The 142,377-nt window shown below is 43.3% G+C and overlaps 4 protein-coding genes across 4 annotated transcripts in view; 3 read left to right on the forward strand and 1 right to left on the reverse strand.

The window, feature by feature from the left end:
* The first annotated feature begins 20,989 nt into the window (after nt 1–20,989).
* LOC104370363 (transmembrane protease serine 11E) lies at nt 20,990–40,189 on the forward strand. Its single transcript, XM_086611930.1, has 11 exons — nt 20,990–21,025; nt 22,345–22,443; nt 31,145–31,268; nt 32,397–32,512; nt 32,946–33,013; nt 34,497–34,660; nt 35,659–35,697; nt 37,415–37,595; nt 37,850–38,115; nt 39,023–39,165; nt 40,028–40,189. The coding sequence occupies exons 1-11, from the start codon at nt 20,990–20,992 to the stop codon at nt 40,187–40,189; spliced, it is 1,398 nt and encodes a 465-aa protein (XP_086468056.1).
* Nucleotides 40,190–49,766: 9,577 nt separating this feature from the next.
* Nucleotides 49,767–94,362, forward strand: LOC104380690 (transmembrane protease serine 11E-like). Its single transcript, XM_086611931.1, has 11 exons — nt 49,767–49,820; nt 50,377–50,570; nt 58,197–58,318; nt 59,033–59,151; nt 72,821–72,888; nt 76,102–76,265; nt 86,868–86,906; nt 90,485–90,680; nt 91,495–91,754; nt 92,522–92,664; nt 94,201–94,362. Exons 1-11 carry the CDS (start codon nt 49,767–49,769, stop codon nt 94,360–94,362), a joined length of 1,521 nt encoding a protein of 506 aa, XP_086468057.1.
* A 6,140-nt stretch (nt 94,363–100,502) lies between these two features.
* On the forward strand, nt 100,503–133,248 carry UBA6 (ubiquitin like modifier activating enzyme 6). The gene is made up of 33 exons (XM_086611296.1): nt 100,503–100,616; nt 103,537–103,599; nt 105,072–105,166; nt 105,961–105,989; nt 106,787–106,881; nt 107,412–107,523; nt 108,503–108,583; nt 109,130–109,252; nt 111,469–111,592; nt 112,966–113,069; nt 114,446–114,508; nt 115,830–115,906; nt 116,571–116,637; nt 117,047–117,190; nt 117,838–117,905; nt 118,183–118,261; nt 118,470–118,550; nt 118,922–118,999; nt 120,299–120,480; nt 121,211–121,316; nt 122,308–122,397; nt 122,509–122,589; nt 123,224–123,352; nt 124,268–124,319; nt 124,425–124,488; nt 125,558–125,627; nt 126,301–126,372; nt 127,561–127,678; nt 128,695–128,888; nt 129,531–129,658; nt 130,434–130,521; nt 130,945–131,039; nt 132,448–133,248. The coding sequence occupies exons 2-33, from the start codon at nt 103,559–103,561 to the stop codon at nt 132,581–132,583; spliced, it is 3,066 nt and encodes a 1,021-aa protein (XP_086467422.1). The 5' UTR covers nt 100,503–100,616; nt 103,537–103,558; the 3' UTR covers nt 132,584–133,248.
* Nucleotides 133,249–138,628: 5,380 nt separating this feature from the next.
* The window catches only part of STAP1 (signal transducing adaptor family member 1), an 8,860-nt gene continuing 5,111 nt past the window's right edge, over nt 138,629–142,377 (reverse strand). The window contains 4 exon segments of the mRNA XM_086612521.1: nt 138,629–138,757; nt 139,572–139,632; nt 140,276–140,404; nt 141,753–141,913. Coding sequence (XP_086468647.1) covers nt 138,629–138,757; nt 139,572–139,632; nt 140,276–140,404; nt 141,753–141,913 — 480 coding nt within the window.

Here is a 142,377-nt window from a genome sequence, read left to right on the forward strand (position 1 = left end):
TCCTATAAGAAACCAGGCTGTGGTATGTTTTTTTCTTTACATATCAAGTAGGATGGGTATGATACCAGTCTGGTACCAATACAAAACCAGACCTGCTACTTCATTTGTAGTTCAGAAGAAAAACAAAAATACTAGAATTAGATGTAGTCTGATGATTAGATCATTTTGGGAGTAATGCTGTGAGAGATACTGTAAGGATATGCTTGTTCTTTCTGTTTTTCTCTACAGCTTTGTAATGCAGTCATCTAAGTGCAGGTTGGGTAGCCCAGAACAGTTGTACCTTACAGTGATCCAGGTTTAACTAACGTGGTAGCTTGTCTCTTAATTGTCAATGCCAGCTGTGCAGGAGGTTATGTCCTTAGGAAATCCTTGGGTTTTATGACCCATTTGCTGATTGCTTTGCAACATGCTAAGTGAGGGTTTCTGCAGTGTAACCACAGCTGGAGACAGATTCCCTCCAGTTACAAGTAAGAGTGATGTCAGCCCAGAACTGGCCTGTTATTTAAAGCTGGATAGTCAACTGCTTTCTATTTTTCATAAATATTACAAAGCTGTTTGTCAGATTCATATCCTGCAGCAAGGTAGTAATTGCATAACGTGTGAAAACCCACTGTAAACTCATTACTTTTAATTTCACTAAATGCCTGTAGCATTTGCATTGTCTGGGGATTTTCCAAGCATTGGAACTTAAACCTGGTCTGTAGATGGTTGTCATGTCTCTCACTAGTACGTGTACATGAAGCAGAGTGTTTAGTGTTTCAGATAAAGACAACATGAAATTGTAAAATGCAAATGCCTCTATTCAGTTGCTTGTTTTCCAGTTGTGGATGTGATTTATTTCCATGTCTGTTCTTAATACCAGTAATATGCTTGAGGTAAACTCAGTCTAAACAGTTCAGCCATTTGAAGTCAGAGAGAGTGATTAGGTCATACTGCAGCTCTGTAAACACCCTCTAGAAAGATTAAAGGACATAAAAGAGTTTTCCCATTTTCCACACAGCTAGTGTTACGGCAAGAATTCGTTCGGGGCACAAGAGTTACAAACAAGAATGGTAGTGATAATCCTTTGGTTGGTACTAGCTCCTCTGAATGCTGCTAGGAATGAGGTGGTTAGGTTGTGCGCGTAGTTGACTGTTTCCATGCTGACCTTGTTGAGAGACTCTGACATCTGGTTGGGAATCCCAGTCGTATCCTGGACAAGGCAAGTCTGTGGCTGCACATGCTACAACAGGTTGAAGAAGCCTCTTCAATGGCCTGGGGAAAGGCCAGATGCTGTACAGCCTTACCGAGATCAGCGTGGTTTCTGACCTAGTGGAGTTAGCATGGATTTTCCCCAACTCTTCTGCAGTGTGATGTCTCTGCCTGTGTGTCATACTATCTTAAGGAGAAAAATCTGAGAGGAGGTACTTCCTTTTTTCTTGAGAAAGGGTGAGGCTTGTTCTAACTACAGGTGTTCAGAAATGTTGGCAGAGATACCAGAAAATACAGACTAATTAAAATTATCACACTGCATGGTCCCCTGCGATTTTGGAGGCGTGTTTAGCTGCTTGCCACCTCGCTAGGTGGGCTGCTGAGGTTTGCAGGCCTCTGGTTTTCGTCCCATTCCCTCTTAACCTTTAGCTAAGGACCCGACAGAAATTTTGACGCCTGTCCCACGTCTGCTCTTGTGTTCATTGCCACGTGCTGATGGTCTCTGATTTGCCAGCTACCTCGGGCGTGCAAGTAGCATCTTGAGAACCAGCTCAAGTTTTAATATAGTAACTTTCCTTCCTAGTTGACCTCACAAGTCTCAGTCTTTCAGGAGGAGAGGCTTCTGTTCTTCCTTTCATTCTGCTCCCCTTTGAAGGAGTTCTCTTTGAATGTTTGGGTGAACATTACCTAACTTTAGAAAGTGGTAATGGAAGAATGAATAAAATCCAATTCTCTTCTGCTGACACTTACTTTAGGGAGAACATAGGAGATAATCCATTTCTAAAGAGATTCCAGAGTACCAACTTCCCCAGGCTGGCATGAAGAACTTCCTTAACTTTTTGTTTTGAATGCATCTTCTGTCAGTACTCCTTTAATAGTGATTGTTGATCCTATGGACTTCCTGCTCTGACATGCTGGATGAGGATTTACTAGGCATATTGTCTTGATCACGCTGTTCTGTGTATCTTTACTAGGCCTTTGTATGTTGTGTTGGCATTTTATGAACCAGAGTTTGTTACTTTGGTCATCTGCATCTGGACATATCTCCAGCTTCTTGAAGGGCATCTTCTTAATAGACTCCCTTCCTCTGCTGTGAGTTGTCTCTTTCTTCCCTTGTTTCTAAAGCCTTTTTTGTCACAAGAGAATAAACTTGGTCCAGGCTTCCAACATGGTGACCTTAAACAACCTTCATATTTCTTACAAATATTTAACCCATTTAGTTGTCAAGACCTGACAGGAGATACTAAGAATAGGTCCAGCACACCCACCCACACCGCTGTCACTCACAGGACCGGATGTGTGGCAGACATCCTGCAGGTAGCATTAAATTGGTTAAACCACATTCTGGAAGACGCCTGACCAGCTAAGCTCAACAGAGGCTGCCAGAGCTGCCTAAGAAGCTGAAGGAATAAATTTAGCAGTTAACCTGCAATGGTGCTACGTATTTGCTTCTGTTGTTTGGATTGAGCTGCTGTGGTGTGTTTTAAGATGGTTTGGTGTAGTACAAGTAGCTACTTAAAGTTCTGCACACACGTGGGTACATGCTCTGTCTGTACAGTCGCTGTCTCATGTCTGGAAGAGTCTTCATAGAGGTGGAGGGGTTTGCCTCCAGCAGTGTCTTTTTGTTGTTTCTTTCCTGTTGCTGTCTTTGTCAGAAAGAATCAAAGGTTGATTTAGCCCTTCAGCCAGTTTTGTGGCATCCTTGCTGGGGAAAACTACTGCAAAAGATGTCCATGGACAACCTTGGTTGCTTCATAAGGGTGTGGAAGGGAATGACTGGTGGTAGTCCACGTGCAAGAGGCGGTGGTGACTCTTGGAGGAAACGGGAAGAGCGTGACTGGTGTGGCGGTAGAGAATTTGAGCAAGGAAACTGCTTTATGTCTATTGTGTTGGGAAGGAAAAAGTTAATATATTCATTTAGGTGCAGATGAGTGACAATATATCTAACCTGTTTTTCTCATGTGAAAGCATCTCTACCTTATGCATAAGATGCTCAGCCCAAGGAAGAAGAACAATTCTTCCTACTATAAGTCCTACTATAAGCTGTGGCTGGACAACAGGAAGCATGAGCTGCGTCACTAGCAAACGTGACCTTTCTTAATCCTTTGCAGAGCTGTCGTGTGCGTTCAGGATTTAAATACCCAGCTAGAGTGGCTGAGGACAGGTAAGCACAGACAGAAGCCATAAAGAATAAGCAAAGGTTGCCTGTGTTCCCGTGCTAGACCTTATCATTTCTGGTTTCTGTTGTGTGTTGGGGACAGCTGCGTCATTAAATATGTATGTAGTGGAAGCAGGACTGCGGGGTGAAGAAGGAAATGTTGGTCTTCCACTTGCTTTTGCTGGGTTTCCCTTTCCTTTCTCCCCTCCTGCAGAACTGGGAAGTAGTTGGCTAATGCTCGGCAGTGACAGTCCAGGGTAATGTTTGTAAGCTGTGGCAAGAGGGGCTCAGTTGGAACTGTCCCTGTTAAGGTGTGGATATTGTGGACAGAGATACTGGAGCGAAGTAATCGAGCACTAATTTATCCCAGGAAGCACAGCATGCAAATGAGAGGGGAAAACAACAGCTTTGAAAACCTTAGCTTACTGCTAAGATGTAACAGCTGAATATGAATCGCCTAGCTGTCCACAGTATAAATCTGCAAACTCCAGAGAGATCATCTCCCTGTTCAGTACAAGTACACATGAGTCCTGGAAAGAGACTGGCAGTCAGAGCCACTTCCAGTTAGAGACTAGTTCAGTTGTTGAGGTTATATGCTCTAGCAACAGTAAAGTCTGGTGTTTTCCCAGCTGGAGTCGAGCGGCTTCTTGTTCATGACAGATTTGCATTGTTTGTCTTGGCTCTCTTGAAAGAGAATGAAGAACTGAAAAGAAATAAAATACTCTTTGTTATTAAATGTGTATAGATATAATATGTATCATGCCATTGAAAGCGGCAAACTGATTCTGATTTTTCTTTCCATATAGAAGTTGATTAAAGTTTTAGGCGGTCAGAATCTAGGTCCTAGTGAGGCACCTTTCAACCAAAGCATATTTTGATATTTCATTTTTCAGCGTTTTTTTTCTTGACCCCTGTCTTAGATGTGTAGACAGGCAGTAGCAGTTAGTCCTCTCCATCGTGGAGGTGCAACTGAACGTAGCTGATAATCAAGCTGTCGTTTTAAAACCTGCAATCTACAGACGAAACAGTGTGGTTGTCACCAGAGGTGGAGGTAGGGAGAAGATCAAGGAAGACTGGTCTTCAGGACAAGTGGAGACCTTTATCTGGAATATAAACCAGTGTAACATACGCTATTCCAGACATAGGTTATGGTTAGAACAAAGCAGGCTGCTTTACTTAACAGTTAGGAATGTCTAATGAAGGCCTAGTAGCTTAAATGATATAAATGAGTCTTCACTCTTCACACAATTAAGTTTTCCATGTTATGGACAAACATTACACTTGGAGTAGAGTAATAAGAGCTTTCATTTCCTCAAACTGATTATATTTAGATTTTTGTCAGGCCTTTGTAGCGTGTGTGGGAGAATTCTGCCTGTTAGGTTTTTATCTTAAATCTTGTGGCTGGTGACTGACTGTCTCTTGCTGGTTACAACAGCAGCTCCACCTCTTCCCGACGTTAATTAGGAGAGGTTACCTACAATTTAAGTAAACTAGTCCTGGGGCTACTTGTGAGGATGACCACAAAGATACAGGATGTGGAGGGGAGAAGGAGGAAAGAAAAGATTCATGGTTAACAGGTTTCTTAGGTTGTCATCTAATTTTCCTTCAGGATAGGGGAAGGGGTTAATAGTGAACTACTGGTACTGCTGTGAAGGTGCCGCACCCCAGAGTTACAGGAAGGATCACTGGGGACGCCGGAAAAAGGGGTGACCTTTGGATTGTTTTCATTCAACAGGGTACAGCGAGCTGAGTCATGTTGACTGCATGTTTTTTTTTCTATCCCATCACAGCACAAAGCCAGATTATATTGGCTGAATATGTTGTTATAAATCAACTTGGAAGTAAGTTCATGTTACCCTGCAGTTGGCAGTTGACTAGTTTAGCAGATAATTAGTAGCTAGCTAACATGTGGTGACTTGACTGTTAGCAGTCATCTCTCCTTCGGCTCAGCAACTTCCAGGACCATCTCACAACGCTTGTCCCTTGAGATCCTAACTGCCGGCATACGGGGTTAAAGATGGACAGCTTTGAAAGGCAAGCTTGTGTCTTCAAACATAGGAGTCTCAAAGGTGCTAGGCAGAGAGCTGCCTGTTTCTTTCAAAAATCCTTGGAGTTGTTTGTGTAGATAAATAGAAATGTGTATTTAAATGCCTACCAGGTGAAAGCTTTTGGTTTTGGTACAGATTTTAGCCTGAATGACTTTAGTTGTTTTCCCTACAGGTTGCTCTCAATGTAAGGATCCTGGATTATTTAAGGTATAAATGGCACTTCCCTACCTGATCGTGTCGGGGAATTTAATTTTCCTCCAGCAGTGCTGAACTTTCAGGGAGAATATCGCCAGTGTTATGGAGAGCACTGGCCCTGCACTGAAAAGAGCAGTGACCCATTGGGTTTGATTCAGTTGTCATCACATTGGCTTCTAACACTGAGGCACCTTGGGGTATCTGAGATATACTTGGGAGTACTGGTGGACGAGAAGCTCAATATGAGCCGGCAATGTGCTCTTGCGGCCCAGAAGGCCAACCGCGTCCTGGGCTGCATCAAGAGGAGCGTGGCCAGCAGGTCGAGGGAGGTGATTCTCCCCCTCTACTCTGCCCTTGTGAGACCTCACCTGGAGTACTGCGTCCAGTTCTGGAGTCCCCAACATAAGAAGGACATGGACCAGTTGGAGAGGGTCCAGAGGAGGCCACGAAGATGATAAGAGGGCTGGAGCACCTTTCCTATGAGGACAGGCTGAAAGAGTTGGGGCTGTTCAGCCTGGAGAAGAGGAGGCTCCGGGGTGACCTTATAGCGGTCTTCCAGTACCTCAAGGGGGCCTACAAGAAAGATGGGGAGAAGGCTGTTCAGGAGGGCCAGTTGTGATAGGACAAGGGGTAATGGTTTTAAAATAGAGGGAGGTAGATTCAGGTTGGATATTAGGAAAAAATTTTTTACCATGAGAGTTGTAGAACACTGGAACAGGTTGCCCAGAGAGGTGGTGGATGCTCCATCCCTGGAGACGTTCAAGGCCAGGTTGGACGAGGCCCTGTGCAACCTGATCTAGTTGGAGATATCCCTGTTCCTTGTAGGGGGGTTGGACTAGATGACCTTTGAAGGTCCCTTCCAGCCCTAACCATTCTATGATTCTATATCCTCTTGGGTCTGGCACATAGGACTTGGGCAGACCTTCACCATTCCTGAGCAGCAGTTGGAGCCTGTGCACGATAGAGGTGTCAGCACAGGCATAGAACTGCCTGCTGTTGGCTACTTTGTCTTGAAGAAAGAGGCAGAAGAGCCAGTCCAGCAGCACCCAACTGCTAGGCTAAGGGGGTGAGGGGAGAGTTGATACTTGTGAGTGTCAACTACTAGTAGCGTTACTATAACTATGTCAATGTTTGAAGGATGGCTAATAGTAAGAGAGTTTCTCCTTCCCTCTGTGGCCAAGGATGTTCGAAATTTGTTTTCCTTTTCAAACAGATTAGTGCTCATTCTGTCTTGGTGGTGGTAGAGACAACTTGAGTTAAGATACCTTTGAAAAGTTGTAATTTTTTTTATTGAAGACTTCTTTCTCGAAAACCCACATCTTGGTGACTCCTGTGGGAATGTCATGCATGGCTGAACATCTTGAACACGTGTTCCTCATCTCCAACATCAGATTTAGGGTTGCCAAGCACTTCCCAAGGGTTTGGCCTGGGGAATCTCTTGAGTATTTGAAGTAAACCACTGTTTACAATGGATGAGCAGTAGTTCGTGCAAAGTCAACTGCCAAACCCTTGTGGAGTCACCGTCATTGCAAAGTGTTTGTTCTGTGGCCTATGTCGGTATGAGTGAGTCTTACTGACTTCTTGAATTAAAAATCATGCAAACTTCTAGATTTTGTGTTCTGGTAGTGCTGACATCTGTGTTAGATGAGCTTTGGATCAAGCACAGAGGGCATTTGCATGCCTTCAAGTTGTAACAATGTCGGCTATATTTACTAAGCATCATTCAGCGTGTAGGGAAGATTTCCTGTTTATATTAGCAACTAAGTCATACAGTCATGAATGCTCTTGGCTAGAACATGTCTTAGAATCATAGAATCATAGAATGGTTAGGGCTGGAAGGGACCTTCAAAGGTCATCTAGTCCAACCCCCCTGCAAGGAACAGGGATATCTCCAACTAGATCAGGTTGCTCAGGGCCTTGTCCAACCTGGCCTTGAACGTCTCCAGGGATGGAGCATCCACCACCTCTCTGGGCAACCTGTTCCAGTGTTCTACCACTCTCATAGTAAAAAATTTTTTCCTAATATCCAACCTGAACCTACCTCCCTCTATTTTAAAACCATTACCCCTTTTCCTATCATAACTGGCCCTCCTGAACAGCCTCTCCCCATCTTTCCTGTAGGCCCCCTTGAGGTACTGGAAGACCGCTATAAGGTCACCCCGGAGCCTCCTCTTCTCCAGGCTGAACAGCCCCAACTCTTTCAGCCTGTCCTCATAGGAAAGGTGCTCCAGCCCTCTTATCATCTTCGTGGCCCTCCTCTGGACCCTCTCCAACTGGTCCATGTCCTTTTTATGTTGGGGACTCCAGAACTGGACGCAGTACTCCAAGTGAGGTCTCACGAGGGCAGAGTAGAGGGGGAGAATCACCTCCCTCGACCTGCTGGCCACGCTCCTCTTGATGCAGCCCAGGACGCGGTTGGCCTTCTGGGCCGCAAGAGCACATAATGTCTTGCAACACTTCTTTGAAAAGCATTTCTTCTAGAATGGGTGCAAGACTAGTTTTTCCATGAATTTTGTGCACTGACCCTGACAAATCATTTATGTTCCCCTTGAGACTCTAACTCGGTGTGTACAAGCTTTCAAGAGAGGGCTTCACAGATGTTCCTGGTGATCAGCTGACTGTGAGACCATGTAGTGGCCTGAGCTCACCTTGCAGTGAATTTGAGTTGTGTGTGCCATCCTACAGCGAAGCTGATCTTTTGGAGAGGCAGCCTTCAGATGAAGAGTGAAAAGTCACACTTTGTGCATGTTTTCCTCTCCTGAAAGGACTGTAGTTAGTCTGGCAAAGCTCAGAGCACTTCTGTCTGTGGCCCAGCAATGAGAACTGCTGGATGAGCTAAGTCAGGTTTATATGCAGTGTTTTTCCTGCCCTGTGGCTTCAAGGTATCAGCTGTGTGCTGAAAGATAGTTTACATAATTAGAAACCATGCAGTCAGGTTTTTTTAAACACCATGTATCCATTTCTGTTCCCTTCCAAATGTAGTTCTTTTCCCCTGCTTCCTTCACTCAAGTCCAGAAAGTTGGGGGGAAAAAAGGACTAGTCAAGAGGGAGCTGACTACTTAAGGATGAGCTACCATCATCCAGGAAGACCAGTAAGATGCTCTCCTCCCTCTACTCCCCTGAAACCAGCCGAGGAGTGTTTTCCCTGTGCCACTGAAGACTTCTGTCTCTCAGAATGTGAGTAATGCCATCCAAAAGAGCGCTTAAAGTGTCGTAAACAAAACGATTGCATCAGGTGCAATGTCAGAGTATGGCTGTTTCCAGGAAAAATGTATGGCTTGCCGTGTAGTTCGTGGCTGTTATTCCACTGAGTGGCTTGGTGTCTGCAACCCTGCAGCTGTTTCTAATTCCAGCCAAGTCTTAGAGTGGAATAACAGCCCAAGCAGATTTTGATTGTCTAGCTCTTGTCCTCCATGTCCTTTAAAACAGACTGTAGCTCTGTCTTGTCTAGTTTTTACCCTCCTCTTGTAAGAATAGCTTTCCATTGCGGTCATTCTCTTTACAGCCCTCTTTGGGTCTGCTCTAGGTGTAGTCCATCTGTGGCAGTAGAATTGTACATGATGCTCCAGAGGGAGTCTGTGTTGCTGTGCATGGAATACTACTTCTGTCTCAAAGTAGCTTATCTGCAATACTGACTTGATTTGCAATTTCCTTTTTCATGGCTGAATCAGAATTTTGGCTTCAAGCAGTTCCTGGATTGCCTACAGCATGGTCAAGTATTTCCCTTTTTTACTGGATGATTTTTCAGAATTTAAGAGTTGTTGCTTGGTCTACAGGCGTTCAATCTTGCACTTCACTCTATTGCATACTATTGTATTTTGTTACCTGATTTACTTCTGAATTAAATCCTGAGTTGTTTCCAAGTACCTAGGACCCTCTCAACCCGGAGCAGAGAAGTGAGGGATGACTTATTCCCCTTTGGCTCAGAGCTGTTGTCCCCACATCCCTTGCAATATTTCACCAAGATCTCCAACCTTACCTAGGTGGTCTTGGAAATGATCTTGCTGACTTGTCCCTGCACAGGTGCAACACAGGAGCTGGCTTATCACTGTCAAACTTCTCTCCTTGTCGTTGTGCTGGAGTGTACTGGCCTGGCTCCCTGCGTGCATGCTGCCTGGCAGTGTCTGTGTGTTGTGGAGATGATTTGGGAGAGACGAAGGCTCCTTCCACTTCAGTTCGAGAGCCTCATGTCCCCAGAAGTAAGAGAAGTACCCAGACTGACTGTAGTATGTAGACACAGCCTGAGAAACTTAACCGTCACCAGCACTGTTGGATTCCATCTCCCCAGCCAAATGCTTTGTAAGCCTGGCTCCCTGCACCAGCCTTCTCTTTTTTTTTTTTTTTTTAGCAACCCAGACCAGGGTCCAGCCCAACCAGTATCAGCAAGCAGGAAGGGTGGAACATCTGAAGAACCCTGCCTGTCTGCAAGGAGATTGCCCATATGCTCAGCATGAAGATGTTACTATGCTGTTATTGCAGCCTTATTATAGCTAAGCATTCCGTGTGTATGTGTCCTCCTGTTCTAGTGTAAATATGTGAAAGTACTGGTGCCAGAGTGGGGGTGGTCCTCTTAAATTTAAAAGAAAAAAAATCCTTAAAATGCTGTGTTCTAGCTACAAAAAATCCTGAAGCACTGTGACTCCATGTTTGCAGTGGAAGGTTGCTGGTTAGAGAAAGATTATCTGCCACCACTTTGTGCACTACCTATAGTGTTGTTACAGAGTAGCCTAAACAATGTTTGTACTTTGTTCTGTTTCCTGTAGGGGATGAAGCCTCAGACTCACTAGAGAAGTTGTGTGTGGTTGCTGCTAGTCTTTGCTGCTGGGAAACTATGGATGCAGGAGGGAATTTGGATCAGTCCGCAAGAATAAGCCCTCTCTTGAGTATGGGAACTGAGAGGTGCAGGTAGTTGTGCACAGCCAGTAGCAACACTGTGTCCTTGCTGGTGATGCTCTAGTGCAGCTCTGCACAGCATGGACAGGAGCATTGAAATTCTACAGGTCATGGGTGGTGTCCCTCACATGCTGGTAGCTACCTGTATGGTGTCTTTGCTCTGTATTCCCCGAGACTGCTGTCTCTGTAGTGTGACTGACATGCCCCTCGGTGTGGCAGGAAGATTTCTGGATCCATGAGACTGCAGAGTCCACTGGGCTGGTGTTGAAGATCTGTTCCTTTTTGTTGTCCAGCAGTTCGAACATTGATATTCGTTTATATTTGTTGCTGTAGCCTCAAATTTTTGTGGCTCCTTTCTGGAGTCTAAAAGTGGGCATGGGAATGACACAAATTTCTTATTGTGTGGTTTTTGGTGTGTTGTTTTTTTTTCTCTACTTAGCCAAGTGTAGATCCTTGCCATTTATGGCAGCCTCAGCCTTCAAGGGTAAATGCTCCAAGGTCTAATTTGCAGTATTTTTGATTCTCATCTTACTGTTCCTCACTACTACCTTCCCTTTCCTGATTTAGAAACCACAGCTGTGCTCAAGATCACATCTGCTTCCATTTCCTTGAGTCTCTTTCTTCACACAAACTAATGATAACCTGGAAATATCTTGTTCTGTCATGGACGTGTTGTTGATTTAATCCTTCAGAATAGGAATAAGATAATTTGGATGAGGGGATTGAATGTACCCTCAGTAAATTTGCGGATGACACCAAGCTGGGAGGCTGTGTCCATCTGCTCGAGGGTAGGGAGGCCCTTCAGAGGGATTGGAACAGACTGGATCGTTGGGCTGAGGCCAATGGCATGAGCTTTAATAAGGCCAAGTGCAGAGTCCTTCACTTGGGGTATAAAAACCCCAAGCATCGCTATAGGCTCGGGGAGGAGTGGCTGGAGAGCTGCCTGGCGGAGAAGGACCTGGGGGTCTTGGTTGGCTACTGGCTTGATATGAGCCAGCAGTGTGCCCAGGTGGCCAAGAAGGCCAATGGGATACTGGCATGTATCAAGAATAGTGTGACCAGCAGGAGCAGGGAAGTGATCCTGCCCCTGTACTCGGCACTGGTGAGGCCGCACCTGGAATATTGTGCCCAGTTTTGGGCCCCTCGCTTTAAGAGAGATATTGAGCTCCTGGAGCGAGTCCAAAGAAGGGCGACTAAACTGGTCAAGGGGCTGGAAAATAAAACTTATGAGGAGCGTCTGAGGGAGTTGGGGCTGTTTAGCCTGGAGAAGAGGAGGCTGAGGGGAGACCTGGTTACGGCCTACAAATACTTGAGAAAAGATGGTGGGGAGGTGGGGGAAGGGCTCTTTACATTAGTGTTGGGTGATAGAACAAGAGGAAATGGGTATAAGCTTAGTCAGGGCAGATTCAGGTTGGATGTTAGGAAGTATTTCTTCTCTGAAAGGGTTGTCAGCCACTGGAATAGGCTGCCCAGGGAGGTGGTTGAGTCCCCATCCCTGGATGTGTTTAAGAATAGGGTGGATGATCTACTTAGCGATATGGTTTAATGGGGATTAGGGATGGTTGGACTCGATCTCTAAGGTCTTTTCCAACCTAGAAATCTATGAAATCTATGAAATTAAATTTCTTTTCCACTTAATAGTAGCTTCGTAGAACAATTGTGTTAAACAGAAAACAAATATAAAATTGCTTAACTCTTGGAAGTCACCTTTCATCTCCTAGAGATGAACATAAATCCAAAAACAAATATAGGAGAAAACAAATATAGGAGAAATATTTTTTCTTAATCTCTCTCTTCCTTCTCCCCTTATTTGATTTGCCTTTGACAAAACTTAGTCTCCAAGCACATGCATCATTCTCTGTACCTGAATAGCCATCCTTGAAGTAATGGAAAGAAATCTTCAGATACCTTCATCATCAGGTAACACAGTGTGAAGGTGATTTGAGCCAGCTGTAAATCTGTGCCTGTGTCTCAGTTTCTGGTTTTGCACTAACTTCTACGTGGGCAATTCATGACAACAACAGATCATTACTCTTGCTTCTCTGTGTTTCAAGAAGGACTGCCCGAGGAGAGGTTAAATACTACGGCGATACATGTACTGTAGGGATGTATATGACTCAATAAATGAGAGCTGTCATGGCAAACATGATGGGGAGGAGTCACAAGGGTTGTTGAAGCAATTCCAATGACATGTTAGTATAGCAACATCTGTTAATGGCTTAGTGTTTAAGACAATTCTTCAGCATTTTGTAAGTCAGGGCAGTTCTGAATAATGTGTGTTTCTCAATTAGGGAAGAGATTGGCAAGGCAGCAGGAGGCTCCAACTAGAAAATTACTTCATAGTAGTTTAATAAGGAGAAAGGTGTTGGGTTTTTTTTAGGGTCATCTGAAGTGAGAGACTGAGTAAACGCTGCTTGACTCAGAGCCTAGGTGAAACTATACAGTTTGCTCTTAAGGACACAGGAAGTGAAACAAGACTGGGGGGGGGAAATTGTGAAGAGTCACAGGCATAAAAGATTACTTCTGTATCCACTGACTTTGGATCTCTCCCTGATCTGCTTGCAATATGCATGAGTTCAATTTAGCTGGTAGTACAGCAATAAAAAAGGACAGCTGAAGACATAAGTTTGCTTGCGCAGTAAACTCTGCTTTAAGTAATTTCCAGCTTGTCCACAAGCTATTTAGACTGGTTGCTGCTGAACAGAATCCTGGCTATTCTGTAGTTTGTTGCTGATACAGCTCTAGCAGAGTAACCTAATCCTGTTAGTGTTTCGCTACTGACAAATCAAAGCAATGTGCTAAAAGCAAATGCCAAAGGCTGAAACAACACTTAACCCTAGTTTGCTTATGGCTTTCGTACAGTATCCTTTGTGCAAGGAATGAGGCTGAAGTCATGGGATGTGAGGATTATTTGAGTGACACTAAAGGTACCAGAGCATTTGTGGACCAGAGGGGATGGTGAGCTCTTTGTGGGGAAATTCCACGCTTTGTGCATGCCATGTAGGAAACTTCAGTGCTTAAGATGAAGCTGTGAACCTACTCTGGGAGCCAGCTACATGTCTACCCCTTCCTGGATTGTCTTCTTTCTCTTTAACAACAGAACCAGGGTTAATTAAGTCATAACATGCCTTGCTGCCAAAAGGTGTTTCTGTTCAGACACCATTAAAAAACCCAACCAAACAAACAGTCTAGCTTTTTGTGAAGTTTCTTCCAGCTTCAGTTCCTGCAGTTATTGTGCCTGAGTATTGCTTCAGTTCTCATTTCAGGTGGACCCCACATCAGCAAGATCGTCTGGTTTGAACATACTGGGTAGACCAAGTGTTGGGCTAGAGCAGGCGCCAAAGTTAGACTGAAGGCTTCAAGTTCCAAGGATATCTTGACTTGAATTTAAGAGACTATTAATAAAATAAACTTGACAAGCAAGTCCCCGGTAGCTGTAATTAAACACAGCCCTATGACAGTCTCAACTTCAGTGGTGCTACCAAGGGAAAAATCAAAAAGTGGATGAAGGTCCTTGTGTATTGAAAGCTTCTAGTTTCCTGAAGTTTCATAACGAAATATACTCCCTCAATAAAATCAGAAAGGAAAGCGAAGGTTTAGTAGCTGTTGTTCTTATGGGCCTGATAAAGGACGTTGATGACTTCCCGAAAAGTGAATTGATTTTGTATTTCAGGAGCTTTATTTCAACTGCTAGACGAGGATTTGGAGCTAGGGCTTCAGAGAAGCACAGGCAGGTCCATACTGGGATAGTTCAGCACCTGCTAAGCAAAGGCCTTGTGCTCATGTGGCCTGACTGGTGTCCCTGGCAGAGGAACCTGAGCGGTGGTCCATGTGTGAGGCTGCAGACACACTGTGTTCTTGGCTGCCATTTGGTGTTTAGTGAAGTTTTTCCAACTAGGGTTTATCCTGGGAAATTCCACATCTTTAAAAGTTTCCTGCTCCTAAGTATCTGGTTTAAAGAATCATGGTCTGGAACGCTGGTTTTGAGTCCTTTGTTGGGAAAGTTTGGGTTTATGTGGACATGCGGATTTTCTCTTTGGAAACCAACTGGACAGAGATGAGCCAAGATAAGCTTTATGTGCCAGTGTGCGCAGCTGTCCTGGATTTGGCTGGGAAGGAGTGAGCTTTTTTGCGAGACGCTGAGAGGGCACACAGCCAGGCAGCTGACCCAAACTGCATGCTCCCAGTACATATTGGGGGAGCTATCCCGGGAAAGGCATTCACTTTGGTCTGGAGCAAGCCGAGTTCCTGGTTCCCTGTGGTGAGCAGTTGTAGCACTCGTTCTGTATTGTTCTCATAAGAGTATTATTGTAGTTATTATCCCTTCTTGTTTCTCTCGTGTCATTCCATTAAACTGCCCTTACCCCAGCCCACCAGTTTTGTCCTTTCCTCCCGATTATCTCCTCCCTACCTCACTAAGTGGGAGGAGTGAGCGGTGGCATGGTAGCCCAGCTGCCAGCTGGGCTAAACCACGGCAACAGTCGAATAACTGGTGTTTGTAAAGGCAAATGAATGTGGCTGAAATCCAGTGGCAGATACACTTGAACCCTATGCATCTTGTGAGAAAGGAGAAGGGACAAGCCAAGCTGTAAGGTGTATTGGGTGTATACTGTGCTTTTTCCTCACACAAAAGTTTGGATATGCCTTTCCTGAATACTTCGAAAGAACTATTTCAAAATATGTTCATGCTGAATATTTAAAATATTGCTAATATAGAATCATAGAATGGTTTGGGTTGGAAGGGACCTCAAAGATCAGCTAGTTCCAACCCCCCTGCCATGGGCAGGGAAATCCTCCACTACACCAGGTTGCCCAAAGCCTCATCCAACCTGGCCTTGAACACTTCCAGGGATGGGGCATCCACAACTTCTCTGGGCAACCTGTTCCAGTACCTCACCACCCTCAATGTAAAGAATTTCTTTCTTATATCTCACCTAAATCTGCCCTCTTTCAGTTTAAAGCCATTGCCCCTTGTCCTATCACTACATGCCCTTGCAAAAAGTCCCTCTCCAGCTTTCCTGTAGGCCCCCTTTAGGTACTGGAAGGCTGCAATAAGATCACCCCGGAGCCTTCTCTTCTCCAGGCTGAACAGCCCCAACTCTCTCAGCCTATCTTCATAGCAGAGGTGCTCCAGCCCTCGGATCATCTTCGTGGCCTCCTCTGGACTCGTTCCAGTAGCTCCATGTCCTTCTTGTGTTGGGGACTCCAGAGCTGAACACAGTATTCCAGGTGGGGTCTCACGAGAGCTGAGTATATTGGAAGATACTTGTGTGTAACCTTTCTCAAATGTGTTTGCAGATCACAACTGTGAAAGAGTCGCAGTGTCCTGCACTGGGGACTGGACTCTCTTAAACTCATGACTATGAAAGTGTAGCCTGAGTTTCCTTCAGCTTTTCTATTCAAGAAGGCTGCCTGGTAGGTGCCTGCCTCGAGAGCTGTATTTGGGGTGGCATCACTGGATCAGTATTGACTTTTTCTTGAAAGAAGAGCTATTGTCCCAAGAAAAGAGCTAAGCAGTTTGTCTGGCAAGAACCTCTGTAAACGTGAATATCCTCTTAGGAGTTTTCTATCCTAATATTAATTTAGGGTTGTGAATTAAGTGGTTTTTGTTTCCTTGGCAGGTGCCTTGGTAACTGGATACCTTTGGAGGACAAAAGATGAAGAATGTTGGCTCATTGACCACTAATGAACTGATGTTATCCCAGTATCCACATGTGGAAGAATGTAATTTTATGCCTTGACTTCAGGTAAGTGCCTGTTGTATACCGTACTCACTTGCCAAGCTTTGGGGGAATGTAGGAAAATGACAGTGAGTGTCTGAAATTAATTTCCATATGTCTAAAAAGACAAATTTAGGTCCTGTGCAAGACATGAGGTGCTGTTGCTTTTGTGACACCCCTTTAGGTGCTCTCAGATAAGCGAAACACCTTTCAGCTTACCTGGGGGCCACAGCACCTTTCTCAAGTCTGATGTGTCATCAGATACAAATACCATACAGATGGAGCAATCTGCAGGCAAGAATGCTTGCTGCTGCAAAGCATAAGCTTCCTCTGCAACCTCTGCTGAATGCACTGTTGGGTGCTGAGAAACATGGTGCCTAGAGTTTCTTGGCAATTGGACTACATGATCGTTGTAGGACCCTTCCAACTGAACTATTCTGCTCAGAGGGCTGCCATGGTTCCTTAACTGTCTAAGAGCAAAGACGCCAACACATCCTTCCTGGAGGTACTGATCTAGCTAGGCAGGTCAGACCACATTTTGCTCAGGAGACAGGGAAAACATTGATCTGAAGCTGGCCATTGTTATATCACAGGATTAATAATACTTCATTATTATTATGAAGGAATGCCTGACAGCTAAATGAACTACAGACTTGTGGAGTCAATGGAGGACACCTAGGGAAGACAAGAACACAGCGATCAGATTACGGTGCTTCCTGAGAGAGTTTTTTAAACTTCCAGTGATTCGAGTCAGGAAATTCTTGGATCAAAGATGAAATAGTCATATTTAAAGGCTCTACGCAGAATTTTCTTCCAGAAAAGTGATTATTCCTTTTAAATGTGCAAAATATTTGACATTTTTCATACCTTGCAGGAAGGAGTTAGTGTTATATAATATGCAGGTATGATATGTCTCTTCTTGTGCGTGTTTTAAACCTGCCACTCTTATTTGAAGTCCCTGAGTTATTGTATGAGAAGAAAGAGTGAATAGTGTTTTCCTGTCACTTTCACTACTCCACACAGTTCTCTCTAGACCCCTATCTCTTCCTTCATACCTTTTTCAGATTGCAGAATCCTGGTTCTGTTCAGGCAGCCCGTGCATAGGAGCTGCTATGTTCCTTTGATCAGCTGTGCTGCTTCTTCTGGGACCTTTTCTGTTCCTCTGCATTGGCTTTGAGATGGGCAAATGGACCAGAATTTAATGCAATACTCAGATACAGGCATAATGTGAATTAATTTTGTCATATAAGTTTTTTCCCTTTTGGCTTTTCTGTTCTCTTTCCAAGTAGTTTCTAGTGTTCCTCTTGTTTTTTGACTGCTGCTGAGTTGATGTTTTAATAGGAGACTCTGCCTTGATCTCATTCCTGAAAAGAATAACCAACTCAACACCTGATTCTTGGTAAGGTTAGGGCTGTTTTTTCTGTCTGTGTGTCACTTCATAATTTTTTCATTCCAAAGTTCATCTGTTTTATTACATAGTATCGCAATATTATGAGATGTTTCTGCAGCATGTTGTAGTTTTTAATGTCATGAGTAGACAGTTATTGTCGGATGATTGTCATATCAGTATTTCTTTTTTTTTAGATCACTTAAGAATGTAGCAGAGATTCCTGTGAGATAGCGACCTGGCTTCACAAAAAACATTATTGTTTATTGGCTGTGTTCCTCTCTTAAACGGTTTTCTGCCTCAAGCCTTTATATCTCATGGCAGCACAGATCTTTTAAGAGGCTTTTGTGAGAGGTCTTGTTTAATTTCTTTTGGAAATCAGAGCAGACATCGATCAGATTTGCTTCCTGCACCAGCTGTTGGCCTGCCCGGGAACTGAGGTAGGTTTGCAAGGCAACACTTTGCTTTACAAAAGCTGTGATGATTCTACCTCATACAGCATATTTACAGTAATATTTGCTGCTTTTATTACTTAGTTGCTTGTGCTAATGTGGGCATTTTGTGTATCATACTACACTGTCAGAGGTTCCCTGTGCTTGCTTTAGAATCTAGTTTTTGAAAGATTGCCAGGAGACCAAGGTATATAAAGTAGTGTTCGGTGAGAGGGTGCACCAATAATGCAATTTTTCCATCCTTCACTTTGGTTGAGTGCTACCTGATCTGGACACTTTGTTATTGGCTTTTCCCTCAGTTTCTTTATACTGATAGAATCATAGAATGGTTAGGGTTGGAAGGGACCTCAAAGATCAGCTAGTTCCACCCCCCCTGCCATGGGCAGGGAAACCCTCCACTACACCAGGTTGCTCAAAGCTCCATCCAACCTGGCCTTGAACACTTCCAGGGATGGGGCATCCACAATTCTTCTGGGCAACCTGTTCGAGTGTTTCACCACCCTCATTGTAAAAAACTTCTTCTTTATATCTCACCTAAATCTGCCCTCTTTCAGTTTAAAGCCATTGACCCCTGTCCTATCACTACACACCCTTGTAAAAAGTCCCTCTCCAGCTTTCCTGTAGGCCCCCTTTAGGTACTGGAAGGCTGCAATAAGATCACCCCGGAGCCTTCTCTTCTCCAGGCTGAACAGCCCCAACTCTCTCAGCCTGTCTTCATAGCAGAGGTGCTCCAGCCCTTGGATCATCTTCATCGCCCTCCTCTGGATCCGCTCCAGCAGTTCCATGTCCCTCTTGTGTTGGGGACCCCAGAGCTGAACGTAGTACTGCAGGTGGGGTCTTATGAGAGTAGAGGGGCAGAATCCCCTCCCTCGACCTGCTGCCCACACTGCTTGGGACGCAGCCCAGGACACAGTTGGCTTTCTGGGCTGCCAGTGCACATTGCCAGCTCATGTTGAGCTTCTCATCAGCCAGCACCCCCAAGTCCTTTTCCTCAGAGCTTCTCTCCATTCTCCGCCCAGTCTGTACTTGTGCTTGGGATTGCCCCAACCCACGTGCAGGACCTTGCACTTGGCCTTGTTGAACTTCATGAGGTTCTCACAGGCCCACCTCTCCAGCCTGTCGAGGTCCCTCTGTATGGCATCCCTTCCCTCCAGTGTGTCCACAACATCACACAGCTTGGTGTCGTCAGCAAACTTGCTGGGGGTGCACTTGATCCCACTGTCCAAGTCACTGAGAAATATCAGCTAGATGGTGCTGGTATGCTTCTGCCTAACTTTTGAGTTTGTGTTGGGATTTTTTTTTCAGTTTGTGCCTGAGTTTAAAACCCGTTCATTTTTTTACAGCTTTTCTGAAAAAGGGCTTTCTTGCTCCCAGTGGTTTCAGATGGGTGTTTTTTAATACCATTATGTTTAGCTTTAGACATCCTCAAGGCTTTTGTTTGACAGGCAGAATGCATTTGCTCTGAGACTAACGTGATGTCTCTCTGTCTCCAGAAAACATGCAGTTCTTTAAAGTTCCCCTTTTAGGTTCACCCATTTTTTTATTTTTGTGTGGTTCCTGTCTTTGAAATTGAGCGTGGCAGTAGCTGGTCTTCTGGCTTTAGGGATCTGCAGCAATGCTGAGTCTGATGCTGATATAGTTCAGGTACATGGCAGAAATACGATAAACCGATTGTGTGTACTGGTCAGGACTGCATCAAGCACTGATTCCCATGTTGAGGGTTTCCTGGCTGCCTGTTCCTGAAGCAGTTATTCACACCATCTAGAAATCTAGTGTTATCTGAGCGGTCAATAAAGATTTCATGTTTTACTTCAGAGTAGTTAAAATATTTGGAAATAATAGTTCCCTGGGATTTCCACACTCCGTTGCCTTCCTGTGACTGTTTCCTTTATGCCTCCTGTGTCCATGTCCTTGTTTAAGGTAAGCGTTTGAGGTCTGTGCCATCACTATCTTGGAGAATTCTGTGAAACATGGAAAGTGTTGTTTTGGCTTTCTCTCACTGTACCTTGTTCATACTGGACTGATTTTCTGCTACTTCTGTTTCCTATTTGACTTTTGTCAATTTTTGTCCTATTCTCTATTTGAGGTTGCAGCGTCTAGAATGGGATTCAGAGTGCTTCCTGTGTGCACCATTCTGCTTTCTCCTACTTGTTAGCTGGAAATTTCTGTGTCATCTTCTTGATGTGAAGTGCAGATTCCGTTTCCATCTCTGTTCAGGTGGGTATCTGGTCATCTTTTGCTAGGCTTAATCTACTCTGGAAGCTTCCCCAGTCCCTGGTGAACCTGAGCCTCTCTTCCTTGCTCCATTGCTTTAGTCATGCATTGAGACTTTGCCTCCCCACCATCTGTGTTATGATGGGAGTCCTGGTCTTTGGCACCCTGTGTTCTGCCTCTGGAATCTCTCTTCTTTCTTTCATGTGGTACCCAGGTGGATCACAAGCCCTGCCTCCTTCCCACGGTTTCCCAACTTGTCCAGGCTTTTTTTGAAGTTTATCAGTGTAGCACCAGCAGGCAGATCAGTACGCTATCTCTGGAATCAAGAACCAAACCTGTTAGGTACCTGGTGACTGAACCACTCATGGCTATTGCAGATTCCTTTTTCTCATCTAGGGTTTCTGTTCCAGGGAAGTATTGTCAGTACAAGAAGATACACAGACACCTTGGGCAGAGAGGGGACCATTGGCCAGGATTATATTACATCCTTAACCAGTTTGGTACCATGAAACTAGGGCTGGAAGAGCTTTTTCAGTGCCCTAAAAAGCCTCCTCAGTTTAACCTCTTTCCTTAAGCAGCAGTAGGTTGGTTGGTTTGTTGTTTTTTTTTTTTTCCTTGCAGGTGTGACTGTTCAGAGATTGCCATGAAGCCTCTGTCATGCATTCTTCCACCTATACCACAATCAAGTCACAAGAAAGAGCTCTATCTCTGAGGATCATGGGCTGCCTGGAATGAATACATCTTTGCACCACCTACACACGGGTCAGGTAATCATATGACGCTTGATACTTTACCCTTGGAAATGGTCAGCCCCTAGCTAGGCTTGTGACTGCATTTCTCTTGCACATGTGGACTTACTCAATAGAAGTGTTCCTATATGAGATGGCAATGCAGCTTCCAGTTAAAGTATTGAGAAGCAATTACGTTATGTGCATCACCAGCAACTGAATTCATCGTGTTTCATAACAAATTATGGTGAGACATTGACTGAATCCAAATTATGAGAAGCTGAGGCTTATCTTTAGCCTGTTCATTCAAAAGAAGCTGCCCTTCCCAGAAAGGCAGTCTTCCTGTTGCTTGGCTACGGAATTGATATAAGGTGGAAGGAAGAACTCCAGCCGTGCAAGATGTATTCACATCAGTGTGTTACTAAGCTGGTGATCCCTGAGCTGTGGAATGGTCAAATAAAGATGATTAAGGTGGAGGAAAAGAGTCCCTAGATGTTAGAAACTTTATTGCAACTTCTTAACAAAGAAAATACGTGCCACAAGCATATTTTGTGATGTTCTGTTGTCTTTATCTACCTTTTGAAACAAATGTGTGTAAGGCTATGTGGGCATATATGTCTTGTAGTAAATTTGATGGAACTGAGAAAACTTAAAATTGATAAAAGGGTTCCCAAGAAAAGATTGAAAAATGCTACTTTAGGTTAGAGTTTGTGCTCGTGTTAATTGACTTGCCAATTAACTTGCTGTAACTAGCACAGGTAGAAATGCTTATCTAGACAACCTGTAAATATTTGTATCACAAATGTTTCCGACTTAGGAGAATTTTTCCAGGATAGAAACGTGTGTGTAGTTAGATGGCCACAATTAAAATTAACGTCTAAGATGTTAAAGAAGAATGACAAACTTGAATGTAGCTGTTGTTAGGAGGGCAGGTTCTTGTCTCACCAAATGACCAATTTCAGGGACGTTCAAGGGAGTTAAGAGGCACATACCACTGAACCTACAAGAATTTTTCAGCTCTGTATCTGGCCTGGGACTGAACATTGCTACTTTAGAACACGCAATTTTTCTGTGTTGGTCCTGCCCATAATTCTGGTTTGGTTTTAATTATACCAAAGAAGGAAATAAACTCTGCGTCCTTGCAAAATTTTCATGGCTTTTCTGATTCGGGGTGTTGCAGGGTGTAGTTAATGCTCTGAAAAGGCTTTGGGATTCCTGGATGAAAGATGTGATGAAAGAAGTGTATTGTTATTGTTTTAGGGGAGGAATCATGCTACTGGGTAAGCCTCTGTCACTGAGACTTGCTGGACTTGTTTGTTCTGACTTGCCTATGACTCCTTTCTTTCCTAATTCGGGAGATAAAGCCTCAAGTCTTTGCTGAGATGCTGCACAGTGCGTTGTGGTGTTTGGGACAGTGCATCTCCCAGACAGAAAAGCTCCTTGCTGACCTCTCAGTGGTACCCAGAGGTGAGTGCTGCAGCCTTCTGACTTGCTCCTTGGTAGTTTGGACAGCATGGCTATATCATGCGTAGATTTATAGGGCAGTTTGAGCTTTGGCTGAGGGTGTGGGGAGCATGGCACTAGCTCTGAGCCTACTTCTGATTTGAGCTGCCTTCTACGCATCAGTAATCCTTCTGATATTTCACCCTTTCTCTTCACCCAAAATGCATTTGTTTTCCGAGAATTCCCCGGCTCCTCTGCAGTGTGGTATGGTGACAGATCAGGGTGGCTTATGGCCACCAAAGTTTGCTGTGGGGGAGCAGGTGGGAGTCATCTCACTGCACCCCAACTCTGATCTGCTGTTTGTGCTAGTGTGGTTAGAACGTGTTGCAGTCACAACTGCTGAGCTAATGGCTTGGTACGGAAGGGTGAACAGAGTAAACTAGGTAAAAGTAGCTTCTTGTGCTCTTGTTTGTTTTCATGGGCTTTGTATGCAGCCAGGGAAGTGTTAATCTGTGCGGAATTAGCTTGGAAACACACCAAATCTGGCACCAGACCATTTCACTCACCCTGCCTTGGAATGAAAATCAAACTGAAAACCCACAAAGACTATAACTGCCTGTTTGGTGTCTCACTTCTGGAGTAGATTTCAGCCGGTCAAAGCGGGACGAAGGGAGGCAGGCAGAGCTATTTTCAACAGCTGAAAAGCAGAGATCTACTGCCATAGTCTGGGAGTGCCAAACTAACAGAACAAGATTCTACGACCAATGCATCTGCAGTGGAAATCTGAGAGGTAAAGATGATGTAGAAGTTGCAGAACCTTATCCTAAACTGATATTTAGGATATGCAATCAGTGAGCATGTACTTAATATTTCCTTTACACTGGGATGGCCTCTCAAGTGTTTATGCACATTGTAAAGTCCTTATGTGGTGAGTAGCCCTCCTAGTTCTACTAAAACTTATTTCAGAACACAGGAGTCTTTCTCAAGGTGTTGGCTGTGGCAGTCAACTGTAGAAATGTGCGTTATTAATTGAGGATATCTCAGTTGTCGGCATTAGTTATGTCCCACAGACTGTTATAGTAATACAGGAGGCTAGTGCTATACCAACAGTTAAAGAGCTCATAATCTCCAAAAAGCTGTATGCAAAATGGATGAGAGAGTAAGGAACAACAAACTTTTTGTGCTGATTGCAACGATGATCAAATAATCAGGGAAGCCTGTATGAGCAGCATTTTGGCATCATGGATATAGTTACTGGTAAGCTCTGAGTTAACGCATCCCAAAGACCGAATGCTGTCCCTCAATCTTGATGCAAACAACAAGAACAGTATTTGGAGCTGTTGTCTTTGCCCAGCTGAAGTGTGCTCCTGGGAAGCAGCAAGACCTTGGTAGAATTGGATGGTTAAGGGGAGGAGCTCAATTAGTAAGTGGCAAATACATTCGTGATGCTTTATCTGACTGCAGAGGGGTGGCATGCAGCACCTACTGTTTTTGTGGGATGTTTGAGGGTGTGGGGAGATCAAACTGATTCAGCATGACACATAGAACACCACACACATTTTGTTTCCCTTAGCAGATCCCTTCAATGTTTGGAAGTCTTCCATTGTATCAGAATCACTTTGGGAGATACCAAAAATTGAATGAGTGAGGCTGGTAGGTAACTGACCTCGTCCAGACAAGGGTCTTGCAGTACTTAGACAGGCACTAACTGCTTCTGTTTCAATGCCCAAAGTAGCAGAGGTTGTTGTCCTGTTCTCTTAGAAGTCTATGTCCTGAGTATGCTGCAAGAGCAGAGGAGAAGTGTTAGGTTGGTGTGATTGCTTGTGGCAAAGGTACGAGTGGGATTAACGTGCCTTGCTTCATGGTCCTGCGCTTGTGCTACAGGACTCCTGGACTAAGCCAGATGTATTTCAGTTGCTGCCATTCCCAGCCACACTGCCAAGGTGGATAGCTTCAGGGACCTAGTCTGGATTTTCAGATTGCACTCACCAGGCCAGCAGATTAGTCTGTCCAGTTGCCTTGTGAAAGGTCCCATTTCTAGGAAGAATGATTGTAGGGATGTGCCTGAATCTATCTTCGAATGGGGAAAATGGCCAAGGCTATAAATATGGAGAGACCCTCTTTAGCAGATGTGCTACCTGAGCTCTGCCACTGGCTCTTCTGAGAGTATTGGAATATCAGTGAGCAGGGGTATAATAATAAAAAATATAATAATAACTTTAGTTTAGGAAAACAGCAGCAGATTAGACAGAAGTAGTCTCATGTTTCCTTCTAAGCAGGACGTGGCAAAACACACTTCAGTAAACAGCTGGTGCCAGAAAACATGGTTTAGGTTGATCTAAAAGCAAATCTAGGTCGGGGTGCTGTGAGGACCTAGCTGAAGAAGTCAAAAAATGTCAAGGCCGATCTGTAAAACAGAAAGGGGTACCTGTTCCCTGCTTATCCAGCAGCTCATTGACTAGGGCCTTTTCTTAGGACACATGATAAAGTTACACTTCCTTTTCTTGTCTACACAGACATTTTCTGGTCAGTTTTCAGGTGTTGTTCTTACAGAGACTTTTGGTAATGCACAGGAGCTCAACCAGAAGAGATGGATAAGTTCAATGTAGGGAATCAAATCCTGTCAGGCAGAGGTGGGAGCTTGAACTTTCATCACTTGCATTGTGAATGAACATAGTAACCTTTTGGGGAGTTTGGTACCAGATGAGAGAGGAAAAACAGCTTGTCACCTGTGCATTGTGCTTCTCTTTTAGTTTTGGTAAAGGCGAAATGGAAGGTAAAGAATTCACCTGGAGCTGATCAGAAATCCAACCTGAAATCCTATCTGTTCTCTCCTTAGTTTCACAAGGAAGACCAGGCAATTTTAGCTCCGTAAAATTTCACTACAACTCTTCTTCCTAATGTGACAATAACTATTAATGTAGCTTTATTTCTTGCTGTATTTCACTTATTAAAATATCCTGTATTGAGGCTTGATTTAATATCTCTTTCTCTAAACACAACTTTGTGTTGAAAATAACTTAATTCTATACAAACATAGCCATTTTCGAAATAGTCAATTCGAATGAAATTTTTTCAGTACAGAATAACTTTTTAGTGGTAAATTCTTTGGCTCAGAGTCAAGGAGTGTGAATGAGATGACTTAGCTTGCATTTCCAGACCCAAATAACTGTGATATGAAATTGTCAGATGCTGCTGTCTCCATGGATTGTCTTGGGCTCCTTGGAAATTCAGTGTGTTTTAAATGAGAACAGGAATTGCTGGGGAAGATCTAATGTTCATCCATAGTATTGCCATTGTACTAAACTAAAGGATCTTGAGTTTGAAACTTCTCGTTAATTCACTGCAGACTGAAAGCTGCCAGGCATAGACTGTGAGGAGGTGGTTTTCAGAGCAGAGAGGACTCAGCCGTCAAGGTCTCACGGTGGAGCCTGACTTCTGATCTCTTGTTAAGGTTTGCTCTTGAGGAGCCTCCATGCTGGAGGATGAATGCCTTGGTGTTACCTGAATTCCCCTGTCTGCCCACTGAGAGTTAATTCACAGCTTACTGGAGCTTGGGCGGTAAAAAAATCAAAGCATGTGCTGTAAGAAAGCAAGAAATTTCATAGATTTCATAGATTTCTAGGTTGGAAAAGACCTTAGAGATCATCGAGTCCAACCGTCCCTAATCCCCATTAAACCATATCCCTAAGTAGTTCATCCACCCTATTCTTAAACACATCCAGGGATGGGGACTCAACCACCACCCTGGGCAGCCTATTCCAGTGGCTGACAACCCTTTCAGAGAAGAAATACTTCCTAACATCCAACCTGAATCTGCCCTGACTAAGCTTATACCCATTTCCTCTTGTTCTATCACCCATCACTAATGTAAAGAGCCCTTCCCCCACCTCCCCACCATCTTTTCTCAAGTATTTGTAGGCTGTAATCAGGTCTCCCCTCAGCCTCCTCTTCTCCAGGCTAAACAGCCCCAACTCCCTCAGCCGCTCCTCATAAGTTTTATTTTCCAGCCCCTTGACCAGTGAGGCTGTACAAAACACTCTGCCCTGGAAGGCATCCACACAGACTGCTGTAGTATTAGGGGTCTTCTGAGGAGAACACCGGCCTATTAAGCAGTGCCTCTTCGCCACAAGAAGAAAGAAAGAATGCATCTATGGCTGAAGGCAATGAGATCATGTCTGCCTCTGCGTTCATCAGCACCACAGAGGATCAGTGTTTCTCTGGCCAGCGAGTGTTGCTGAGTGGAGCAGAGTTTTCTTGGTTACTAGAGTGCAGAGAAAACCATGCAGAAGTCTGATTCCTGAACAGGGGTATTCACCTGCCACTCAACTATTTAATTACAGAGATGGATGTCCCAGGCACAGGAGGCCCTGTCAGGTGGTTATTCTGCTACAGCATGACAATCCTGCCCTCCGTGGCATAATAGCAGAAAGGCTAGCGGGGCGAAAGAGCTAGTTGGAGGTGTAAGTGTGTGGTTAATGACTGAATGCATTGAGTGGACATAACCTGGACAAGAACTGTCTTCCACTGAACAGCCTAGTAGGTATCAGCAGAGCCAGGCACAAAAGCAGACCGAGCTGTAAGTGTGTTTTCTGAATACAGTGTGTATTTGTGCATGACAGTGTCAAAGGCTAGAACTCCTAGGCACCACTGGAGGTATGTGCTGCTCTCATACAAGAAATACACATTTGGTGTTGCCTGCACTCAAGCTGCTCTTCAAAGAGTAAAGGATGGCTGATTTTGGGCCAAACAAGACCATCTGTTCCCTGCATTCATGCTGATTCCTGAAATGGGTGACGAAAGATTAGATATTTGCTAAAAAGCTAAAAACAAGAGAGTTTATTTCCCAGCCTTTCTGCACAACTGGTAACTAGCATGTCTGCTGATAAAATAGACCCAAAAAAAATTTAAAAAGGGGACAAGGGAGATTGCTGCTGAGCTGGGTCCTGCACTCAGGCCTTGCAGTTGAAGAATACATACTGGCAGTTGTATGCTGTGGGAGATGATGAGACTTTGTGCTTCCATTGCACAAGAGATTTTTCCTGTTCTGGTACTTATTTTAGCAAGATGGAAGTCGAGAGCACCCTACTAAAGGGAGGAAACTGTTCTGGGTTTGAAGAAGTATTTCCACCTTAATTTGTATATTCTCTATATACTATATATATACAAATTAATTACCTATATGAATGTAGAAACATGTGGAAGCGCTTCCTTTAAACTCTTTTTTAAAGTGAAATTGGTATCAGAAGTGGAGGAGTGGTTTTTATTCCTCATCTCCCATGTTTCCGTTTCCCCCAGTGCTGCAGTGTTTCCTAAGGTGCCTGTTTCCCCTTGCAAGTCTGTGTGACCTGTGGAGAGCAAGTGGTTCTGAGATGTTGGAGGAGTAGGTCTGTGCTGCCAGTGTTTGTCGATGTAGCTGGTATTTGCACAAAAAGGAAATAGAGACAGATTGAAATGGAGGATGGTGCTGCCTGTCAGAGCACGAGTCCCACAGACAGGGAGATGCTCGTTTTTGAAGTGTGAGTCTTAAGCCTTTGTCACTTATAGAATCATAGAATGGTTTGGGTTGGAAAGGACCTCAAAGATCATCTAGTTCCAACCCCCTGCCATGGGCAGGGAAACCCTCCACTATACCAGGTTGCCCAAAGCCTCATCCAACCTGGCCTTGAACACTTCCAGGGATGGGACATCTACAACTTCTCTGGGCAACCTGTTCCAGTGCCTCACTACCCTCAGAGTGAAAAATGTCTTCCTTATATCCAATCTAAATCTCCCCTCTTTCAGTTTAAAGCCATTTCCCCTTGTCCTATCACTACATGCCCTTGTAAAAAGTCCCTCTCCAGCTTTCCTGTAGGCCCCCTTTAAGTACTGGAAGGCTGCAATAAGATCCCCCCGGAGCCTTCTCTTCTCCAGGCTGAACAGCCCCAACTCTCTCAGCCTGTCTCCATAGCAGAGGTGATCCAGCCCTTGGATCATCTTTGTGGCCTCCTCTGGACCCGCTCCAGCAGCTCCATGTCCTTATGTATAAGGCTGTGCCTTGAGGAAATCTGTATTAAGTTCAAGAAAGTCATTGGTTATGAAACAAGTACTATTGTTTCAATATCTACAGGCAGCCATGTGCCATCAGGGCTGTGCCGCACGTTCTCTGCGTCAAGAGCAATGGAGAGATGTTGCTCTGATTGCTGTCTGGATGGAAGCACACTGGGGCAGGGACAGCTGAAGCACAGGGAACCTGCCTGATGGAGATTGATGGCAGGGGCTCAATCTGCCCCTGAGGAGAGCAAAGTCAGATGCTAAAGCAGAATCTTTAAAACATGAGAGGTGGCTAGTTAAGGAGGGGCAGAGGCATATTGCCATAGTGAGCTGTTCTGGTTAGCCAAGGGGCTCGTCCTTACGGGCAGTAATTGGCTGCCCATGAGCTATGCTGCAATTCCATGAGCTGGGACTGTGAAAGAATGTGAGCTGTGAGATGAGGATAAGAATGCTCCATGGAAGGCTGCAGCATGTTAAAGAAACTGAGGCCAGACAGTCCCGCTAGTCTTAGATTTTTATCTGAATCTCTTTCTGTTAAACCCTCAGGGGTAATGGATAGTGTGTACAGTGAAGGACTAGATGGCAAGAAGTCAAGGCCTCCATGGAATCATTTGAGCTCTAGTGTGTGTATATTATGTATTTACTGCGACTTGCAGTTTCCAGAGAAAGTAATCCTGGCCAGCCTGGACTTCCAGACACCTATTGACTGTCCTATTGTTTTGCAGAACCTTGCCGTTCAGAAACATAGCCAATCTAGTGGGGAGACAGCTAGGTTTGGGGAAAACTTGGACTGTGCATTGCCAGAACGTAACTTTACTCTAATAAAGCAGGCACAACAGAAGGAAAGGTATTAGGCTTCTTGGTGGTATGTGACACTGAAGCAGAAGGCTTGACTCTGGTCACCTGTCCTGTGTCTTTTGGTAACACTAAGCTGCTGCTTGTGACCACCTGCAGTTGTGGCTCTGGCTGAAGCTACCCTGTTTGACTTTTTCTTTCTGGTATGCCACCTGTTTGAGTGGGTAAAAACTTGCCTGCTTCCCTTAAGCAATGGACTGGGATACCTGCCAGCACACTCACTAGCCAAAAACAAGCTTTTATGTGAGAAGATTAAACTGAGTTGCTTCCAACTTCCCTGTCACTCGCTGAGCACACCCTCATTGTGTGCAGACCTCCCAGCTGCTTCCTCTGTGGCTCTATCCTTTTTTTTTCTTTTTTCCACTTGGCCTTGCTTATCATCTCTTCCTTGTAGCTTTGCTGAGCTTTCTTGCCCTCAGAGCAGTGTATAACCTCATTCTGCTCTCCCACCACTTCACTGTCTTTTGCTGTCTTGGATTTCTGCATTGTACCCTCACCTTCATTGGTCATCTGCCCCCTCAGCTCATTTCCGAAGATGGAGCCTCTGCTGGTATCCTGCTCTGCTTTCATTGTGATTTCTTCTTCGCCACCTTGTAGTCAGAAAACCTGCAAAGACTTACTCTCTCTGCCTGCCTTTGTGCCCCTATTTACTCAGACGTTGCTCAGAAATGGCTGTGCCGTAGGCCTGAAAAGGAGAATATAGCAGTTAGTATGTCTAGTCCTCATCAATACAAACGTGGATCAGTGGGTGTAAAACAGCGTGGTGACTAGCCAGCAGAGTCTGGCTGCTGTCATTGGTCACTCCAGGCACCTTTGAGACATTATCCCACGTGTTTTTCTGATACCCTGTACTAATGCCGACCATGATGTAGAAGACTCAGTGGCATGACAACAATTACTACCGAGTATGCTGTGGAATTACTGGGGATCTGAAATAATTGTGTTTAAGGCTTTGCGTCATCCTACAACAAAGCTGCTGAGGACATGCACAAAAATGCAGTTTTCCTAATGTTCTCTTGCTTAACACAGCACAGGAGGACATAAGCGTAGGAGAAAGGCTTAAGTGCCTTTGTCCATGTGTGCGTCAAGTTCCCAACCCTTTTACAGGTCTGCTGTTGGCTTTCAGCAAGTCACTAAGTCTAGGTCTTGTTTTTATATTACTTTTACACGAGTAGCTTGCTCTTTCCCCTTTGGCAGGAGACAGGATGCGATCTCTTAAAATGTATATGTGGTTTTGGCACAATAAAACCCAAACCCTGTAGAGGATCAATAGATGTTACTGCTCATACTAACTGAAAATAACTCAAAGGTGTATGTTATATGGCATCTCCGGTAGCCTGGAGTATCCTTGGTGCAGAAGTTATTTCATCAGTCATGAATTACTACGTTTGTGTTCAGCTTAAGCACCTGCATGGTCAGTCAGTTGCACTTGAAATCTGTGTAGTATTTCTTGATGGGAAATCGTCTCTACTAGTGATACCTGCACAACTCTAGGCTTTTCTCAGGGGTGCACATGAGGCAATGGAGGCAATTTAGAACGCAGAAAATTCTGACTAAATATAAAGAAAAAGCTTTTGCTCCTGAGAGACTGGAGGATCTCTGTTCTTGGAGATACTAAAAACTTGACAAAGCCTGGAGCAACCTGCTGTAGTGGGACCTGGTTTGAGCAGAAGGTCAGACCCACAGAGTCCAGAGGTCCTTCCCAGCCTACCTCACTCTTTGAGATTTGTCAGCTGAGCTAAATTGTGCCAGATATGATTTAGCTTAGGATGCACTATTATCTTTGTAATAGAGTTGAATTTTTCCATGTTGTTTTCTTCAATGCAGATAGTGATCCAGATGGACAGACCGACAAGGCGTATGGAGCCATGGAAGATAGCAGTCATTGTTGTGTTGGTAATAGTTGCCTTAGCCCTCATCATCGGCTTGCTTACATATGTTTTGTGCAATGGTAAGTGCAGCACTCTTTTTGTTGTCACAAGTCTTCAGGAGTCTACTGTGTTTTGCTTGCTGCTGTGGTCTTGCCTGATAATTTAGGTATACAATTCACCCTGGTATAGAATCTGCATGAGAAAACTTCTTAGACCCTGTTCAAGATCTGGATTGATTAGAAAACCTGCAAGAATACTTAAAATATCATTTACTTGAAGCTGTAAAAAACTTTAAGTTTTGTCACTCTTTTTTGTTTCTTGTCTTGCCCTGGTGCCTCCACTGGTATCCATGGTTAACCAAAGACTCGCAGTCTTCTGTGTAAGCCAGAGGTGTGTCTAGTACTCAGGCTATGCACAGTAAACTAGGTCTTGAGCAGGGTTTTTGCAGAAACTGAGCCCAGCACCTCTAGCTGAGGATATTCCAGAAAGAGTGGGGGCAGAGATTTAGGCTTTTTGGAGCCCCAGAGTCAGTCCTGGTAGCAGATGAATGAAGCCAAGCCATTCCGTTCCCAGTCTCTGATATACCAGTGCGAGGGGTTTTGAAATGCCTTCCTGCTGGGATGGAACTAATTGTGTTGCTGTCTCAGCTCACCGAGAGTCAACGAGGCCATGGCTTGCATTGAGACACTAGACAGAGAAATGGCAGAGCTACAGCTTAGCTTTGCTTTTCTACTAACTCTGCATTATGGGACCCCTGTCTACCATTCACCCGAGAGCCAGATTTTAACCTTAAACTGATTGCTGAATGGATGCAACAGCTCTGGGCCACCTTCATCTGAGGGACAGGGACATGCCAGACTGCAGCTAGGAAGGAGTGAGTTTGTCTGCTGAGTCAGAAGGGACATATGTGGGCTGGTGTGTCTCGTGCTGTGCTCACCTCAGGCTGATGAGAAGATGGTCCCCGGAAAAATGTTGTAGTGGGTGTACTTGAGATGATCCTCAAAGTAGAAATGAGCCTCTAGGTGGTCCATGGAGCAGCAAGATGATCCAGAGCCTCCTTTTTGCAAAGTGTGGTTAAAGTTGTAATTCCACAGGTGACAGGGTCATAGCCAGAGCCTGAGAGCCCTACTTGTGCCGTGCTGCGTGAGGTGCTGTGCATATCTGAATTGTGCTGAAGGAGATCAGCCACCTTTCTTTTCCTCCTCTAGATCAGGACCGATATTACAATGCCACTTTCGTAATCACCAATGTCGACTATGACCGTCAGTATGAACGGCAAACCACGGAAGAGTTCAGGCGCCTGAGCCAAGAGATTGAAACCATGGTAAGCTGAGATGTTTCTCTGTTTCTGCCTGACCTGTGGTGAAGAGGTCACTGTTTCCAATTGTGTGACTGGAAATGGAACCAGAGGTGATTGTTCCTCATTCTTACGTGACGACTGCCTTACCCTTCAAACCTTGCTGTAGTGGGTTAAAGATGCATTGCTGACTGGGCACGAGCAGATGGTGAGCACAGGTGCTGTCTGTTCCTGCGGCTCTGTGGTGGAACAGGCACCCACAGAGCAGAAGGGACAGCAAAATTGACCAACTCAGCTGTTTACTTTTGTTCTGCATCTGATGGAACTTTAGTGGTAGCTTTGGTGTAGAGGCAGAGATCTGAAGGCATTTTCTTGTGTTTCAGAGGCTCACAAGACTCTTATATCTTGAAAGGATGTACATATTACAGGTGTATTTTAACACACTCTTTTCCTTTAACAGATATCTGCAGTATTCAAGGGGTCCTTTCTAAGTAAGAGGTACATCAGATCTCATGTTGTCAGTCTAAGGTAAGTAATGAGAAGGTCAGGAATAAGCAAGGATGTATTCTTTGTATTCCTTGACCATACAGATTGTGCCTGGTTATTTATGCTTGGATTACACCAGCAGGATGACTAAATCTTGGCTGGTTGTTGCTCTCCTTCGGCGCTCACAACGCTGAGGGCTCAGTTACCTTCAGAGCAAGGAAGAGAAATTTGGTCTTGTACTTCTGCCTTGTACTTACGTGAACACCAGTTGTTTGTGGCTGTGATGCAGTAACTGTATTACTAGGTCTTCAACACTAGTTAAGGGCTTGTGAGATGCAGAGTCAGCTCTTTGTTTCACTTAATGCTTCCTGTGGAAGCTCGTGCTGGTGTTTACCCCTCTGCATGGTGTACAGCAGGAGATGCCTGTTCTCCTACCTCTTTGAAAATGTCTGAAGGAATAAATGGTTCCGCTGTGAGATACTTGGATACAAAGTTGAGGGAAGGAGGCAAGTGAGATACAGATATAAAGGTCCTGTGTGAGAGCTTTCAAGTCTCTCCTCCCTGCAGTAATCGCTTCCCTCTCCTTCTCATTACTTTGGGTTAGAGCCTTATTTCTATAAGGCTGAATTCCACTGTGCAATATTTTTCTCTAGACAGCAAAGAGCGCCAGCCTTCCCCCAAATGTCCTTCTTCACAGCACTTCTGGGCTTTCATGCCTTTACCTGTCTCTAGATGGAATGAGTCATTTCCTTAAACTCTTCTACATTCTTTTCTTCTGCTGGTTTCTTCCACAAGCCTCCCATACTGTATATCAACTGAAATTACAGAACTTTGGAGCTAGACTTCAAGCAACTTCTTTTCACCTTTTGGGTTGACCAAACTGTATCTTTTCCAAACTTGTTTTCACTATAGGTACCTTGTTGTGCAACTAGACCCTGGACCAGCTTAGCTACGTCTCTGCTGTCTTTCCCTCTAGGCTTCAGTTGATTTTCCTTTAGACTGTTAGCCTAAAATATTGGGCTTGACATTTTATACTGACAGTTAAGTGGTGAAACGATTTAGTTTTCTGTCTCTAGATATAATGGAGCTAACTGGCCAATAAATGGACAAGTGACTTAAATGAAAAAAAAATGCCAAAAGAGCTTTTGAACTTTAGGAATGGCTTGTTGGATATCTGTTGACAGGTTTTAACTTGCTGTATTGTTCCTACTGCCGCCTGTGTCTTACTGACTATGAGCTGCATAGAGGCCAAAGGGAGTGGTCCCTCTTCTCCTTCTCAGCTGTACTGCTTATAACAATTCCCAGAAAACTTCCTCTGGTCATTGATGTAGTGAGAACCAAGCCTTTTGCTGCCTCCTGACATGTCATCACCTTCCTTTACCTGTGCACAGCTATGCTGTTTGTTCTGTACATCTACGCGGACGAGATCTGTTCTCGTATAAAGGTGGCAGACAGTGCAAAGCAGAACAAAGAGGATTAGTGGGCAAAGAGGGAATGACACCACTTTGTTTTTGTTGGTTTGCAGCCCAGATCCTGACGGAGTGCTTGCATCTGTTGTTCTGGTATTTAAATTTGCCTCGGCTGACAGTGAGGAAATGAGCTGGGGTCATGTCAACCGTGTGTTACAGAGAAGGCTGAAAACAAGCTCCACATTCTTGAGTGTTGACCAGTCTACCATTAGACTCACAGGCAAGTGCCTTAGATTTGTGTTTTTAGCTTGGAATTTGTTCCTCATACTTTACCATTCTTTGTGTAATGAGCTTCACTATAGTATGCAAATATGGGCTATTCTTGTTTTCTTCTTTTGCTTCTCAAAATTGTGTGTTAGGGCTTACAGCCCAGGAGCTTGGAAGAAGTAGCGTGAAAAGAACTAAAGCATACTGGCACTAATTTATGAGTGTGAGCTCTCCTCTGTGCATAAGAGGTTCTCTTTGTGTGACCTAGCTCTGTTGAATGAGATAATCTCCCTCACAATTTATCAAAAAAGGCCCAACTTTGTGACCACGTGTTCACAGATTACTTTAAGGCACACAGTGAATTGGACAAGAACCCGTGTCATCAGGTACTGAAATATAGAGGCCACAAGGTGTTAAAAAAATGCAAGGCTGAGATGGTTCCCTTTGCCAGCCCCTGCCATTTCCTTTGCTCCTTTGACAGATCGCTGTGCCACGTGTTCCTAATAAAACCCTGAGGTTCCCTGGGCAGTAATCCTCTCCCATGGATCTGTCGCTGGTTACTACCAGAATCTGGCAGAAGGTTTTCTGTAGAAAAGAAATCAGTAATGTTGCAGTTTAGCTCCAGTCAGTCCCAGCACTGACTGAGGATTTGCCAAGACTGTTTTGACCACCTTGCCATACTGAACCTGAAAAAGTGCCTGTAGGTGTTTATATCGTGCACAGCCGCCAGCACGTGTAGATGTTACTTGGACCTATTTGCAGTCATCTGCTGCTTTTGTCAGCTTTGAGCTAAGACAAAAAAGATGTATCCTTTGGCCTGGCACTTTCAGTGAGGAACAAAGGCTTAATTCAACTTCTCCAACAGAGCAAATTACTCCTTTTACCGTACTGTCACTCCGTGCAGCAGTGCAAGCCTTTTAATTTGTGGTTGCTGGGTACAGGGAGGGAGCCTGTGCTAGATCACGTAACAGGATGAGATATACTCACTGTGGTGTTTGCTTTTCGTTCCAGAGTTGAATAAGGAAAAGGGAGATAATCTTTTAAACAACTGTAAGTACAAATGCTTTATAGAGAAGGACCAGGGACATGGTGCTATAGGTTCTGTGGTTACAAGATGCTTATGATTTGAGATGCAAGTTGAAAAAATAACTTGTTAAAGATACCAGAGCAGTAGACAGTGCATGAGCCAGGGAAGACTTCAGCTTATTTTCTTGCTGTCAGGCTGGCTCTGTAGTGTTTGCAGAATCAGGCATTCTGACTTGGTGGGAAGCACTTCCTTTAATGCTGGTTATGGGAAGTAGGGGCGTGCAGGTGAGCTGCTGTTAATGAACTTTGCACGAGGACTGCAGTTGCTGAAGGCCAAGATTCTTGCTGGAATCCTTTCAAACACATTTTCCTTCCTGCCCCATCCTCCCTGCAGAAAGGTTTGGCAATAGATGTCTGTCAGATTTGAGCTAAACCTTGCAATATTCAGGGAAAGATCAAAGGGTGAGAGAAAGAGCTGTCCACAGCAAGAGCAAAGCAGGGGCACACAACCCTGGAGAGGGGCAGGTTCTCAGTCCCCCTCCTGCTCTACCCCTGTGAGGTCTCAAAGCTCATCTGGAAACAGGGAGACAGCCTAAGTCCCCTCCCAGGGGACTACATCAGTTCCCTGCATGGTCTCGAAGCCCTTGCACCTTAGCTTTCCATTTAAATGCCCTCTGAGAATTAACTGGTTTGGATCTAACTTTTTTCAGCTGAGTAATACATGATTGTGCTATTGGCACAGTGACTGTTGGAGAAAGAGGGCACTGGTTTTTTGTTGCTGTTGCCAAGGCTGACCTGGAGGTCAGCTGGCCAAATCCTTTCTTTGTTTGCCTAGTTTTTGGGTAGGTTTTTTGTTTGGTTTTGTGGGTTTTTTTGCAAACTGGTGTTCAGCAATTCTGTGACACTTAAAGCTATACTGACTATGCTGGTCTTGCCTTTGCTGTACAAATTTTTGGTGGTGGGATTTTACAAATAATGGGAAGATAGCCTCCACTGAGTTCACAAGCCATGTGCTGTGTCTTGTGTATATTTTGGTGTTTATTAAAGCTTAGAGCTGCCTTGGTGTGGTGGTTGTTTGTGTGGGGATTCCTCAGTCTTTTCATACTCAGTTTTTAAGAAGTCTTTTTACAAAACCAAAGGATTTCCTTTTTTTTTTTTCCATACGGTACCAAGAGAGGTTTAGTCTTTAGATGAAACCTACATGCCGTTATTATGACAGCAATATGAACACAAATGCTTAGGTTAATTATCAGCGTACGTCTTTGTGCCTGATAATCTGTGCATGTACCTGTATACACTAATGGCTATGTATGTTACCTTTCCCTCTGTACAGCTCGAGTCAAGTATCAAAGCAAGGTTTGTAGAGGCAATATTTTTTTAACTAGGTAACTGGGGAAGATAAACAGTGTCTCAGATATCCAGCCTTCAGTTCCCGTGGGAGTACATATGGGCTTGCGTGTCTGAAAATTGGCTTAATGAGAAAGTAGTGACTCTTCTACCATTTATTTGGTAGAATATAGAATAAGAAACCAAACTTCTTTGCTTACCCCACATCTATCCTGAGACACTTGTGACCATGGCACTTGGTTTCCCTGCTATTGGAGGCACTGCTTTAGGTGAAGGCTGTCTCTTGAAACTCCTGCCATGTTACACCTGTGCCTGCAGCCATGAGGGCCTTTCCCAAAGCACCACGCTGATTTCCCCTCAATCAGCTACAGCAGAGGTGCCTTTTCTTTGCCAGGCTGTGGAATACGAAGACAGGCATTCTCCTTCACAGGAGTGGAGAGAATAACTGGCGGGCAGCGTGCACAGAGTGGGGAATGGCCGTGGCAGGCTAGCATTCAGCTTGATGGGACCCATCGTTGTGGTGCATCAGTGATCAGTAATACGTGGCTAGTGACTGCAGCCCATTGCTTTAGAGGGTAAGTCCTCAGCACCTTTCTGATCTTAGAGGCCTTAGGACTCTTGGGTGCTCTGACCTTTCATGGCTCACTAAGTCTACATCTGCTGAGAGATAATGGCTCTTCTCTGTCCCTTGGTCCCTTCTTTGTCCTTTGTCTTCTTCTTTGTCCCAGGCAAACCTGGTCACGTTGTGTTTTGATGCTTAAATGGAGAGCTAAACCCCTTTGAGGATCTCATTTTGTGTGGCTGTGACATACTCTCAAATATCTTACAGAGAAAGAGATCCTCGGAGGTGGACTGCCAGCTTTGGAATTCTGCTGAGACCTCCAAAACAGAAAAAATTAGTCCGAAGAATTATCATTCATGAAAAATACAGAAACTTTGTCCTTGATCATGAATATGATGTGGCTGTTGTGGAACTTGCCTCTGCTATTGAGTTCACGAGTGATGTGCACAGTGTCTGTCTTCCTGAAGCATCTCACGTTTTCCCAGCGAACGCTACCTGTTTTGTCACAGGCTGGGGAGCTTTGAAGAATGATGGTGAGTGTCTTTTGCCTACTTGTTCCCTGTCACACATGTATCTGAGAAGACTGCTGTTAGTTTTATTTAGATTTTTTGTTTATTTTGTGTTTCTTGCACTTGGTATTTGATAGGTGCGAGTGCTAATGATACTTTTGTGGGTTTAGTTTGCTGCTTTTTTTTTTCTGGCTAGGTCAGTGGATTGCAATGTGGGGGAAAGACCCTACAGGTTAGCCTTAGAGGAGTAAGAGCAGCTTTTTTTCATTACTGCATGCATTGTGCTGGTTGAATACTTTCTGTTCTCCATTCCCACTGGCCCAGTCCCTCTGGATTTAGCTCTGGCATGAGTTCTTTTGCCATTCAGCTTTGTCATAGATGTATCAGGACAGTTTTCATCAGCTATTCTGTCTTTGGTCATAAATCAGGCTTCATCCAATGATTTGAGTGAGCTTCATTCAAATTAGTCAATATCAGAGAAGTTAGAGATGATGGGAGTATAAATCTGCTTATGAGAGCCATTGAACTATATAGGTTGTGTTTCATGATAGGCTCTTGGGGTGTGCAGTGGTTGTCCAGAGCTACACTGCAGTTAACCCAATGGGTCCTTCCGTTGGTATCAAGGACATATCTTGTAGCCTACAGTTGAATTCAACACTGAAACATGTACAAAAATCCATTTGTCCATTATGCTAAAGAGCATCTGGTGAGAATGACAGATGGAGAAGGGTTATGTATGGGAACAAGTGACTGGACTTTAACAGAGGGCAGGGGAGACATGACTACTTTCTTCTTCCTGAGGCATTGTCTGAGTAGCTACCTACACTTCCTGTAATGGCAGAAAAGCTACAGGAAAATCTGGCTACTCATCATCCTAAGTGTTGTAGGTTGCATACCGTACCTGCAGATTCTAATGTCATTTCTCCTCTAGGCTCTAGTGTTAATGAGCTTCGACAAGCAGAAGTGAAAATTATAAGTACTGAGGTTTGTAATAGAAGACAAGTGTACAGTGGAGCGATAACACCTGGAATGTTGTGTGCTGGGTACTTGGAGGGGCAGGTGGATGCCTGCCAGGTAAGTCTCTTCATAGGTAATAGTAAAAAAAAGGAAATCGGTGGGGTAGGAGGTGATGTTTCCTAGGAACAGAATATACTTTGGGGAATTTTGATGAAGTTTGTGGGGTTCAGTATCTTGACAGATGTTCTTGGATCTTGATGATCCGAGGGCTGGAACACCTCTGCTATGAAGACAGGCTAAGAGAGTTGGGGCTGTTCAGCCTGGAGAAGAGAAGGCTCCGGGGTGATCTTATTGCAGCCTTCCAGTACCTAAAGGGGCTACAGGAAAGCTGGAGAGGGGCTTTTTACAAGGGCATGTAGTGATAGGACAAGGGGCAATGGCTTTAAACTGAAAGAGGGCAGATTTAGATTGGATATAAGGAAGAAATTTTTCCCTCTGAGGGTGGTGAGGCACTGGAACAGGTTGCCCAGAGAAGTTGTGGATGCCCCATCCCTGGCAGTGTTCAAGGCCAGGTTGGATGAGGCTTTGAGCAATGTGGTGTAGTGGAGGGTTTCCCTGCCCATGGCAGAGGGGTTGGAACTAGCTGATCTTTGAGGTCCCTTCCAGCCCGAACCATTCTATGATTCTATGTAAATCAAGAGCTTCATGGTTTATGGGCTGAAATGTGCACTTAGATGCTTGAGGTTTATATATAATGCACGCGTGAGAGAATGCAGATGTGAGGGTGTGGAGTGAGAGAGGCTGAATTAGTCAGAGGCTGTGAGCCTCTGCCTTGTCAGTAGACTGTGCGAAGGTTGAATTACAGCTGTGGTCTAGAGCCAAATATCTGTCAGTTGTAACAGAACAATTTGAGGCTTGCTGCATTAGTGATGTGAACGCTGCTTACTGTGTTCCTGCCTGTTGACGTTTTTCTCCTTAGGGTGACTCTGGTGGACCACTGGTGCACGCGAACTCCAGAGGAATCTGGTATCTCGTGGGAATAGTGAGCTGGGGAGATGAATGTGGCAAGCCAGATAAACCAGGAGTGTACACGCGAGTGACTTACTATCGAAACTGGATCAAATCCAAAACAGGCATCTGAAACCTACAGCGGGTTAAGTTTTGTGTACAGCTATTCCTCTGACATGTTCTGCTCTGTGGTTACCCTCTAAACAGCTGCTGGCTTAGCTTGTGGTCATGTATCAAGTGCCAGCAAGCTCGGAGTACTTCTAGGACTTGAAATTGGTTTGGCCTACAGCCAGTCAGGAACAGACTTGATCCATGCGACAGCAGATTGTCAGGAAGTACTCTGTCAAAAGGACAACTACGTTCATCTACATGCAGTATACTGAACCTTTTTTCGCTGTGGCCAAGTGTCTTGGCCCCTACTTTTATACCCAAGCAAAGTGTTTGAGCCAAACAATCGTTTACCAGTATCCAAGACAACTTATAAGTAGAACGTGGCCACCCGTTTGCTGTGTGCTCACAAGGCCCAATCTATCTGTAGACCGGCTACAATCCAGCCCCTGACTCCAAGGTTGCTGCGCTTCTGAATTCTTCTTGAACTTCATCCTGCATCGTTCCAGGGAGTATACTCTAATGAAGAATGGAAGATAACTTAGAGAAGTCCTGGTTCCTAATATCATGTTGGACTGTTACTTAGGTGAATAGAGATTTTTTCCGTGCTGTGTTGTCTTGAAAAAGGAATCAGTGGAAAACACGAGCTTCTGTTCACCTTCTTTGAACAAGTGTATGCACACCCACTCGTTGCTTCATGTTAACAGCCTCTACCACAGCGTTTGCCGTGAAAGTGATTGCTGGACTTAAGACCAAAAACCACTCTACATTCCTACCAGCCTGTTTTCATACCAGAGTATTTGGCTGAATTAATTTCCATTTTTAAGTTTCCAGATCGTATAGCTCTGAATAAAGGTCCTTGGCTTTTTGTGCAGGATGGAGGATTGTAACCATCTCGGTATGACCATTGCCAAAAAAAACCCTCTCAAACTGCTTTTTCTTGTGAAAGCTGTTCTCAAGTCTTTATAATTTCATATGTGCATCTTCAACTGCATCCTAAAAAAAAAAAAGCTTTTGGTATGCTGGAAGTGTCCTTCAGAGCAGGGCAGAACTTCTGACTGACCCAGTAATCTTTGGTAAAGATCTCTCTCCTCTGTCAGGAAGTAAGAATTGCCTGTGTCTTATTGCCAGACCATAGCTAACTCATTTGATCTCAACCACACAAACTTCATATTCTCTCTGACTTCGTGTTTTCAGGAGCCCATGTTTCTGTCTGCGAGTTAGTTATCTCATAGTTAGATCTGGGAGAAACAAGCCCTTTGGTGATTCCACTCTTAGGATCAAAGAGTTGTCCAAACTGAGTACAAGTCAGTTGCCACAGTCAATGGCAATTGGGGGGATCCCCTCTGGACTGTGCAGCTTGCTGCAAATGCAGCAATCCATGGAGTTAACAGAAGTGTCTTAATTACATGGCCTGTGATCTGTATGGCTTGCCGGTACATGGCTTGCCGGTACAATCACACTTTTCTAGAGCCTTACTGGACATACTGGAATATTTAGATACCCAGAGATGGTCTGCATGAAAGACAAGGGTCTGCAGCTGTCGTGTGTTCTATACTTGTGTATATCAGGAAATCTGCACTTAAAAAAAAATTTCTCAGGGAACTTTTCTTGTGGAATGCTGTGAGCTTCAGAAACAGAACTTGGTGGCTTAATTTCTACATAGGGAGTGAGAAGTGTCATTGCAAATCCCAGCTATCTCACTGGTTCCACAAAACAAGTAAGTAGATGTCCAAAAAAAATTATTTTGTTATCTGAGAACTTTCCAGTTGTGCTTATTTTGGGTGCAAAATCAGAAAGCCTTAAGCATTTTTCTCTGTATCAAGGACTGCAGTAAATATCATTCTCCAAAGTGGTGCACGCAAAACTGAAAAAGTGAACTTATTTGCTTAAGGAGCTACCATTTCTGAGCATCTACTTGGAGAGATACAGTACCTCATCCACCTCAATGCCGAGTGCCAGCACAGTGCAGCCAGGAGGAGCGGGACTGAAGAGGACCTGACATCTACATGGTGATGTAGATGTCAGGTGATGTGAATTAACATCTTCACTCAAGGCAGAATGGGGTGTATCTAACTATACAATCATGCATGACACAGGAGTGTACTTTAGATGTAAATTTAATAAAACCTGTTAAAAATTTGCCTTCTGTTTCATGTACTTGTTAATTTCCTGCATTATGGTAAGGGACTTCTCTGTTTAGAACATGCCATGCTGATCCTATTCCGTGTGTTTATATAGTGGCTTTCATGTAGTCTTAAACATCTGGTTTTATTGGCTTGTTGGAAGAGCATACCTGGAAGAAGAGCAGAACTGTTAGAAGAGCAAAATGTCCAAATTTGTGTGCAGGCAAATGGGTCTCATGGTAGCCACTAGAGGGTGAATGGTATTGTGTGTGCAAGAGCCTTGAGCTCTTGGCTAATAGCGGTGCTCTGTTCCAGCTCAGCAGAGAGGATGTAGTGTTACAAAACTTTGACAAAATAATCAAGATTTAATCAAGTAGAAAAGTTGGACAGAAAACTGAAAAGTAAGATGTACAAGTTAAGATTGTTAAGTTTAATAAGTAACTACAGAGACCTCACTAGGAAATCACTGGATCTTTCTATGTATTGTTTTAACCCAAGGAACCATGGATACCTCATCACCCAGCTACTGCATTTTTCTATATTTTGTTTTAAGAAGTTAAAGAGACCATCACGGACATGACTTATGTTGCTTGGAAACCCCTTGCCCCTTCCCATCTTAATTTGAATAATCAAGGATTCTAATTAGTAAAATTAAATAGAATAACCAATGATTGTTATAAGAATATTGATAAGGTAATATAGCTAGTAAAACCAATCACTTTAAAGGTCAAAATTAAGAGCGAGAATAATACGCAATTTTATGTAAAAGAACTTGTGTAACAGTGACTCAGCAAAATGAGTGTATAAAAACCTATGGATTTTGATGCCAGGGTGGCATCCGCTTGGACGGAGCTATCCCCTGTGTCCCCCAGCGCTGGAATAAAGACGTGCCTGTTTATCCACTTTGTGTAGATGAATTTTTTTCCTGGCTGCTAACAGTTTTTCTGGTAACAAGAGGACAAGTCCATGTTGCCTTGAAGACACAGAGATGCTACACGACTGTCTTGCAAAGTGTGAAGAGACTACAGAAAGTACTAGTAGACTAGTACTAGTAGACTACTACTTCTTTCCTCCGGGGTGATCTTATTGTAGCTTTCCAGTACTTAAAGGGGGCCTACAGGAAAGCTGGAGAGGGACTTTTTACAAGGGTGTGTAGTGATAGGACAAGGGGCAATGGCTTTAAACTGAAAGAGGGGAGATTTAGGTTAGATATAAGAAAGAAATTTTTCACTCAGAGAGGGCAGTGAGGCACTGGAACAGGTTGCTCAGAGAAGTTGTGGCTGCCCCATCCCTGGAAGTGTTGAAGGCCAGGTTGGATGAGGCTTTGGGCAACCTGGTGTAGTGGAGGGTTTCCCTGCCCATGGCAGGGGGGTTGGAACTAGATGATCTTTGAGGTCCCTTCTAACCCAAACCATTCTATGATTCCCACCAGAAAGTTGGCATCAAATGCTCCCTTTTACGTATGTTAAGTATTAAGCACAGAGTGCTACGGCTGTGAGCAAGGGGCTGAGCAGGTTTTGCCTGCTTCTCTCCCACTCCATAGCCAGACCTTTGTCCTGTGGAAAAGTAGACTGGAAAGGCACCTTGTCAGGTACTGTTGGCATCATAGGTCTATTTTCTCAGCTCGTCAACCTTCTTGCAAACAAGATAGCAAAGAGCAGCAGGAATTTTGAGAATCTGGTAGGATGGGAGGTTTGCAGTGGCATACAGCTGCTGTTACTTTAACCTCCCATTTTGACAACTCCTAATGATTCTTGTAGATAAAAGGTTTCTTCTTGTCCCTTTACCATCAGGGTGGGAAACTTGGTACAAATTGCACCATATTCTGAGCTAGAAGAGCAAGCTCTTGATGCACAAAACTTGCTGGAGTTCATTGACCCTGGTCTGTAACGCCTAGCAGCTGAAGAAATGGTCTTGGAATTTGAGATTACCTGAGGGTAGAAAGGAGTGCAGTGGCTTTATTGCAATTTTACAGGACATGCCAGGTTGACTATGGATGCGAAGGTGGCTGTTTGTTTGAAAGAACAGTAGCCTTTTTGTCACATTTTACTGGGTCAAGTGCAATAAAAGGAGTCAGAGACAGACTTCTTGAAGGACATCATTTTAACAAATCTGATTTTTTTTTTTTTATGGCTTAGGGAAAAGTGCTTTTTGCTGAGGTTCTGACAGAGCGCATGCTGTGTATGTGACACTTAATTAAAGCATTTATGAGCATTCAGTAGCTGGTAACTGTGCCATGACCCAAGGATATGTTCAGCTGGTGTGGTTGCATCTGGCTGGGGGAGCCATGTGGGTGGAGCTTCTGTCAAAGGGTTTGAAGCGAAGAACTGAACAGAAGAGTAACTCTCATGTTCTTCTGTACGTCTGGTTGAACCAGGATCCTTCTATAAAACAAAGCTGTCAATATTTCAGCTTGCTTGGGGTCTGATCCGTTATTGCTGCAAAGAAAACTTTTCAAAACTCATCTGGTTAGAATAGTTCAGAAACAAATATAACATGGTGGTTAATCTGCTTTATCTTGGGGTAAAGTTTTATTTTTAACTGAACCTGTTCTTAAATGACACTTTCTTTGAAGAACATTTTGTTCGCCATTCATTGCTGGTGGCTTTTTCTCAGGTGCAAGTAAATTGTTTCCATAAAGAGAAAAGGCTCTTGGGAATTTGTTATCCAAAAATGCAATTATTTTCTTTTACATAAGCTTGAATAGGTTCAAGGAATACATGGCATGTGTCTGATTCACTCGGATAGCTACTGAATTCCTCCCTCCCTCCGCTAAACCTGAAAGGTTGTGCTTGCTGTGTGATGTTTGTCCCCTCAGCTCCTGATGCTTCCTAGCGTCCATAGCCTATCTTAACCACAAATTGTTCTTCGTAAGTCAATACAGACAGTCAGCTGCCTGCAATTGTCACACGTCTCTGACCTTCCCTGCAATTGTCACACGTCTCTGACCTTCCCCAGACTCCTGGGATCACCTGCAGTTGTGACCCAGACAGTCTGGCACAGCTCTCCAGGCCAGGGGAGATGACCTGCATACTGAGGGAAGCTGTTACTGATGTCATTCCTTCCCCAGTGGACAGACCAGATGGAGGGACTGTGCTAGGAAATAATGTCTTCCATGCCAGAGGGTGGTGAGAACATAAGAAAACTTTTCTACTGTAAGTGTGGTTGAACATTGTTACAGGTTGTCAGGAGAGGTTATGGAGTCTCCATCCTTGGAAACATGCAAAACCCAATTGGACACGATCCTGAGCACCCTGGTCCAGCTGCCCTTGTTTTGAGCAGGGATGTTGGGCTAGGCCATCTCGAGTTCTCTTCCCACCTCAGCTGACCTGTGATTCTGTTCTCCTGAAGTGCTTGGCAGCTTCAGGGAAAGACACATGGTCATGGTTAAGTGGTGGGTACTGTCACGGATGAACTGCCTGCCCCTCAACTGTTTCTGTGACAGGTAAATGCACGGGTAGACAACCTAAAGAAGACTGACACCAGGTCGTCTTCATGCTTGACCCTTAGATGCATTACCCAGAGCTGTTGTCCCTAGCTTGTCTGGCACTGTTACCATTGATTGAGTAATCAATGAAAATAGCAGGGCACAGAAGAGAAAACAATCCATTCCGTGCCACCTAGGTAAAGAGCAGGTTACCCAAGAGTCAGGTCAGCCAGAAGGTCTCACAGGGGGGCAGCAAACCATGTGGGACCCTTGTTTGGTACTGAGCAGTCCTGCCTGAAGGATGCTGCATTTTTCTGTCAAAGTGGCAGAAGCTCCAGAAATGGGGCTGAAAGGACAGCCAGAGTTGGAATGGCTGCTGGATGGAGGTCTTGGGCTTGATTTTCATCATGTCTGGTCTGTGAAGCCTTGCAGGCTAATGCAGTGTATGATAAATCAGGCGATTGCTCACAAAAATCACATTTAGGATCTTGCATGCTGCCGCAGAGCAAACTGAAACAGATAACAGCTGTGGAAGAAAGCATCTCAAAGAGCCAGACTCCGTTTGGCTTCCACTGGGCAAGTTAGCTGCTAACAAACAGTATGAAATCAAATCCAAGCAGACTGTTTTCTGGGGACATAGAGATGCAGGAAGTCTTCTTTGAATGTGTTGTCTTCTGCAGACATCTGTGTTAGTGCTCCCAGTAAGTCTCTCCAGCACTTCTGATGTGTGAAACAATGCTGCTGTTCTTTTAATTTGAGCTGTGCCTGTACCGGATTTATTTTTATGTTAATGTGCCTGATGCCTTTGTAGGCTTAGACCAGTTTGTATCAAGATCTCTTGCCTCTTTGGAGATGCTGTGCATCTTGACTGGGAGCAGAGGATTTGTGCAGTGGATGTAGTGTGTGGCTTGCTAGCCTGATTGCTAGACAACATCTGGAAGAAAATGTGGGCTGTCCTGTTCCACTGTAGCAAGCAGCAGCTCTGGCTGAGCAGCTGCAGAGGACAGGGACATGTGTGCTGCCTTTTTGCCTCGAATGAGGCAACGGGCTACGAATTCTTTTTTAATGACTCTGGCAGTGGGGGACTTCTGTTGTCAAAGGGTGTTGCTCAGTATTCTGGGCTGGCCCATCTGGCTGCAACTCAGACGGGTGTAGCAGTTTCTGTTATAAGGGCCTGGAAAGAGGGATTAATTGGGAACTGAGCAGGGCAGGATCTGGCATACTTCAGAGCTTGAGGCCATTGCTCCAGCATCCGAGAGCCTCCGCACGCGCAGTATCTCAAAGCTGCATAGGTGTGTTATAAAATCTGGCCCCGAGTGACTTTTCAAGGCTTGAGATGAAGAACCTGGCTTCTCTCCTCGCCCTGAAATTGGCTCTGGAGAATCATTCTATCCTTTAGTGGATTTTCTGGTTTTGTTTTTCTACTTGTCAGTTATTAAAAGCCACGGCTGGGAATTTCATGTGGCAAAGGAAAGCATGGGGTAATAAACTGATGACCTTTTTTTGTCAAAACGGCAGTTATGTAGCATGTCCACAGCTGAAGTTAAAAAAGTATAAAGAAATGCAGCTCATTTAGAGCTTCCCCTGAATTTTGAAGGCCAAACGCAAGATGCCTTTGTGTTTTTTCAGGAGGGAGAGGCCTGAAGCCATAACTGAACTGTCAAGGTGTGCTGATGGAAAATGAGTGGACTTGTCCTAGGGAAGGATTTCATCCCAGTGTTGTACCAGTTTGGTCTTATCAGATGCTCACAGAATCACAGCGTAATTTAGATTGGGAGGATGTACAGAGGTCATCTCATCAAGTGCCCTGCTCAACGTTCAGGTTGTTGAAGGCCATGCTGTTTAACAGCACCTCTGTCAGTTCTGTTAAATATCGCTGGCAAGAACATTGACTTCTCAGTTTAAAAGTAATGACTGACTGCTGTCTTTTGTCTAAAATTCATGGCCCAGGTTGGGAAACCGGTCGGCAATTATGTAAGCATCTTTACTTGTAAATTCCAAAGATGCTATTGCTATGGGGCTGGCCAATGGTCTTCTCCAAAAGGTGTTCTTCATCTCTCCAGCCAGGGGACCTATGTAAGTATGCAAAGATAAACCAAGGTAGGCTGTTATTACCATTCTTGGGCAAGCAGTCCGTCTGACCGGCTGGGCTGACTTTGCAGGGTTAAATGGAGAGAATGGTCATTACATCTTTTTACGCTTTCATTCACAAAATCCTGTGTACCCACATTCTCGGATTTCCACCCCACGCTTTGGTAGCTAGTTTCTGTACTGCTTGCCTGGTATCAACCAAAAAGGTCAGTAACTGCCTTGGCTTACTGGATAACCCCGTGATACCAAGCACTTTGCAACTCACTAATTTATTGCGAGGAAAATTGTTCCTTAATGAGTGTCTTTTCTTGGCATGTCTGTACCATTGTTCCTGGGGGACAGGTATGTGTAAATTGATTTTGCATAATCTGAGACAGGCAAGTGTATTTCCTTATTTGCCACTGTTGCCCAGGACAGTTAATTTTAATGGTTAATTAATCTGAAAACAAAAACGACCTACTTCAATTTTTATTAGACAGATCACCAAAAAGTTCTTGATTGTAAGGAAATCAAATTGCATTTTTGGAATATCTCTGTTGCTCATGCTCTGGAGTAACAACAGGATCAGTTCTAGTGTGCCCTGAAAGTTACCAAAAGTTCATTCATCTGTTGTCCAAGACGCACCCTCTAGCACTACCACCCAAGATCCTTTGCCAACCTGATATTCTTCTAATGAAACTCTTCATCTCCACGAAATGTTGTTGCAGAGCTCAAGATCTCAGGTAAGTTTTATCTCAGACTCTAGCTGTTTCCTAAAACCTACTTCTGCTGGAATATGTTTTTTACCTGACCCAGGTGGGTAGAGCTGGCCTTTGAGCTTCTGGGTACATCAGGGAAATTCTGTGTGTTTTACAGGGTAAACACTTCAAGGGCCACCTTTTCCCAGTGTGCTTGGCCTGGATACTCGAGCACCCTGATTATTAGTCTCTGAATATTAATGAAGAAATTAATGTTAGTAACCCACTAATAATGCTGCCAACTTTCGTCCCTGAGCAGACCACTCTGCACAGCCTCAGCCCGACCCTTCTGGGCAGAAATTGTTATGTGCTTCTGCGTGTTACATCCCAAACTTAACTGAGCTTTTTCTATTCTAGGAGTGTGTTTTGTAAGGATGACAGGTTTTGTGATTACAATATTTTAAAAAAAAAAAAAAAAAAGAAAAATGAAACCCAGGAATTCTAAGATGTTTTCTTGACTTATGGATTGAATTGATTTGTAATTGATCTTCAGCCCTTCGTTGAGTGCTGGAGTTTCTGTGGGAGTGTGTGTGTTTCTGGGTGGAGCAGGGATTTCCATTGTGCAGAAAATTTTTTTCAGTTTTATTAATCTTGAAAAAGAAAATAATGAGGCTAGAGTGGGAAGGGAAGGCCCAGGACCAGGAAGGATGTTAGTACTTAGTTAGTCAGTCAGTAAAGCACTGCATAAGGTAGGTAACTGCAGCAATGGCCTTTCTACAGGGAGCTAGGAGGAGCCAAAAAAAAAAGCAATTGATTTGATCAAAGCAAAGGAAGAATTCAATGTTGGAGAAATAGAAGATGCTGTGCAGCAATACTCAGCGTTTCCCACTGTCCTAAAAATGGGCTGTCCAGACACTTACTTCTATAATTGCACTGAAGTGTCTGTGAATGGGCATCTTGGGGGAAAGATGGAAAAGGACTAGGTATGATTATGTGCAGTTTTCCTCTTGCTGTTTTTTTTTTTTTTTACCCTCTGTTGCTGAGGTTCTTCCTGGAAGATAGTAAGTGTTCCCATAAAAAAAGACTGTGAAATCTTGAAACTTCATTGGAAAACCAAATACTTGAGACTTTTGGGCAGAAATCCAAGTGCATCAAAGGCTAGAAACCAGAATTTTGGTTTCTGGTAATTTTCCGTTTTGGTTTGGGATTTTTAGGTGCAAGCACAGAATTTCTCACTAGAGAATATCCATTCTTCCCCTTTCCAGCTGGGTCTGAAGCATCATGTTTGTGCTAGGAGAAGGGAATTCCAAGGAGATTGGTGGCCCTTTTCACAGAGTAAGCGTTTTCCACAGGCGGGGTTATGCCAACCATTAAATGACTAACGTGTAATTAGGAGGCTGGATACTTATAGTAGTCATGTCCCTGATGCCAAGGGAGTCCAGGACAGCTGTGGAGAAGTAAGCACCGAGGGAGGTCAGGCTTGACTGACCAATCCATTTATGTCTGTATTTGTTTTTGTGTTCCACCTCTGGGTTGGCTATCTCAGGAGGCAAGTGACTTAGCGTTGCGGACAGCGTGGTGCATCTCCCGTGCGGGTTTTACAGTGAGTGTACAGTAGAAGGTGCTGCCGCTCAGGAGAAGGCCTCCTGTAGGGATACAAGTTGGACAGAAAGGGAGTGCTGGAAAAGGGAAATCTCACGCACTTCCTGCTCTGCTGTGGTGAAGAACAAGTCTTCTTGCCTGGGCCGGTTTATCTGCTCTGTCCATCTCTGTCTGGGGAGCTCTTTGATGCGGAGCTGATCTGAAGGTTAGAGTCTCCTTATCAACTCCATGCTTACCTCTGTTTGTTTTTATTCTGAAGTTTGCTCCCTAATTTTGCAATAACCCACAGGGTGCTGGGTGTTGCGCCAGCCGTGCCTCAATGAAGGATCTTCATTCAACACCTTTCCCTTCCCGTCACACCAGTCAACACAGCTCCTGCGTTTTCCAGCAGCATTCGCTACGCAGTCCAGACTTCAGTCGAGCCTTGGTTGGTGGTCAGAAAGGCTACCAGACCTACCGGGACCTACCATGGGATCTTCAAAAGTAGGTGGTGTGTTTTCACTAGGAAAGTCTGATTTGGAGGTGTAATGGTGGTAAAGGATACTGTCTATGGGAGAGCTTTAGGACTTCAAGGACATATATTGATCCAGAAAAGAAATCTCTTTGTTCTCTTGCCTGATGTTGGACCTCATTGCTCTATCTCTGCTCCTTTCATCCTTCTAGATCTAGGGTACGTCATGGATCCGTCTGAAACGTACAGCCTGAAAAGGGACAATAGACAGGGAAAGCTGAACAATAAGTTGCAGGCTGAAAGGGAGATTTTGGAGGTTGTGGTCTGGATGAAAAGAGTAACATATGGCTGGAGTGAGAAATGCAGAGGGAAATCCTTCCCTAGCATGGCCAGGAGCACAAAGATTTGCTTTCTGTTTAGAAAGATGATGTGATGGCTTAGGTTGATGCTTACCTTTCCTCCCTGTGATTGCCTTATCCTGCCCCAGCAGGCTTTTATTTCAGCAGTGCAGAATCCAGGATTTTGGGGTCAAAATCAAATGTTAATTACATGGTTTTGGGAAACCATGGGTTTTGGTTAGGTCTAGTTGCAATATTATTTCTCCCAAACCTTGCAAAGGTCACAGTTAAATCAGTGACGACAGCACAACTACATAGGGAGAACACCATAGATTTTCATTCCAGTTCTGACCCCAATACTTTTAAGGAAGAAGCCGTGATTTCTAGGGAGTAACAACAAGGTGTCATGTATCTGAGAGTATTTTGTGCAGTTAGAGATGCTGAATATCCTTGGTTTGTTTTTCTATAATAATATTTAAGACAGTGATGGAAAGTTCAGAGTAATTTTACAAAAATAAGTCTCCTAGCTGTGACACTATATGACACTCTCTTGGGTCAGAGCAGGGATCTGGTCATAAATGTACAGCGAGCCTGGAATTTGTCATTTCTGTTTAATGCTCTGGCTCCTGGATTCATGTGGCAATGGGAGATGTTCAGTCTCCTTTGAGGTTGTTTTTGGTTATTGCCTCAGTGATTGATGAAGCTTAAAAGTATGACCTCAGAAACAAAATCCCAAAGAATCTGAAATGTTAGTTTGGGATTTTTTTAGCACCTTAATGATTTGACTGGCTGGCTGAATTTTTGTGTGTGTTTGCTAAAGACTATGATATTAGTCTCCTCTCTGGCATTGCTTTGGGCAAATGGCTGTGGATGATTGCAAGATATTACTTACTTTTCAATCCTCAGTATTTTTAAAAATTGGAGTTGGTTTTTTTTAATAATTACTGGACATGCTGCAATAGCAACATTGTTTCTGGATCGACAAAACTTATTCTTTATGCCCACTGAAGTGTTTTTCTTGTTTTATGAAGACAATATCATTTTAGTCACTGCAGTGTTGACTTTGCCAGGAGAAGACTGAGTTCAGCTTTTGCTTCTGTGCTCCTTAGTGGTACCCTGCTTCAGCACCCAAAGATCCTCTGCCCTGTTTAATATCCATACCTTAAAAACTATGCTGCTCTGTCAGGTGAGGAAGAAATCCTCATCAGTTGTGAGTACCAGTTTGTGTGTGTGACATAAAGAGGGAAAATTAAGTGAGAGTTCTCTGCCTAGCAGAACTGAAAAGCCATTCCTTTTTCTAGTATAGATGTAAATCTAGTTGCCATGTCTTGTTGATACCAACAGTGGCGTAAATAATTTAATAACAGTGTGCTGGAGGGTAGTTAAACAACATCTGGGTCCAGTTTGGTTGCCTCCTAGTTAGGAAAGGAATAGTTGTTTAGGTTATTATAAAATCTAAAGTATGTAAGAAGAAATCTGTGTTGAATAATTAAATATTTACACATTTGCAAAGGGATGGAGACTGCCTGGTCTTAATCAAAGACCTTGTGTAGTCTGTTAAATGTCCAGAGTTCTTTGCTAGGCAGGGATGTAGATCTAAGCATGGAGCTGTAAGCATTGCTGGTTGAGCTCATCATGCTGAGCCTAGTCTCTTAAAGACCGATGTTGATGCTTCAGCAGTGGCTTTATCCAGTTCCAAAATGCCTCTTTTCACAGCATTTCAAGATAATTTGGAACGTGTGCTCCATAAAATCCTTCAGGAAGCAAAGCTGCTAAGGAAAACTGGGTGGAGTAGACAGCCTTGCTGGTCTTATCCCTCCTCTGTTGTGCTGTGTCTTGCAGTCTGGGAAGCAAACGCAGTGTCCTACCCGCCACTTCCTTGTGAACATCTTGTGCCCGGGCAGGATGAGGTACAGGGTAGCTGATAGCCTAAAAGTGAATATGTAGGTGGAAATGCAGTGCCACTTGCACCAATTTGTCATGCAGTAGGTGGGCAAAATGAGTGTAAATTACAGACTGCTGAGGTGTAGCAGGAAATGGATACCAGCCCTGGTGCAAGAACACTCATGTCCCATTGGCATTAGTGGGAGTTAACCTCGATTATTGCAGGAGGCAGATGCGGTTCCTGCATGGTACCAAACCGAAACCAGGGACCTTTATTCTGAATGAAGTCGAGCTAACACAAAGCTTGGGATGGCTTAATTTGACGTGCTTCTGACACAGGACAATCTGAAAACTTCATGCGATCCGTGGACAGATTTGGTGACAACAGGAGGACAAATTTCATACACGACTGAACGTGGGAATTGTTCAGTTTTTCTGCCACTGGAGAATTGCCTGGGGTTTCAGAGTCTCAGCTGAACCTCTTGTCCAAGGAGCCTTCTCTAATTTCAGCAGCATTTCTCCCATGAAGACATTTGTCCATCTCTCTGCAGTGAAAATACATTGCTAGATTACAGCACTCACTGTTTATCCAGTCTAGCAATTGTTCATTATACATAAAGTATAAAATACGGAAAAACTTATTACTCAGCCAGCAGGGTAAGCTTGCAAACTACAGGAAAAGCTGGATACTTTGGGTGAGATTCTGAGTGGATGTAAGATGTCACGGACGCACCCAAAGTATCACGAAGGCAGAAGGGCTGTGGTGTGTTGTATCAGCCTTGCAGAACTCCTCAGGAGTGATGTAAGTATAGTCGTTTTACAGTGGCATTTCATATACCAGTGAACAGATTTATTTCAGCACCCAGATTAAAACATCATCACTATCCTATTATGTGTGTATTCATATATTACAATGATTGCTAAGACTGATACAGTGGTTTTTATCTTTTTTTTTTTTTTTATCCTCGAAGCGCCTTAACAAGAGAGAAGTACCGCACGTACTCCAAAATTGTGGAGAAAATTTGTCTGCCTAAGCGTGCCTCTGTTGTAGGACTGAAAACAAAGAACACTTAATAGCCCACAAGAGATCATCTCCAGGTGACTGGTTTGGGTTTGGCTGGTAGGCTGGCCTGTCAGCACCTTTCCTGGGCAGGCACTGTCCGTGCATGCGTGCGTTTCTCCTGGTGCATGCTGACTTAGCTAGACACTGGCTCTGATGCCAAGCTTGCTGCAGGTGATGGAGGGGTTCCCACAGGTGTCAGAGCGTGCTTTCTGCCCTGGTGAGGAAGACCTTTGAGAGTTTTTCCTCTGAAGCAGGCAGTTTGGCTCGTAGAAGGCAGTTTTAATTCCGCTCCCTGGCAAGAAGTGAGTCTAAATTCCGACAGATGAAAGACATTCTTATTTTGTAAACTAACAGTTTCAGGCTGCGGCGAGGCAAGTGCATGCATGGTTTATTTAATGCAATATTTATTCTACGTTTATTGAATGACACCCTTAAGAAAACCCAGCACATTAAGATATTAGGTAAGATTTTTAATTTTTCTTTGAGACTGACTTTTTTCCTCCCCGATACTCCTATATTGCTAAAAGTCAACAGACATAATTAGCTGTGTCCTCCTTATGTTTGCCTTGTAAAGTGCGTAAGGGGAGGTATTCCTCTGGCTCTGTGTTTATTGGTGTGAGCTTCTTGTTGAAGAAAGGTTTCCTGGGGGGCTTCTTTCTGCTCATGATGGGGGTGAATCCAAGTACAGATGTAGGGCTCCAAATCACCTACCACCACGACTCAGGAAAGGTCTCAGTGGGTATTTCTAGGAAAATGCCAGCTGAATGCCAGTTGAAAAAGCCAAGACACTGTTAGGAATTATTAGGAAATGGAAGGGACAACCAAGTAAAATTGTTATGTCAGCGTGGGCAATTTTATATCAGTTTTTGTAGTTTTTCTTTGCCTGAAAATATTTCACTGCTCTTCCTAATTGAACAAATCTTCATCTGGGACTTGGCAGTCATCTTCTGAGAGATGAAATCCAGTCCTTGACTGCAGTGTATTTAAGATTCCTGCATGGGCATGATTGTCCAAGGAAAAGCAGAGTCTCTGGAGCAGAAGGGAGGACCGGGTAGGCTGCAGGCAGAAGGGACGCTGACAGAAAGCCCACGAAGGTCAGTGGGAGGCTTTCAGCTGGTATTTGGTTCAGGCTTAAAATCTCCACCTCTACTCTGGAAGATTTCAGTGACCTTCTTAGCTGGAGTGTTTTTCATCCTGCTGTGCATTTCGAAGTTACGCTCCCTGTTCCCTCTCTGTTGAGCAGATGGTTCCCAAGGAGTTAGCAGGGACTTCTTGAATCTTGGGCAAATAAACTTCCACTGTTGAACCTCTATCAGCCTTTTGCAGAGTATTCAAGGTCTGTTGGGTCAGCATGTGGATCGAAGCTGTTTCAGTTCTGGCATAGTTACTTCTCTTGTGTGTATTGAAACCCTGTAAGTACCGTCCAGCTTTACACTATGGGACATGTTGTCAGATCAAATAGTTGATCTTTGAGGAATGAACCTCAGGAGACAGAGAAAAGCAGCAACAAAGCTCAAAGTTAATGGGAACGAAAGAGTGTCAGCTCAGCAATCTTTGTGGTTTTGTCTCACAGATATCTTTGAAAACCTGGGTTTGAAATCTTGCTGGTGTGCTCAGTCTGCACTTCTATTCAGATGGGGAAGTATCCGGATGGTACAGCCTAACCAAGGACGTTTTATTCAAAATACCTTGTATTTTTGAAATCAATTTTTGTTTTTAAAACAAATCAGGAGCAGAGAGTAAACCTTAACAGTTGTTTCATGTTGTTATTTAAAAGGAAGAGGGAAAGTTTATTCAGGAAAAAAAGGAGGGGAAAAAAGACATCCTGGGTCCCAAAACAGCCCCCTCCCTCCTCATTAAGTGACTTTCTAAGAACTATTTATCAAACAGCTTCTTATCTGAGGAAATTCAGTTTAGAGGCTGATGCTGAGTCCCCTCTGCACCTCTTATGCCCTCAAACAGGTTTCATGCATTAAGTGAAAGTCACGTGTGTGAGTAAAATTACACATGTGAGTAACTGTTGTGGGCTGGGGTTCCCGTTTGCTAAATAACATGAAACTTGAAAGGGAAGAAATAAAGAATAAGAGTTAAAGAATGTTATACTATGTACAAAAGAATGCTGAAAAGGTTTCAAATTACATAGTAGTCAACATTTAACTGTGTCCCAGCTGTGTTACTTCTTGTCTGAACCCCTCTTTCACTGGTATGACAAGCAGGGATTTCTTCATGCTCACCTGCTGCAGTGTAGAGGAGGCATTCTGTCTTTCAAACGTGCTTCTCAAATCCAGGATTTTGGTTTGGGGCTATGCCAGGATCGTTATAGGTGGAAGACCATCTGAGTGTTTTTGCTTCCATACAGCTTAATCAAGAGAACTGCTTTTTAAATGAGAGTATCTACAAGAATGAACGTGAGTAGGTTATGTTAAGTTAAATGTGATTATTTTTTTTTGTTTGGTTTGTTGACTTTTCTTGTAACTTAGTCTCACTTCAAACATAGTTGAAACGTTTGCAAAGCATATAAACCAGGCTGGATTACTAGCTGGAATGGCAGAAAAAAAACCCAAACAAACCAACAAACCCACATGACAAATTAAAGCTGAACTTGCGACTGACTTTATGGATACACCTAACAGCTACTATTTAGAAATATTCTTCTTAATGAGGTAGAGTCCTGACTATTTATACCTGCATATTTTTAATTTCATTTCTCCAGTTACAGTTTTAAGGCAACTTTCATGCAGTAGTCTCAGAAATGACTTTGGAGCTGCTCATCTCCATACTCTTATCACGACTGTTTAACGTCTGGATTTTAATTTTTTTTTGTGGGGTGTTTTCTGGGGTGGTTTTTTTTGTTTGTTTGTTTTTTGTTTTTTATTTGCTATGGATTCAGGGATGCATTTCGAAGCAAACCAGATGACATGAGAGGTTAATAGCTGCTTTAGAGGATAGCAAGAGCGAACCAAACACTAGCTAAGAGATCCAGGACAAGTCAGAACACATATGAGTGACAAATGAGTATTCTCATTTTCAGTTAATCAAATGTCATGATATTTAGCCTGAGTAAGCTGTTTTCCAAGCCGAAGTAATAAGGCTGTCATTGTAAGGCTTTACAATGAAATTAGAATGAAATATCAGAAGCTACTTAAATGCTTATGTGCATGTGCTTGCTGTCTCATTCCTGCAGGCAACTGCAGTGGTTGCTTGCAATTATTTTCGACTTATTTCAATGTATTTAAACTTATGGCTCATGAGGTATGTGTTTCAGAAGTGAGCTATATGTACTTGGTTATGAATGTGAGCACTCACTGAGATGCCTCATACCCTCAGGAGAGGATCCCTGCAGCCTGCTTTCCTCGGGGAGGCTGTACCTTAACCTGAAGGTGTGCACGTTTGGGTGAGCGAGGTAATTGGCTCTAGAATGAAGGACTCTGCCAAAAATTGTGGCTTCCTGTTCTGTATTTTGTAATGGCTGATAACATCATAGAAAAATGGCTTTAAGGATCTTTAGATGCCTTTGAGTTTATAGCCAAAGGTACAATTTGCTGTAAGTAACCTTTTTCAGGCAGTTTTTTGTCTGACTATAATACTGACCTACTGTCTGTTGACTTTACTTGAGTTAATTTGGATTAGCACCTGTGTAATTAAGAGTGTGGCAGAGAAAAGTACCTGGTGAGGCTTCCTACCTATGTTCCCCGGTCCTCTTTCACGTCCCTGCCCTTTCCTGTCATTCCATCACTTTAGCAAATACTGTTTAGAGCAGTGCTTGCCTTTTGCTTTTAGGTTTAGTCTGAGTAAAACACAGGCTGCCCTTCTGAAATCTCTTTTTTTTTGTCCAGCCTTGCTTTGCAGGCTGAAACGGACTGAGCAGCTTGGATATGTGTGGATATGTATTATACAAAGCATGGGCTGCTTTTTACCAATTTTATTACACAAAGCAGTTTTGGGAGCGAAGGTGCCAGTGTGTCTGTGATAACTGATTTGTCTAACCAATTGAAAGCTGCCTACATTGCTGTATGAAAGTTCACCTAGCTGAAAAATTAGTTCTGTTCTTGCAAATTTCCAGTCAGGAGTCACATAAGAAAGTGCTTAGTTGGACTCCTATTTAATTTGGCCCTAATAATAATAACAAAAAAAACCCCCAAACAACAAAACCCCCTCTGTGTTCCATGACTTCTAGCATATCCCAACATATATGTTAAAATAATCTTGAGTCATGGTTTCATTTTCAAGGGTGTTGGGTGAGAAGTCAACTAATACTGCTGGGAAGAATCAGCTGATGTTGAGGGAGAAAACTTTAGCTGTGTTTTTTGGGGAATTTAAATACAAAAGGATCTCTTATTAATCTTTTCCCTTTGTTCTTATTTCCTCCCCAGAATTCATCAGCCAGCCATCAAAATAAGACATCTTGAGCCCTGGAAAATTGCTTTAATTGTTATTGGAACAGCAGTGGCAGCAGTTATCACCATTGGTCTCCTAGTTTATTTTCTGGCATATGGTAAGTTTTACATAACACATGACTGTTCCTGTAATTAGTGCGTTTCTTTTGTGCTTGTTGTGCCACGCAACACTGGGATTTCATTTTTCACCAGCCTGTCTAAAGCTTATTTGGGTCTCTAGAGCTCTTTTTCCTTTCTCATTTAGCATCTTTGCAGATGTCTTAGGAACATTTCCTGCTGTGCAGGGTAGTTTAGGGCTGTAGCTTCTGTTGGCTTTCGCTTGCTTTCACTCCTTTCACATCTTCCTCATGATTGACTTCTGTGGTGAGATTCACACACAAGTCTTCTGGTCTCCCTTATGGGAGTGACACACAGAGCCTTCCGCTTGTCTCTACCTGTGGTGTTTCTCTGTTGCCTTGCCCTGGTCACCAGCAGCCAGGGCTTGGTGTTGAGTGGGCATACAGGCCAGGAAGGAAGGTAGCTGACCAGCAAGATGCAGCTTGTGATGCTGTGCAAGCCCAAAGCACTGTGGTTGGCCACAAATGTCACTGTTGGGGAAAATGGGCTTTTTTGTCACTGCTTGGCTTAGATCACTTAACTCAACTGAGTTCTCCTGGCCTCTAGCTTTTGGAAGCTGTATTTGAATGGATTCTTTATAGGTGAAGGCTCATCCACTTCTAGATATCTGGATATCAGTCAGCCCCAGGTGTTTCTCTGAAGTTTGTTCATCTTGGTGCTTTGAATATTGCCTGTTCCTCTTCTTTCCTTTACAGATCAGAAGCTGTTCTATTACAGCAGCAACATAAAAATCACCAACATCCGATACAATAATGAATTGTCCAGGCAGTCCTCAGGAAGGTTTAGAGACCTGAGCGAGAGGGTTGAGAGACTGGTAAGTTTGGACTGTTGTGACTTTCCATTATTAAGGACTGTGTGATAACACAAGAGCCGTTGATATGAACAGCTCTTAGGCCACAGGTGTCTGGTGTACCCTGAGCCCCCGTGGCTAGCAGACCTGGGAAATGGATAGCATGAGAGTCATGATCATTCCTGCAAGCCAGGCACTTGCCAGTCCGCTTGTTCTAGCACGTTACCTCTCCTTGTCCCTGCGGTGGTGCAGCACTGATTGATAATGCTTTCATCTTCCTCCTGCGTCGCCAATCGTTTGCGTGTGTCTTCTCTTTCCCTGCCCTGAGCCTGGCTTTGTGATTTATGCCCCACTATCTCCAAGGAAGGCATGCTTTTACACCCTCTGCTTTATGGGGTGGGGAACTCTACCTGTCAGGCTGTTGCTGTGTGTTGAGAAAACAATACACAGGCTCTTTTCCTGTGCCTTTGGTATGTTTCATTGGGAAACCCTCCTACAAATAGCAGAGGCTGCTGAGTCGCTCTCGGTCATACAGTAGCTATGGAAATAAATAGACACATTGCAATTTCCTTTCTTGTTTTCTCTTTGAGACACTTCCCCGCAGATGATAATTACAGAGTTCAGCTCTTTACAGCAATAAGCATGTGATTGTGCTTGTATCTTTTTGTGTTTCATTCAGCAGGGTCTGATGCATATCTCTAACCTCCTGTTTAGCAACCTTGCACTGATACTCAGTTAATAGGACAATCAATGCGTTGCTCCCCACTGGCATTTAATTTAGGGACGTGCCATTTGTCCACAACAGAATGCAAAGTGTGATGAACACTGTTCTAGAGAAGTAGGGTGCTATATAGGGATTTGGCAGCGCTGGCATCCCTCCCCAGCTCCACTGCTGAGAGCCTTGGAGATCTTAGTCAAGTTGTCCTCTTTTCTGTGCTTGTTTCCTTTCTGTCCTCTTTGCCTACCGGGGACCATATTGTATTTCCCAAGATCTGTTCCTGGTGCATATCTGTATGTATAGAGTCTTACATAAGCTGCATTTACTTAGGTGCTACCACTTTGCAGTTATTGGGTAACAGTTGTAGGCTTTTCACCTTGTGATTTAGGACCTTGGAGAGGGAATGTTCTCCCTGACCGAGAAGACAGTTGTGTATCGCCGCGGTGGGAGGAGGGCAAGGGCTGGGGAGAAGTCTGAGGAATAACACTTCATCGAGGAAAGTGATATCCCTTACTCCCACAGCACTCCCTCTTCATTTTTCATAAATGTGGCTCCTTTGGCAAATAAATACTTATTTTAGCTAAGAAGTTCTTTCAGACAGTGTCCAATGCAATCAGTTTTCCTGTAAGTAGGGGTATTAATTTAGATGTTTGAATGGAAGCCAATGCTTTAGAAATCCTGTCTCTTCTATGGGTGTTGGGCACTTCTGACAGTAGTGACAGTAAATACCAGTTCTGGTTGAGCAGCGAGACCCATTATTTCAGAGCATGTTAATTGTACCTGATAAGTAACACCGTAACAAACATACAGAGAACTGTGTTGTCTTTCCTTCATTCCAGTGACTTCTTAAGAGCTGTCCTTAATTCAGCCATTAACTTCTACTTTCCATCTCAAATTCGATGAGTTCATTCCTGTAATTTTAGGTCAGCTGATACAAATAGTCCCTGCCATAAACTTTGACTTTTTGTGATTTTTAACTCCAGGTGTTTCGTCTAACAAGGATGTATGAGATTGAGAATTGTCCATAAGTGTCCAATTGTCCACTTATTTAAAGTGCCTCCATATACTAATGAATAACAATATGTTCCTTGTAAGTCTGATTCTCTCCAAGCAAAACTCAGCTTGTGGTGATAAAAATCAAAGCAATTTTTCTAGAGACGGAAATATCCTCTTGACTTCTTGACAGACAGTTGTCTCAGAACATCTGTGGTTTTATTTTCAGGGTTTTCACACCATCTCTTTAATAGAGGAGGAGAGAGTTGAGGTTTTTTTTTATCACATTTCCTGGTTCGTCTGGATTTACCAAAATCTTTTGCAGTCTTTCCCTGCTGGTGTCAGGATTTTGGATGTCCAAGCCTTCCCGTCATCATAGTAGTAACAATACCTTAAGCTCATGTTGTGAAACAGTGAGTCAATGCAGATAAATGCAATGTCTTTCACAATACTTGGTGCAAAGTGAACAGAAGTGAATCATCTCTGATAATCAGAAGCATTCAAATTACCTGAGTTAGTGCAACTCCCTGTCGAGTGCTCCCTTCTCTGATCCCTCCCTGTTTAAGCCTCCTTCCTTTGTCCTCAGAACAACCCTGAAAGGAGCTCTTTTCAGAGTTGATGGTTCACCAGGAAAAATGGTTTTGCTTCCATAGAGAAGTCATCCCATGCCTCCTTTGGGACTGGCAGCACATGTCCTGATGTTTGCTTTTGGTTTCCAGAGTTGAGTAGTAACACCCATTGTGTGAACAACATTCCCGACTCTCTTATCTCATTGAAGGTGGGAGGGAATGCAGCGAGATCATGCCATAGAGCTGATGAAGCTGGTGCACCAGTCAACATCTCAGGGCTGACTGGAAAGTCTGGAAAATGTCTTGTGGGGTGGAGCTGGGGGGACTGAGGAACAGATGATGAAAGGTCTTTGCTCCTTGCCTGGCTTCCTGCAAGTGGCTGTAAGGGTTCCCTCTGAGCTCTCTTGAAAAAGCAGACCTGACTAAATGCCACTGTGGAAAGAGATGTTCCAGCTCACCAAAGCCTCCTCGTTTTTCTAGCTGGACTAGGTGTTTTTCCCTTGTCAAGCTAAAATGCAGTGTGCTAGACCATCCCCTCTTGCACTGGATAAAAAGGGCACAGTCACAGCTTTAATGGCTCATTCCCTAAGGAGCCTCTAATTTATAGTGGGTTCACTTGACACTTGGCTGATCTATGCAGCTTTTACCCACTGGGTTTTTTTTTTTCAACTCCTGCACCAGACTTGGATTATTTTTTTTTTCTTTTCCCACAAAATGTATTAATTCTTTCAGATTTCCCAAGAATTCCTTGAAGGCCCTAACTACCCTCTTATTAACAGCATCTCCAGGGAGATTTCCAAGGCCCTGCTCTAAGCTTTGCTTCTTCAGACCCTCTGGCACTTCAAAGCGTGGAGGGAGCTATGACAGCTAGTTTTACATAGACTTAGGTGACTGGGATTATCCCAGTTGCCTACTCTGGGCAGGAGCACTATCCGCCCTGTATACAGGAAGGAGAGTGAAAGGGCTTTGTGTCCAGTGTGGAAAGTCATCTTTGACCCCAAGGGAAGGAGGCATGGATTCAGGAGAGCTGGAAATGGGTACCTCATCAAGCCCATCTTAATGAGAATTGTTTCAGCTGAAGGCTGGGAAGTGTCTAGCTGTGAGAAAGTAGTGGATACCAAGCAACCACAGCATGTCACCCCTTCAGTACATGGCTGGTTGTCCAACAGTAATGGACAACAACCTTTATCTTGCCCACCAGTGACTTGCAAATGTACCTGTCTCCTCTTTTTACCACTAAAATAACTTTCTGACACTTTCTCCTAAACATTCTGGGCTTTCCCCTCTTTTGAGGACAGCGTATGCCACTATTCTGCTTTCCCAGGCACCTAGTATCTCCCTGTCTCCTTCTCCTCTGCCCGTAGCTGTTGCCAGTCCTGCTGACAGGCTGCTTCTCCCTGTCGGAGTCCATGGGTCTTTGTGGACTCTTGCATTAGACACTGTACCCTCCCCTGCTTCTGGGGCTGGGCCCTGTCCATTATCCCCTACTCTCTCCTGCTCCTATGTGATGGTACGCCAAGCCGTGGGTTGGGTGGATGGATGTTCCTCAGGTGTGAGTGTAGTGTGGCTCCCTCCTTGGCTAATTGCATGGCTGGGGGAGAGGCGGGTGTTTGTCTTCTCTGCATGAGTGCCCCGAGCCACAAAATGGACTGGCATGGATTTCCCCTGTCATCTCGTCACCTGCAAGGCCCCTGGGCTCTCCTCTGTCCTTCCACCATCTGTAAACCAACACAGAACTAACTGGCTGGGTCTGGGCAGAGTGGTTGGGGATTGTATTAAGAGGATACCTGGGTACTTCCCCTGGGAAACTAGTGCCTATCCCAATATTTCTATTGAAGTCATAGAATTTCATCAAGTAATTCTTGCCTCAGGACTCAGTATTGTGTGTCAGAACATCTCTTTTAGAAACAAACATCTTGCTTCAGTGACTTCAAGTGATGAGAGAATCTTCTGTGTCCTTAAGTACAGAGATTTGGGATAGTGTTTAATGAATACAGCTCTTGAAGTTTGTCCTGTCTGATAGAACTGAATTGGTGTGAGTTTAATTGAGAAGTAGTGTCTCTCCTGGGTATTGCAGAGGCACTTGTGATACCACAGGAAAATGCTGCAGAGTAGTTCTGATGACTGTGCCTGTCCTCGATCCACTTAAGGGCTCACTGGTGAGTCCCTGTACTGGAACTGGTAAGGAAGGACTCAGTTTTCTCCCTTGGGAGACGATAATTTTAGAGATTGTTAACACAGTCTCTAACTCAGCATAACTCAGTGGTTCTCCACAGCTCTGCACCATCCCTGCCGCTTTGTGGCTCACAAATAGGGCTTGTTAGCTGAATACAATGCCTCTGCTTAGCTGCCCACACCAGTGGGGTGCAATGGGAGCTCACTTTGTCCTCTGCATCCTCAGTGGTGCAGATTCTCAGCCGCTTCAGCACAATTCAGCTACAACCAAAGCACCCCGCAGTTCCCCAGCCCCTGGGCACTGATGTCTCTGCTGTGCAGACAGGGAACTGAGTTGGAGAAAGTTGAAAGGCCAGATCCATAAAGCCACTTCAGCACCTGAGAAGAGATCTCCAGAGATAGGAAAGAATTTTTCAAGTGCCTATGGGTAATGAGGAAAGGACTTACCTGGTTCCTTTGGCACACTTAGGTTTTATCCACCCTCATGACAGTACTTGAGTTTCTTTGTGTTTGTTCTCTCTTAACATCCATGTAGACACTTACCTTCCATGGAAAGCAGAGCTTTAACACCTGATAACCTTGTTTGATGGACGTGTTAGCCTTCAACAGGATGCTTGTAACTGAAAGATTCTTCTCTGGGCAACCTGTTCCAGTACCTCACCACCCTCAATGTAAAGAATTTCTTTCTTTAGGTTAGATATAAGAAAGAAATTCTTTACATTGAGGGTGCTGAGGTACTGGAACAGATTGCCCAGAGAAGTTGTGGATGCCCCAACCCTGGAAGTGTTCAAGGCCAGGTTGGATGAGGCTTTGGGCAACCTGGTGTAGTGAAGGGTTTCCCTGCCCATGGCAGGGGGGGTGGAACTAGCTGATCTTTGAGGTCCCTTCCAACCCTAACCATTCTATGATTCTATGATTCTAAAGATGCCCTGCTTTATACTCAAGTGATAAGCTTGCAGTCACCCCGATATCAGGAAGTACCTTGCATCATTTGAGTTGAGACTAGCTTACTGTCACATCTGCAGGGCCAACGCCTGAAGTACTGGATAAGGTTTCCATGTGAGCTGAACTCAAAGGAAGCCTAGCTGAAAAGATCGGCAGCAGTGAGCGAGTAGATGACACTACTGTTTTATAATGCTTGGCCGTTCTAGGGTCAGACGTGACCCAAGTCTTCCTGGGGAGCAGAAGTGTGTGTATTTGGGAGAGAGAGGGAGGTGAAATACAGATCACTTCAGAGCCAAGAGCCAGCTGCAAAGGTGGCTGGAGCTGTGCACGAGGTGCCTTTGTCACACCTTCCCTGCGGGTGCTAAGGTAGAGCTCAGAAGCGTGTGGCTTGCTCGATCAGCGCCTTACGGTCCTTGGGTCAGGAGGTTAATTCAGTAGGAGCAGATCCCTAAGGCAGCAGGGTTTTGAAACACTCCTAAAGACTATTTGCTCTGGGAGACCAGATGGGGAGGACTAATGTAGAGGTGATAACTGAACGTGACCCAAGAAAAGGGAGTGTGCTGAAGTTCAAGGGTGTCTAACAGGACTCTATCTTTTTTACAGCAAGTTGGAAAGTGCAAGTATCATGTGGCTTCATTTGCTGTATGTGTGCTGTTCCCCCCTACTCCCCATAAAACCCTTCTTCTCCCCTCTCAGCCCCTGAAACAAAAGAAAATTGAAGATAAATTGGACAGATCACAGAAAGAGAAATTATGGTAGCTGGAGCAGCCAAATCTTTCCAAGGACTTTTCAGAGTCTTGGAGCACCCGGACCAAACTGAGTAAGAATGTTGCTGGTCATAACAAGTTTCAAAAGAGATTTGGAAGTGTTTTCAGATACAGATCTCAAAATTTAAAACCTAAGACCTTAGTTAAACTCAAGCATTCCTAGGACCTGTATGTGGTCCCTCAAGCACTTACTTAGTACCAATATGAGGTGAAAAGAAAGGAATTTTCAATAAAAGTTTTTCTTATTCTTCACTGATGGCAATTTTATTTAGAAGTACATCTATAGTACAAAATCCAGAAAAAAGAAGTTTTTAAAATGAAGCTTTTTAGAGACTTTTTAATAACACTCTCCCTTTTTCTTGTTCTGCAAAATAATATTCTAAAATGGAAAAAAAAAATCTTTTTTCCCTGTAAAAAGATCTTTAAGATTAAGGAGCGTTTTCAGAAAAATAAAATCCTAAAATAAATTTAAACCATTTGACAACTCCTGCTTTAAAAGCTTTATATTAAGGGAATGGTTCTCACAAATAGGAAGCATTGTCCTTGGACGAGAGTGGTACAATAAGGGTGCCCTCTATGGGTGACTGGGGCTGGAAACAAAGCCAAAAGCATCTTTTCACAGTAATTCAGTCAACTGGGAAGCATGGCAATGTAGCAGTGGCCAAGATGACGGTGTGGCAACTTGTTTATTTAGCTCTGGAATTAGAGGCTGGCAGCACACTCGACTGTCACTATATATATTCAGGTGTGGCCTTAAAGATATAGGTGAAATGCTGTACACTGAGAGAGGAAATAACTCACAGAAAGCACTTGCATCTCGCTTGTGATGCTTTTTTTTCAGAAATTCCTGTTGAAATCAGAAGAAAAAGACCACTGGCATAGGCATATACTGCATTGCTTTAAAAACTGAGATGCTGTTGTGCTTTAACTTTTGTTTTCAGTTTTCCCTGTTTCTACAGGTCACAGTAGCACAGGGAACTAAAAATATATTAAGGAAAATAGGAAGTACTTTCAAATGCTAGTGTGAGCTGATAACAGTGTAGTGCATGAAGCTGTTAGCTTAGTGTTTCTAAGATCTGTAAGATCTCAAACCATCAGTGTGCTCTACCTAAATAGCATGAATTTCCAAGATGAAGTGGTTAGTTATCAACAAGGTGCCTAAAATCCAATCTTTTATCTAACTTAAATTCAATGATCCTTTGACTTCATTGATTCTTTGACTTATTAATACAATGTAATTTTCTCAATAGGCATACAAGCTGATTTTTTTTTTCTTGGTTCATCAAGGCAGAAGGTCTAATAAACATGTACAAAGCCAGAGAAATCATAAGGAAACACATCCCCCCGCACCCCCCACAAAATAAGTAATTCTTATTCAGATCTAATTTTCTATGGCAAGAAAAGCTATAAAATGTGCACAAGGAAAATGGATGTGAAGCTGAGCTGGAAAAAAGGAATTACAAATTAAATAAAGGGCAGTTATCGATAGCATGTGTGATTAAGAGTAGAATTTTATCTTAATTATAGACCCACAATCCAGAATTACTGCATTGTTTACAGGTAATTAAATCAATGAAGTGATTCAAGATGTGAACTGGTGTCAATGAGATAAAAATCTGGCCAGTCAAGAGAGTGGTTGTTTAGAACGTGGTGTTGTCAAAAAGGAGAATCCAAATCCAGTACGGAACTTGTGTGGTTGATGGTATTTGGGCACCAAATACATCACTATTGATCTTCCTTAGATTTCAGAAAACTATTCTTTTCTGAGCGATTCACTTCTGTATTTCAGATCCTTCCCTCTAAATATTGCTTAAAAAAATAGAGTGCAGAGGCATTTTCCTGGGAAAAGCATACTTTTTGGGGAAAAAAACAAACCAAACCAAAACTGAAAACACAAACCACACACAAGCCCTTCTCTGAGTGTTGGCCCAGATATTTTTCTCTCCAAGTTGGAAAATTTCCTCCCTAAGCGGCCAAAATTTCAATGGCAGTGTGAAAGTTTTAGGAAGCTAATTATGGACAATTGAAAGCGGGGAGTAGGAATGGGAATACTTAAGTGACCTTAATTCCAGCTGTCACTATTACACAGCTGTAATGAAACTCTCATGCCATTACATGCCTTTCAAATTGGTTGCACTAGGCTTAAGCATGGAACTTTAAATTCTGACGTTATCCCATGTAAGTCCTCTTAATTTCTTTTATCCCAGAGACCAATCTTTTTAGGAACTACTGTACAAAGTTAGTTATTCCTCTTTTGCAGCTGATGCCTCCAAAAACCATCCAGATCTGAGCTCCTTATTGTAGTGCCAAGTCAGATAGTGCTTACTCACCTCCCAGCTTCAGCAGACCAGTTAGTTTAAATTCTATGAAGAGTTTGTGGTACCATTTGCAGATGTACAGGATCACACTGATCTTGCCCACCATGACACGTGCTGTCTTTGTGTATGTGTGGTTTCTGATCTTCTGCTTTCCTGGAGGCCCGTGGATCATTACATTCGCTCTCCTTCAGGTCTATTTTCTTTGCCTTGGGCAAGCACCGTGGCTATAGGGCTCTCACTGCTCGGAGTAATCGGTCTCTGTTTCTAAGGGGAGTGTGATGTCCATCCACATGCTGGTTTGGGACAGTGCCAGGTTCAGTTTTTGCTCTGTCTTTCATCTTCCTGCCCTCTCTCCCTCCTCTAATCTCTGGTAGGGTTCCCAACTAACCCCTCAGCTGAAGCCTGGGCAGGGGATATGTTCTCAAGGGAGCTGCTGCTGAATTTGCATTATGGTCAGCTTTGAGGGTCTCAGCAGGTTGAGCTGTAAATTGGGTGCAAATTGGCCAGCAAGTTGGGTGCTAGGTACAGAATTAACACAACTGATTAGTAGCAATTCATATCGAACAGTTGACACAAAACTCCAGAGAGTCACTGAACCAGGTAGTGTGTTCCAATTAGTATTTATAGTCGAAAAGCTTTAAAAATAACTAATAATAGGCTTTACATCCTAAAGAGCTAGTGGAGCAAGAGGAAGACTCTAGTATGAGGATAGCTGTCGAAAGACTAAACTGGCAACAGGCAAAAAAGGATTAGTATTGAGCAACAAGGGGATTTGTGCTCCCAAACCTACTGGATGCTTTTGAACGTCCCACACAAGTAATTCAGCAAATATCCCCGAGGAAAATTCTGCCAAACTAGATTTAAGATGACCTTTTTGATAAATCCTGTTACTCTGTGTGCAGTGGCAGAGGAGTGTGTGGTGGGAGAAAGCAGGGGCTGACACAGCCAACATTGCTGGGTCAGTTCCAGACCCAGCTACGCATCTGGGCAAGCCCAGCTCATGCCAGCCCCGTCCTACACTGGAGGGATGGGATCTCTGTCGTGTGTGACCTCTTGGGGGTTTTTTGGGTCCCAGGGAGGCAGGGCGTATTGGGTGACTCTGAAATCATGAACATTTTAGCAGGTCGCTCACAGGCCTCAGAGGGTTGGCCATGGTGCAACACGAGGAAAAGAGGATAATGATGAGATGCGGAGTTATTCAAGACAGGATAGGAAAAACAAGTGTTATTCATCAAGGTGTACAGCAACTTCGGGCTGCAAGGAACAAAGAAGAATTTCCTCTGTGGCTGAGTTTGCACAGGTGGGAATGTTTTGCCCTCTTATTGGGTCTTTGGCACTAGCCACTACTGGCATTGATAGACCAGTGTTCAGGAGTGAATTCCAGTTTGTATTAGAATATTATACTGCATGGAGAGAAATTTTTTAAAAATAATAATAAATATATATATATAAAATAAATAAAAAGTAAATAAAATAGAAGATATGAAATTAAATAGAGGAAATACCAGATGGCATTAAACTAACCTAGCCAGCAAACATTGACTTAAAGAAAATCTTGTTTGGATGAATGTTAAAATAAAGGCTGTCAGGAAAATGCTGCTCACTTGAAAGGACTTGGTTAAGAATGCTTGTAGACCTTGCCTGCAGCAGCAGCTGGCACCATTGAGCAGTTGCTAGACAAAGGCCAGGAAAACAAGTGAGATGCATTTAATCAGTGATGAATTTAAGGGATTTGATCATGGCATGGTCACTTTTGAGTGGCCATAATCAAAGCAAAATGCTTAAAATGAGTGTAGATACTTCTCCCGAGCAGGACCGGGTCCCACCTCGTTACCAGACAAAGTTCTAGTTGCTTTTGCTGCCAGGGCTGTGACTCAACCTGAAAATAAAGCTATAAGCAGGCTGGAGAGAAATGTTTACTGTTTTATATGGGTGTGAAAGGCTTTACTGGAAGACAGACAGTAAAAACATGAGACAGAACATTCACCTTTGAAAGTTTTTATCTGAAGGCATCTTGCTACATCTTTTCCTCTTACATAAACTCTGTAGGAATATAAAGATTACTGTCAATAATTCAGGTTACCAAAATCCTGGTTGAAAGAAAGAGGAGATTTGGGACAGATTAATAGCTGTCAAATGAATTCATCGGCAGGTGAGAGACAGGGGCAGTGCAAAGCTTTGGCTAACATGTCTTTCCTGATAAGATACAGCAGATTGCGAAAGTCAGGTCGTGTTTAAAGGTGTTAAAGGCCCTGCAAGGATCACTGGAAACAAAACCACTCTCCAATTGTTTTTTTATCTATTGGTGATGTAGTACTAAGGCAACTCTTAAAGAGGGGAAAGTATGTAACAGGAAAAGTGGCTACTTTCTCATTCAGATATGGAATGGTGAAAGAGAATGGAAGTAACACAAATCCAGTAATTTTAGTATTATTTTAAATCATATGTTCACTGTTCTCTCCGTAAAAATTGCTGACATCCCTTTTGTATTGAATTTTCTGAAAACAATGTTTGTTGCTGATAGCTCAGTTGCACTTCAACTCCTTAGATTCTTTTCATAAAAAGCACTGTGTGTAATTGTGTTTTGTCAGATGCCACTGGAAATCTTTGTCTTTGCTGTAGCACGTGGTGTTTCTGATCAGACTGTATGGAACATCTAGAAAGTGGTCCAGGGTGAGGAGAAAAGGAGAAAGATAAGTCTGTTGGTAGTACAAAACCCACAATCATGTGAGCTGCTCAGGCTGTAGCAAAGACACACGAGAGAATGGATGACAGAAGTAAGGATCCCTGTATCTGCTGCAGAAATACAGGTAGAAAGTGTAGCAAAACCACCCGCAGTCTCTGAGATAAGACAGTACAGATAGCTTGAAAACACAATTGCCAGGAGAGAAAGGATTCAAGAATGTCATATTGACTTCACTCTCCCTTGCAAGGGTTGTGAATTCTTGCCCTCTTCAGTCCCAAACTTAAAGTTAGCCTGCTTTCACTTTACTCTTCAGCAATATAGAAGCTTCGGGCGTTCCTCAGCCCAGCTCAAGGCTCTTTTGTTTGCAAAGCACTCTGCAAAGAAGTCTCTGCTCCAAAGATCTCAAAAGTTCTCAAAGGCAGTGCAGCCAAAGATAGCAGATGCCATCATGTGCCACTTAACTACATGCTTCTGCTTACACAATCATCAGTGAAGCAGTTAACACTGTGACAGAAACGATGAGCAAATGTTATCATAAAAAAAAAAAAAGCACAAAACAATACTCCCCCCCCCCTTTTTGTCTGATGGCAAATACTTCCAATAACCAAGGAGGGATGGTGGTGGAACAGACTAAAGAGTTATAGGAAACAAACCACTTTATTCTTGTTTTTTAACTGTATGCCTCATAAAATGCAGTGATAGCAGCTGGCAATCTGTAAAGTGACAGAATAAAGCACATTCTACACAAATACAGTAGCTTGTTGCAGTTGATTTTTTTTTTTCCATAGAATTTTGCCTGTTCCAAATGCCTAAGTAATTCCAGATAACTGCTAATAACAGCAAGATAAAAGATCAGCTCAATGCATGACCATTAAGCACTTTTCTTTTTTTCCTTACTAATGTATGCTTAAAATCACCTTAAAATAATAAAATGTGCAATTTTCATCTTGAAATTATTCTGCTTCAATATCACTTGATATGATGGGGCTTCATCTTATGAGAGCCAAGGCTGGAAAGAGAGGCTTTGTGTTCTTTGGGAGGAATCACCCCCAGATTTCATGCTTGCATGCTTGTTCCTGTATCTGAAAGATTTCAACATACCAGAAGTTTGAGAACCATTATTCTTTTCTTTCCTTCGGAAGACAGAAAATCTGGAGACTTGGCTCAATCAGGCAGCCTTAATGGGCTAAAAATTACAAAAAAAAAAAAGACAACTTGCATGATTTTATAAAGCTTTTCTATGTATTTTTTCTGTAATGCATTTGATGTTTACAGGATATGTTCAATTTACTGGGTCTTGCTGGTAGGAGGAACTGCATAACTCGCTGGTGGCTTTGCTATTTCTCAACACTTCAGCCATCCTGAGCCATTCCTGGCAGAATTTCATGCCAAGTTATATCACACCACGCTGTCTCAGACTGATCTCGCAACCTTGAGGCAACATTCAGCCTAAAGCAGGACGTGATTAAGCAGGCAGCAGCAAAGATGTCATTTGGGGATGGATTCCTTATGGGTCCTAGGTTTCTCATGAGAATTGCTTGATAATTCCCCTAGCATGTGGCAAATCACAAGGGTGTTTGGAGGTGATAATTTGAGATCACTGGTAGTTTTGCTATAAATTTCTATAGGACCAAGGATAAGTGCTGTATCTCAAAGGACCCCTACAAGAGAGGCTCAGGGCAATGCAGAGCACAGCGTGCTGTATCTTTTCTGTAGGCCATCTTTAGGAATCATAGAATCACAGAATGGTTCGGGTTGGAAGGGACCTCAAAGATCATCTAGTTCCAACCCCCCTGCCATGGGCAGGGACACCCTCCACTACACCAGGTTGCCCAAAGCCTCATCCAACCTGGCCTTAAACATTTCCAGGGATGGGGCATCTACAACTTCTCTGGGCAACCTGTTCCAGTGCCTCACCACTCTCAGAGTGAAAAATTTCTTCCTTATATCCAATCTAAATCTGCCCTCTTTCAGTTTAAAGCCATTGCCCCTTGTCCTGTCACTACACGCCCTTGGAAAAAGTCCCTCTCCAGCTTTCCTGTAGGCCCCCTTTAGGTACTGGCAGGCTGCAATAAGATCACCCCGGAGCCTTCTCTTCTCCAGGCTGAACAGCCCCAACTTTCTCAGCCTGTCTCCATAGCAGAGGTGCTCCAGCCCCTTTGAGAGGTTGCAGCAGTGATTCTCAAAGAATCTCAGAGATTCTCTCTTTGAGAGATTGCAGCAGTGTGTTTCAAGGATGTTTATAAATATCCCTCATTATGCCTGGGATTGGACGAGGCAGCACTGTGGTGGCACACTGATGTAGTCATAGGTTATTTAGAAAAACGAATTAACTTTTTATGATGTGCCTTAGGCCAAATGGGAAACAGTTAGGAAAAGTCTGTGGCAAACGTTATCCAGAGGCTGGACTGGTTTACATTTCTTGGCTCTGTAAACTAAGTTTGTAACTGAATGCTCCTTCCAGCAATATGTCTGTTTCCCTCCTTTTTTGTTGTTATCTTATATTTTTCTTTTTTCAACAGATCGACAAGACATTTTACAATTCCATTTTAAGGAAAAAATACATCCGTTCACGCTTAATCAGAGTGAGGTATGTGAGATTATACTGAATGCACGCAGCTGAGGTAAAATGAAATGTACACCAAGGCCAGCTAGAGAGCCATTTGACCTGACTCAGTAGTGTATTTTCTGTGAGACCAGAGCATCATCTGATTCTCAGCCATGCCCTCCTTTGGATCTCGATGCAGAAGATCAACTTCAGTCAGTCCAAATCCAGTACAAGTTTGCGTTCAGCTCTTGAGCAAGCTTCAGCTAATGAAGCAGATATAACTTCAGCTGTCTAAAAATAAAAAGCATTTCCAAATTTATTTCCTTCGCTACAATGCAGATGTCATTTTACTTCTAGTATTGCTACTGCACTGGGCTTGTCAAGTACAACCCAAGTATGGCTGTGCTGGTTCAGAAGGTCCCACCTGTCACTGTTGCATCTCTACGAACAGGCATAAGTAGGTGCCTAGGGAGCAGCAGCAGCACAACAGACATGTCTGATAACTACTTCTTGCTGTGTTCCCTACCTCCAGCTATTTAGCACTTGAGATTTCCTGAAGTGGTTGTGGTTTGTTTAGCAGACCCTGGTGAAGTTATTTTCCCAGGACTTGTCCAGTCTCCCCTGGACTCTGGAAATTCGTGCACCTCAGTCCTTCAGTAAGGAGTTACTTGTGAAGAGCCGCCTTCTTTGGATCATTCCATGGCCCCTAGTTCTTGTGCTGGAAGAGGTGATGAAAAGTTGATGTCTGTCCCTCCTCTCCATGCAATTAGTGGTATCGGATGCTCCCATCATATCCTTTTTCTTTCCTGTACCCCACAAGCTCCACTCTTTTTTTCAGTTGAAAGTCCCAGCCTGCTCAGACATGCTTTGCAGGAACTGTTCCTTGTCACCCTGCTCTGCGTCTCTTTCAGGTATGCTGTCCCTGCTTTTTGAGATGACGGGGTCAGACCTGTGGTTGGGATTATCATTGAGCAATGTTTTTCTTTTTCTCTTTTATTCTCTGTTCATTTGCCAATAATACCTAATGTTTGATTTGATTTTTTTTTTGACCACTGTTGAGTGCTGAAAATGACATTTTTATAGAACTGTCTAATTGTAATACTAACGTCTTGTTCCTGAGTGACAGTGCCCATTGCTTCGCAAGGAAGCCTTGAATGTCTTAATAATCACGCTCTAAAGCTGCAAGACAAATTATAGCAGCCTCAAGATCTTATTCTTGTGAATGTATTTCTCCTTATTCTTCTATGGTTTGTGACATAGAATCATGACATCTTGCCTCCTGCTCTACCTTAGCTTCATTCCCAGTTAGGCAAATCACGGAAGTCATTATTTGAATGTAGCTTTGGGAATATTTTTCGATACTGACTCGTGTTTTAAGTGTAGACAAGGTGTTTTAAGGATCTGAGTGGACAATCTGTAGGGAGAAGTAATACTTTTTATTACTTCTTGTTCCCAAGGAAAGACTGAGGTGTTTGCTATGTTGGATGCAAGACTTGCATGTGCCAAAGCTTGTTTGCTTTTTCAACTAGACGAGCTTTACGCCTCTTTAAGTGCTCAGACTGCAAAGCTCTTTTAAGCAGGGTCATTGTTGTGAATTTGCTTGGAAAGTGCTGTGCCTATTTTTTGGCTCAGAATAAACAGTGCCTTAGTAATCATGCCCACTGCTCGCTGAGAAAGACAAGACAAATGTTGACTGGGTGTCTTTGGCTCTGGATCTTTGCTATAGAGTGAGTGATTCAAGGCGGGCTGTACCTACCTGAGGGTTTCGAGAGGTGTGGTGTGCTTGCAAGAGTTGATACGGTAATTCTAGTGTGGCACAGCACAGGAAGAGGAGTTGGGGGAGAGGTGAGGGAACACCTCAGAAATGCAGAGCAACACCCTCAGTTGGATCAGATAACATCTGGAAAATAAACGGAGTGGCAATCACGCTGAAGTTGGCACAAAGGGAAAAAACAGCCTGTTGGAAAGTTCACATAGAGCTACTCAGTCTCTATTATGAGATCCCTGAGGCAAGGAACGTGTCTGCTCAGCTACAAAACTCAGCGTACCTTGGTGTCCTCATAACACATGACTTTTTATTTGCCCTTCTCTGGCGACTGCAGGAATGTCTGTTCATTTGGGTGTATGTTCCTTTTGAAGATCATAACCTGATTGCATGACTTCTGTATGAGCTACTTGCCTTCTATTTTTAATTTTCTTATTTTTTCCTACATACAATTAGAATTTTGTGAAATAGTGAGTTGTAACTGGAAGACCTTCTCTTTTCCTTTCCTATCTGAACGATGCTTAAGACAGAGCAGCCTGCTTTTAGCTTGCCTCCTGTATGAATTCACTGTGATTCCACCTGTTGTGGGTTGTGTCATTGCTTCTTGGCCCAGGTAGGAGGAGGCACAGGAGAGAAGGTTCTCAGTGCACACTCTTATCTTCCCTGTGTAATGAGCAAGGATAAGCCATCTGCAAGCACAGAGCAAGATTTACTACGCCAGATTAGATACATTGGTGTTTGTAGTCTAGCATCCAGTCCCTTGCAAATCTGTTGTTTAAGGAAAAATAAATACCACTGAATTCAGTCTGTTCAAAGACTTTTCTTCCCTTTTTTTCCTCTGATCTTACGTCAAAATTGTGGGATTGTGTGTCCCAGTGTGAGTGCCACTTGTACTTGTCAGCGAGATGTTAAAGGCCCCTTTTGTGGTCCATCTCTTGGACTGTGATTGAGTAGGTTGTGGATATGCTGCCGAGTTTCTTTTATTGTTGCATAAAGTGAGGTTATGAGTCACGCTCTCCTGAGAAGTTGTAGTGGTGGAATTGGGTTGTGTGGTTTCTCCTCTTTGCTCAAGTACCTGTTTGATGATGATTGGAAAACTTTATTCTGTGTATGCACAGGGCCCTGGAAAGGTCTGTCTAGATACCATTAATCATCTACCTGCTGTTTCTGAAGGTATCAAATCAGTTCATTCTCTCCTGCTCTTCTGTCCCAAGCATGTAGTCAGTGACTGCTTTTTAGACTCCATTATAACATTGGTCTGGCCATTTTTTCGCAGAAAGCATCATGCCTTCTTCTAGCCTAAGACGCGTTAAACCATTCAGCATTTGCTTGGATTTCTTTTGGCAACTCCTTCTCTCAAAAATATACAAAATGTTCAAAAATTTATCTAATCCTCTCTGTTACGTTGCCATTGCTAGAGGAGCTAAGATAAAAACTAAGAAATGCAGAAATGGGCTGAAGGATAACCCGATTGTTTCATTGGTTTGTAGCCCAGATGCTGATGGTGTGATGGCAGAGGCTTTGCTCACATTCTGGTTCTCCTCCACGGATTCTAGAGAAGCGTTGCGAGAAAGAGTTGAAAGGATCTTACGGAGGGGCCTGAAAAAATACACAGGGCCTCTGCGAATAGATGTCAGATCTTCTACCATCTCAAGTAAGTATATAACATCTCTCTTAAAGGTAGCTCTTGCCCTTTTATGATTGATGGGACTTGATTTTTCCCTTCTCATGATGGCTGTTACTGACTCTGAATGACGGTCTTTCCCGCTTGTTAAGTTAGAACAAAAATCAGTGGCGATGTGTAAACCCCACCTAAGTCTTTTAAATATGTCTTAAACATGGATGAACAGAAGCAGTTGCAATACAGCCTTAGCCTCCCCCCAAACTGCAGTACCAACCTTTTGCTCCTCGCCACAGTGCTTCAGAACACAGCAACACAAACACGCTCCCTAGGTCTTTGCTTTTCTGAGGAGCCTGAAAGTGCAGAAACTATGTTTGGATAGCAGGGAAACAACCAAGGCACTGAAAAGATAACGTGGTGGAAGGATCAAAATCCTCGCAAATTCTCCAAGGAAAAGAAAGGGAAAATGGTTATAATCTATGTGACTTCTCAGCTGGGGATCTAGCCCCTTCTTTGCAAAGCAGACCCACATCTTCAGGCTGTGAAAATCAACAGCACCATCTTTTTGATTTAGTGAATTACCAAACAGACACTGAAAGGTGGGTTTCCCTCCCCTTCTGCACTTCTGATCTGTTAGAGGATTTTTGTGCAGGCTTAGACTCTTGTCTCTGACTTGACTTCAATTCTGTATAGTCAGCATTTTTTCTGGGTGTCAGACCTTTCAAGAATGGGTTGCTAGTTGAAAAGAAGGAGCAGATACTCACTCCATTTGGTTTTGCAGACCTTCCACTTACTCCTAGCACAAAGGTGCACATGGGTGGGTACTTGCTGCTTGCTTTTCCACACTAGACTACTTAAACTAGCAGAGATCTGCAGAGGCCACATAGCTGAGTTGAGAGAACAAGAAGCCTGGGCCAGATTCCAGGCTGGATGGATCCAGACTTCCTGCCACTCAGAAATGGATTGGAACAGCTCAAGATGACAGGTGACATCCCTTTGGGCAAAGAATCACCATTTCTCTGCACTGGTGTTTATATGCCAGTAGCTCCTGTTCAGCAAAGTGCACATGTAATTTCTCCCAATTAGAAAGTGTGTGGGCATCAACTAGAAAGATTCAAAGGTGGGGTTTTTTTTTTGGTTTTGTGTGTGTGGTTTTTTTTTTTTTTTAAAAACACAGGTCATGATTTAGTGAATTTTGAAGTTGCAGTTTAATTTGATGCCTTACATAAAGGATAAAATCGTAAGGAGTACAAAAATGCTTGTTAGAAAAGGACTGTGATCTTCTCATTGAGTTATCTGATTAGCTGCTTTTTTTTGGTCTGGCAAATGTGGGAAGTGACTTAAAACTCTGTTTAGTTGACCTTGAACTGCACCAGGGCTGTTACAGCAATGCACTAGTTGCTAGTTAAAAAAAATTAGCCGATATAATTGAATCACAATGTTTTCGTTAAACATTGGGTCTCAGTAAAAGATGGCATCTCTGTGTTACTTTGATAAAGTTGTATGATAATCTTTGTGTTGCTTTTCTTGGCTCTCCCAGCCTAACCATAAAACACTGACTGCCTAGGTCTGCTCCTCACTACAGGTCTGGCATTGTGCAACCGTTACACGTGACACAAAGGAACATAAACAATACCTGGCCATTTCTAGGAGATGACAATAAAAGGTTCCATTTGGATCTTTCTTTTCTAACAGGATGTCAGCAGTGCTGTGAGGCTCAGGCAAGCTCCTGTTGGTGCTGCTGTTTAAGAAAACCAGGTTGACTCAAGCAAAAAGTATAGAACAGAGTGCTCCTGTGCTTTTAGAGGAGGTGCAGGTCGCAATTCATAAAGCTTGTCTTCTTCCTCACACTTGGGAGAAGTGACAATTTTCAACAGATCCTGGAAGTCCAGAGAGAGATCTAGGTTTTGCATTTCCCGTTTCTCTCTCCCCTCCTGAAACCTGTCCAACATTATTACTTAAACCTAGGAAAGTTAAGAAGCCCTAGATTTTTTTCCCGTGCTCTGCAGCGCCTTCCTAAATTTTGCCTCCTTGTAGCTTTGATGGTTTTGCCAACCGGAATCCTTGTTTATGTTAAGACAATCTCAGAACGTTTTCATAATGGCTTGTAAAAAATCATTAACCTGTTCATTGTAATCACCTTATCAAAAGATTCTAATGTGGGGGCCATAATCTATAGCTTAGTTTAGCTAAGCATAGCTAACTAGTTGAACAAATCCAGGTCAGGCACTTATTTGCATCGCAGCTAGGAGGGTCTGATAAGCAGAACCTCCTTAAATCTTCCTCCCAAGATCTAATCATCTTGTTGTTCAACACCATGTCTCAACTTGCATTTCTCTCAAAAGTATTTGCTTTGGAGATCAGCTCCAACAAACTCCTGCAACACTTGGGATCTTCAGCTGCAGTTCAGGGCAGCAGTACAGAACTAAGCAGTCTGCCAGCCCAGGGGTAGAACTTGCTTTGCGTCTTCATTCCTAAGGACTGAGAATAAAGAGGGGATAAAATCTAAACTGACAATATTTTATTAGTTCAGGGTTTGGTTTTTTTTTTTTCAAAAAGAGAGAAGCTTGATCGTACAGATGTGAAAAAACAGCAAATGTGCAAAACTTAAAGAAAAACAAACCAATATTGTCTCTGGTTTGTATCATCACTCAACAACAGATGTTTTTTACATAGGGCTGCAAAAATTCTTTTGTATTGGGGTGTTTCCAGATGTGTTATTACTGAAGTCCTCGCTTTCTTATTTAGCTAGACTTCATAGTCCCCTGCTCCAGGACAGCAGTATCTCCAGATGTCCACTATAGCTTTGATAAAAAATGGGAGGTGATAGAGGTCTCTGCACTTGTATACAAACCCCACTGGAAGCCTAAATATTTTTCAGTGAACAATCAGTCAAACTAAGCCGTATCTCCTCTGAACAGCAGTGCAAGGGCCAGCAAAATGAGATATCAAAGCTGTGTGGCTTGGAAACACCCGCATTAGGACTTGCTCTTCCACTGGCACTGAAAGAAGGTGTTGCAGTTTGTCCTCTGTATAGTTCTGGCACCAAAGAGAGCTCTTACATGGCTGAATTTTTTTTTCCCCAGGGTTTCTTGGTTAGGAGTAGGGTCACCTCACAGCTTGGATCCCTATTGAGCAAAGTGTAGAGCAGCTTGCCAGACTATTTCCCTTTGTCAGGTAGGTTGGAAGTTTCCCAAAATGTATTTTTGGGAATGTTCTGACGTCAGAAAGAAACTGGTTGCAAGATCACTGGCACTGTTTAAAGGGAGTAGGAAGTATTCCCACCTGTTGCACAGCCAAGGGTTTTGACCATGAACAATGAGTCATGAATTGGTTTTGATCAACTAGTCAGCTGTTATTATCTCTATTTATCTGGCATCTGGGGCTTGCTAAAGCTCTTTACAAATACAAAGTACAGAACCTAGGAGACAAATTCTGTATTGAGACTTCTTTGGGAGACACGCAGATAAGTGTCTGACCTGGATGACTGAGGAATATTTCATCTCAAATAATGCATGTAGAGTGGGGTTTTTTTTTGTACTTTACTAGCCACAATAGCAGCTTGGGGGAGTGGACCAGGACATGCATCTGTACATTGGGAAATACAGTGGAGATCTGACATTCCCCCACTTTGATGCCATTAGTTTGGCACAAGGTGGTACATTTCAGTGTTTGCAAAGGTTTAGAGAGGCTGAAAAGTATTTTAAAGTTAATATTCTGCAAGGACATGCTTGTGATGAAGGAATTAAACAGGAAATCATCCTGGCCTGACTTCTTAGATGACCCAGATAAGTTGATTTAATTAATTTCCTCACTCAGTTCTTGTTTTTCTCTTTCTCTGCCTTGCCTGCAGAGGTTGCAGTGATGTGGGCTACCCCTGCTGTCGTGGAACCTTGATTGCAGCCAGGGCATGCATGTAGGCCAGGAAGAAAAACGTTGCTAAAAACTGTGTGAGCTTGGATATATGCTCCAGGACTGAGCGATAGTTCCCCATGCGGATCCCTCCTCATGCTGCAGGACAGCTGTTCTAAGTATGCTGTGAGGTGTGGACCTCTGTCTGTCCTCGTGGACAGAATTAAGATGTGGTTGATGGTGAGGGGGAAGTCATGGATGTGAGGACAGGTCCAGCGGACATAAGTAGGGAGAGAAGGGCTGGGTGACAGGGACAATTAGAGGTACAAAGCCTTCCTCTTGTCTCTACCAGGTTACTCTCCCCCGTTGAAGGAATGAGAATTGCATCACCTGTATCTAAGCCATGTTTTGCTACTTCTACAAGGGTGCATAACTCTAGGGAGGTAATTCTTGTTGAGAGAGCAGGGGGAATATTGGAAGGTTAGTAAGGAGATGTTTTAGGTTGCGTGCACTATATGACCACACAAGAGCATGACTTTCCTGCTGAACCCAAAGCTCATGTCTTGCCATCTTTCAGGAAACTCCTGCCTTTCCTTCTGGGTACAGGTTTTGAGAACATGACTGAATCCGCTGCTCACTGCTCTCATTCCCATTTCACCCCAGTACCTCAGGGCCTTCATGGTCTTTAAGGTAATTAGAGAGTATTAAAGTAGAGCTATTATCCCCACCTCTATTGGCACTGCAGGACAGATGCACTCTGTGACATTCTTCTCAGCTGCCCAGGTTGGTGATCTACTGAAACTTGCCAAAGATCCTTCTTTGCCTGCACGCACTGTTGTTGCCCTGTCACCACCCTCAACCAGGTGAGCCCCCTGTTTCCGATGCAGCTGAGAATTTTGTAATTTTCTCTCTTTTTGAGGAAGTTTTTATTAAAATGTGACTAAGGACAGTAGGAAAAATGCATGTCCAAGAATGCATTATTAGTACTGAAGCACATAATTTCTCTTTTTATTTTTTTTTTAATATTTACAATCCTCTCCTCCCTTCATACCGTATTCAAGATAACCTCTACCTTGCCTCCTCTGTGGGGAAAAAAAAAACTTACACAAGCAAAGTGGAGGAACTTGGTATAATAGAGGATGGAATGCACAGTTTGCCTTTGAAGCTAGCAGTTATATTACGACATACAAAAAAACCTTTAAAGAAAATCGAATTTCTTGTAGGAATCAACGTCTGTGAAAAATGATGTAATTAGGCAAAGCTGTATCAGATTTTTAAAACAGATTTATCATCTTTAATTTTGCAGCCATGTCTGGCCCTTTCCACACTGAAAATGTACAATATCCCCTGACAATGCACTTGCTTGCCTCGCTTGATCTACTTTAGTGTAACATCTGCTCCATTTCTGTCACTGAGAGTTCTGCCTGTTATTTTCCTTTTAATATAAACACTGATCTCTGGCTAAAACGAAATGAGGCAGCGGACACAAGATTAATTCTTCTGAAAGAGGGTAGATTTAGAGTAGATGTAAGGAAGAAATTTTTTACTCTGAGGGTGGTGAGGCACTGGAACAGGTTGCCCAGAGAAGTTGTGGCTGCCCCATCCCTGGAAGTGTTCAAGGCCAGGTTGGATGAGGCTTTGGGCAACGTGGTGTAGTGGAGGGTGTCCCTGCCCATGGCAGGGGGGTTGGAAATAGATGATCTCTGAGGTCCCTTCCAACCCAAACCATTTCATGATGAAGTGACACTGCTACTATTTAGAGATATGGCAAAGCAAGCGCATTTTCCTGTAGGAGTCTCTGAATCTCTCAGCTATAAGTGGTCACGTTCACTCTGTAGTTAACTATGAACCTGCAAACATTTAGATGGTTGCCAAATAGATCCATGGGCTTTGGGCACTGAACTTCCTTAGAAATCCTGGCCTTAACTGGCTATTGCATATCAGCAATTACCAAAATAAAGATGGTTTCCTGCTCTTGCTTACTCCCCTTTTCTTTCCATGTTTGCTCAAACATATATACTGAGGACTGAAAAGAAGTTATTTACTGATAACATAGTAATATTAAGTAGTAACTGCAAGTCACTGTTCTCATTAGTAGGAGATTAAGACCAATAATTCGTGTTTTAAGGTTACTGTGTTTAGTAAATATGCAAAATAACTGTATTAACAAAATTGGTTGTCCAGTTGGAGAACAGAGCCCTCTTCTGAAAGATGCAGTCCCTAAGCCACGTTTCCATAGATTGCTATAATTTTAAATTAAACAGTAGTTTTCTCTTTTAAGTTAGGCAAGCTTTAATTAAATAGCTAGCTCCATTTTACAGGTAGGCAACGCATGTTCGAGTTGAACTTGTTCTTGTTTACAGTGGAAGCCTGAACGCTGTTTTCCTAAATGCCGCACAAACAACTATTTTTGCAGCTGTATGTGGTTGGGACAAGATATGGCACTTTAATTGTTACTAATTGATGCTTTTTCTTGGTAGTGCAAACAACTAGGGCAACTAGTAAATGAGCAGGGCAGCGAAATCGTCTCTCGTGCCTTACAAGTGATTGCTTCAAGGCAGGGCTTGCAACACGTTGGCTGGCATGATGCCAACAGCTATGCTGTTGACCAGGCCACAGATGTCAAGGTAGTCACGAGTGAAGGCAAGCCCCTAACGAGGCGAGCCAGTAAGTAACCTGGTTTTCAGCAGTATCGTGTAACCCAGAGTGCTCCCTGCTTTTGATGGGATCTCCGGTGGGCTCGGCTTATCTGAAAACAGTGTCAGTTAGATCAGATTTCCAAATACATACTTGTGTCCCGGGTTTGGGGTCTTGGTTATGAGTCCTGAGTATTGTGCCTGTAATTTCACCTGTCCTGATCTCCACGATGGGTTCCTGAGTCTATTGCCAGACAGACCTGCTTTCACCTCTTGAAAACTCCCTTTACTTTGAGGCTTTCTCCATTGCATTGGTGGATTCTTTGGTACTTGTGTTCTGGCTTCCAGTGTGGAATACATGATCAGGGCATTGTATCTGGCAGATCTCCTAAGCAAAGCAGTTGTCCCTACCCTGGTGAATACAGCACTGGTTTTACTGACGGGTGTCACTGGCCTTTTTCCTTCAGCAGTGGGTGGGTGGGAGCTCAAATTCAAAGCACACATCCTATTTAAGACTTGCAGCCTGTGCATGGAAGGCTCGTTTCTCCAATTACACACACGTTGGTCCAACTGGAAGCGATGGGTGAAATTTTGCCCACGGGAGGTTTGTACTTTTTTTGAGATGCCTCGTGAAAAGGCAAACAGAGATCCAGACAGGTGCCTTGCAGAACGGCTGCGTGACTCACAGCAAAACTCAGTGCAGTGAGAACATGCCAGCCGAATTGCTTCCGGCACCGCGCTCGAAAAAGCTGGTTGCTCCTTTTGTCTTCTCGATGAGCTTTGCAACATAATGTAAGTGTTAATAATTGACTGCAGGCTTTATAATTAGGCATTATGAGGTAAATGCCTCTCCACCCAGAGAGAAGCTAAAAAAACATGACTATCGATATTGCACTTGAAGGCAAAAGGTACTCTTTAGTTGTTGATTACATTTGTTGGTTTCTTACCAGTTTCCAGCTATAAAATATTAGAGTGACCCAAATGATGAGCTAGTTCTGAAGGTTGCATGAATTTCTAGGAAAACACTGAATGCTCATCACAGCTGAAATAAATAAGTAGGGCCAGATTTTTCAAAGCACTTAATGTTTACACCACTGCTGAATCCCTCTGCTAGCCTATCTTTTACAATCTGGCATTATTACATTTGGATGTGAGGGATCTTGGCAACGACCAATCCTATTATCCATGGAAATTCTCAGAATACAACCAACATTCCTGAAATGCAGAAGTACCCGTATGTTCCACCCCTCGCCTCTGTGAATCACACATCTAAGAATTACCACTAAAATTCACATTCATCACACAATCTTCACAAACTTCTCTCACAGCAACAAAAAAAACATTCACCACACCAAAATCACAAGAACATCCTCACAACACCGAATGAAAGTGGAGAATTTACACACAATCCACCCCTTGTCCCTGCACCACAATTCCAGTAACCGAAAACTCCCCACAATTATTCTGCTAACTTGTTCGGTCCCTGTTTTGCCTGTTACCTCTCCCAATTACTATCCTTATTTTAAATTCCTCAGGCCCCATGTTGGGTGCCAAAAAGGACTGTGGTGGGTTGACCCTGGCTGGACACCAGATACCCACCAAAGCTGCTCTATCATTCACCGCCTCAGCTGGACATGGGAAAGAAAATATAATGAGACTTGTGGGTTGAGATAAGGGCAGGGACATCACTCAACAATTACTGCCATGGGAAAACTGGACCAGACTTGGGGAAAAATTAATTTAATTTATTACCAATCAAATCAGAGTAGGATAATGAGAAATAAAACCAAATCTTAAAAACACCTTCTCCCCCTACTTCTCCCTTCTTCCTGTGCTTAACTTTGCTCCTGATTTCTCTATCTCCTCCCCTCACCAGCACAGGGGGATGGCGAATGGGCGTTGTGGTCAGTTCATCACACATTGTTTCTGCTGCTCCTTCCTCCTCAGGGGGAGGACTTCTCATACTCTTCCCCTGCTCTGGGGTGAGGTCCCTCCCACAGGAGACAGTCCTCTACAAGCTTCTCCAACATGAGCTCTTCACAAACTGCTCCGTTGTGAGTCCCTCCCACGGGGTGCAGTCTTTCAGAAACAGACTGCCCCAGCACGGGTCCCTCACAGGGTCACAAGTCCTCCCAGCAAACCTGCTCCAGCCTGGGCTCCTCTCTCCATGGGTCCACAGGTCCTGCTAGGAGACTGCTCCAGCATGGGATTCCCAGAGGTTCACTGTCTCCTTTGGGCATCCACCTGCTCCAGCATGGGGTCCTCCACAGGCTGCAGGTAGATCTCTGCTCCACCATTAACCTCCATGGGCTGCTGGGGCACAGCCTGCCTCACCATGGTCTTCACCAGGGGCTGCAGGGGAATCTCTGCTCTGGTGCCTGGAGCACCTACTGCTCTCCCTCCTTCTTCACTGACCTTGGTGTCTGCAGAGTTGTTTCTCTCACACATTCTCACTCTTCTCTCTGGCTGCAATTACTGTTGTGCAGTTTTTTTCTTCTTCAATATGCTATCACAGAGATGCTACCAGCATTGCTGATGGGCTTGACCTTGGCCAGCAGCAGGTCTGTCTTGGAGCCAGCCGGCCTTGGCTCTGTTGGACATAGGGGAAGCTTCTAGCAGCTTCTCACAGAAGTCACCCCTGTAGCCCTGCTGCTACCAAAACCTTGCCACACAAAACCCATTATTGAATTGAAACCAATTGAAAACAACAATTCCTCTTTCTTTCATAGGAATTGAGAACGAACAAGTGAGCATTTTTACGGAAAAGGGACCTTGCAAGTTGTTGCTTGCCCACCAGTAAAACTTATTTATTATGTGAACAGTGAATAAGACTGTGTTGCTATATAAATGTCCAATTAGAACTCATCTCCCGTTCTTAAAAAATAAAGCAGTGGCTGCGTGCACACACAGCAGCCCTAGCACTGCCTTTGCCCTGTGACATGCTCCACAGTCAAGCTGTACGTGCACTGGAGTTCTGTTTGTTTCCTTATTCTATCCCATTCTGCTTAACGTAGCAGTAAGAAAGGAATGAGTACACGTCTAGTGATGGTGGATTGCAAACATGCAATTCACCCTGCCTACCAGGAGGAGTGTCAAGCCCACAAGCACAACACAAGTGACACGAGCACAACAGGTGACAGGTATAACCCAGAGCCCTTTGCATTCAAAAGAGACTCCTCCTGGCTTGGTGTGGTTTTGGATCAAAACTAGGATATTACTCTGTGTAGCCGCAAAGAGAAAAGAGAAATGAAGTAAGCGGATGAGGACAGGGATCTGCTGAGAAAGGCTATCCAGCTGAAAAATGTGGGGTTGTGGATGCTGCACAAGGATCGCTATATAATTTAAAAGTGTACTGAAAGCATGATTTTTAATTTTTTAATTCGTTTTGACTGCTGGCAACTAAAATGGTAACTCAAGTAAAAATAGCATCCTGGAAGAAGGAGAATAAACCAATACCCTGAGCCGATGCTTGCTGTTGTCAACGTGAGCATACTGTGTTGACCATAAACACACAACATGCATATTAAAGGAGGGAATGTATTGCTAGAACCCGCTGTGCCATGCAATAAATTGCTATTAACTATCATCTCTTTTAGCATTAATAGTGTCCCAGGCATGCTGTTGCTCAGTAAGATAGGACAAAGGCAAGCGAGCCGCTGCTATTGTAAGCTGGCGTTGCTGCAGTGAGGTCAGTGCCTTCTGATGTGGAAGAGGGCACAGAACACATACCAGATCTCCTCTGGCCCTCACTCCAGTGCAAAATGTGGCCAGTTGATTTTTTTACAAAAAAAGGAACTTCAAAGGTTTCCACTGCAAAAATTTCTCCCCGACAAAATTGTGGATCTTGAGTAATACAGGGCTTGTTTTGTCTGTACTCTCCTCCAGAAACATGAGGTTCCAGCAGTAGAGGGGAAACCCTATACCTGGTCCTCAGAGGATACTGGCTGGCTGGAGAACAGCAAGCAGCACCGCAGAGAGGGGTGCCATAGCCAGCACGAGAGTGTGACCACAAATGAGCTACAATGGTTTCTCCAGCAGCCTTCCTGCCGTGCCATGTACTCAAAGAGCTGCCAGGTGGGATGACCATGCAGATGAGACGCCTTGTCTGTGCTGTCCTCGCCTTACCCTGACTGTTTCTTTGTTTCAGATGTGGAGGCGAAAAGAGCAGAAGCCCTCTTCAATGACAGTAAGTGAGGGCTTTTTAAGCCTGGGAAATTTCTGATTGTTTTAATTAGCATTAATAGTCTCTAAGCACTTTTCCTGGCCCTTAAAAGCATTTTCTTATCCTCCTGCCTAACGAATGTGACCTTGTACTTCACACAGATGAGCCGCGTGTTTAGAAATCCTGCTCAGTCACAAGGAAGCCTTTTTCTTTAGTGTCTTCTGGGATACTCAGGAAGACTGACTTGAAAATAGTGGTGATGGGGTGAAAATCCCTTTTAGCAAAAGTCTACACCCACTGCTGAGTTCCCTGGTCGTTTTGTTTTGTTTTGGTTTTTTGCAGTGAGATGTTCCTTCTGTTTAAAATGTCAGCAATTCTGTGAGAAAAGTGCAAATGATGAGAAAAGAGCAAGTGACAGGCTGAGAGAGTTGGGGCTGTTCAGCCTGGAGAAGAGAAGGCTCCGGGGGGATCTTATTGCAGCCTTCCAGTACTTAAAGGGCCTACAGGAAAGCTGGAGAGGGACTTTTTACAAGGGCATGTAGTGATAGGACAAGGGGCAATGGCTTTAAACTGAAAGAGGGCAGATTTAAATTGGATATAAGGAAGAAACTTTTCACTGTGAGGGTGGTGAAGCACTGGAACAGGTTGCCCAGAGAAGCTGCGGCTGCCCCATCCCTGGAAATGTTCAAGGCCAGGTTGGACAAGGCTTTGGGCAACCTGGTGTAGTGGAGGGTGTCCCTGCCCATGGCAGGGGGGTTGGAACTAGATGATCTTTGAGGTCCTTTCCAACCCGAACCATTCTGTGATTCTATGATTCTAAGTGCTGAGGGCTCTACAGAAATGCCCAGTGTTGGGCAGAGAGGAGACAGGTCGTGCTGCATAAGTACTTACAGCACTCTTCTGCTTCCAGCAGTGCTGGTGTGGAAGGTGGAGGGTGCATCTTAAATGTAAACCCTGCCATGTAGGAAGGAGAGGACTTAGCCAGTGAGGGCTGAGCTGCAGTGTTCAGAACACTGGTTTATTTACTACCCTGATCCAGTTGCTGCTGGTACCAGTGGGAGCTTTTACACTGCGTCTGCTCAATTGTGTATTTAGGCTCGCAGAGACTAAGCCATGTTTCTACGTGAAAGCTGCGACATTTCCAATGACTCCTAGGTGTATGTAGTAACATTGAGTGAGTGAGGAAGAGCTCCAATAAATAAAGGAACTTAATTGCTTGAGCTAGTTGACTGCTTTAATGTCAGGCACAGCAGCTAGCTGACAGGTGTGCTATAATGTGCTAAAGGCAGGAGGGTCCTTATCATGGATTTGAGTGCGTTTTATGTTTGAGCAGATTATGGTCAGAAGCAATCTCTATTATAAATCGATTAAAACATGTACTTAAACAGAATACTTCGTCAAGTCTAATCCTGCCTGCACAGGGCAGACACCCTGTCCTCTGTCTCCCTGATGTAAAGTATGAGAACCGCATCCTGGAGCAGTGACTGCAGAATCTGTTCCGTCTGTGCTCGTCTTGGATGCTGTAGCGCAACAATTCATCTTCACCTTGCTACCTGTTGCTCTCCTCTTCACGCATTAAGTGATGAGATTGACACCTGAGGACGTACCAGCACGTTGTTCAATTGCTGCTTTAAGGATGGCAGCCTAGCAGAGACCGCTACCGCAGCCTGCAAGTGAGAAGTGCCCCCAAAGCGGGCAGGACTGGGCACATGCAGAAGAGTTTGGAATAACAGCTTTCTGTGTGCTCTCAGAAATGGGGAATATGTCATTTTCTTTAGTGTGCATTGGAAGCAAGGAAGGGCCATAAGGAAATGTATAGAAGTTACATCAGCCTGTGATTATAATGAAAACGTTCTGGATTTTGGAAAGGCTCGTAGCACAAAATTGTTCCTTATGAAAATAAAAGGAAATATGATTGGTCTTCTCAAGGTAGTGCTGTAGGGGTTAAGTTGAGGTAGTTTTAGAGACGTTTTTAAGCTTTCAGAGAAGGAATTCAGCTTGTTTGGAGATTTAAGAGTCATAAAAAGCCATCTTTGCTTACAAGTTGGGTTTCTTTTAACTCTGGGAAGTTTTGATGTGTTCCTTAGGAGCAGGCTGTCAAGCAATGGAAGATTAAATAGCATCACTTTTTGAGTCGGTCTTAGGTGCTGGTTTTTTGGCGCACTGATGGAACTGTGAGTGTTTCCCTGTGTTTTGAACAGTGACTGCTCAAGTGGTTGACGGGATTGTGCAATTTTAGGACCAGTAATTGAGGATTGTCAATAGCTTTCAGGAGGGAAACCTGCTAGTGCAGACAGTCTTATCAATTATGGTATATTCTCCAGTTTTCCTTTCACACAGAAAGTTTTGGACAAGTAGATTTAGATTTCACTGATTTCCTTCACTGTGGTTTTAAATCTCAGAACAGGGCAGGCTCGATGCTGAGCACGAGCTCAATATTGTACGATTCTTAAATTTTTTTTTCCCCAAAATTTATGAACCGCTTTCAATCTGCTGTGTTATTGCTGCTGCTTTTGACTATGAAGTACTGTTAACATAACCTTGTGCAGATCCTAGCAGGAAATGGCAGAGGTGACACTCTGCCTGGCTCCAGTGTTTCACTTCTGAGGACTTCAAGGGCCCTGGGGCTGGCAGCTCTTCAGTGATGTACTACCGATTTCTGCTTTGTCCTCTTCTGGGTCACTGTCTGCATGAGACAGGCAGTGCAATGGTTTGGAATGTGTTGTCACTATGTAAATAATTTTTAGCTCTGTCTCTTTTTCAATGGATTGGGATAGTCCTGTCTGTCAACTTTCCTAATGTCTAGCTGAAATCGGGCCCGGATGAAAACTAGTGGGTCTTGGTCCAGGTAAGATGGATTTGACGCTGTTTGGATGGGAGAAGACAGCTGAAGTAGCTCTGCCCATTGAGGAAGTTTCTAAAGCTATGGGGGAGCTTCAGCTGGTCCTGAATATCCTGAGTTTAGTGGCTGAAACCATGGATATTTTAATTTCTGTCTGGCTTTTTGAGGGTAATACCTTTTGTCATGGATGCACACCGTGCTGGAGGTAGGCATGCCTTTGTCATCTCTGGCTTGGATTAGTGCGATGCTCTTTGCCTGAAGTGCCTCTCCAGACCCACTTGCAGACTGCCCTTCATGCAGTGTGCAGTTGCCTGTTTCCAGGTGACATCTTGCTGATGTAATCTGCGTGCATGCATGGTAAAACCCCATGGCTTGGATCAAGATTTTGCCTTGTTTATGTTTTACCCTAATGACAAGTTACCTGGGACATTAAAGTTGGCAGTCTCTGTATTTGGGCATCATCCTGGGTGTGTGGTGAAGGTTTTGATTCCTGATTTGGGCTGCTCACACAGCTAAGCCTGAATGGTTGACCATCATGGCTTTCCATACCAGTCAGTTGTTCATTCAGGCTTCTAACAGAATGGGTTGTGCATGAGGATCTCTGGTTTGGGGGGCTGGTGGAAGGTATGTTTTCTTGTTGATGTTAATACTGTTAGAGAACATAGATGGTGTGTGATTTTACATATATTTTCCACAGTCACTGGCAGGCATATTTACTAAACAGAAGAATGGCTAATACAATCCTTCTCCTTTTTGACAGTCTGTGGGTTACGGCAGAATAGATCAGTCAAGTCAATGGCAAAATCATCATCACTGCGGATAGTCGGTGGATTGTCTTCTGCAGAGACCGGGGACTGGCCGTGGCAAGCTAGTTTGCAGTACAATAACATCCATCGCTGTGGTGCAACACTCATCAGCAATACGTGGCTTGTATCTGCAGCTCACTGCTTCAGAGAGTAAGTTCCCACCTTCGAGAGAATCTGCAGCAGAATGTGCCTCGTGTATCCCGTTGTGTGGATTTCCAGATTTGCACCACGCCCCTGACTCTTTCCAAGGGAACAATTTTCTGCCTTGGAGGAGAAAAGTCAGGGTTAAGCAGGTCCATCACTTGAATGTTTCAATGAGAAATTAAAGCTTGACTCTTTGGAGCAGAACTGGGAATTGTACGAGTGGAAATCAATAGTCACCTGGCATCTCGAGCAAAGAAGTGCAGAAAAGTTAATGTGACTGAAATGGCAGAGTATTTGTTTCCTGTTGCACTAAATGTTTCTAAAGGTGCTCCTTTGTGTTACAACTAGGCTGCTGCCGCTGCAGGCTGCTGCCAGAAGTTATATTCCCACATTCCTACCCTTCCATTCAGCCATGCACTCCCAGCACGTTTTATTTCAAGCATGGCAACTGCGAAGCTGCAGGGCACGTAAGATGGAACGGCTGGTTGAACAGATTATTAACGTCCAAAAAGAGCAACAGATAGGAAGAGTTTTCTAGCAGAAGAGTTTTTTGATTTGATTACACCTTGCAGCCACAGATCAGGGACAAGGAGCAGGGGAGGAGGATGAGACCATGGTTGAGGAGGGAACGCAGGATTGCCCTCTTCTAGCAGCAGCCCACAATTATGTGGGACAGAGTGTTGTGGAAAGTGATGGATGCCTTAAGAATCTAGTAGGGAGCTGGCTTGAAGGAGCTTTACAGTAAAGATGCTCACCAGGTTTGAAGTCCCAAACACGTGTATTTACAGCTAAATACTTACAGCACTCTTACCTTTTTCAGCATGAGTCACCCTCAGAAGTGGACTGCTACTTTTGGAGCTCTTTTGAAGCCACCAAGCTTGAAACGATCCGTCAAGACTATTATTATCCATGAAAAGTACCGCTACCCAGAACACGACTACGACATCGCACTCGTGCAACTCTCTAAACGAGTTGAGTTCACGAGCAGCATACACCGCGTCTGTCTGCCTGAGCCATCTCAGACTTTTTCGTACAATATTTACGCTGTCATCACAGGCTGGGGAGCACTTACCAACGATGGTGAGTCCTGAGTCTACCAGGCGACCTGTATGTTACTCAAACAGTGGCTCCGATCGACTACGGAATTGTTACCACTTTCTGTGGCCACATGTTGTGTGGCAGCAAGCCTAATGCTTTGTCTATGAACCATAGGTGTGTTTAATCATAATAATTTCTTGTTCTAAAATTAGACTGGACAAAGGCAGAGCTACCATCCCCTGAAGCAGAAAACAGGAAGACAACTGTTCTGTTTTTCCAGCCTTTCCATTTCATAGTGTAAATTCTTAAGACAGGTAGTCCAGCCATGCATGTGTTTATGTACCACCTGAAAAATATTCTCCCAGCTCTAGCCAGAAGCTATAGATAACTCTGTGGGCTTTCAGGTGAATGTGCAGAGTGAGCTGCAGATGGTGACTTACCCAAGCTTGCACTCTTATCAGACCACACTGAGAGTGATTTAGCGATGGAACCAAGATGTCTTCATTTCGTATCATCTGCCCAAACTGCTAGGTAATTTGTATTCCATGGTATTATATGGAACATGTATGAAATACATAGTTTTACACTTAAGGCACTTAAGTTGTTACTTCTGTCTTAATGGTATGGTTCCTAAGTAAGACTATGAGTATGTACGTTTTCTTCAAGGGCCTACCCCAGAAACAAACAAAACCTCCACAGTAAATCAAGTCAAGCTGGTCCTCCATAAAAGAACATTAAATACTATTCCTGTATCTTAACTACTGCAAAGGAATTCTGTTGCTAAATCCCCAAACTATATTTTCCCTTAGGTCCAACTCCAAATGCTCTTCAGGAAGCAACGGTGAAACTTATCGACTCAAACACTTGCAACAGAAAAGAAGTGTATGATGGGGACATAACACCCAGGATGTTGTGTGCTGGATACTTGGAAGGAGGAGTAGATGCTTGTCAGGTAACTGTAGCTGGAAATTAGAAAGGAAAACTTCTAATGCTGACTCCAGTATCTGCTTGACCAAGTCTTACCTGACAATATATTTGTCCTTTAAATAGGCTCCATTCAAACAGGTATTAAGTTGTAAAATGAAATAGCATTTAGTACGCATCATTTAGCAAATAAACCCCATATTAAGAGACCTACATTAGTATAATGTTCAGAATTTAAACGTTTCGTAGCATGAAATGAAATTCTTATTCTGTAACTCAGAATAGCTGCTAAAAGCCCATTTGCTCCTCATAATTTCTTCTGTGTGAAATCTAACTAACAATTTGCTTGCAAAGTGATATGATAAGACATTGACAGAGATACTAAATGCTGAAAAACTAAATATGAGTTAAAAATCAAATGTCTTAAGTAGCCAAGACCAGATGTTTGTACAGTCAGGAAGGAAGAAGTTTAAGAATGTAGCAGTTAAGTTGCCAGCAAAAATGCACTTCACCCATTGAAATTAAATTCTGGACTTGATCATCTCATAACAGATCTGTTATGATATGATCTTTGGTGACAGACTTGGATCAGTGGAAGGAAAACTGTCTGCAACAAAGAGAATTACAAGGAAGCTAGGTGTAAATGGAATGGTAAGGATACATGTGTGGTGGTATAGGTTTGCAAATGTTGCAAGGAAATGCTTGTGTTCAAACAAAAATATTTTCATAACAATAACTGTTAAAAAGGTAATTTCTATTTATGTTATTTACAAGGAATGTACTCCTAAGTACTGGTTCAAAACCCTTTCCAGAATCCCAGTCCTACAGATTTATGCCTAAAACGAAATTCCCTGCAGAGTAAGTCTGGGAAGCTCAATTCCTCTGTTCCTGTCTGGCTCAGCATTGAAGAGACCTGAGCAGAAGGATGCCACTGCTCTTTATTTCAGTAAAGCATTTTGGTGGAAGATGGAGAATTTTGGTCTGTTGTGTGAGGATTGCCTTTCAGCCTGTAAGGTTTCCAGTTTAACTATTATTAACCATGTCATGCTCTTAACAGTGTCTGAATTCAGCCTTTGAAAGTGGCTAACATCTTGAGGAGATACTGTCTGATTAGAAAACCAAGGTCCGGATTAAATCCTTTTTGAAATGTTATTGCTGCAAGTAACTACAAGAATTTGTTGAAAGGATAATATTTACTGTAAAAAAAAACCCCAAACAAACAGGTCCTGTTGGCTTAAGATTGCTGTATATATTTGTGTTTCCCTACTTTGAATGAGGAGGAAGACAAAGCAGGTGGGAAGCATTGTTTCACAAACCAGAAGATAAGCTTTTTTTTTTTTTTTACTGTAAAACCAGTGGCAGGTCAGGAGGTTCCATAGCAAACAGGAAAAATCCCCAGACTTCCGACTCAAGTTTCAGAAACAGCCTGGATTCTGCACAAGTGGCAGCTCTTGAAATCCTGCTTGCTTTCTTCTCAGATTGGAGACACCCTCCTGCCTATGGAGAGAGCTATATTTTCCCTTCGGATCACTAAAATCTCTTTTTTCCCCTCCTTTTTCTCTAGGGGGACTCGGGGGGACCACTGGTTACTCCAGACTCCAGACTGATGTGGTACCTCGTGGGAATAGTGAGCTGGGGAGATGAATGTGCCAAACCAAATAAACCTGGAGTTTACACACGAGTGACTTATTTCCGTGACTGGATTACCTCAAAAACTGGCATCTAATTCCAAAATCAAAAACGGATTTAACTACACGGACTATGTGTAACTCATACTTGTCTGTAACTCTGACAGGTGATTTTTTTTGGTATATATATTCCCATGGAGCTGTGGTTGAAGCAACCTTTGCCCGCAGCAAGCGCTCTCTTTGCTGTCAGAGATCCTAACCCCTCGTGAATTTATTGCCTGCCTCATCTTTGAGCCTCAAAACGTTCTTACTTATCAGAAATTACAAACTGACATCACTAAACTAACATTCAAAAGCTACCAATTGACCTGCCTTATAAATACAAACATTTTCCAGGAAAAAAAAAAAAAAAAAAAGGAATTTTTCTTCAGCCACGGCCGAGGTCTGAAGCTGAACCTTCTTCCTCCGGTGAAGGAAATGCCGTCACAGCTATGTTTCCAGCAAAGCAAACCATGGATTATTATTCTGGTTTGAGATTATCATCTGCACAGACTGCAGCCGAGGCCCTGGATGCTCATCCTGCTCGGTGGCCTTCACAGCCAACAGTGGATCAGCCAGGACTGAGGGTAGGTCCTAGCTAAGGGAAAAGGAGGATCTCTGTGCTTGCAGCAAGTTGGAAGGGAAAAGAGAAAAGCTTGATGTTCTTCTTTCGAAGAAGATTTTTAACAGGAATTTTTTTGTGGATTCTGTGAAGTTCAAGTTGCCGTACCAGTTGCCTTCTAGATCTGCTCTGTTCAACTCACAATATACTCCAGATACAGAAGCACGAACTCTACCCAAATTTGTTCGTAATAAGTATGTCTCCATGAACAACCTCCCTGGAAGGAAACCCAGCATTTAAATTTGTGCTAAAGGAAAAATAAGTATTCACCACAAATAAACTGAGAACTACTTTTTTTTCGTTCAAGAAATAGTGTGCTTTTCTAAGGGCATGCCAGCCAGTGGAAACCACCTCACTGCAAAGAAAGCAATTGGTGATACTGTCTTGCTTCGCTGGTGGATTCATCTCTACCATGAATGAATATGATCCTGAATGATGAGGCTGAAGAGTAGTTTCACATTAAAGAGCAGTCCCGATGAGAACTTCAGAGCAAACGTAATCCTCGTACACTGATTAAGCACTTTTCCTACCTCTGTGCACACCACCTCATGGATTGCTGGTGGAAGGGGGTCTGGTGTCGTGACTATTACTGTCCCCTAGAGCCCAGGCCTTCAATATGTCACTCCAGCTCTGTCTCCTGCAGCCTCTGGATGGCCACTGGACTGCTTAGGCTGTGAATGCAGGACTCACAAGAGTCTGTACGAGGCATGAAAAAAGCTGCAAGCCCCACAGCTGAACCTACTACAGCTGCAAATTTCTCCAAAGCATCCTGCCTCCCCTTCTGCTGAGGACTGGGTCACTCCTCAGCCTTCCTAGTGTGCAAGCTCTCCAACAATCAGCATTGCTGGGAATTAGAGGCTTGGCATTTCTTGAAAACTCACACCCTGGATTACAAGTCTATATATGGATGGAAAAGCCTATGTTTCAGCCTCGGTGGTGGAGGAGGGGATTGTCTTATTATTAGGCTCCTTCCAGTCTTTCTATATATCTTTTGAATTTCAGTAAAAGACCAGATGCCTTCTCTCAGAAAGAATTCTCCTGAAGGTTTTAGATTAGTTTTGGTTTTGAAATAGTCATATCTTTATTCTGATTTTCCATGTCCATTATAAAATTAAAAGGATCTTGGGACAGTTAGGAGGATAGTTAGATGCAGCAAACCTGTTTCCTTAATTTATTCATGAAGTTTGTAATTTATGCACTTTTGAGTTGCTGCTATTTTTCAACTAAGAATTTACTCTGGGCCAGGTTCAGTAACAAAACAGAAACTTCATGGAGTTTTGGATTTGGTTACCTGGAAACACTGTTTTCTTCTAGTGTTCAGGTCCCTTTTTTTCGAAGGCATCCTTTGGAAAAAAATTACATCTCGTTTTTTGTGCCTCTTATTGCTTTGAAGGTGAAAATCACGACAAGTGTCCTTCCTTATAATCAGCTGATGAATTGCAATTGAAAGTAAAAAGTAGTTCACTTTCACAGATAGCTGAGGCTTTGTTTTGCACTTAATTCTATCTTTTGGCCCAGCAAACGGAGGGGCAGCAATAAGGGGGTGAGGCCCAGATTAGATACGACCCCTATAAACTGGTTCCTACCTCACACTGCAAGTGACATGTATATATAATACCTTTAAAATGAGAAAGGCAGCCTGTATTTCAGATTTTCTCGTGAGACGCCAAACAGCCAAGATGTGTGTGGGAAAATGTCTACTTTACTCAGGGAGTCCTGAGCCAGCCAGATGCACTTTTCACAAATTTTTTAGCAAACTGTCTGGCCTGGGTTTGTCTTATACTCCACATCAGTGTTTTATTTATGAAGACTCTGTTTTCTGCCCTAGAATAAAACAAAGATAAAATCGTGTGATTAAAGAAAAGATTTTTAAAAACCTTTTATTATTGTTGATGTTAAGATTTAGCAAGGATTTAACCAATATAAGGGTAATATGTTTCATAACATTAAATGTATTTAAAAACAATTGCACTTTTTTGTCCTTTTTTTTGCTTAATAATAATCAAGCTAAAAATTGTATATGGTGCAAAATATACTAACGTTCCTTAATTTGATGTAAGACTGTTCTAAAACTCCAGCACTCTCTGTTTGTTCCCCATCCTAGGAATTGCTTGTCTTTAACAGTGGCTGGAGCTTTACAGAAGTTTCAGCAAAGTGGGACATCTGCTTTTCTAAAATACTCAGAGGTGAATTTCGGTTAAGCAAATTTGAGAATGGATCTGAAGCTCCATGCAAGAATCCACCACTTCTTGCTTCTGGCATTGGAAAAACTTATCCTTGTAACGTGGCGTTCCTGGAAATTGGCTTTGGGGAGATTTCCCAGGCAGATTTAAAGCATCAAGAACCGTGTCCCATACTTCTTGTTATTCAAATCGGGTTGTTTGAGGCTTGCCCAATGCTAATTTTCAGCCTGGAGCAAAAGTAGGAAAGAAATAAGAGGCTGATTGCACAAGGCCTAATCATGTGAGGAGGTCTGGTTGAATGACATCAATCCATCAATCCGTCACTGGGATTCCTTATGTAACTAAAGCTTGTGGAAACTCCAATTCCATATCTGCTGTTCCTGTTAACAAATTAGAAGAGCTGAGAGCCAAAAGTTATTATTTAACCCAATGAATATTTATCTGGCAACTCGCAGCCTGCGTTACGGATGCATCTACATGGAAAAGCTGGCTCTTGTTTTTCCAAATGCATTCACGCACATGTCAGCGTGGAAGCAGCTTAGGCAACTGGTGCCCTCGTTTATCTGGATCAGGATTTTAAGAACATTGCTAACATAATTTCTAGGAAGGTATCACTTGCTAAAGCAGCCTTAAGTGACAAGATCCTTTGGCCCACCCCGTTGGGAAGCTGGAGCCCTTTTAAACATGCCAGCAAAGCACTCCTACACCACGTGTGGTGCCAAAAAGAGGAGACAAAGCCTTGCCAGTCAGCACCTTGCTGGTGGTAAGCCATAGCCTATGGCAGGATGTTTGGAAACCCATTGAAGGATGTTGATGTGGATTTATGGTCAGTCCTGCAACTGAATTGCGTTGGCCTTAGTACTTTCAAATAACACATTTTTATAGAGAAAACTACATGGAGTTCTGTCTGCTAATTTGCTTATTAACTAAATAAATCAGGGAAACAAACGCATCCTCCCCAAATCCCCACTTTGAAGTCCCCATTAAGAATGTGAAATCATGCCCGGAAATCAGGAAATTAGAAGACTGGAAAAAAGAAAAACGCGAGTGGCTGGGATTTCCCCAGCAGATGGAAAGGAGGTTTGCAGCTCTGTCAGCTTCAGCTGCTTTTGAAAATACTGGCTCTAAAGAACGCGGAATGAATCTGAGGTAGTGCACACAACCTGAAGTCACAGAGATTTGGGGCATGAACGGGCTCGAAGTCCAGAGGTGGTGGTGGTGGTGGTGTTCTCCTGACCACAGCCACAGTGAACTGACAGCCTTGCTTCCTGCCTTTTGCCAATCTCCTATAGCTGACCTTAACACGGTACAAATATGGAGTTGAGATTTCTTTTAAAATTCATTCATTTCACCAAATTCACTAAGATTTTAGGGTTATATGTATTTTTTAAAGAGGAGGCTGTGGGGGAAAAGAAAAGTCAAATGGCTCCAGATGTTTCAAATTTTGCAGTCTTGGAAAATAAGAGAAAAACCTGTATGTTTTTTGATTTGGTACCATCAGCCTAGAGGGCTCCTGAGTACACCTACTAAGTGATGCATTTTGGACCCAGTTTCTTTGGCTTCTGGGGTAATCAGAATGGGTCAATTTCTATTTGCCAATTTATCTTAGAACACCCATGTAGATTCAGGTTGGATATTAGGAAAAAATTTTTTACCATGAGAGTGGTAGAACACTGGAACAGGTTGCCCAGAGAGGTGGTGGATGCTCCATCCCTGGAGACATTCAAGGCCAGGTTAGACGAGGCCCTGAGCAACCTGATCTAGTTGGAGATATCCCTGTTTGTTGCAGGGGGGTTGGACTAGATGACCTTTGAAGGTCCCTTCCAGCCCTAACCATTCTATGATTCTATGATTCTCTGTTCACCATTTCGCTGATGGTTAGTCTTTGCTTAATTACTGCTGAACTTTAGGTGAGAATTCACTGGATGTTGCTGTTTCTCTGCTTAGGCAAAAGGCTTTTCAGTGTTCACTGTGCAAAATATGTTTCATGTAAGATGACTGCCTATCGGAGTGGCTGGTGTCTTACAAAATGCAATAACCAGGACAGAAAGATGGTACGTAGCAGATTTTTTTTTTTTTTTAATTTTTCGCAACACATTTGATTGGCAAGTTCTTAAAAATGAGAATTGTTCGTTTAACCTTAAAAAAATAATTGAAACAGGTTTGTTTTTAAGGAAAGAGATCACAAGATTAAAGGTAAAAATCACTGGCTGAACTAAAAATTAGCAAAGTGGCAAAACTGAAGCTGATATTTTTTGCTGTCTTTAAACCTTCCTTCACTTTTTTCCCCACTCTTTATACCTAGGACTCCTGGTAATTCTGTTCATAAGGCATGTGAAATTACTTTATTGAATAACAGAAGTAATTTTATTATTGTATTTTATGATTTTTTGTATTATGTGAAAAAGCTACAAAGCAAATACCAGCCTTAAATATCAATTGCTCTACTGGTAAGAATTGCATTCGTCATCCTGAAGAACGGAACTACTTTCTCTCCGTTTATGCCATCTTTCAGCTCAGCATTTCAGACTTGTAGTGGCCTCTAGCGGTTCTCTGAAACTCACAGAATCACAGAATGGTTTGGGCTGGAAGGGACCTCACAGATCAACCAGTTCCAACTCCCCTGCCATGGGCAGGGACACCCTCCACTACACCAGGTTGCCCAAAGCCTCATCCAACCTGGCCTTGAACATTTCCAGGGATGGGGCAGCCACAGCTTCTCTGGGCAACCTGTTCCAGTGCCTCACCACCCTGAGAGTGAAAAATTTCTTCCTTAGATCTAATCTAAATCTGCCCTCTTTCAGTTTAAAGCCATTTTCCCTTGTCCTGTCACTACACGCCCTTGTCAAAAGTCCCTCTCCAGCTTTCCTGTAGGCCCCCTTTATGTACTGGAAGGCTGCAATAAGATCACCCCGGAGCCTTCTCTTCTGCAGGCTGAACAGCCCCAACTCTCTCAGCCTGTCTCCATAGCAGAGGTGCTCCAGCCCTCGGATCATCTCCGTGGCCTCCTCTGGCCCCGCTCCAGCAGCTCCATGTCCTTCTTGTGCTGGGGAGCTCAGAGCTGCACGCAGTATTCCAGCTGAAGTCTGGAATGGCAATTTTTGGAATGGAATTTTGCCTGTTTCGGAGGGATGCCTCCCGGTCGGCACTGGCCAAGGCGGGAGGAGGCGGGTCGCGGCGGGCGGCCTTAGCCCGGCCCCCGCTGCCGGCGCAGGCGGAGAAGCGCCGCGGCACCGGCGTCGCCGCTTCCCTCCCCCTTCCTGCCTCTTCCCCCGCCGCCGCCGGCAGCGCTCGGGCCTCCATCGCAACGCCGGGCCGCCGCCGTGGGGAGTTTTTCCCCCCGTTATCCCGGCTGGGGGGGCTGAGCGTGCCCGTCTTCTTTCTCCACCGGGAAGCCTGCGTGCGCTGGGATCCGCCGCTGGAAAGCCTGGGCGGGTGGGATGAAGCCAGGCCTGACCGCCATCCCGGCGTGCTGAGCCGTACTGATTCAGCCTGCGCGGAGCTGGAGGTAAGAAGCGCTGAAACGTGCCCCACCGCTGCAGCTCCTGTTTCTTGGTTGCTCTTCGGAGCATCTTAGTCCTCCGTGGTAGCACGTACCTCCCAACACAAGAAGGACATGGAGCTGCTGGAGCGGGGCCAGAGGAGGCCACGAAGATGATCCGAGGGCTGGAGCACCTCTGCTATGGAGACAGGCTGAGAGAGTTGGGGCTGATCAGCCTGGAGAAGAGAAGGCTCCGGGGTGATCTTATTGCAGCCTTCCAGTACCTAAAGGGGGCCTACAGGAAAGCTGGAGAGGGACTTTTTACAAGGGTGTGTAGTGATAGGACAAGGGGCAATGGCTTTAAACTGAAAGAGGGCAGATTTAGATTGGATATAAGGAAGAAATTTTTCACTCTGAGGGTGGTGAAGCACTGGAACAGGTTGCCCAGAGAAGTTGTAGATGCCCCATCCCTGGAAGTGTTCAAGGCCAGGCTGGATGAGGCTCTGGGCAACCTGGTGTAGTGGAGGGTGTCCCTGCCCATGGCAGGGGGGTTGGAACTAGATGATCTTTGAGGTCCCTTCCAACTCAAACCATTCTATGATTCTAAGTGCAAAATACAACTTGGATGCAGGAATACATTAACAAAACTTTGTCCTAGAGTCACTTGACAGTAGTGCCACTAATTCTCTTTTGGAACGAGGTGTTTTGCAATACCTTATGGTTACAGTGGTACAGCTCGGTAACGGAGAATGCAGGAGGAGAACTGGGAATTGATAAACATATTGGAAGAGCCACTGTCAAATGGATCAGTGTGATACAGGTGGAAAAGGTTCTCTTGAGCGTTGATTGCACATACTCGTTGTTTACAAAAGGCTGTTAGGGAGTGCATGCTGGTAGAGATTGCTGTGAGCAACCAGAGAAGAGGAAGCTGGATGGTTTTATCCAAGGGTGGATCACCTTCCCCACCTTAGAACCACAATCTGTTTGTGTTGGGCAGTTGGAGAGTACCTGTGCTGTTTGTGGAGGTTGATCATGGAGCAGAACAGCTCGATGATGGTTGCTCTGGGCTGTTAGGAAATGCCACTGGTTTGTTTTGAAGGGAACTTCCAGAATGTATCCCAGACATTGGCTTTTGCCTCAGCAGGGACTGAAGCCCATGACTCCCAGATAAGGTGTGGGATGAGTCCTAGGATGAACTAGTAACATTGGTATTGCTTGTCTTCAGTCCTTGTAGTGTGAGGGCATGGGAGCTGCACTGAAGTGACTGGTGCCATGGAGGCTGCCATGGAGGTGCCTCATGTTGACTGTCTGATGTGCTAGCTTACGTGTAGGAGTTGGTATCCACACTGTGGAGGAGCTTCACTGATGAGATTTGTGACCTGCTTTCAGCGTAACTTTGTCCCTTGCTGTGCTACTTCAGCGGTTTCTAATTCAGCCTAAAAAATCAAAAGGACAAATTTCAGGTCAGAATGTCGTAGTCTCCAAGTTGTGACAGGGGTGCCACACTTCAGGAATGTTAAAGTGTTTACCAAAACCATCTGAACGGTAAGTAGGAGTTAACCTTTGGGCGGGACTACCTTGAAAGCTGTTTTAGGGTATTTCTGTGTTCTTGTTGAAAAAACTCTTAGTGTGTCTGGGCCTTTGCTTTTCAGTCTCTTAGGAGGAAGGGTTGTCAGCCATGTCTAGTTTTCAAGGCACTTTGTAGGGAAGTTGAAATTCAAGATGTGTGTCTTCCTAGTAGTGATGGAAACTGATGTTCTGGGTGAAACATGGCATTGATTTTATTTGCCCTGTTTGGTGGGAGTCACCTGCCAGGTTCAGGAAGCACCGATTTCCAGCCTACAAAACTGAGAAACAAGCTGCCCAGTGGCAGTTTGTTCCTCATCCTGGTGCTTAATCATCACTAAGGTAACTTAACAATGAAAAAGTCTTTGCTAATGACTGAAGGCCTTAAGAGCACAAATTATGTTTTTTGTTCAAATCTTATCGAATTGGTTAACTTGAAGCCTTAGGTAAATGTTGTGTTAATTCAGATCTTTGGGTGTTGATTTCTTCAGTTAGCTAAAACGGTAACTTGTTTCCTGAGGATTTTCAACTAACATAGGAATAATGCAGTGTAAATAACTATTCCTAGTCATTCAGGGATCTCCTGTCTTCAAAAAAGAACACCACTCAGGAGCTGTTAATATCAAATGAAATTGTACTTTTAGTAAATCTAACTGTGGCAAATACGAGAAGTCAGTCTTGCGTCTCCTCAGCGGGGAAATTAATATGTCTGAGTTTTGAAATAATTTATTGAAGGTTTAGGGGTTCTTGTCTTCTGGCTTCTGTATGTTTTAATTACCCGAATGCTGTGGTGTTCTTTAGGTTTCTTAATCATAGAATCATAGAATGGTTAGGGCTGGAAGGGACCTTCAAAGGTCATCTAGTCCAACCCCCCTGCAAGGAACAGGGATATCTCCAACTAGATCAAGTTGTTCAACTAGATCTGAACTAGATCAATGTTCAAAGTGGTTCCTATGTAAAGCTGGGGAGGGACTTTTTACAAGGGCATGTAGTGACAGGACAAGGGGCAATGGCTTTAAACTGAAAGAGGGCAGATTTAGATTGGATCTAAGGAAGGAATTTTTCACTCTGAGGGTGGTGAGGCACTGGAACAGGTTGCCCAGAGAAGTTGTAGGTGCCCCATCCCTGGAAGTGTTCAAGGCCAGGTTGGATGAGGCTTTGGGCAGCCTGGTGTAGTGGAGGGTGTCCCTGCCCATGGCAGGGGGGTTGGAACTAGATGATCTTCGAGGTCCCTTCCAACCCAAATCATTCTGTGATTCTATGATAATATCACTTTTTGTGTTTTTTTCTGCTGAAGAATGGAGTGGAGCAGGGAGGGGGAGCAGCTGTGAAATTGCATCCGGTATAACCAGATTGTTTCTTTTTTTTGTAACCCTTCTAGTGTGAGCAAATCACAGTGCATCATGGCGGCGGACTCTATGGAAATTGATGATGCTTTGTACAGGTAAGAAAATCTGATTTTTAAGTGTTGCTCTCAACTTTTCAGCAAGGCTGATGTTTGCACGCCGTAATGTGAAAGGCAAGGCTTGAAAACACTGTCTACTGCTGGTTGGGTGAAGGCGTGCGTGCTCGTGCTGCTGTGCCCCTCCTCTTGTAAGGCAAAAAACTCGGGGTTCAGCAGGTGAAATAGAACCTGCCTCTTCCAGAGTTAGTGGTGAGAACTGGTTGAACTGGAGATACAATCCATCTTTTTGTAAAACTGTTCCTTTATTGGTCTTGTAACAGGTCTTTTCTGACTGTTATTAGTATTTGACCAGTAAAAAGTGTAGGTAAATACTATGGAATTGTACAAAGTTCCGATACTTTCAGTAATGTGTACTTTTTGGAAAACAGGGATAATACTTTTTCTGTTTGTAATACGGATTTTCTTTCTGCCTATGACTTGTTTCCCCTTTGACGAAGTAGATGCTCCTCATCTTCTTTCCTCTGTCTTCCTTTTTGACATTATGTAATTTATCTCTCTCATAATTTCATTTATTCCTCAGTCTTTGCCATACTTCTCTGTCCTCGTGAACATCATCAGTATTTCTGTTATCCTCTAGACTTCAGGGTGTTTGGTTTGGGGTTTTCTTGGTAGGTTTTTAAAAAAAATATTTTTGTTTTAATTTGTTAGCTGGGAGTGGCTTGAGATGGCAATAGTTCAGAGAGCCTGTACTGGAACAAATGGTATCCCTGGAAAAACATGGTGGGATGAAAAGCTTATTTATATATTTAAAAAAAAAAAAATCTGTTCAACTGTATGCTAAACAAATGAGACTTCTTTTTGTTTCAGCGCAATGCTTCCTGTGTTGTCTTGTTTTACTTTTTGGCACTAGTCTTACAAAAGTCATACTTTTCCTTGGTGGAAAAGGTGATATTTAGAATGGTTTAAGTTTAATTGTGTAGCTGGAAACTAAGAGTCTTTTGGAGCTCAAGATCTTGACTACAAAAGCTGCTTCACCCTCTGGTTTGAAGATTTCTGATAAAAAAGAAGTTGTTTGGCTCGCTTGTGTCTTCAATAGTTAATTCCAAAAACCTACTGTCCTGGATAGGTTTTACACTGATTTAAAATTAAAAGTTTATTTCTCTTCTCTGAAACCTGGCACCGTACTAAATGCATTTCACTCTTGGGGTTGTGAGTGCAAATATTACACTTGGTATACATTTATTTCCTAAAGCACTCTACAGTTCAGATACATGCATGTCATGTCTTCGTTTCTCGTTGAACGGAGGGTGGTAAATAGAACCATGCACATGTCGCTAGTGACGCACACTCATCTGCAGAACTTGATGTTGAGGATTATAAACTGATGGGGATGATAGAATAACTGAAAATATTTGGACTTTTTTGGAAATGACTGGGCATTCTTGACTTGCTTGCACACGATCTTGATTTTATTTGTATCTTGTTTTGATCTGAATTTATCTTTGCTGTAGTCGCCAGAGGTATGTTCTTGGAGACACGGCAATGCAGAAGATGGCTCAGTCCCACGTGTTCCTGAGCGGTGTAGGAGGTCTTGGTGTGGAGATTGGTAAGTTAAGTAACATTTATTTAAGTAGACACGAGTGTATGTAAACGTACCGTAAAGCTAATTTTAGAGGTAATAAGCATGTCTGAAGTATCAGTGAATTTATATGTTCGTTACGCGCATGAGTAACAGAGCAGATGCAGGAAAGATCCTGGACTTTTCTCTAGTAAGCTTTTCACTAGAACAACATTTCAAATTTTGCTTTAAAATGTTCTTCCATGGGCCAGATTGCTTTACCCAAAATCTTGTGTCTTGGGTAAATAATCCGAGTTACTCCTTTAGGCATCAATATCAATGAATGTAATATGGGATCAGCTGTAGCCTGACTTATCCCCATGTAGGAGCTGGTTGGGTGGGAGGTAGGAGAACAGATGCAATTTGGTGGAAAACGGATAACTGACCTGGTGCAAGAGAATCCTTAACAATTTCCTTTACTCTTTACAAGCAAGTCTTGTCTTGGCTGGTTCTTACTGGGATGTTAGCCTTTCAGTAGACTTTGTGGTACTCTGCACCAGATGCCAGAACAGAGTCACGGGGTTTTGCAGTTTATTGTCATTAGTGTCTGTAATCACTCTGTAGAATGAACAGCTGATGAAGAAGAGACCCTTTTGAACCTTGCTGGTGTTATTCTGCTTTCGGTGGTGCCGTAGAGTGCTTGAGCTAAACGTAAAAGAGAACAAACCCTTAAGCTGTGAAGTTCTTAGCAATGACATACTGTTATTGTCCACCCACGTAGCCATGCAATTACAGATTTGCAAGAAATCTGCAACAGATTTCTCTCTCCTTTTTTTTTTCAGCCAAAAATATAATTCTGGCTGGGGTAAAGGTACGTAAAACAGTTCTGTTGTTGGGTATTCTTGGGTGAGCAGGAGAAAAAGGGACAACACTACTAGCTAGCTAATCTTAAGTTTCTGAAACTGTCTTTCAGTAGAATTGAAAAACATGTGAGGACCTGGGGGTGAAAACTTTGATAATCTGGACGTTCTAGTGGTACGGTCTGAGTCTCACATTAATTTCTGCTGCATTTTGAAATACCTCATGGAATATTTTAGCCAGCTGCTGATCAGACATTGAATCCTTGTGTACAAAGCGGCGTCTCCTAAGCGGGGTGGTATAAACTCAAAAGCCACACTGTTCAAAATACATTCTCCTGTTCTGTCATCCATCAGAATCCTTTTGTGTAAGTGTTAGAATGGTTGGTGTTTTAATCCAGTAACTGCTTTTGTGCTGCTGGGATTAATTTTATTAGAGAGAAGCCTTTTCAGACTCTTTCTTCCAATAAAAAACCCACTTGTTTACAACTTTAGAAGTCCATTAATTTACAGATTGCAATTTCCCCTTAATTGCAGCATGGCAAAAATCGTCCTCGATGTTAAAATGCTCTGATCACTGCAAGCTGGGAGGAAAATGCTTAATGAAATGCGTGTTGCAGATGCATTTCTCTCTCAAACAGTATGAGTTTTCTTGGAAAAGAGGTTGGAGGAGCTTGTTCTTATACATGGTACAACTAAATCTTCTGCAGTGCTAGTCCTCCAGTGTTTTATGTGGGGCTTAATCCATCCTTTTGGGTGCTATGATCATGTACACTTCTTCCAGTACATGCTTTTTGCCAAACTTTCTTAGGCTCTTACAGTTCATGACACCAAGCAGTGCACGAAATGGGATTTGGGGATCAACTTCTTCATCCATGAAGATGATATTACCAGTCAAAGGAACAGGTTGGTGAAATCTTTGGAGTGGGGGAGAACTAAATGTGGCTAGGAGTAACAGTTTAGTCAGTGGCAAAAATAACAGTTCATTGTCCAAGAGGTACTAATACGTATCAAATACCTGTTAAACCCTTTCTCTGGAGTTACTGGCTTTGACTACAGTGCCCAGGTAGGCATTAGGGGAACTCTAGTTTGGGACTGGAGTTCTGAGTCAAACTTCTCACTTCTTGCAGTGGGGAGCTTGTAATGTAGTTTTAGTAGTGGGGGCCAGGGTGTGTTTCTTTCTTGGGCTTTCTCAGCCACCTGTGCAAGACTACAAACCAGTTACGACACCAGACCATTGGTGTGTCCTGTTGTATATTGGACAGAGCTGTTTTCCTCAGATCTGCTAGGAATTTAAGTGTGAATAAATGAGTCAGTGATTGTTGACAGGAGACTTCCTTGGGGGACTCTTGTAGGGCATGTGTGGTTTGAAATTCTGTATTGAAAATACGGTTTTGTAGATGCGTAAAAAAACTTGGAAGTTGCTGTTCTTTCAGGGCTGAGGCCACGCTTCATCGGATTGCAGAACTCAATCCATATGTCCATGTGGCAGCATCAACTGTGCCACTAGATGAAACCACAGATCTGTCTTTTCTAAAGCAGTACCAGGTATGTCACTCTTAAAGCAGTGGTTTTCTGTTCCTCGCTCTTTCTTTCGACACTTAAGGAATTTACTATGACAATAAGTAGCTAAGTGAGATTGCCATACCATATTTTTGTTGTTGTTTGAAGGTGAAACTCTGACTGTTTTTTTGCATCTGCATAACACAGATGTTCTACATGTATTTTGTATTCCAGGCAGCAGAAACTCAGGCTATACAATTAGAAAGATCATTTATGTTTGTATGTGTCTAATGAAACGTAAGCTCCTCTGTGGTGGAAGGAGGATGTTTTCAGTTGTTCAGTCAGCTGTCTCCTGCCCGTGTGCGTGGCTCAGTCTGAGTTGGAAACATTTACTGTGTGGTTATCAGTTACACCCAAGCTCACCAAGTCTCTGAATGTCCCACCTATAATAGAATCATGGAATGGTTTGGGTTGGAAGGGACCTCAAAGATCATCTAGTTCCAACCGCCCTGCCATGGGCCGGCAAACCCTCCACTACACCAGGTTGCCCAAAGCCTCATCCAACCTGTACTAGCCTAAGCTTTAAAAGAATGCTTGCAGAAATTTTGTGTCTGCAGTTTGATGAACACCAGTGCAGACTTCTTGGTGTGCACTGATGAGTAAAATTCGTCTTTGTTTTGCTAACTTTAATCTTAAAATTCAAGATGTACATTTTCTCTTAGATTATCCATAACTGATTTTTTAAGTATTCTAATTAGGTTTTGAGTTTCACAGCTGCGATAAAAACCAAAAAAAAGAGTGAGAATTTGCTGTTCCTGCTCTTGCTCATCTTGTTTCCAGAACTCGTGGAGCAGTAACCCATCTGTGTAATGAGAAAACTGACTCAAGTCTGCTTTCTCTGTGCTGTGTGGGGGAAAGGAATCAGGACACCTGAGTAACTTAACTGTTAGCACTACTTTTTCCATAGCCTAAAGATGTTGATTGCTTTCAGTGTCTTAAGATTTATTTCTGTTCTTGTTCACAGTGTGTCATATTGACTGAAGTGAGTCTGTTGCTGCAGAAGAAGATTAATGACTTCTGTCATGCTCAGCAGCCACCTATTAAGGTAAGAGCAAAAATTAAACACATGAATAATGCATACAGTGAGCATTCTGGACTTCAAACATGTTCAATCCAGAAATGGAGAAAGCTGGTTATGGGGTATATTGTTCTATGCAGGTAGCATGTTGATGGAGCAGTATGAGTTTGGGGAGTATGATGCTGCTACTCTGTACGTGTGTGTGGTGTTACCTGGATACCAGCCCAGATAGCTTGGTTCTTAAAAGAAAAAAAACTTCTTTTAAAGAAATAGTTTTCTCTCTTAATTGTTCTGCAAGAATGTTCTGAGACCGAATGTAACAGTAATAGGAATGGTAGTACTTCACTGCGTATTGGTGTGATTCCTGGTTTTTGTGTGAGGGTTCTGGAATGCTCATGCAGGTTCAAAGTCTGCCGTGAATGCTGTGCTCTAGAGTCAGCGGCCTGGGTGCACGTGTCAGGCTTCCACCGTAGAAGTTAAACCAGCCAGCCTTGGACAAGGTTGAATGTGAGAGGTCATTCCTTTGGCTTGTGCTGCTTTAGGGATACTCATGATTTTTGCTTTCTCTTGTAGTTCATCAGTGCAGATGTATATGGAATATGTTCGCGTTTGTTTTGCGACTTCGGTGATGAATTTGAGGTGCTGGATACAACAGGAGAAGAGCCAAAGGAAATCTTCATTTCAAATATAACACAAGTAAGGAGTAGAAGTCATTGTGCTGCTTCAGTTTTTTTCTGTAATGACTCGTTATTGGCTGTGTGACCAAGCAGAGTATTTCACTTCAGCAGCCTGCCAAGCAGTGTAGCAGAGGCAAACAGAGTTACTTCGTTCTTGTGTCTCAGTCAAAAGCAGTCAGTGATAACGTTGTGGAGCATACTGATGCCTCCTGGTTATTACTTACAGTGTAACATCACAATATTGAGTATTTTTTTTTTTTTGAGAGAGAAAAAGAAATTAGGAGCTGTAGAGAGAAGAGGACATAGCCTTGGTGTGAGAATAGGTTAACTCTTCTAAGGAAGCCCTGAAATAGGCATGAAAATAGCCCTTTTTTTATGAGAAACTGCAGCACGTATAGAGGAGGTCTACTGGAATGAGCAAGGGGATTAGAGAGCCTATTTTAAAAAGAAATTTAAGAGTTTGTTTTAACCTGCCAAAGCAGAGGCAATGAGAAGGGGATATTATTGCTAATACTTCCAGTGCAGAGTATTAGAGAGGATGTCCATTTGATCTTAGAATTATAGAATCATAGAATGGTTTGGGTTGGAAGGGACCTCAAAGATCATCTCGTTCCAACCCCCCTGCCATGGGCAGGGACACCTTCCACTACACCAGGTTGCCCAAAGCCTCATCCAACCTGGCCTTGAACACGTCCAGGGATGGGGCATCTACAACATCTCTGGGCAACCTGTTCCAGTGCCTCACCACCCTCAGAGTGAAAAATTTCTTCCTTATATCTAATCTAAATCTGCCCTCTTTCAGTTTAAAGCCATTGCCCCTTGTCCTGTCACTACACGCCCTGGTAAAAAGTCTCTCCCCAGCTTTCCTGTAGCCCCCTTTAAGTACTGGAAGGCTGCAATAAGATCACCCCGGAGCCTAGTCTTGTATTACTGTTTTATAAATGGATACTGCTTTAGCTCCTTCACTGAATTTTAGAAGTCCAGTCTATAACTTCTCTTACCCAGTAGCAAGTCTTTTGTCATATCTCTAGTCTAGATGTCATAATAACCAAGCTAGAAGGAGTTGTATAGCAAGTTGGATTTGACTTGTATTAAGGCTCATGATATGATGATTTGAGTAGCCTGTTCTTTGGTATCTTTAAAAGGCAATGGATGACTTGATTTTTCTCGTTAATTATGTAAAGAATACATAGTTAGGCTTCATGGCTTGTGCTGATTGCCTGCCAAGTCAAGGAAGGAATATATATGTGTTGATACATCCTGTGATTCGTAATCTGATACATGAGTTTAGTTGTATCTTGCTTCCCCTCTCTGAAGCATAAAGCTGACCAGAATTACAACTCAATTCGAAAACCACCATCAAGTGGCTGTTCTTGTCCTGTGAACAGGATTGAGGTGGCATTCTGTCCCTAAATCAGAGAAGAATTTTCTCTGGTGCACTCATTGGCCATTCTCCATGCCACAGAGAATGTAGTCTACTGTAATTAAGTTTTGCGCAACTGAACTGAAATCTTTCTAATATTGGGAGCTCAGGAAGGGATGGCAGGAGACTTTACTGGCCTGGCTTGCTTGCAAATCCACAGTGTTACAGCCTGAGCTGCACCACTCGATGAGCTGTCCTCAGACTGCAGAGGGGTCTCTGTGTGCATGGGAAGTTGACATGACATCCTGTAACAGGGTGAGACGTTGTCTGAGATCCCTGCAAGTGTAAGCTTGCCTGTTTGTGATCTGCTTGAGGCTGTGGCTTTCCTCTATTTAAGGATATCCAGCTTCCTAACTTTCAAGAATGAATTTGAGGCGTTGTTTTTAAGGAGATCAGATGGAAAGGAAGCATGGAGTAGTACGGACCATTCACAAGACTTTATTTCTTAATGCCTGTGCAAATTTCTTTGCGTATATAGTCTGTTTGGTTTGGAAAAAGGAGATAAATTTGCTACTGCTACAGAACAGAACAATGAATTAGACTGCTAAGAACTAACAAATGCAGTCTGCTAACATGGGGAAAACTGTACAGGTGAAAATGAGAAAGTCTGTGTTACGAAAACACTGTTAAACTGAAAATAACAGGACTCAAAAAGTTACGATAGGTAACTCCCTTGTTATAGCAGAGCTGGGGTGCTAAAAGTATTCGAGGCTGCAGTTTCAATAGGCAAAAGGCTACGTGTGTATGATAAAGCACGACTCCATTAAACAAGACCCTTTCCTCCTGGCTAATTTTGCCATTTTTGCTTTCAGTCAAATCCTGGTATTGTCACTTGCCTTGAAAATCATCCACACAGGCTTGAAACAGGGCAATTCTTAACCTTTCGGGAAGTTAATGGAATGTCATGCTTAAATGGATCCACGCACCAAATAACAGGTAAACCATTGCTGGCTCATTTGCAAGATATTTAATTTTGGCCTGTTTTAGCTCACCGTAGTGTTAGTTCCTGCAGCCAGAGGAGTGCTGGGTTGTGCAGACCTCCAGTGAGCTTGCACAAAAAAATTGCTTTCTGGTGCAAAGGTCTTCCTAGTGTTGCCTTGACTCTGTTTCCATTTCATAGATTGGAAAAGACCTTAGAGATCATCCAGTCCAACCGTCCCTAATCTCCCATTAAACCATATCCCTAAGTAGTTCATCCACCCTTTTCTTGAACACATCCAGGGATGGGAACTCAACCACCTCCCTGGGCAGCCTATTCCAGTGGCTGACAACCCTTTCAGAGAAGAACTTGGCAAAGTCTTTCCAAACTCATCTTGCTGCTTAAGGAGCAGTGGAACCTCTCAGCTAGTGGAAACTAGTTGGCAGCCTCTGAGATCACTGTCAGTAGTTTGCTGATGAAACTGTTTTGGTTTTTAGAGGATCCCCTAATGCCTGTGCTTCTGCCATGGTTTTGGGCTAAATTAACACCACTTTGTGTGTCACTTGTAGTTTTTTGAGTGACAATTTAAGTGTACAGGGATTCACTGACATCACTCTAAGCACACTTTTGAAGTGATTGTCATGATTTATGTTTACCCTGCTTTGGTCTGCATCCTGCACGTCTCAAAGCATACTACTGGGTTGCTTTTGGATGCTGGGAATCGCCCAGTTCACAAATCTGAATGCCTGTTCGTGGGTGGAGGTTGTTTGTTTTTAACTATTTTGTGGTCTGAGACAAAAACAATAATGCCCTTGAATCTGTTTTTTCTGGATCTTTTTGTTTTGCTAGCGCTGATGCTGTGTTCAGTTCCTTCCCCTTGGTCATGGCCCAGCTTTTGGTTTCAGTTTTCCGTGAATTAACAAGTTTTGTGTCTTTCTTCATCCGAATGATGCTCCAGATGGTATGAGAGGAAGGATGTGATTACATGCTCCAGCTGCCCTTTTTGATTGCCTGTTGTTCTAGTCATGGGGCTAAAATCCTACTCTGAGCAGTATACTGGACACTGTTGTGCACAGTCTAAATATAACTGAGAGTGATTTCATTTTTGTTACAGAGCTGTGGTCATCAGAATTCTTGTGAAATCTGCTGCCACTTTTAAAAGCTTATTTCATAACAGATCATGTGAAACTAATACTTTAGCTCAGAAACTGGCAGAGAGGGACAGTCCTGTGAGGTGGATCAGTTGTGTTCATGCTTTCAGAGCAAGGTTGCACACTACAAAATTACAGCAGAAAAAGCGTTGACAAAACCCCGCTTTATTGTATATAGAATCGGGGTGTCCACTGACACTTCTAATTATCAGTCCCTGTTTATTCTCTTCTCTTTTCAGTGGTGTCACCTTATTCCTTCAGCATTGGCGACACGTCAGGCATGGAGCCTTACTTACATGGAGGCATAGCTGTCCAAGTGAAGACGCCCAAGATATTTTACTTTGTAAGTGTGTGCTTGACGTAACCAGGTTCTTGAGTGTTAATGGTCCAAACGCTGGAAGCAGAGTTCAGCAGATACTTGATGTGGTTACCTGTGATTTGAGTAAGATTGGGTAAGAATAGTGATACTGGTTTACTGAACTGTAGAGAATTGGAAATACTTCAAAGTTACCTACCAGTGTAGAGAAAAAAAAATTATGGGCAGCCTGTCCTTGTGCTGCTGGAGACTCCATGAATCATAGAATCATAGAATGGTTAGAGTTGGAAGGGACCTTAAAGATCATCTAGTTCCAACCCCCCTGCCATGGGCAGGGACACCCTCCACTACACCAGGTTGCCCAAAGCCTCATCCAACCTGGCCTTGAACACCTCCAGGGATGGGGCATCTACAACTTCTCTGGGCAACCTGTTCCAGTACCTCACCACCCTCAATGTAAAGAATTTCTTCCTTATATCTAACCTAAATCTGCCCTCTTTCAGTTTAAATCCATTGCCCCTTGTCCTATCACTACACGCCCTTGTAAAAAGCCCCTCTCCAGCTTTCCTGTAGCCCCTTTAGGTACTGGAAGGCTGCAATAAGATCACCCCGGAGCCTTCTCTTCTCCAGGCTGAACAGCCCCAACTCTCTCAGCCTGTCTTCATAGCAGAGGTGCTCCAGCCCTCCGATCATCTTCGTGGCCTCCTCTGGACTCGTTCCAGTAGCTCCATGTCCTTCTTGTGTTGAGGACTCCAGAGCTGAACACAGTATTCCAGGTGGGGTCTCACGAGAGTTGAGTAGAGGGGCAGAATCACTTCCCTCGACCGGCTGGCCACACTTCTTTTGATGCAGCCCAGGATGTGGTTGGTCTATGAACATGTGGTTTCTTAGTGGCCTTCTGAGAAGAAGAGACAGTTGGATGAGTTTGTGTGAGAGGGGTTGGTTGGAAGCTACATGGTGCTGTGTGCCATTTTGGGCCTGCAGAAAGTAGATCTTGACAGCCCTCAAGCATTCTTCTGAAAATCTGGGAGCGAGGACCAGCTGCTTCCGATGTGAGAATGCACCGTTCAGTATCTTGTCTCCATGAAGCAGTAGCTGCTTGTTCTTCCTAAGTGGGGAAGTTCTACAAGCAAACAGCCAGTTGCCTGTAAAATCTCAGTTTAAGAGTCTTGCCACTAGGATGTGAAACATCTGTCTGGCCGTTTTTGATTGACAAACTTGCAATAAATGATTATTTTATGCATTTTTGCGGCATTATAATGGAGGGAGAGAGTAATAGCAATGCTAGTAAGAAAGGATATTTCGTTCTTAGTCTCTCCAGGAAGAGGATTTGTTTTGTCGGGAAGCAGTGACTGTCATGTCCTTAAGTGCATGTGTTGTTACCATGAATTCTGTTTTTCCAGGAACAGCTGGAGAAGCAGATAACAAACCCACAATGCCTTGTTGCGGATTTTAGCAGGCCTGAGGTAATCAGGATTTGGGCGTGAGTGCTTTCATGTTAAAACTACGTGGTTTGTAATCTGCAGCTTTATGTGTAGAACAATATAATTTCGGAACTCTAGTCTGCAGTCGTGAAATCTGAGTTGAAAGTGTGAAATAAGAGTGAGGTATGAGTTTGTGTGGTCACACACAGTATAGGTTCTGGTTTAGACCACCGTAGAGGCTTGTTATCCGTGATTTGCACCAGGTATATTGTAAATGCGTAGCTCAGCCACCTCTGCTGTTTAAAATCTCAGGTTTTGGTAAGTCTTTGATTTATGGGAGTGTAAATTTTGCAAGTGACACAACGATTTTTCCTGTATTTAATGATGTTTGGTTGATAAAAATCACTCTGGCATCAAAGCTGGGATAACCAGAAAAAGACGATCATAGATTGGTTGGAAACTGGAGTTAACAGTGTAAGAATAATTGTTTTTTTCTTTGAAAAAATGATTCAGAGGTATTTTTTGCATCTCAGAGGAAGCTAGCAGTATTTGCCTCTAACACAATTTTGGTTAAGCATTATGGACATGCAAAGCATGTAAGTTTTGGGCTCATTAAAATCTTAAACTAAAAAAATGTTGATCTGATGATTTTTTTTGTTTGTTTGATAATGTAAGGTCTGACTTGCCTGTTCAGATTTGCTACTTTTGACCCTTCATACTGGGCTTCATTACAAAGCATTGCATTTTGCCAAACATTGATAACGTCTAGTTGAAAGAAGGTTACCACGTTTTCCAATTTCAGCACTGAATTCTTCTGGAGACTCTTTAGTTGAGCTTAGTTGAAGGGGGTTCTGAATATTTGTGAAGGGTATTGCATTACTACTGTCACAGAATCATAGAACGGTTCAGGTTGGAAGGGACCTCAACGACCATCTCATTCCAACCCCCCTGCCATGGGCAGGGACACCCTTCACTACACCAGGTTGCCCAAAGCCTCATCCAACCTGGCCTTGAACACTTCCAGGGATGGGGCATCTACAACTTCTCTGGGCAACCTGTTCCAGTGCCTCACCACCCTCAGAGTGAAAAATTTCTTCCTTAGATCTAATCGAAATCTGCCCTCTGTCAGTTTAAAGCCATTGCCCCTTGTCCTGTCACTACATGCCCTTGTAAAAAGTAAACTTTATAATCCCACTTTGCAAAAACATTAGTGTAAGGTATTTCAAATTCACTTTTTAATGATATTTAAAGCTTATAAGAGACAAGGAAGCGAAGTGGTAACAGCAGAGTTCCAACAGTTGCTTTTGTTTCCTTCAGTTTTCTCGAGTTTGTAACTGACCAACAGCTATTGTTGTCCTGACAGGCACCTTTGCAGATCCATGTGGCCATGCTTGCTTTGAACCACTTCCAGGAGAACTTTGGTCGTGGGCCAAACATCGGGTAATGCAGCAGTCTTGTGTTTGCTAAGCCTTGAATCAGACAAACATCTCCTTTATTGTAGCTGTTGGTTTGAGGTGCAGCAGGGTACCTTGTCTGGCTGGTACTTCATGGACAACATAAAATGGAAGTTGAAATCTAGATGAAAAATGTTACCTAATGCATGCCTGGGTTTGTAACAGAGGCACTTTCTGGGCCCAGGTGGACAGAAAATGCTTCTGGAGGAAGTCTTTCCCTGTTCAATTTTTTTCACATTGCGGTGTTGATATGGAAAAGTTTCAGTGATTCCAGAATTATCCTGTAGCTTACAGTTTAAAAAAAAACCAACCAAACAAACCCAACACAAATCCTTCAGACCTTTTTTCCCCCCAGTATTTTTTTTCAGCTGTATTTTTTGATCTGCATAATTTTGAGTGAAACAAGACAAAACTACTTAACAAAGTATAAATCTTAAGACTGGACTTGCACATGGACTTCTCCACTGAGACTCCTGTTCTTGAGCTAACCGTAACGTTTGGAAGTGCATTTTTAACGGTGGAAGTTGAAGTCAATATAAATTTCCAAACTCTTCCTGCCGTATCCAGTGCTTTTTTTCTCTATTGATTGTGTTTCTAGAAGGACTCTGGAATGTTTAAATGATCATTATTGTTTCTACCCTGGTATCTAGATGCCCTCAAGATGCTGAGGAACTACTGAAAATAGCCATGTCTATAAGTGAAACACTGGAAAACAAAGTGAGTAAGGAATCATCATCATTATGAGTCATTTTCAATGAGCTCATTTACTTGCCTACAGGTCATACTTTAGTTGTTGGCCCTTGTTCTGGTCTTTGTATCCATCTTTAGATGGATCAGCTGGCTTTCTGAAGGCCATGCAAGGAAACAGAATGGTGTTTTCAGGTTCAACCGAACATCCACCTGACGTGAAGGCTGAGTCCTGTGGCTACATAAATCCAATTTTTAGATAAACACATATTACAAGTACAGAATATACAGTGCATCTGTCTTGTCTGGAAACCTTTTTGCTAGTCAGAGTGAAACAATTTGTCTGTCTTTCATAGATAATTGTTCTTCATTAAACTGTCAAGCGCCGACTTGCTTGATGGAAGGGGTAAATCTCTTGTTCTTATGTCTTAATTTTCAGCCTCAGGTGAATGGAGATGTAGTCAAATGGCTGTCTAGGACTGCTCAGGGATTTCTAGCTCCACTGGCTGCAGCAGTGGGCGGTGTTGCTAGCCAGGAAGTCTTGAAAGCAGTAACAGGAAAATTTTCTCCACTGCAGCAGTGGGTAAGACTGTCTTTGGTTGCAGATTTTTATTTTGACAGTGATGTTACGAATGTGTGGTTGTGTGTAAACGCTGTACGATTAAAATAGCCTGAACAACTTCTATAATGGGGAGTGGGCGGCGAGAAAAAAAACTTGAGACTGAAATTAGGAAAAAATACAATGTTTTTATGTGCTTTTAGTTAAAATTATCCTATTTGGGATTCAGACATCACACTCTTTTGCACAAGCAAGGAGGGCATTGACCTTTCAGTGCCTGGCTGCAAAGGTGTGATGCAGTCCAGGTGCCAGCTTAAAGTACTGCGTGTAAGAGCAGCGCTTTCGGACTCTCAGGAGAAGTGTCAGAATAAAGTTAGATTTAAAAACTTCACAGTCTAATTTGGAGGGGTAACATTGCCTGTCAGAAGTCAAAAGCTTGTGGCTCACATTTCAGTGAACTTTTTTTTTCCCCCTCTATGTCCAGGTGCTTTTTCCTGCCCACTGAAATTTTGAAGTGAACTGTAGGGAGCTGAATGCTATATAGTCTTCCACTGACAACAGAAACTTGGTGCTTCTGCATGTACATAGAAAATATGTACTTGTTTTTCAAGCAAAACTAACATGAATGTTTCTCACAGGTTATTATTATGTTTTTTTCTTTATTTTTACAGCTCTATATAGATATGTTAGACATTGTAACACCTCTAGAAAAGACGGGCTCTGAAGAGTTTCTGCCACGGTAAATAAAACAACAACCTGCTGTTTTGTGTACTGTTCACATCCGAGTCTCAAGCGGGCACAGAAAATATCTTTTAAATTTAACTCAGTGCTGTTTGCTGGAGGGACGGGTTTGGGGTTGAGAATGCGTGTCCTGTTTGAGCATGGGAGGAACAGGAATTATAGGGGTCTTGCTCCGAATTTTTTAGTTCATGTCAAAAAGCAGTTTGGTATCAACGATACGTCCGTGATAAATGGCAACTTACTAGTCTTGTGGTTTTGTCTCCTATGCCTCGTAGGGGAGATAGGTATGATGCCTTGAGGGCTTGTATTGGAGACTCTCTGTGCCAGAAGCTGCACGATTTGAATGTTTTCTTGGTGAGTATGACTGACATTGTTACACAGCTTTTTGCAAATGCTTTGTCAATATAGCTAATGTCCACTCTCTTCGAAATAACGAGAGCAGCCCTGATGCTGTGTGCCACTGCAGAGTAAAAGGTCCAAAACTCTAATGGGACTCGTCTGTTATGCTTGTCTTCATCGCTTTCACTTAGGTTTCTGACTCTAAAAATGTCATTTTCTGTAGGTTGGCTGTGGAGCGATAGGCTGTGAAATGCTGAAGAACTTTGCACTTCTTGGTGTCGGTACTGGGCAAGACAAAGGATTGGTAAGTCCTCTGATAAACTCGTTTTGCTTATTAAAAAGTAATGTGACAAGGAGTAATTAAATAATTAGACTACTTAAAAATGTTAAAAGTCTAAGCTGTATTTCAGGTCGATCTCTGCACGGAGGCTAAAATGGCCTCAGCATAGAGGGGAAGTAGTGTGCAATTAGATGCAGAACACACTTGGAGCAATCTTGCTGTATTTTGATTTTAAACCCAAATTTGATCCGTCGGTGTAGGCAGAGCTGTTGGCCACAGTGGGTGTCAACAGGAGTGCTTTGTTTTGACAAGTTTCTGTAGAGCTCTTGAGTTTATTGCTCCGTGCTACGCTTAAATTGTAACTTCAGCTGTTGCTTTTGCCCCTTCTGACTTAGGTTACAATTACAGATCCAGACTTGATAGAGAAATCCAACCTGAACAGGCAGTTTCTTTTTCGACCTCATCACATACAGGTAGGCTTTCTTGTTCAGTACCTGGACTATTGTCCTGTTTCACTGTCATGTGTTCCCACCAAGAGCTGAACTTGTGAGTGTATGTACTTCTGTTCAGAAAAAAACTTCAAGGCTGTAAGGAAACCCAGTATCTTCTAAGACAATACCTAGAACTGCGTTGGCATCCCACTTAATGACTGGTGTCAGTTGAGTAAAACTGACTGGTCTGATGTTAATTTGTGCTGGTGTCTTTGACTAGTGAAATCTCTCAAACTCGAGAATCGGATGAGGAATGCTGTGTTGCATAAGAAGCTGCCATGGGTTAATGTGCCAGAAATGCTTTATTATACCATTGAAATTCAGGGAGAATAAAACAAAACAACAAAAAATAGACAGCACTGGCAGAAGTGTTCTCAATAGAAGAGCTACTGCTAATGAAACTTGACCAAAGTTGCTATCTTCTGACTTAATTCAATCTTCATTAAGCTGGTAAATACCTTGGCAAAAAAACATGTACATTCAGTAAATGTATGGTAGGGAAACTGTTAATTCCTTGGAAGCAAGGAGAATATCCCTGTACTTGCAGCCAGAGCACAAAATAGAAAAGGTGCCTCAGATCTTGACGGCAATGGGAAAAGGGATTCCCCTGCCCAAACCCCAGCAGCTGAATTTTCTGCCTCCTGTTTCTGCCTGACAAATCTGGGAACGGATTACATTTTGGATGGATGGATAAATGGAAGGTGAACTCTGCAGCCTTTCAGAAGCCACACTGTCTTGAGTTGTGCTATTCTAAGTGCCGATCCCATGGCAATTGGATGTAGTGTGGCTGGAAGTGTCTGGTAGGTTAAGGACTCTATTTCAGTTTAGCTTCTGAAATTGGCTTTGTGTGGAATGCCTTGCCGTAATGCGATTATTTTGACATTATGCTGTGTAGATAAAGTCACAATAATTAAAGGGTTTATCCCCTGACAGTCATGAACTCTTTTCTTGTGGCATTTTGAGAGCGTGAGAGGCAGCACGTGCAGCAGTTTCAGTTACTTGGATACACTTCTGCTGCACCATTTAAGCACTTTCACCTTACAGTCTCTGATGAACTACTTTAAGACTCAAAATAAAACTAGATCAATAAAATACTTATTAGTGAGGGAGGTATAAAATTAAAACAATTTCCTTTATTATATGTCTTGCATACTAACATTTCTGTCAGTGAATTATTGTCTGATCAGCAAATGAAGTTGATAACTTCTGTGTCCCAGATGTTCTTTATCTGAATATTGTGGAGATATATGTGTGTATATATATATGTATTTATACTTTCAGAAACCTAAAAGCTATACTGCAGCAGAAGCAACTCTGAACATCAATCCCTACTTAAAGATTGACTCATATATTAATAAAGTTTGTCCAGCCACTGAGAACACTTACAGTGATGAGTTCTATACCAAGCAAGATGTGATCGTAACTGCTTTGGACAATGTTGAGGCAAGGAGATACATTGATAGGTAGGTCGTGGAAAGGAAACGAGGGCTGCTTTTCATGTTTTTATGTGAATTTTGCCTTTCTATTCTTCATCTTCCTGATCTGCAACTGCCTATAAGATCTGATAGCAAGTTGCTCAGATTTATATTGCTACTTTACAGAGATGCTTGCTGGGGGGAGGAAGGGCTTTATACTTGTGGTGGAAACCAACTCTGCTGTTGTGCAGCTGCTGCTGCAGAGAGACTTGGAGTGAGTTCTTGGAAATGATTTCATAGATTTTCATAGATTTCTAGGTTGGAAAAGACCTTAGAGATCATCGAGTCCAACCGTCCCTAATCCCCATTAAACCATATCGCTAAGTAGATCATCCACCCTATTCTTAAACACATCCAGGGATGGGGACTCAACCACCCATGAATAGCTGTCAAGGTCTGATGAGGGGGAGAATACAGTGGCAGTCTTAAGGTTGAATTATTTATGTGTAAGAATCTGTATTTAAATTTAGAAGTAGGGATGTTTACATTTAAAAACAATTACTGATGCTCCTAATCCAGGTAGGCTCAGGTTTATGGTATCCTGATGTCACTTGAAATGGCTTTTCTTTTTTAATCTCTCCTTTTCCCAAGCTCAGTGTAAGCTTTCCACTCTTCTGCAAGTACCTAGAGTCAATTCTGGTTACACTCAGATAGTGTCTGCAAGGCAAGAGTGCAGTGATTACGCTGTGTTCTGATAGTCTGTGTCTTTCCATGGCAGTCGTTGTGTAGCAAACCTGCGTCCTCTTATAGACTCTGGAACGATGGGAACGAAAGGACACACGGAAGTTATTGTGCCCCATCTGACAGAGTCTTATAATAGTCATGTAAGTGTTTTAAGACCGTTGCTTACCTTCTGTAGCTCCTCTGATAATTCCCTCTGATTCTTTAATCGTTTATGTGTCTGTCTAAACTAAGTGGCCTATTTGAGTTGCTGAAGATCAGTGCTATTAGGAAATAATTCCTTGGTTTCTGAAGTAATTCAGACTGGAGATACCATGTCTGCTACCCAGCTGATGATTACACCTAGGCCAATAATTAAAAGCAATTCCTCTGTGAAACACACATGCTTTGGGAAAAGTCCTAATTCTGACGCGTTTCCAAGGGACAGACTATGTTTTTATCCGCTTGAAAACTCCCTTCTAAATACAAATCCAGTCCCACAATGGCATGGTAAACTGGTTTCTTTCTTCGAACTGCTTTCTGCCTGCCCATTCTGTCTTGGTGAGTATCACCTCCACAGGCAGGTGGGAGAAACACAAGCCTCTGTAGTAGGAATTAGTCTGCCAGTTTTTACAAGCGTACGTAACAGTTCTGTTTGAGTGCAGAAGGGGAAAATGAACCTTCAGACTCTTGCAGTATCCCTCTGTTGACGTTCTTGTGAAACTGTCTCTTCAAGGTAGAAATTCCCTGGTTGGGAACACCATGAAATGGGGCTGCGTGGATCCAGAGATGGGATTTTGAGCATCCTGGTTGTCTCGCTAGGGTCCCCAGAGAAAGAAGTCTTTGTGGCCTTGAGTGAAAGGGCTTATTTCACATTGAGAGTGTGTATGAACATGAGCTGCACGTCTTATGATGCGCAGTTTGAAAGTTTGTTTGTTCAGTTTTGCTTTCCAGTGTTGCATTTAGACTATTCTTCATAAACAGGAAGTGGTATGTCAGTATTCATAAACCAAATTTTGTTCTAAGCATAAATGAGCCACCTTGTATTTTAGAACAGTGCAGTTTTAGACTCGTATAGTCTAGAAATTCTTCGTGCTACTATTAGCAATAAACTTTAATAAGCCTGCATTTACATGCAACTCTCCTTAATTACAGCGGGATCCACCAGAAGAAGAAATACCTTTCTGCACCTTGAAGTCTTTCCCAGCTGCCATTGAGCACACGATACAGTGGGCAAGAGATAAGGTAAGGGAATGAGCTTACTGGCATTCAGCATAACTTAGTGTGTATTTGAAAAGGTGAGGAATCTAAGCTACTTCTTGCAAAATGCCATATTCGTTTCTTTTTATTTTCTAGTTTGAAAGTTCATTTTCTCACAAGCCTTCGTTGTTTAACAAGTTCTGGCAAACCTACCCATCTGCAGAGGAAGTTTTACAGGTAGGTGAATGTTGCCAGGGTAAAATACAGGGTTTAAACTAAGGCTTTATGGATTTTGTTTCTATTTAATTTCAGTGAGATTTGAGTTATTTTCTGACTTTATTCAGGAAGCCTGAAGACATGTTTGGCCAAGGCATTAGCTGATCTTTCATGGGAACAGTATTTCTAGTGTGCCTCATAATTAAGAGCCAAAGTCTCATGCATAGGCTGCTTCTCTAGTTTGTCTGTGCTCTTTACATGATGTAGAAATGTCAGAAATACTGAGGCACTGCTAGTGAGAGTATAGTAGATGCCACACTGATGTGCAGTCAGCAGGGAAAAATGAAGGGAAGACTTATTTTCAAGTGAAATCAACTATGTAATAAATTAGACTCAATTGCTTTATATCTTTTCTTGTGAGTCTATAATGACCTATGGTCTATAGGGCTGGGTGGAAATTGGGTGGAAATAAATCAAATAGACCACAGCACCTGGGGAAAAACCCAGTGGAGAGGATCACAGAAAGGATAATACTTCACAAAGTGACCACCTGTTTCCTTTTGCCTATAACTTACTAAAAACATATTTACTGTTTGACTGGATTGGGGTTAATCTTGTCTGGTTTAACATTTTCAATATTTCCTTTTCTATCTAGAGAATAAAATCCGGGGAGAGCTTAGAAGGCTGTTTTCATGTTATTAAAACACTCAGTAGAAGACCCCGAAGTTGGACTCAGTGTGTGGAACTAGCAAGAGTAAAATTTGAGAAGTATTTTAGCCATAAGGTAGGTAAGACCAGGATATGAGGTCACACTAGACTGATGAGGATTTTAGAAAACTTGGTAGCCCTAATAACGAGGTGTTCAAGTCTTTGCACTCGCTTCCATCTCTTCAAAAATAAGGAACTGTACCTGAAAGTTAGAAATGCTGCATCCCTTCCTCTTTCTACTGTAGCATTTTTAAGTTTGGTTTATTAACTCACTCCTAGTGGCTCTGTTTGATAGTCTCCATGCAGCTTTCTTGGCATTTTTCCAGCTGACTAGGCATTGTGTTTTTCCAGAGCAGCAGGATTATCAGATGTCTTTTACTAAAGGACAGTGGCTTTTTTTTTTTCCCTCACTAAACTTTTTTTGCTTAACTCATCTTCATATCCCTGATTTTCTCAAAGATATCACAGAGAAGTTGGCTGAAATAAGAGCCAGTCATTCTGAGAATCTGGTCCACAGTGTTGCTTAAAGTGTGTGTGTAATTTTGTAGGGAAGATGTGATCATGATGCTGTGTATTAATAACATGTGACATCTGTGCGTGTGGAAGTGCTGGTGGTAGTTGTCACATTGAGAAAACATTGCATTCCCAATGGTGAATTGGTATGCACGAGTCCTAAAGTGACAGCAGGGTGAAGGGAACGCTTTCCTTGTTGGATTAATTGTCTTGCTTGGACTTTGGACAGGTTGTTGTCTTTGTCCTGTGGATGAATGGGCAAGTCACCCTGTCTAGTAGTACTTGTGTCTTTAAGCTCTCCATCTTGACACAGGCCTCTTAGATTTTCTGAACTCTTTAAATTACTTCAACTATGTATTGGAGTGTCTTAGAGCTGTACCAAGATTTCACATCCTTACTGAAAAGAAGGTTTGATTTAGTGTGGTCATGTCAATCTGTGTGTGACAACTGACTAAAGCTACTCTGACTTTTCCTGTAGGCTCTTCAGCTCCTTCATTCGTTTCCCCTTGACACACGATTAAAAGATGGAAGTAAGTACAAATGCCCCTTTGGGCCTGTTGTGAATTCATGGCGTACGTCATGCGCTGCTGTTCCTTATTCCTTAGGATTTCATCTTAAGTCTGTCTTCTTGCCAGGTCTGTTTTGGCAGTCACCAAAGAGGCCACCTTTCCCAGTGAAGTTTGAATTTAGTGATCCTTTGTAAGTATGCTGCTGCCTCTGATGTGTTTTAGAGCATCCTATAAAACTCACCCTACAGCAGGACGTGCAAGGCCATGGCTCTATGGCCCTGCGAGTTGGGCAGGTACTTGATAGGCACCAGTGCATAGCATCATGCTGAGGCAGATTCGGCGAGCTGTCTCATACTTTCACTGCAGGTAAGTTAACTTTCACTGACATAGGATTTGAGAGTGCTGTGGGAAGTTCTGACAACACCTAATGTGAAATGGCTTAGAACAACCCATTTCGTTTGTTGTGTGACTACAGAATTACTGAGTTGTTGCTGTCGTACCCCCCTGCCCCCATCCACACGCATCAGGAAATGCAGGATGTGCCAAATTAATTTGACTACTTAAAATGACCTAGTGGAGGGGCCCCTTTTCTTCTTCGTCACAATTTGGCTCCAATCTAGATGGCTTGAGTGTTACAGATAATTTAAAAAATTGATGTTGGTCGAAGGATTGAAAAGCCTTTATCTGCTGCTTATGGACACCTGCTTTGAGAAACTGTCCAGACTGACATTTTTAGTTTGAGTGAAAACTGAGATCATGGCAAATTATAGAATCATAGAATGGTTTGGGTTGGAAGGGACCTTAAAGATCATCTAGTTCCAACCCCTCTGCCATGGGCAGAGACACCTTCCACTACACCGAAGCCTCATCCAACCTGGCCTTGAACACTTCCAGGGTTGGGGCATCCACAGCTTCTCTGGGCAACCTGTGTCAGTGCCTCAAATATCAAAGTATTTCTGAGGTGAAGCTTTTTATTATCACGTTGATGTCATATGACCATTTGTAGTTGTTTTCTTGACTGCAGAGGTTAAGGAAATATGGTTTTCATTAAACAACTCTTCACTCATAAAAAAAAATTTGCTTAGTTTTTGGAAGGACTTCTGAGTCCCTCAAAATCTGTCATCTGTTCTGTACTGTGTGTGCTGAAGGGTGGAAATTCTCTGTTTTCAAGACCTCTTTGAATATGATTGCAAACCTTTGGGCAACTGCAATAAAAAAAAAAAAAGAAATAAAAATAATTATCTTCTTCTTTGCTTCAGGCACTATGGCTTCATTGTGAGCGCAGCAAAACTCTTCGCAACAGTGTACTGTGTTCCTTTCACAGAAAAGGTAATCCATACTGTAGTAGCATTCCCATCGCATAACTCGGACGTACGTGTTCAGTTTTGGCCCGATGTCCAGTTGCCAGTTCTTTCCAAGAACTGATTAAAGTGATTCTTGAAGTAATCTGTCCTTCAGGCTGCTCAGCAGCTGCTTCCCTTTAGATTCTTCATTTAAATCCCTGACCTGGAGAAGAAGCGAGTTGTGTGTTGGGTATTTTCCGTAAGCACCGAACTCAGGAATTCTTATTTTCATGGACCTATTTCCTGTGCAATATAATAACTTAACTGAAAGAAGATCTCTTTAAGGCATTTTTTTAATTAAGTGTCTTAGCAGTGGTCTAGGAGTTTTATTTTTTACTACTTGCAGCCTCTGTGTTGCTGATTCTTTGTTTTTCTTGTCTCCCTTTTTCTTTTCTAATTGCATCTTCCTGCAAGTCATGTTTGCACTTCAGTTCTGCTCTGTTTTCCAGTGCTAGGCACTTCACACCGCTCTGGTTCACTGTGGCAACTGAAACGTCACTTAGTGTTTCGATGATGATGCTTCCCTGAAACATCATTGACTGTTTGTGGGATTTTTTGGCATTGGTATTCTTTGAAATGCTACTGGATATACAGTCTTTTTGTGGGGACCTTTTTGAGTTGATGTGAATTTAAATAGTTTTTCTTCAAAATCATAACAGGATTTGTCAGAGGAAACAATTTCAAAGATTATTTCAGCTGTGAAGGTACCAGAGTTCAGACCTTCAAACAAAGTAAGTGTGATATTTAGTTTAAAAAAAAATAAATCTACAAGCAGCATCCCTTATCTCCAACTACATCTTGCATTGATGCTGATGAGAAATAAACACAAATTAAAATGTGTGTTGGAGAAACAAGAGTGTGACATGTAGGACTGATCTAACTTCATACAGCTAAAGTATCTGTGTACCAGGTGCTAAATGCAAGATGTGGGTTTTTTTTGCCTTTTGCAAATGATTTCTTGCATGAGTGTGATTGTAAATCTGCAAACTTCTTTTAAGTTTATTTGAGTCTATACTATTTTAATAAAAGTAGCAAAAGTTTACTCATAAGGAACTTTAAAGCAATCCAAGACTAATGTCAAGTTGTTATTTCTTGCCAGGTAATAGAAAAGAAGTGTCATTATTTTCATGCTTATTTTCTAAGTGTTAATTTCAAAACAGCTCAAGTGTTTTTGTGCAATGGCTAGCATTTATCATTTAAAACTAGCAAATACTCCAGGGTGTTTTTATATTTTCTTGCTCAGTGTTAACACTTGCCTCATGAATGCTTGCCTTGTAAGACAGAACCGATATTTTGACTCAGAATCACGGAGTGGTTGAGGTTGGAAGGAACCTCTGGAGACCTCCTAGTCGGAAGGAACCTCTGGAGACCTCCTAGTCCAATCCGCTTGCTCAAGCAGGAGCAGCTAGAGCAGGTCGTCAAGGACTGTGTCCCATCGGGTTTTGAATATCTCTGAGGATGGAGACTGCAGAGTCTCTCTCTGCTACCTGTGCCAGTGTTCAACCATCCTTACAGTTTTCCTTGGGGTTTTTTGTTTTTTTTCTTTAAAGTATTTTCTTGTGTTTCTTACGGAATTTTATGCGCTTCCATTTGTGCCCCCTTGCCCTGTCACTGGGCACCAGTGAAAAGAATCTGGCTCTGCCTTCTGTATGTTTCTCCCATCAGATGTTTATACACATTGGTAAGATCCCACAGAGCCTTCTCTTCTCCACGCAGAACCATCTCAGCTCTCTCAGCTTCTCCTCATATGAGAGATGCTCCAGTTCTTTAGTGACCTTTGTGGCCCTTGGCTGGACTTGCTCCAGTAAATCTATGCCTGTCTTGAACTGGGGAGGAAAGACAGGAAATCTAGTGTGCTTCACACTTGTGCTATACGAAGTTCATGTATTCTATTGCTCAAGCACTGCACACACTTGCAGGTTGTACAGACTGATGAAACTGCAAGAAAACCAGATCATATTCCAGTCAGCAGTGAGGATGAAAGAAATGCCATTTTCCAGCTGGAGAAGTCTATACTATCCAACGAAGCCCTGGCAAGTGAGTAGTGCAAACTAGCTTCATGGCTTCGTAACACCTTGCAGTTGCACTGCCAGTAGTGTGACGGTCAGGTCTTTGGGTAAAGCAGTTCTGGAATTCTGCAAGAAGTGGGGAGCTGATATCTGAAGCTTTCTGAAGTGCCATGCAGATAACTGTCCTCATTGCCAGCGTTACCCTGTGCTTCCGTATTTCTGAGATTCCTGCAGGTTTTAGGGTTCTCTGTGGTACTTGCATGCAAGTACAACCCTGCTGATAGTGAGCAGGCAGCAGAGTGTTGGAAGTTTAAGGAGGGAAGGGGTGCTGGCTAGATCCCAGATGGACTGAAACCGATTCTGGTACGAGAAGGCTGAGAGTTCCTACTTACAGGAATGAATCTGAAACGATCCTAAATTGTGAAGGCTGTTAGAGTCTTCTTCAGCATCTCCTAGATAATATTAAAATGACAGTTCTTGAATCCCATTTTTGTATCTGGCCACATGAAGAGGTCTTTGGACAACAACTGCATGCTTGCATTTTTGCCCTGTGAACACAGGGCAGAGAGATTAGCTTAGCTCTAACCCATCCCATGGAGGGTAGACCCTAACCTCTGTTGCCCGAGCTAGTGAGTCCATAGTGAAATGGTTCTGGATAAACAAAGCTTATAGATGGAATTCTCACAGGATGGAGCTATAGTGAGGTGGGGTGTTGTCCTGGTTTCAGCTGGGACAGAGTTAGCTCTTCTTTTTAGCAGCTTATAAAGGAGGCCGACAGGTGTATAAGAAACATCCATAGGACTGTCCAAAATCTATTCCTGGTGTTGCAAGGAAAATAAGATTATGGAGCTCTTTTAACAACTGGTATTGATAGGGGCGTTTCTGCATCTACCACGGGAAAGCAAGTTCTAGAGAGAGTTCAGAGCTCCATAATCTGAATTTTTTAATTTGTTAAGGTTCTAGTTCCCTACAACTTACGTTTAGGACATCTTCAGTTTTCACATAATAATATTTGCTCTTTTTTTTCTTAATTTTCATGAGCAGGTGACTTGCAAATGAAGCCTATCTCCTTTGAAAAAGATGATGATAGTAATGGGCATATAGATTTCATAACAGCAGCATCCAACTTGCGAGCCAAGATGTACAACATCGAACTAGCAGATCGGTTCAAAACAAAGCGCATTGCTGGAAAGATTATTCCTGCAATTGCAACAGCTACTGCTGCAGTGTCAGGGCTGGTGAGTATGCTTTTTAAAATGCTTAAAATGCGTGTTTCTTTCTCTTGCTATTCCTTGCCTGAAACCACTGTTGTCTGGACGTTGATTAACGCTACCCTGACAGAGCATCTTTAAAGAAATGGGCTTATTTCAGACTTAGTCTTTTTTTCTCATGCACCAATACAAAAGGTTTCTTTTGGTTCAGATGTGGTAAGACCTTGATGCTTTTGTTTCTGATTTGCTGACCAGAAAGAGGAGTTGGAGATCAGCATTTTGTTTTTTTTTCTGCAATTAATGCTAACTTCCATCAGAGTGCCACTACCAAGAGTGGAAAGGACCTGTTCTGTAGTAGTTTACATCCATGCATCCCAACAGAACTGCATGCTTTGTGGAGGTGTCTTCAGTTAAACAATTTTTGAAGAGTCCTACTTTAAGAATCCTTTTGAACTTTTTTAATAGTTCCATCAGCAGCAACAGAATTTATTTCTGTGGCATACTGGGTTGCATTTCCAGATGTGATTTACTCTGCTGATTAGACAAAGGCTGACCTCATGAACAACTTACTCTGTAGTTGCCGGCCTCTTAACTAAACTAGTGTTGATAATGCAGTACCTAAAACCTGTGTTTGGTCTCCTGCAAGTATGGGATTCTTATTTACTGCAGGTTGCCCTGGAACTCATCAAAGTTGTGGGTGGCTACCCAGCTGACGCATACAAGAACTGTTTTTTGAACCTAGCCATTCCCATAATGGTCTTTACAGAAACTGCTGAAGTCAGAAGAACAGAAATCAGGTAGGAAGGACAATGGCAGAGGGCGGTGTTTGGAAACCTGGTAATTGATGCTTGGAACTTGGTGAGCCATTACAACAAGTGTGAAGTTTGTCGTGTTACTAAATCCGGATAACCAGATTAAGGCCTTATGTGCACGCACAGTTCATAGTCATACTCCAGTTAAACGTTCCAGATATTCAAGATGGGGTTTTTTTTTGTTGTTGTTCTTTAAACACAGAAGATCATGAAGCACTTGGTGCTTGCTATCAAACTCTATTATCCATTTACTATGTACTGCTAAAGGTAAAAGTGATGTTCTTAGTACTGCCAAGGGTGTCCTGTAATGCATTGCTCAAGAACTTCCTGTTTGGAAGATGCAGCACATACTCTTCTGTCCTAATTTTAAAAATAGTGGTTTTAAGGCTTGGTTTTGTTTTCAGTGGAAGCTGTTGCTAGTGAGGCTTTAAAAATCTCAGTGAGTTCGATGTGCGGTGTGGTTATTAATAAACATCCTGTCTGCACAGACTGGACACACTTCTGCATCTTAGTCAACAGAAGAGCTATTTTTCGGTACATCTGAAAACTCTGCAAGTTCGTTGCCAGACACCATGTTTACTCAGAGTTCTTGGCTGTGTCTTGGGCTTAGCCAGGTCAAAGCGCTGGAGAAATGGCAACAAAGAGGGGAGAGATTTTTGCTCAAGTTAAAACAGCAAGAAGACATAGCAGTTCTGCAGTACGTTTTTAAAGGAAATGCCTGAGTTCATGTTCTAAATTAACCTTTCTCTTATTAAAACAGAAATGGGATATCATTTACCATCTGGGACAGGTGGACAATTTATGGGAAAGAGGATTTTACTCTGTTGGACTTCATAAATGCTGTCAGAGTAAGTTATCTACTCTACAGTGGGTACAGTATAATACTGTATCTAATACAAGATAATACAAGATGAGAACAAAGGGTTTTCATGTTTTAGGTTGTTGGTTTGGGTTTTTTTTGGTTTTGCTTTGGTTTGAGTTTTTATTTTTCTTTTATCAAGTTAGTGTTCAAACCAGAGTAATTCTAGAGAGCATTAATGTAAATGGGAATGTCTCTAAGTAAAAGCATCCAAGCCTATTTTCAAATTCTTTGTTAATTCGTTGGCTAAAATGTATCTTAATTAAACTTCTTTCAGTGTTCATGCATTAGCAAGTTTTCTGGTTGAGATCATATGGTTTTGAGTAATTAGTTGTAGTATTAGCAGTAGTGGTATCTGCTGGCTTGTGCAGCTGTCCTCGTCTTTTAATACGTTTTAATTTCCAAATTCCAGGAGAAATATGGAATTGAACCAACTATGGTTGTACAGGGAGTCAAAATGCTGTATGTTCCCGTGATGCCAGGTCATATTAAAAGATTAAAACTGACGTAAGTATAACTGGAAAACGGATTGAGGGATGCAAGTGCATGTGCAAATTAGGTTCTCTGGCTGTATCATAAGGATGTGTGGCTGACAGCAATGTTTTCTCTCAAAGTGGTTGCTATTCATTAATGTTTGGGAAAGAAAAAAGGTAATTTCTTCCTTTTGAACAAAAAGAAAAAAAAGACAGTGAATTAACTTCTGTGGTTGAGGACAGGAGACTTGCAAAATGCTGCTGTAACTGATGAATGCCAGAATGAGAAAGCCAAAGAAGTCTGACAGTAAGGTGTTTTTTTTTTTTTGGGGGGGGGGCTGTGGAAAGAATGTAACTTGGTTAAAGCAGAACAAGACTAATTGAACCTTTTTTAAGCTTAAAACTAATGGTGCTATTTAGCAACTTAGCTCTGAAAGGATGAGAAAGCTTACTTGGGAAGGAGTTAATGTGTTGGTTGCAGATTGAGATTTCTGGAAGTCTATTTAGTTCTGTCTACGTGTAGCCTGTATCTGTGGCGAAACAATAGCCAGCTGTTCTGTTATCCAGTGACCCCTCCCAGCTCGAGAAGGGGAATCGGGAAAAGGAAAGACGACCTGTGGGTTAAGATAAGAACTATTTAATAATTGAAATAAAAATAAAATGATAACAATAATAATCTGTACAGACAAGTGATGTATGGTGCAGCTGCTCACCACCCTTTGGCCAATGTCCAACCCGTTCCTGGCCAGCGATTGCAGAGCAGGAAAGTCCTGAAATCACAGTTCCAGATGAGAGAGAGAGTAGGCCTAAGGAGCAGAATGATGAGTGAGACCTTCGAGGGACAGCAACTATTGGGGAAGGGAGAGTGAGAGAGATCAGAGGGGTGAAGAGAGAGCCCATCCCAAACAAACTTTCCAATTTAGAGTGGATAATAATTTTTCCCCCCTCATTGCTATGCGTCTTCAAAATTCAAGGACTTAACAAGTCTTAACTCCAATAGAATTATTTTCCATCACAACTGTGTTGAGTGGTTCTCCCTAATAATAAATTAGCCATTATGGGTAGACTGAGAACTTACTTCTCCTCATTGACCAAAATCCTCCACAGAAAGCTAACTTTGCCTTGTGCCTCAGTAGGATGCCAAAGAGAAATTATGTCAGTGAGGAATCTCATCCAAAAGTGGCTGTTTTAGCTTCTTTTTTGTACTGAGCACTTGTTGGTGAACAGTGTAATAGCTCACTAACAGGCGAAGTCTGTCAAGAAAATGGAATGCCATTTGCTGTAGCTCAGGTGGAAGAACAGCTTTTGTGTCAAAATGAAAAGGTGGCTTATTCTCCATTTTAATTCGGTTTCTAATATGTTGGGCTTCGTTACTGGCCGTGAATTCCCACTGCCAATCCTCCTTCTGGTATGTTATCAAACTGTTCTTCATTTCCTTGTAGGATGCAAAAGCTTGTGAAACCATCAGCTGATAAGAAGTATGTGGATTTGACGGTATCGTTTGCTCCAGAGACTGATGGAGAGGAAGACTTGCCAGGGCCACCAGTGAGATACTACTTTGTTCAGGAAGATAATTGATGGTAGAGACATAGAAGTCACTCCTGGACTGTTTGTTCTGAAAGGAGTGTGCTAATTTTCAGCTATTAAAGATGGTACTATATATTTCTTTTTGGTGAAGCCTTAATTAAAACAAATGGAAATCAGTGGCTTTGCACTGAAGACAAACTGGATTTATGTTTCATCTGCTCCTGTTTTCTTCCAACCTGTTTGCTCAAAGGAGGATTGGTCACTCCATGAGATGGAATGTCCAGTACAGTCCTTACCTTAAAGACGAGACTTGTATTAATTTGTGGGGAGCTGAAGAAAGCAAGAATGGTGAACCTAGCAGTTCAAATTAGGTGCTGCTTAGAGAAGAGTGCAAAAAATGGGGAAACTGCCATTTTGTGATACTCCTGGTGTTGTAAGAACATCTCAAATCCATTTCATGTGTTACTTAATTCTCAAACAAGAATTTCATTCTTGCCATCTACACATGAGGCTTAATCCATTCAAAACTCACTTAGAAGCAGATGACCTGCTTTGCTGCGTTGTTGGTGCTCTCCTCTGACACGCAGCATCACTGACTGTTCCGAGCAGCTGTCTTACGTCAGTCTCAACATGGAAACACAGGGAGGCAGGTCTTGAGGAGGTGTAAGTTGTCACAGCTCCCCTGACGTCAAGAGAGCTGGAATTGTTGATTATCTGCACTAAGACTCTTCTTTGGGGAATCCTGCAATATGGGGAAAGTGGAAACCTATCGGAGAGCCGAGTTAACGCTTTTCAACAATAAAACTTTGTCTTCAAGAAAGAGAAAATGTTTGGTGTGGTCGAGCCTTTTTGCCCTCACCAAATTAAAGTAGCAAATGATGACTTTGAGAGGAGGAAAAGGCAAACGGCTCTGAATGTTTGTCAGAGCAAACGCCGTTTCCTCAGCTGCTCCTTTTGGTCCCGTTTCCTTCTAGCGAATGGTTATGCTGATCGCCAACAGTACCAAACACGGAGGTTTTTGTCATCAGCAGCCAGTTACTGGCATATCTAAGTATAAAGTATCTGCTTCATTGGAAATAGTTCGGGACTAGCTTTGCTGCTGTGGTGAGGCAGAGGTGCACTATTGAAACATCTGGGACACCACCTTATTTTTGCTGTCATTTAAACACTGGATAGTTGGGCTGGTAGTTCTTTTTTTCTCCCAATTACAATAGAGTGAAGTGAGGCCAGAATAAAAACCTAGGAACTGGAAAACCTTTTAATGTGTTTAAACTTTAGGGAATTGTGCTTGCATGTTATCTCCTGCAGCTGTTCAAAAGCTAATGATTACTCTAGGTATTTATCCTTGATCATCACTTGTTAAGGTTTAGGGATATCTTCACAACATTTAATGAGCATTATTGGTCAGGAATTTTACTTCTCTGTTTTTTCCTTCTTGGTTAGCTGTAGTCAGGAACAACAGCTATTAGGCTGGGAACTTGAACACCGAGCTGTATGGAACTGAATAGCTGGAATCAACACAATTATTCCAGTATCTGAGATTTAGTCTTAGGGGTGGGTTATCTTCTGGAAGGTATATATAGTTTTACAGTCAGTCTAGTTTATAGATATAATTTTCTAAGTTAATAATACTGCTTTTTAAACTACCTAACTTCATTTTCTTCTAAGAATTTCTCTTAGAGAACCTTTTTGAAACAGGAGAAAAGATGACTACATTTAGAGTGCAGAGCAGGCACAAGCAGACAGTAAGTTTCTACTTCTAAATAACAACTAAAATGTGTTTCTCTGTGGCAGTATTAGAATCTGAACTCTTAACTGAAATCACTAATTAGTGCCAAGGATCACTGAAAGGTTTAGGTCAATTCAAAAGCATTGTAACCTCTCAGAGTAGGAGACTGGGGAACAAATGGAACTGAGTAAGTGCACTCTGGTACGTTAGTGTGGTGTTAACATCATGAATATGTGAATGTCTAATTAAAAAAAAATGTGCTATTCAAGAGTAATGACTGCATAAAAAGAACAACTCCAGCTGGGCCTCTGAATGCAGCAACCCTGTCACGTCATCACGGCATCCCACATCCTGAAATAACGTCGGGTTTGAGCTCGGCAGAGTTTGTGCATCTGTCTGGCTTGTATCAAACTGAAGTAAAGGCTTTAGATAAGTTAATGTTCTTCATTTTTCCTTGTGTCTTTGAAACAACGTGGCTGTCAGCCAGTTGTTTGAAGAAAGACACCGAATTTCAGCCAGATGCGATTGGCTTATTAGCTTGGAAGGTTTCTCCATCCCTGTTACTTGTCTCCTGTTTTGCAGTCACAGAAAGCGTTCTCTGCTGCAGCACAGCACAGCAGTCTAAACCTCTGTCTGAAGGTTGGTGAGTTTGGACCAGGTAGCTTTTGAGAGTTTATTTTAGTAAACGTGCCTGGTGGTGTCTTTTGTGTGGTCGATGAAGTAGCTAGCATGGGTGTTTATCTGTGTTGCAGGAGGCTTACTTGAGGCTCCAGCTTAAAGGTGTCGTGAGTTACAGCAGTGATGGCAGCAGCAGAACTGTCTTGCTAGTAAGTGAATCAATTTGTAGGGCAAAAGTGAGATACTTTTGAGCAATTCGATGGGTAAGGATTTTTTTGGAGGAGCATGGCCAGCAGGTCGAGGGAGGTGATTCTGCACCTCTGCTCTGCTCTCGTGAGACCCCACCTGGAATACTGCATTCAGCTCTGGAGTCCCCAACACAAGAAGGACATGGAGCTGCTGGAGCGGGTCCAGAGGAGGCCACGAAGATGATCCGAGGGCTGGAGCACCTCTGCTATGGAGACAGGCTGAGAGAGTTGGGGCTGTTCAGCCTGGAGAAGAGAAGGCTCCGGGGTGATCTTATTGCAGCCTTCCAGTACCTAAAGGGGGCCTACAGGAAAGCTGGAGAGGGACTTTTTACAAGGGTGTGTAGTGATAAGACAAGGGGCAATGGCTTTAAACTGAAAGAGGGGAGATTTAGATTGGATCTAAGGAAGAAATTTTTCACTCAGAGGGTGGTGAGGCAGTGGAACAGGTTGTCCAGAGAAGTTGTGGCTGCCCCATCCCTGGAAGTGTTCAAGGCCAGGTTGGATGAGGCTTTGGGCAACCTGGTGTAGTGGAGGGTGTCCCTGCCCATGGCAGGGGGGTTGGAACTGGATGATCTTTGAGGTCCCTTCCAACCCAAACCATTCTGTGATTCTGTGATACAGTGAAGAAGTACTAAGTTCCCACTTCTCACAGCAACACACAAGTTTCAATTTCATACTGAGGAAAAGCTGCAACTCTAACCTGATGCATACTGAGCAGCACCATCTTCACAAAGTGATCTTAGTATTTAATGAAAAGAAAGTGCTGATGTCTCATGTTATGTTGTACTTTTATAAATACAGTGGGTGTGCCTTCGTGTGGTCGCACATCATCTATGATTTAGAAACACATGGGCATTCTTTTAAAATAACCTTCCCAAGCCTTGGCTGACTTCCATAATCCTTGAAACAAGTAATAATTAATTTATAATTCCCAGCTGATACCAAAGCAATATTACGATCAGTCTTGGTCTGGAAATAAGAGCAGCTCTACCTAGAGCACTCCCTGTGCGTGGAGGGAAGGCACGAGCTGCCTCAGTACCTAGGTCACAGCTGTGCGAATGCTCTCCCACCACTGTCAGAGCAGTGTGGTTTATTTGGTTGGGCTTTTTTTTAAAGGAAAAAGCCTGGCTCTGGAGCTAGTCATTTCCACTATGAAGGAGTGTAGCTCAGCAGCGGGTACCCATCCTGTAAGCACTTTGTTCAGTCCAGCTGCTTGGCAGAATTTAGAGGCTAAAAGTACTAAACTTGGATCTTACTGCTGATCACTTACGCTGCTTGTTTTGAAGGCTAGATCCTAAGTTTCCAAGAAGATGGATGCTGTGCCTGAGGCTCCGTGGGGTTCCACAACTGTTTGGTATGATCAGCAGGGCTCTGGCATGCCCTGCTGCCTTCCCTCGTTACCAGAGGTGCAGTCTTGTCCTCCTTGTGTGCTCACTGGGGCTTGTCTGAGCCCATGGAGAAGGTAGTTCAGAGAGCTTCACCAACAAGGACACTAACTTCTTTTTGTTTAGTTTACTGAAGTAGCTCATGGCAGGGTCTGGTGAACATCTGTGCTGGCATGTAGAAGGGGTGGGAGTGTTTGGCTGGGCAGGAGATGTCTCAGTTTACTTGAATTTATGCCCTCCCTCAGTTGCCTGAGATGGGAAATGCCCCAGCTGCCCTGCTCGGGATGTTCCATGTCCTGTAAGGGTTGTGTGGCCTTGCAGAGAACCAGGGACCCCCAGTTTACGCTACCCAGACTTGTATTTTCTGCTTTTTGGTCTGCATTGCACTCCTCTGGCAGTGCTCAAAGCCCCAGCAGAGGTGAGGCATGCCTGCTGTCTCTGTGGGATGTCATAAACGGTACTGGTCCTGTTACAAGTGAGCAGGCAAGAAATGGGGGTTTTAACATGAAGCGTTTATTGCACTGTGAGCCAGTGACAGGACTGAGCTGACAAACACTGTCTGCCTAATTTCAGGACAATATTTTTCCATTGCATTTGCAGGGGCAATGCGTCCTCTCTTTCCCACTCTTGTCTTTTCTTCTTTTTCCACATTCAATCTTGTGCGGGGTTTACATGATGGGGTTTTAGTAGCACAGGAGGGGCTGCAGAAATGGCCCCTGTAAGTAGCTGTGAAAGCTTCCCGGGCTCCAAAACCGTCAGACAGGTGAGACCCTCCCCATCCCCTCGGGCCAAGGATGAGCCCATCAGTGCCTCCATGAATGTGAATTCCTTATTTAAGACGGGACAAAGGAGCCCAAACTGGGCGGCTTGAAGCTGACAAGAGAGGGGAGGAGGAGGGCTGGCCCCCCGGCCTCTGCAGCGAGCCGTCACTACCAGACTGGAGATCTGGAGATGGCCATGGTGGCACGGCTCGCAGAGCTCCAAAGTGCCCCGCTCCCGCCCCCGGGGTGCCCGCTGGGCGGAGTTGATCCTGCTGGGACTGTCGAGGTTCATCGAGCCCGGCACGGCTGCAGTGGAGGGAGGACCGAGACCTGAGAGAAACGGCCATGCAGACACCAAGGACAGTGAGGATGGAGCAGGAGGAGGTGTGTGGGAGCTGAGGTTCGTCTGCAACCTGTGGTGAGATGGCAGGCAGCCCCCCTGCTGCCTATGGAGTTGAACAGTGGAGCAGAGGATCCCACACTGCAGCAGAGACGCCTGTGCCTGAGGGAGGTCATAGAGAATGGTCTCCGTGAGCTGCTGGAGGCTGACGACGAGGCGGAGAGGCATCTGAAGCCCGTGGAGAATGCCATGCCAGAGGGGGTGGCAGTTCCCTGAGAAGCCATGACTCCATGGGGAGCAAGCCCACGCTGGAGCAATCTGATGGGTAAGGATTGCATCCTGTGTGAAGGACTTGCATTGGAGAAGTCTGTGGAGTGTCCCGTGAGTAGGGGATCCATTGGAGCAGGGGAAAAAAAAGAGTGTAAGGAGTCCTCCTCCTTTAAGAACGGAGCGGCAGGAATAACGTGTGACGAACTGACCTGCAACTCTCCCTCCCATTCCCTATCCCCTGTGCCACTGAGAGAGGAGGTAGAGCCAGGAAGAAGGGAGGAATGGGAGAAAGGTGTTTTTAAGGATCTGGCTATGTTTCTTGTTATCTTCTCTGAATTGAACATTAACTAATTAAATTGATTTGTCCCCAAGCTGAGTCTGTTTTGCTGGGGGGCCACAGTTGGTGGGTGATCCCTCCCTGCTCCTGTCTCAACCCTCATTCCTTTTGTTAAATTTTTCTCCTCTCCACCTCACTGCGGGGAGGAGTGAGCGAACGGCCTCGTGGTGGCTGAGCTGCCGGCTCGGCTAAACCAGGACAAATCTACAGGAACTGGGGTTATTTACCCTCCTCAAATCTCAGAAGTTTCTTCGGGAGAAACTGCATCACATTTTTGGTTTACAGGGCCAACAGAGCTGTGCTAGAAATTGGGAAAGAGTAGCCTGGGGAATGCCTTCTGTTTATCTTCAATAGCGTGAAGTTCTGCTTTTTGTGGCTCTTTTAGCAGGACCGTTCCTGTGTGTGCCTTCAGCAACCAGCGTGCTTTCTGAACACTGGGTCCTCTGCAGCACCTGTCTGTATGACAAACGGCTCCAGGTGCCCTTGGGTTTGGGTCACAAAGTAGTTGACAACATCCTGAAGGCTTGGGAGAGTCACCTGTTTCACCAAAACAACAACAACAAAGAAACCCCACCAAACAAAACATGCTGCATGTGTTAAGAATACATTTTCAGAAACGTGGGCAGGCTGGGATCCCTAGCAATGTTTCTCAAATAACTGATACTGGATTTGGATGCAGCCAAGTCTAGGACAGCCCTCTGCAATCTATGCTAATGGTTTCACCCTTGAACTCCTTCCCTTCCATCCAGTGAGTAAACAAACCGAGAGAGCTCCATGCACCATTGCACTCTCCGATGACTGATGGTGCTCTTTCAGCAGATGGTAAAATAGCAGATGCTTTTTCAAACCAATAGGATGTTTCTCAGGCCATGAGTTAAACATGTCTTAAGAAAAGTGAAAGAAAACTGTTTTAAACCAAATAACAGGGTCCATGCGGCCTTGCTCACACTTCAACTAAGTTAATTATAGTTCTCAAAGTCACACGGAGTGGATTTTGAACTTCCTGTAGCTGCAATGAGAGCTCAGCTTTCAGACTTAATACTGAAGCCTGAGTTGAAAAAAAAAAAATAAAATTAAGCGATGTTGGGTGTTTTGTGAGTGGTTCGATTTTATTTTGGTTAGAAGATGCTGATGTGTTTTGTTTTTTTTTTTCCCCCCCTACTTTTCTAGTTCTTAAAAGATAACTTGTTCTTTGGGATTAGGTTAGTTGGACTAACAAGAGAGGTGAACTCTCTGCGTACTTTGACTCACGAATTATGGTTAGGAATTTACTAGAGCTTTTCTAATTTTCTGCAAAGTGATATTTCTTACAGCTGCTAAAGAATCTTCAACAAGGGAGTTCCTCACTTACCCGTCTTTCCAATTCGATAATGTAACTTGTTCCTTTGGATACCACTTTGTAGTGCTTGAAGCTGAAAGAAAATGATAGTTGATATACTGCCTGAAATGAAATATTTTTTCATGTATCATTGTCATTATGAATTCCTTTGCAGGAGCAATGGGTGTGCTTTATCATATCCCCAGAGCTTTTTGAAGGTGCATGGCAGGGTTTGTTTTTTCCCTTTTTAGTTTAGAAACACTGAGAATTAATTGCAAATGTCATTCCTGGTGTCTTCTGAAGCTGTGCAAAAGCTAAAACAGGGCAGTTCAGTTGAAATGTGGTGTGTTTTTAGACTAAGTTACTGTTTGAAAATACTTATCTCTTTCCTTTTTTGTTGTTCATTTTACAAAGGGGTACGGCTTGGCCCGTTTTCATTCTGCGTGATGACTTCTTAAACTGAGTTGGGTTTCATGGCAAACAAGGAAAGCCCATTTACCCAAGGAAATGGGCTTTTGCTGGCTGATCTTTGTTACTTCTTTGTTTAACTGGCTTTGGAAGAGGAGAGAACCAAGAAATCAGTCTCAAGCCTGCCCCTGCTGCCTCATTTGCCTTTCTCAAAATAGCCTGAAGGCAAGGCTTGTGTTTCATATGTCAACTCTGGGTACTAAGAATTCAGCTTTTAATACAGTGCACACTGGTTAAAAATGGGATAATACATTGTGGAATCAACCTACTCCAGCTTGTGTCGGATAGTGATTGCGTAGTTCTTGCTTTCGCTGCCGGGACGCAGGATCAAATTCCCACATGAAGGGTTCTTTTCTAACATCTCTGTCGCTTGTTGCCGAGATACTGCATAGAAGCACCTGCACAGAAGAGAGGAGAGAAATGTCATGAGTGCGAGTTACGCTGGCAAGGCCACCTCATTCTGAGTTGTGGGAAGAGACACAGTCTACCGGGCTCACATCTCTTCACAACGCTGGGCTTACCCAGGGCAACGAGCCATGGCTGCCGAGAAGCAAGACATCTGAAGGACTCCTTCTGATTACTGCTACTATAGGAACATAATTCAGGACAGCAGTGCTTTGGCCTTCTCGCAGAATCACAGAATGTCAGGGATTGGAAGGGACCTCAAAGGATCATCTAGTCCAATCCCCCTGCCGGAGCAGGACCACCTAGATCAGATCACACAAGAACGTGTCCAGGTGGGTTTTGAACATCTCCAGAGAAGGAGACTCCACAACCTCTCTGGGCAGCCTGTTCCAGTACCCTTATTGGGAAGAAGTTCTTCCTCATGTTTAAGTGGAACCTCCTGTGTTCCAGCTTATATCCATTTCCCCTTGTCCTATCATTGGATGCCACTGAGAAGAGTTTGGCTCCACCCTCATGACAGTCACCCTTTCCATATTTATAAACATTAATGAGGTCCCCCCTCAGTCTCCTCCAAGCTAAAGAGACCCAGCTCCCTCAGCCTTTCCTCATAAGGGAGATGCTCCACTCCCTTCATCATCTTTGTGGCCCTGCACTGGACTCTCTCCAGCAGTTCCTTGTCCTTGTCCTTGAACTGAGGGGCCCAGAACTGGACACAATACTCCAGATGCGGCCTCACCAGGGCAGAGTAGAGGGGGAGGAGAACCTCTCTTGACCTACTAACCACACCCCTTCTAATAAACCCCAGGATGCCACTGGCCGCCTTGGCCACAAGGGCACATTGCTGGCTCATGGTCATCCTGCTGTCCACCAGGACCCCCAGGTCCCTTTCCCCTGTGCTGTTGCCCAGCAGTTCAGTCCCCAACTTGTACTGGTAAAAAAACAAAAGTGAAATTTTCGTACAAGTATGATGTTTTCTGGACCCTTGGAAAGGATGGGAGAAGAGTAACCTGGACTTTCCTTGAATTCCTCAATGGTAATCAGCATTTTCTTGGAAGGGCAAATAAAGCAGCCCAACATGTGGCTTTCTGGAAAGCTTTTTAAGCATAGCAATACGCTGCACTTGGCCTTTTCGAAACAAAAGGCATCGTGAGAAAGCTGCAGGAGTAATCTGTCCCTTAGGAAATCTCTATAAAGGCCTTAAGGTAGATTTTGTTCCTTGAATATTATACGACCCTTGAACAACAGCTGAATTTTGAACCTCTGCCTGGAAATGATACTTTGAAAGAAGAAGGGAAGACTCTTTAGTCAGGCTGGGGTTCACACAGTTCAGTCAGAGCTTACACTGGCATGGTGGTCAGTGTACTGCTGGGAGAGCTGCTTCTGGTCATGGATGTGCTGGAACAGTTTTTAACCATAATTCTTCTTTTCTTTTCCTTCTCCAGCACTTCATGCATTCTCGTAAGTTGTTCAGGTAGTAACGACTCATCTGGTGGAACTGACATCTGGAAATTAACAGCGAAATTGGAAAGAAAATGAAAAAATGGACAAACATTATGAGCAATCGATTCTGTGTGCGCATCATAGACTGTCTCTGAGCGCAGCTGCTGTGCAGAAATCTTTCTTACCTGCTTGGTTTAAGCAGCTGTGATAATCTGGAAGGTCTGGGTATGCCTGTGCTTTGAATAAAATGCTGCACAGGTGTTTTTGTTGGAACAGTGGAATAAGGATGTCTGTGTCCTAATTTAGAAGGAATGTGCATTGACAGAAAATGGAATGATGTGAGAATCCCCAAAGATATTTTGCAGTTGCTATACTGCAAAAGGCTGTGTAAATGTCATTTAACCTATTTCAGCCATCCTCGGCTTCTTAAGTGATTCAGCTAGGCCAATGTAATTTATGAACAAACTTCATTTATTTTTCCACTGTCGTTATCAAAGAGGGTCTTACTATTTTCAAAGTGTGTTTA

This window comes from Tauraco erythrolophus, chromosome 5 (assembly GCF_009769465.1).
Source record: "Tauraco erythrolophus isolate bTauEry1 chromosome 5, bTauEry1.pri, whole genome shotgun sequence".
Taxonomy (NCBI): domain Eukaryota; kingdom Metazoa; phylum Chordata; class Aves; order Musophagiformes; family Musophagidae; genus Tauraco; species Tauraco erythrolophus.

Excerpts from the sequence above, each read along its gene's own strand:
- LOC104380690 (XM_086611931.1), top strand. The coding sequence starts at position 49,767 with ATGTTTGTGCTAGGAGAAGGGAATTCCAAGGAGATTGGTGGCCCTTTT. Across the intron at positions 49,821-50,376 it reads TTGGTGGCCCTTTTCACAGA|GGTGCTGGGTGTTGCGCCAG; the intron begins GTAAGCGTTTTC and ends AATAACCCACAG. Across the intron at positions 86,907-90,484 it reads AGAAGCCCTCTTCAATGACA|TCTGTGGGTTACGGCAGAAT; the intron begins GTAAGTGAGGGC and ends CCTTTTTGACAG.
- LOC104370363 (XM_086611930.1), top strand. The coding sequence starts at position 20,990 with ATGAATACATCTTTGCACCACCTACACACGGGTCAG. Across the intron at positions 32,513-32,945 it reads GCCAAGAGATTGAAACCATG|ATATCTGCAGTATTCAAGGG; the intron begins GTAAGCTGAGAT and ends TTCCTTTAACAG. Across the intron at positions 39,166-40,027 it reads GGCAGGTGGATGCCTGCCAG|GGTGACTCTGGTGGACCACT; the intron begins GTAAGTCTCTTC and ends TTTTCTCCTTAG.
- UBA6 (XM_086611296.1), top strand. The coding sequence starts at position 103,559 with ATGGCGGCGGACTCTATGGAAATTGATGATGCTTTGTACAG. Across the intron at positions 125,628-126,300 it reads GTGTTCCTTTCACAGAAAAG|GATTTGTCAGAGGAAACAAT; the intron begins GTAATCCATACT and ends AAATCATAACAG. Across the intron at positions 128,889-129,530 it reads CTGCTGCAGTGTCAGGGCTG|GTTGCCCTGGAACTCATCAA; the intron begins GTGAGTATGCTT and ends TATTTACTGCAG.